This window comes from Gymnogyps californianus, chromosome 1 (assembly GCF_018139145.2).
Source record: "Gymnogyps californianus isolate 813 chromosome 1, ASM1813914v2, whole genome shotgun sequence".
NCBI lineage: Eukaryota > Metazoa > Chordata > Aves > Accipitriformes > Cathartidae > Gymnogyps > Gymnogyps californianus.
In genome coordinates, this window is record NC_059471.1 from 141,361,076 (window position 1) to 141,505,254 (window position 144,179).

The 144,179-nt window shown below is 40.4% G+C and overlaps 1 protein-coding gene and 1 long non-coding RNA gene across 3 annotated transcripts; one reads left to right on the forward strand and one right to left on the reverse strand.

Annotated features, from left to right (window-relative positions):
• Positions 1 to 20,045: 20,045 nt before the first annotated feature.
• Positions 20,046 to 79,389, forward strand: SHISAL1 (shisa like 1). 2 transcript variants are annotated; one of them, XM_050906316.1, is made up of 5 exons: positions 20,046 to 20,092; positions 34,559 to 34,657; positions 43,678 to 43,891; positions 51,676 to 51,999; positions 78,638 to 79,389. In XM_050906316.1, coding segments are annotated over exons 2-5 (606 nt in total). In that variant the 5' UTR covers positions 20,046 to 20,092; positions 34,559 to 34,590; the 3' UTR covers positions 78,639 to 79,389. The 2 variants fall into 2 exon arrangements, with proteins under 2 accessions (XP_050762273.1, XP_050762263.1); XM_050906306.1 differs by lacking the exon at positions 78,638 to 79,389 and having other exon boundaries at positions 51,676 to 52,321.
• A 55,201-nt stretch (positions 79,390 to 134,590) lies between these two features.
• Positions 134,591 to 136,401, reverse strand: LOC127028845 (uncharacterized). The gene is made up of 3 exons (XR_007768083.1): positions 136,260 to 136,401; positions 135,480 to 135,606; positions 134,591 to 135,060 (listed from the first exon to the last, which is right to left on the reverse strand). It is a non-coding gene; the product is annotated as an uncharacterized LOC127028845 (long non-coding RNA).
• Between the last annotated feature and the right edge of the window lie 7,778 nt (positions 136,402 to 144,179).

The window sequence follows — 144,179 nt, forward strand, 5'->3', positions numbered from 1 at the left end:
AATATGATGTACTTGGTTCAGCTATGTTTTTTTGTTTGGTCTTACTTTTCACTACGCTAATCGATGCTGATGCTTTCTGCTAAACTAGGCTTTCAGATTGAGGCAGGGTTATTTCCTATGAAAGGTTTACAGATGAAAAACTGACTTTTAAAGTGATCTCTCTTCTGTTGCATATGGTAGATTTACTTCTGTCTTTCATCAGAATTTAGCTGGCAAAATTAAAATAAAATAAAGAATGTATTTTCGCATACCAGTAGAAGGTGAAGTAAAACTCTTCTGGTTTGATCATTTTATTCTTCTTAAAGATGAGACTTCTTAAATATGAAGATGTAGAAAAGGTCCTTTCCGACCTTTCATTTACTTGCCATATTTTTAATGAACTGTGTACAATAATTTCAAAATGACTTAGACTTTTAAGGCCCAAATTTGAAACAACCCAAAGAAATCTGATTTTTAAAAAATGTATTCTGGAGGGAAACCTCTCTCGGGTCTCTAAATTGCCTAATGTTGCACACTTGCAAGTTTACATGCACAAACTCTCTAGTTGCTTTGGAAGTTTTGGACCTGGGTGTGTTTTCTACTTCGAAAATAGATGAAAAGAGACATCAGCTCGAATTACTTCCAAATTCAAGTTACTTCCAAATCTTTTTATTGCTCAAACCAATAATGGAGGTCAGTAGTTGTAGAACTCTGCCAATGATCAATTTGTACATCACTGCAATATAGACTACAGGAAGTCTGAAGAGCAAAGTAAATCTTCCATCTCACAGAGTCCTGCTGAACGTGGTGAGGCCTCCTGCATGAAGGAATAGAATGCATGAAAGTTTTTATAAGGATTTAAAAATTCAGGAAGAAATATGGCACGTGGTGAAGACAGGCATTACAGAAGAGGTATCCAGATACTGGTGAATTGGGTAGTAATAGTTAGTGGTGTTAATAGTTGCCAGAAGCCCAGTAAGAGCAGAAGCCAAATCACAGGTGTTGGAGTAGATCAAGTCTGAGAGCGAGTAGACCAGGCTGCCTTACTGCTTCAGAAACACCAAACAAAAGGATTAGTTTCAAACGCTGTGAAAACAAAGACAGAGCTGTTTGCTGGCCTCTCTAGATTCTGCAGTATGAAGTCTTCGCTATCTCTGTGCCTTTGCCTCGATTGTAAAGAGTTCATCTGCTGGTGATGGGAAATATCAGTGGTGTAATTCTGATTCAAAGAAGCTGACTAGTGTCTAGAGATAGAGGCAAAAAACACGTGGCAAATGGTTTGTCTTTGCCATATTGTATCTTTGCTCTGGCATCTGGATAATATCCAGTAGACTTCAGAAGCCTCTGCTCTCGGGAGAATCCTTGAAAATCTAAGAACAGCATAGTGCAGCCTTTGGAACAGTTCAGATTTAAAGCACTGGAGGAAAAGATGATTTTTTTCCTTTTCTTTCTGATAACTGGAAAAATGTAGGCAAATTTATCTGCTAGCCGTTCGTAGGACAGAGGATAGATTTCTGCTTTGATTGGTACCCCAGATGCACATATACTGCTTGCCAAAATGTGAAGAAAGAACATCCCACTCCCAAGAAATCAATACACAGCAGGAAAAACAGATAGCATGTTCCCCACTTACAGCTCACTACCCTCTGTCAATATGCAGTGCCTACAGAGAGGAGCCAGTGAGTACTTACGTGAGTTCAGGTGGCATCTGCTGCTTCTGAACTGCCTTTTATCTTCAGCTGCATAATCTAGCATTGCTTTTATGGTAGGACTGGTTTGCCTAGGCTGTTTCACTTGCAGTAGATATCCTCTGAGCACAGTAGTTGACAGGTCTGCCTGGCTGGCTGTGCAGGGTGGAAGCCAAGGTGCAGATTTGTGATGTTCTCTGGGGATAAGGCAGGGAGAGACCTCACCTCTGCATGTGCAGCAGCCCCAGCCTGCATGCTTCTCCTTTAGAGTCTCTTGATTTGTAGGCTGACCTTTTCACACTAGTGAAGCTTAGCAGGCCCGCCCAATTTTGTCACTTTATGCCAGGATGTCTGATGTTGCAGACAAGGAGTCTGTTCCCGCTCTATTTGGAGTCAAGGGCAGAATTCTCACTGATTTCCATAGGAACAAGATGTGTTCCTAAACATACTTCAGTAGCTAGAAAGAAACTTCCTAATAAAGAACGAGACTATAACATTACACAAAACATCAAGCATTGTTCTAGGCTTCAAAGCTCTTAACAGTAACGTGCTTGCAGACCAAGCACTGCAAACAACAAATCTCAGGGCATTCCTGGCGGGGACTGTGGAGGATTACCAGCTCTCATTCTGCCCTGAGAAACAATTGAGGCTTGATCATGTTACTGATAAAATCCTACTTATTCTAATGGACACTATTCAGGCCCGTTAGATTGTATCAGGAATGGAATTCTGGAAGCAGTGAAGTGTGACATAATAGCTGTTACAGAAAGGATTTACTATGTCAAGCAGAAAAGGCAGTCGGATTTCAGTTTACCTGAAGAAGCAAAAGGCCTTTTCCCACACTCATGTGGAGACTGTTGGAAGTTACCAAGGAAAACTTTGAACTGCAATTCTGCTGCTTTGAGTTGTTATACTTTGGTCAGACCAGTTCCTAAGTAAAACTTTTTTTTTTCCCCCTTCCTTTCGGTATCAATTTTTTCTCCGCCCCTCATCAACCCTTACTGACATTTCTATGTTTCACTTAACAGAGGAACCTTTTCAGTTACAAGCTTTTTCTTTAAGAGGGGTTGAAATGAAGTACCTAGAGCCTGTTGGAGGTAGGGGGTTCCAAAATGAAGCTCACAGCTATCTCCAGTTCCTAGCTTGCTTTCCACAATCCCTGTATTCCATTAATTTTGCCACTAGAAAGCCACTGTTCTGTCTAAATAAAGCTGTCAAGGTGCAAGGAAGTGCTGGGAAGGTAGTCACTTGAGTCGTATAGATCATGCATTTTCCATTTGTGTTGCATTCCTAAACATGAGAGCTCCAGGGCTGCTTTTTCACACAATTTTCAGCTTGTGGTAGTCAGAATACCTTTTTCTCTGATTACCAGGTGAAGCATGGTTATCTCCCATCTTGGACTGGTTTGTTTTTGTGGTGAACATTTGGGAGATTTTATTTTTTTCCCTGTAGCGTCCTAACAGCATCAACATTTATTAAATTCTTCACTGACTCCCCTGCCCAGCAATTCTTACACTTGTTTAAAAAAAAAAAAAAAGGGGCCAAAAAAAAAAAAAGCTTTGTCTTGTAAAGCATGTGGCTGACAAACTTTCCCATTATGTCACTTCCCAGGTAATTCATATCTTAACATTCAAAAACATAGGCAAAATTCTACAGACGTAAACTTTTCCAAGGAAATTGTGTCCGCCTCAGAGACTTTATCTTGAATGGCAAATATGAATGTCAATATGCATTAAAATCCAGAGTACTGGCATTGTCTTACACAGTTAAGGTTGGCTTCTTTGTTCCTGTCTTGTTTTTTCAGTATAACCATGGCATGTCATTTGGACAGAAAGCTGCCAAGGTAATAGACCAAACTTTTTGTTTTGCCAAGATAATAGACCAAACTTTCTATTCTAAAGACACAAAATATTTCTATTTCTAAAGGTACAAAATGTCCCAAAATGCAGAACTTGAATACAAAGCTGTTTGATTTCCTTGAGAGCTGTGAAAGACAACATAAGACTATAGGCAGAAATGGTGTCAGCCCAAACTTTTATAGTCGTGAAGAACTTAACACTATCCAAAACGAGGGAAATGTCAAGCATGTGTGAATGGAAACTGAACAACATCTTCACAGGATGGTCTGCGTTGCTATTTTGTGGGGCAAAAAAAAAATTTAAGACTTTCATTCTTCTAGATATCATATTGTCAGTTACACCAGCAGTTAAATTCCCCTTATAGATATGTGGTGCAGGAGCCCTGACCTGAATAAAACACTGGTAGCATATCTGGCTTCTTGGGACAGTTACTTACTGTCAGATTGGGCTAGAATTGAAAAGTCATGAGAGAAATCAGTCAGTGGCTGTTCTCAATATTGAAACAATTTTTATGAAGCAAGTTCAATATAATCATGCTTGTTATCTTTTTTGATTGTGTGGAGTTTTAAGAGTAATTCATTGTGATCCTGTTGTAAAGCATTGTGACATGGCAGCATTTCCTTGATTAAGATATTGCTGAATTTTCATTTTTAGAAATACTATTGGCAGGGATTTAGAAACCTGGGCTCTAGCCAGAAATAAACAATCACTGAAGCCAACTATGCAAGGAGATTCTATACACACAAGTTGGAGACTGTTAATTATTACTTTGTGTTGCAGCCTCTCTCGTCTGTGTTTGGGCAAATCCGTGAATTCTGACGTGGAGTAACTCAGTAGCCATGTAAGTGGCTGCAGAGGGATCGTTCTAGTGCAGGGGCATTAGCCAGCGCAGTGGTTACTGAGCCGCATCCTGGTGGCATATGGGAAGGGTCCTGTGGGCTTGGTGCTCTTCTGCTTCTAACCTGTGATTTGTGACAGTCTTCAAGTTGTTCTAGTGTTAGAAGAGCAGCAGGGTGTACAAATCACTATGCGGTCAGCATCTTTGCTGCAAAGATCAGGCTCAGTAGCTCTTAACTTCTTCCCATTTCTGTTCCCTTCCTTTTCACTCAGGGTGAGCTTCACTGTTCATCTCTTGACTAGTGTCAGTCAAAAGCAGCTCCCTTGAAACTCTAGAGGTTTACATAAGAAACATAATTTTACATAAGAAACAAATTTTAGGTAAGAAACCAGCTCACATCATACATTGCTGATAATTAGTTTTTAGGAGCCTCACACATAGAACTATATTTATAAATTACAAGCCCATCTTGCAATAGAGAAACAATTCACCTTTATTTCAGAGTAGAAGAGCACAGGTGAAGAGTTACTGAACAGGGCTCAAATATTTCTTTAATATGAAATAACTGTTTTCAAGACATGTATCCTGCTTTTCTGAGTCCATGGGCAAATTCCTATTTATTTGAATGGAAGCAGGGTCAAGCCCCGTGTGTCTGAGGGATGCTATTGTGAAAGCAAACCCTTGCTGAGTCCCCTCTGCAGGAATTGGGACACACTCCTGGCCAGTAATCTAAATATAACAATGTGAAATTTATGGGGAAGGGAATTGGCAGTAATAATACTTCTTTTGCCTTTCTACTCGTTATCATTAGCTTCCCGCACTTTTGGGTCATTCTCAGCAGAGAGCTGTTCAGTCCATTAATTGTCTTTGTTAGACAGTCTCTATCTTCTTTCTCATAGTAACATATTCATAGCAGGGAAAGTTCTATCTGTCGTTAGTCATTTAAGCCCTAAGGCCATAGTCCAAAGTTTGCTTCCATTTTTTTTTCTAGAATCTATTATACATAAGAGAAATGAATGTGTATCCACATGCACACATATAGGCATACATGCATAGCTCTCATTAAAATTAATTTGCATTATGTGTGTTCATTTTATGCTTTTGTAATTGGTCTAATCTCTCAGTGATAATATGAGGGGTGCAACAAGGTTAATGCTTATGGCAAATTTTGGTCCAGAGTTTGTAACCCTTTTAACTATTTTCTAAGTCCCCCTAGCTTCTCCCTAAATCTGAGTTTGGGCTGCAGTGGAAGATTTGCAGTAGCATGAACATGAGTTCAAATGATTGAGAACTAATAAGAACAAAATTTATTACTTTACCTATTGGACATAAGTAACATCACTTTAAACTTACTGCAGTGATGGAAATGAAATATGGAATAAACATGTTCACAAGGCTTCACAGTTTTAAACATTTAAGAGATTATTTTTCTCTTTTATTCTTCTCTGAAGTATGAAATTTAATCCAATAGTCTTAAATCAATGGTAATTGTAGTCCAACCTTAAAGCATCAAGCAAGAGCTCCAACAACACAGGCATGGTTTTCAGAAGCGCCCTGTACTGCCGTCTGTCTCACAGTAGGCCCTAGTCAAGACTCTTGGTGCTAGGTGCTTTTTAAGGAAAGAGGAGCAATATTCTCAAGGAAGTCAGCACCTTTCTTAAGCAGGATGTGTTTATATTATTTTCTGGCTTGATAATTAGGCTTTAAAAGCAAGCATTGTTTTTGCAACCTTCTGCATAATAGTTATATTACAACAGACAATTAAAAGCCCTGTATAAAATAAATAATGTAAATGAAACTCTAGTGCTGTAACTCGTCACGATCAAAGCCGAGATTTCTCTTCCTTTAGTTTCTGAACTTGCTCTTCCTTTTCTGTTCTGTCTGCCTTGTCAGTCATGTATCCCTCTTTAGGCAGGCTTAGGCAGGCACATAGTGGAGAGTGATGGAACTCTTGTAATCTATTTTAATTACCAAAGTCAGGACTGACTGTGTTTTGCAGTATACTGGTGACGTGGGTTGGGCTAATAAAGCTTGGTTGTCCAGCAGCTGCCTACAAACTTCCAAAATTTCCCAGACTTCTGTCTCAAAAAATATTTATTGTGTCTTCTTCCTTTTCATATATTGCATAGGAAATGCTACTAGGAGCAGTGGCAGTGGTTTTGTTTCATGCAGTAGTGATCAGAACCAGGGAAACCCGTTTCCTGTTTCATGGGCCTAATCCCTGTTTCCTTTGCTTTTTCCTTTCCTTTTCCTTTCTGTCTGGTATGAAGTAAATGTTCTGGTGGTTTAGTTTCAAGCATCAAAACCAAACAAATGTTTATCCCATTTAAACATGAACGTCTTTTCTAATTTTTTCCAATTCAGCTGCCAAAACAACAAAAAATACCAGTCAGTTGCATAGCCTTATTGGAGAATTTATATCTGGCCCAGAGCGGCCCCCCAAAAGAACATGGGGTTTCCTGTGAATTGAGACACTGACCACATGATACAATCAGTTTGTTTCCAGAGTTGTCGTCATTGCAAGTCCTCTTTCCTGGAAGAGGAGTCCTGTCTTGTTGCACAAGAACATTTTCCATGATTGAAAAGCCAGAGACTCGCAGAGTTTGAAGAGTTTAGGAAACCACTAAAAAAACCCCAAAGCTTGTTTTAAGGGAGTAAATTACCTATGTCCTTTTCTTGAAAACAAAGCTAAGACATGGTCCTCAAGGAAATTGGCATCTTCAGTTCTTAAGCCCATACTGGCTGTGCTTATCATAGAATTGCAAACTTTTTTTATCCGGTTTCAAAAGGCGCTGTTAATATGAAATGTAAAAATATTTTTTGATAGATACCTGTTGGGTCATATGGTGGAATTATCTCACACGTTGTTTCTATATCCATGCTGAATGCAATCCATCAGTATGATGATTTTGTTTATTTTGGGGGTGGGGGAAGGAAGGATGTTACCTAAATTAAATTGCCTAGCTATTAGTAGCAAAGCAGACCCAATAAAGCAAGCCATGTGTTATACGGCTTGCTACTGCTAACAAACGTAATGATATAACAGAACTGAAACATAATGATATAACAAAAACAAACATAATGATATAACAAATACAGAGCCTGAATTTTGAAGCACCAGGTGATGATGGATGCAACTGAAATTCATTGGGATGGCAGATTCTCTGGCCTTCCTTCCCCTGTGAAAGGGATCCAGACTTCCCAGCAAGACTAAGCAGAAATGTCAATGATTTGAAATACATAAACAAGCACCTAAGCAATACTCAAGTTTGTTCTATCACAAGAGTGAAGGATCTCTGAAAATGTAATGATATGAGTAGTTAGCAGCAGATCTCCCACATTAGAAGGATGAAATAATGTCTGAAGAACATGCTGCTTTAAGACAGAAGTAGTAAAGTACCACTTAAAATTTAAAAAATAAAAAATTCCGCCTGTATGGTCTGTTTTCTTAGTGGTGTGCTGTGTCAGTTTTTGGTCAAAACCAAAGTTCACCAGGACACAAACCCTTCATCTTTTTTCACCATACAAAGCACAATACAATAGAAAGTAAAACCCTCAAAACACAGGTGATCAGCAGGACACAAGTAAGGCATAAATGTCTATACAATATTAGCTTCCTATGCAAAAAAACCCTGGGAAGATTCTCGTTCCTGTCTCATTATGACAACAAAAGGGATCAGCTGCTTTCCTAGAAACAACTTAAGGACTGCATGAGTCTGTTTTTTCTGAAGACTTTATTCTACAGAGGCCAAAAACTAGGCAGTGTGCAGGCTGACCACTTCATAAGAGTCTGCTGAAGCTTTTGCCTGCTGTATATCCTGTGCAGGGTCCAGAGCAATTTTAAGTTGACTATCTAGACAGCAGTTGTCTATACACAGTAATAACTGCACATCAGTACGATGACTTTGTCCTTTAACAGGAATCTGCTTTCAAGATGTAAAAGTCTGTTTGAAGAGTTCTTTTGTGTGCTCTGACCCTGAGTTGTGACTTCGTTATATTCTGTGGTTTTAGAGGATCCAAAGCTGGGTCAGCTCTTCAGTAAGACACAGTGAAGGGTGGGTTATAAGTATCAAATTGTGAAGTTTTTGTTCCTGTAGCTAAACATTAGAACTTGAGGCTATGGTAGTTTGTATTTGCCCAGAAGCAGACTTTCAGACAGCCTGGAGAATGTCTTCTAGTACCAAGAGGTTTCAGAAGACTGATCTTTGTGGCCATCAAAAGGTGACTTTGAAGTCATGATCTGTTCTTGTAGAGTAATGCTTTATTTGGTTTTGTATAGGCATTCTGCAGGGATGGGGGACAGGGCAAGGAGACTGGGCTTTGGTGTGGCTCTTTTGGATTGGGCAGATGACACAGAAAAAGGATGTAAGAGTGGATGTTTTGGGTAAGGTTAAGCATCCATCTAGCTTACTGCTGTGTCTCTGATACTGGCTGAGCTAGATATCCTATGATGTAAGTATAGGGCAAATGTATTTCCCCAGATATACCCTCTCAGCTTCTGGCCATCTGCATAGCAGGTACTTTCTGCATTACAGGTCATAGTTTTGTGTTTAATAGCTGTTGGTGAATGTTTTTATCCATAAAATTTATTTAATTGGTCTTAATATATAAGTAAGCTTTAGTCATAAAATCCAGTTGAACTGCATGCTGTGTGGAAAAAAAAACACCTCCTTTTGTTTGTTTTAGAACTGCTATCTGATAATACTGTAATTCTTGTATTATGAGAAGTGATACATGATTGTTGCCTATTCAGTTTGTCAATGCCACTTGTAGATTTTTATAGACTTTCATGAGATTCATTCCCAGCTGAGTCTTCCTAGTCTGTTTAAATGCTTGCATACAGAAAACATTCTACGTCTCTTACTATCCTTCTCATTCCCTCCTGTTCCCTTTCCAGCTCTAGAGATGTAGATAAACCATAAACTAGTAGCATGATATAACGAGCTTTTCTTTTGTTCCCTTTTCTCAGCAGCTTCTGAAATTCTATCTGCTTTCTGACTGCTATTGAGTACTAAATCACCATCTGCGTAGAATTGACGTGCATAGATTTTTTTATTATAGCTTTCATATCTCCCTAAGATGCAGTAACCCACCCAGTGTTGGAGCCCACCACTGTGCAAAGCTAGTGAGGGGAGGGGGTTTCCTCCCTACATTACTTTGCATTTACCAACATGAATTTCATTTGCTGTTTTATCCTCCAGTTACTCAGTATTGTGAGTGATGGATTCTACTGGAATGATTTCTGAGTGAAGGCAAGGAAGTATTCTGCCAAGCTGTGAATGCTTTGAAGAGGGAGTCAGCTCAGTATAAGGGAATGTGTGTCTCAGGGTTTGTCATAGTTCTGTAGAATTGGAACTTGAAAATAAATTTGGTCAAGAAATTCTCCTATTAAGCCTGTGCATTTCTTTGCCTTCTGCCAGAGAGTCTTTGAAGGACTTAACGGGCAAAACCTGACAGCCAAAGGAGGTTATGGAGCGGTAGTGACAGCAGGAATGTGGAAGGTCTGCCTTACTAGTTTTCAGGTTCAAGGGCAGCAGCGGGAGGAGCAGAACACACGGTTCCAGAAGATAAGTTGACAAGAAGGAGAGGAAAAGAGACCTGGAATCACAAAAAAGAGATAAAGGTTGGTCTCCACCAGAAATCTATAAACTTAGAAACACAGCATCTTGATAGCAGGATGACGCTGTGGTCAGGTACTTGATCGGTTGACAGCAGAAACATTCATGGAATATGTGCACTGTGGTCATCATGGTTCTGTAGATTTTTGGTTTTTTTCAACTGGCAACAGTGAAACCATTCTCTACTATGACTTTATGCTATGTTTCTTGTACAGATTTAAAGTTTCTGAGACAGAAATGGTACTTGGTTTTTGCTCACTATGCAGTGTTTTAGTCAGCAGTAGGAATTAGACTCCTTGGTGCTGAGAGAAGGGACCTTCAAAGTGATCTGAATTCCCCATGCTTATTCAGACTGCTTTAAAACTAGAGTATGTGTCCTCTGGGATGCACTACTTGGGCTTCTTGTGTAAGGCAATCTTAAGATATGTCTCCTCACAAAATACAAAACAAGAAGAAAAATCTTTAAGTTTGTCAAATCTTCCTTCCCCTATAAATCGTAAGTTTTTCCGCATGTGGAAACTAGCAATGTCTTCAGTGAGTCACCAGATGTTTAAGATTTTTCCCTCCCTGTGTCTTTACCCTGGTTAGGGTATGGGTAATAATTACCTCTTTGGGAAAGCAAATTGCAGGTATTGGTGTTGCAAAAGAATTTGGTTAATTGCAGAGTCACAGAGTGTGACTAGACAAAATACTTAAGGGGACTACTATCTAGCTAGTCTTCACATGAGTTTATCTCAAGGAGACAGAACAATTGTTGAACATCATCAACAGCAGACAATAGCAGCTCAGATCAGATATTGAAGAAAATTGAGTTATTTTTGCAATAGCCCTTTGTCGTGACATCGTTGTGGTCACCTGAACAGTTCGAGGTGCCTCCATTTCCAAATACAGTTTTAATGTTATTTTTATTTTTGGGGGATTTACTTTCTTGCTTTGATTTACTCTGTGAATTCTAGTTCTTTCCAGAGCTGTTTAGACCTTCTAGTCATGCTATTTTGCTATTTCTTTTAGATTAAGGCATCAGCATTGTCAGCATTAACCTTTTATATCATCAAAATATCTATGATCTTCCTTTAATTACCTTCTTTGCTGGGAAAGTAATCTACAGAATACATTCCCTTAAAGGGTACTGTAAAGGTATTCTGTTTTTCTAACAGCTTTAGGCATTACCTTGGGCTGCCTAAGGTATAGGAAACATTTGGAATTATTTGTCTCTCCAGATTTTTCCCCTCATTCTCTTTTTATGTATTTGATTGGTTCCTCTCAGCCAATGTCTAAGTTCTGTCTTCTTTTATACTGCACATGCATTCACTCTTTGCTTTTACATGTTATTCCAATAGCCATATGACAAAAGACTCCTCTTGTAACCTGTGTCTTAAGGCACAGACTGCGGAGTGCTTGAACTTTTTGAGCTCTGTTCTTTCCCTTCCTGTATCACGTTAACTGTCCTTGGACCCTGCATTAGCAGTTTTATATACGCAGGAATGGCCTGTCTAGTGAGCAACATGGTTAAACTCAGTAATGGGTAATTCTTCCTCCATATTGCTATGTGTTGTACCTTTCTCAGTTCATTTACTTAAGCATTTTATTCTATATTCTCCCACTGTTGAAACAAAATACTCTTGAACCTCAATTTAACTTCTTTCCATGAAGTGTTTTTTTTAAAGTTTTGATATGATTTGGCTAACCGTGCCAACTTTTGTATGCCAAATACAAAAGTAATAAGCAGCCTGTTTGATTTCAGGCTGATAGTCTGGCTTATCTTCTTCTAAAACCCTATACATAACTCTTATATAGAAGAGAATTAATTATGTTATTGACATGGTTCTTTACTCATGTTATGCAAGCTCTGGTTCTTATATGCTCTTGCTTAAGTGACATAATGCCCTTACAGTCACTGCATCTGTTCTTCATATGGCAAGAAGTTATCTTGCTATCAGTTCACCATAGGTCCATGGGCAACTTTCTGTATCAGATTTCTTTTGCTTGTAATAGTTTGGGTTCTTTGCAGTTTGCATAGTGGTTGTCCACTGTATACTTGGATTTGTTTCACCTGGCATCCTCATTTCCTCAAGAAAGTTCAAGTCTACATCTTTCAGTGGTCTTTCTCTTTCTGTTGTATATTGTAGTTACAGCCTGGTCTCTTGTCAGTGCAGTATTCCTCATTTACCTCTAAGGATGTTCCATAGTTGGCCCTCTCTGCTGGATTTGACTAAAAGACAATCAACTGCTGTCAGAAATAAGGTTTCTTAAAACTGTCTTACACTTAGCTGGTGCTTAGTGCTAGTAGAAAGGATGTGATTCATTAAACTGGATGTATTCATGCACAATGAAGTTCTCTCCACCTGTCGTTGTTCAGTGGAGTCAACAGCACATTCCTTATCTTCCAAATGGAAATGTTCATACTGATTTGCATGCAGAAAGTGCTTCCTTCTCCATTGAACTGAGTATAGATATAGATCTGTATGCTGCAGAAAGTTTTTAAAGATAGGTGAGATGTATCCCAGGAATGTCTAACTATCTGCCAGAAGAATTTCTGCTTAGAGACCCTTAACTTACCCCTCTTCTACTAGAGGCATTGAATAGACAACAGATTTCTTGTCCTAGTGTAATTTTGGTGTGGTTTGTTTTGTTTAGTTTTTCTTCCAGTAATACCATGCTGTACTTGATTTTCGAAATGAAGCATGGGGCACAGCAGTCTCTTCCACAAGAGCTGGCCCCTTTACAAGGTTGTGTCTAGAGATGGGAAGCGAGAGCAATGATCACAGCTAGTCAATCCATCATCATGGGCCAGTAGGCAGTCCCTACTTTAGATAATGTAAGCTTACCCAGAAGACTTGTTCCCAATATCCCTCTCTTCTTAATATCTGTTATTGGATAAGTACTCAGTCCATCCTTTTGACAAAGTTATCTTGGACAAGCAAAGCAAGCTGACACAACTGAGCTCTAGTGCACAGAAAACTCAAGCCTTTTGTATTCGCTGCTGCCTGACAATAGCAAGGCTGACATTTCAAGTAAGGCCCTTCACAGGTATGTGCAGCATTGTTTAGCTAGCTAATCTAATAAGTAAATTAATATTTTCGTTATTGATTTTAAGTGTCTTAAATTCTGTAGCTTGTTCTCATTGGTTGATCATGGTTGTTAACGTTTAAATTCTTTGGAGATGGGAGATTGGGTGAAGGGGATATGAGTCAGTGAAAATCACACAGAGGTGCCTGTTGCATGTTACCAATTAAATAGATGTGGGCTAGAATGAAGCAGACATTAGCAGAGTCATTTGGATCTGAGATGCTGGGTAACAAAATTGACAGTGTTTCACGTGCTGAAGGAATTGTTCTTTTCAGGTAGTTTGTAAAGTGACTTAACTTAAAGCATTGCTCAATGATGAAGTATTATATGATGATTACTATGGAAATAAAAAATACTGCTCTTCCTGTTGTTTTCACTTAAGTCCTTCCTTAGCTGCATTGATTCTTAAAAGAATTGGAACAGGCTTTGAATTTTCATTCTGCACAACTGGTTTAGTTTCAAAGTGTATTTAGGGTAGAAAACTCTCTTAACCATTACAGTGTTCAAAAATACCTTCCCCGTACCTGGTATTCCAGTTATCAGTGGTAAGTAAGTGCTAATGTTTTTAAATAAGTACATTTTCCTAAGCATCTGAAAGAAATGTGCTTTTATTACCCAAAGATAGATACGTGTTCAGTTGGACTCTAGCCTGTGTTTTGCATAAACTTGCTTCATATGTGCAGCATCCTTTTCATTCCTGTACCTTGTTGCTAAGAGGCTTTCTCAGTCATTGGTCCATCTTCTTCTCACTCTTCATTTTTATTCATAACCTATCTCATATTATTTTCTTGTTTCCATTTATGTAGTGCAGTATGCTTCAGCATAGTTAATAGGTGATTTTCACTGAAAGACAGTAAAAAGGCTTTTAGAATAGGTTTTAAAACATATTTTAGTGGGTTTGAAAACGTGGTTTGTCACATTTAGCAGCTTGAGACAATGTACTATGATTTCTAGCTTAATTCAGGGAGATTCCAAAAGATCAAGCTGTTAAGTGGAAACACCTTCATGAACTCACCAATATTTGATGTTTTTATTACACTGAACACACAGCGTGCATTGTGGTGATGGAAATCGTTGCTTTGCTGGTGTCGTGGTTTAACCCCAGCCAGCAACTAAGCACCACGCAGATGCTCCCTTACTCCTCCCCCATCCCAGTGGGATGGGGAGGAGAATCAGGAAGGAAGGTAAAACTTCTGGGTTGAGATAAGAATGGTTTAATAACCAAAGTAAAATAAAATGTAATCCTAACAATAATAATAATAAAAATATAATAATAATAGTAATAATAATTGTAATGAAAAGGAATATAACAAAAAAAAAAGAAAAAAGAAATTAAACCCAGGAAAAGACAAGTGATGCACAATGCAATTGCTCACCACCCGCTGACCAATGCCTGAGCAGCGATCTGCCCCTCCCGGCCAACTCCCCCCAGTTTACATACTGGGCATCACGTTCCATGGTATGGAATATCCCTTTGGCTAGTTCAGGTCAGCTGTCCTGGCCATGCTCCCTCCCAGCTTCTTGCGCACTTGCTTCCTGGCAGAGCATGGGAAACTGAAAAGTCCTTAACTTAGGATAAGTGCTACTTAGCAACAACTAAAACATCAGAGTGTTATCAACATTATTCTCACACTAAATCCAAAACACAGCACTACCAGCTACTAGGAAGAAAATAAACTCTATCCCAGCTGCAACCAGGACAGCTGGTCATTCACGGTTCAGGACTGCGTAAGGTTCTGAATTGCTTCTGTTTTTCTAAACCTGTTCTGTGCCCTTCTTCGAATACACAAAAAGTCCAGATAACAGGAGAGGTTACTGTGGTGGAACGTCACTAATCTCATGAAGCTCTATCAAAAAAAAAAGGTCCTGTTATATCTTATCTCATATATCTCCTCATATATCACATATCATATGTATCATATATGTGTATTATATCGTATGTATCATGTATTGCATCATCTGTATCGTATGTATCATGTATGCCATGTATATCATGTATCATGTGTATCATATTGTGTATATTGTATGTCTTGTATATATCATATCGTATATATCATAACGTATATATTGTGTATCTCATATCTTATATCTCGCATTGTATATCTCACCACGTCTGCCACATCATTTTAGCACAAACAACTGAGGACAAATGCTAAAGCAGGAAAGCCTGAAATGCCATTTCCGTTGCACTGTGAAGTACATGTTACAGTAAACTTTTAGAGGCAAGTTTTCTGTAATTAAATTAAAACCAAGAATGTTTCAAAATCTTTGGCATCCATTTCTGCTCCCACGTGTTGCTTACATGAAGTATTCTGACTTTCGCCAATATAGAATCCTCCTTGGTGACCAGAAGGACTAGCATAGTGATGACTTCGCAAAATCCAAAGGTGAAAGTCAAGCTGCTACACACAAATGGGGAGTCTTTTTGTTAAGGCAGTATGAATATACCTGTCAGATTTTAAAACCCTTCAGAAGAAAAAGAATATTAATATCCAAGAATATTCCTTGTCACTTAAGATGAATGCCTGAAAATACATTGTCCAAAAATGCTACAGAAATCTTTCAAATAACAAGGAGGCAGTAACTTTCACATCACTTGTTCTCCAGAAGTATAACTTCCTAGTGTTTGAACAGAAGTCATGCTGCTTGTAATTAATGACAGAATCATTTTTATCTTTAAAAAGCTTATTCTTAAAAGAGTGAGACATCAAAAAGGTCCAAGACCATTAAGAGAAGTAGGATCTTTGATTTTTTTCAATCTGGCTCTCGCTCTGCAAACCCTGAACAAAGCAGATTGCATTGATACTCCTGTATTGCTATACTATGACAGAACTATACTTGCATAGGGGAGAGTGGGTGTGCTTACAATGACATGTCAACACTGTAGTGGTTATTATATATTTCTGTTATACTTGATTATCACACTTGAGACCTAAGTTGTCAGTTGGTCATGGAGTGCTGAAGCAACTGGATAGATTTTTAGCCTGTGCATAGCTGAAAAATAGAGTACTGCTCGAGGCTGTTAGGTGCTGTCTGCAGACTGCGCTTAAATATATGGAAATTATCTGTATGCACACTTTCAAATTGTATCAGGTTTGTAACAGTGGAGAAAATATTAATGTTTGCACGAGTAGTTATTTGGTATTGTAAAACTGCTGATTTTCCTGATGAAAAACAGCTTTCTTTCATTATCTGATTACCTTTTTCCAGTAAAAAAGTTCTGAAGGATTGAAGTGTTCATTTTTTGAGTTATGTTATGGGTACCTTTAGAGTGCATTAATTTTCTCATAGCACTGAGCCAATGGGAGAATAAATGTGTTTATCTTCATACGAATGAACAATCTGAATGATATGTTTGCATGACAGAACGATATGAATTATCCAGAATATGCAAAGAGTTTTTATTTTCAATAGTTTTATTAAAAGCAAAGAAGCTTTAGTCTGGCTTTTAGTAGTAAAAATAGGTGACATAAATATATGTGGTATAATATAAATACTTAAGGCTCATGATTTTTTTTTCTTAGGGTACAACAAGCCTTTCCAGAATGTTTTTCATGTTCCAACTACAAAGGCAAATTGAAATATGATGCAAGGTGGATACGAAAGTAGCAGGCTAATTAGGTGCTGCGGTATAGTGTTGACAGGCTGATAGATCCATTATAGTGGAAATGCTTTTGCTGTAGTGCCCACTGTGTAACTGCTTGTAATAAAACCAAATTACTTTTAGACTTCTCGCATTGCATTCTCTCTCTTAAATACACAGATGCGCACACACATTTTCCTTTGTCTACCTCTGCTTGTGCTTTGCCAGCAACTTCCTTGCACGCTGGAAGACCTACCTTTGTAGCCAGGAGACATGCTGTAGGAGGCCCCAGTGTTCAAGGGCTTTGTGTTTTCATGTACCATGCATGTCTCAGCTGGCTCCCTGTTCTGTTTTTCTGTCATCTTCTTGGAAATACTGCTTTCCTGCTAGCTAGTAGCTTATTAGTACAATGGGAGGCCTGACTGGAGAAAAGATGGATAATTGGGATGCTTCTCCCTTGTTATGAGACCAAGATGGAAGTTTTCACTAATGTTCCTGGTGGTACTGATGTTTGCTCTATGTGCATAGTTTCAGAGACCCACTGGCATGCTCATATGTTGAGTAAGGCTGAATTCAGTCGGCTCTTGTTCTCTTCCACCTATAAGACAAACAACAGAACCCAAATACTTGCTTCAGGTTAACTGGCAGCACTTTCAAGCACTGATTTGCTCTGAAACCTTGTCTGTGTACTTCTGTCAGAGATCTGCCTTTTTAATAGTAGTATTAGCTTTCAAAAAACATGCTGATCGCTCTGTTCATGCAGAAAGTTTGAAAATGTCTGTGGGTAGTCACACCGATGTGACCACCTGGATTTTTAAATGAATGATTTTAATTGCAAATGCTTTGTTAGTCTTTCACATGGATATTCTTCTGAACTGGCTGTATTATACAGTTGCAATTGAGACAGTGCTTTATTAACAGCTTGTTTCAAGTTCATTAAGCTGATATCCCCACAGGTCTCTTCTTAAGTGCATCTATTTGTCTTGTATTGCAGGCATTTAGCAGTCAGTCAGAGATCTTTAGCTCAGAAGTCTGTGTATTGCTATCACATACATTGCTGCTTTGGCTTTTCTCATTGCCTGTTGGGTTGTAAACATTAATTGTCATATTTGTCTTCATTCCTAGCCAGTTTTCCTTTCTGCTTACTTTAACAAGCAATGCCTTCTGGATTTCTTTATGGCTTGCTTTATCTACTTGAAGATCCCAGGTATTTTTCTACTAGATAAACAAATAGGCTTACTCTTTCATGTGCATCAGCGATTCTTAGATGTGTGGGTTTTGCAACTTTTACCTTTATTAATTATCAAATGACTGTGCCCTGCAAGGAAGCAAACTGTGATGTTTAAGTTCTGGTTGCTACCTCTCGACTTCCCTGAAGAAGATTATCACTTCTTCAGATGAACTTTGATCTCATCTCCGAGCATATTTTGCGATAGTCTTCATTTGAAGAGCGCCTTTGTGACAAGGTTTATGACATTGGAAGGCAGTTACAGTGCAGATGCCTAGCCTGGTTATGAACCTTTCTGTGAAGGATTAAGTGGAACTTCGTGCCCACAGTGTTGCAGTTTCAGGCTGCAAGCCTGATTAACTGAGAAGTGTTTTTGTAAGTGTGATTTTTCTTAAATTCTTTCTTAATCAGTGCTGTACTTCAAGGTGGGTTTTCTTTTTAGACTGCGAGAGTAAATAGCTCTTAGTTAGAAGTATATCAGGTTAAGAACAAATCCTCCTTTAAACTGACTTTTTGTTATTCACTGGATGGTGTTTCTAATTGGTAGGGTTTCTGAACTACTGTGATGTACCTTCTTAAAGAAAACACAGTTTTTAAGCTATATAAACATCAGTCTAATCTAAAACGTTTTGAAACCATTTCCTTACTTCTTCAAATTAATTGGTGTTTCAATACTCTTTCATTTTCTAAGTGCATCTTTGAAATAAGCATTATGATCCAAGCCTTATTAAAAGATAATTCTAGCTTCCTCATCAAGGACTCTTGAGTTTCTCCCATATTTCTCACATGACAAGTGATACAAGCCTTGCTCCAGAGAGAATACTGAAAAGATTGAAACTGTTTATTGGAAGGTGGGATGCAAAAGGACATACAAAATTAGAAGTGATACAGCAAGGGAAGATCAGCCCTTTTGTAATGCAAGAATAAGAGAATGTTAAACTGGTCCAATAGCATTTACTATTTATTTACAACTAATCAATAGAAGTCATTGAGCTAAAAGATATCCATGCTGATAACAGCTCCAGAGAAGAGCAGACATTTATAGAAAGAATGAAATAACTGTGTAATAATTCACTGTTATGATAATTACATAAAGAGTTTTCAGGAGTAAATTTTTTCTTCAAAATACTGTAAGCCTCTAATGAAAGGGCTATAGAAGAAATTTACCTCTTCTGCTTATGTTCACTTTCAAATATCTAACAGTCTGTTCTGCAGAAGGAAAACTGGATTTGACATATGACTTTTATGACAGCCAAATTTTCTGTAGGAATTTCACTGTAGCCTCTTCTAACCTACTGAAATACCTCTAAGAATCTACTGTTTAGAATCAAAACTTCCATTTTGTGTTCTTATATTGAAACTTTTGTCATTGACTTCAGTGTAATGAAGTTGGCATTAGAATTAGATTTCTGAGTCAGTGGCCATATGGAAAAATTAAAGCATATTATATGAGGAATGGAGTGACATTAAATAGGGTTAAACAGAAGTGGTTTTGCCTTTTCAAGGAGGAAAAAAACCCCACAACTGTTAAGTCAACCCGGAATGTTTCGTTTGACCCAGGACAGTGTGTATTTCTCTCGCTCTATAAATTAGAGAGAAATAAAAGAAGTGTTTGGATGTTTCTAGAATAAAATTTTGGGGTTTTTTCTGTTGTTCTCATGTGTCTACATCTAGAATATGAAACATTTCTCATTTAAAAAATAGTCATTTTTAGCTGACTTTATAAATTATTATTCTTGTTATAAAACTTATTTTTTGGTGCATGCACTATAATCAAAATGTCCTATTTTGATTTACACCATGAACAAGCAGGAAAACAGCTCTTTTCCTCAAAGACGACTTCTTAAGAACAAGAACTCATGTAAATTCTTATGAGTTAAACTACATGTGAAAGAAATTTAGACCACTGGCTTGAAAGAACAGAGCTGAACTTAGCTATCTAGAGTATAGCCATCTGATAGTGCTACCAGCCTGGCCAGTGAGCAGAAAACTAGGATGATTAAAGTTCTAGCCGTTGTAGCAAGGTGTAACGCTACCTGGAAGGGAAAACAAAACAAAACAAACAAAAACCAAACCCTGTTGCAGTTCCAGTGATTAGTCTAATGTTTTACTTCTGCTATGTTTAAATCTGTCATGTATACACATTTTAGGATGAGGCAGCAAGGTGAACAGTGTCTCAATGCAAAGAAGAGGCAGAAGAAACCCTCAAAATTCATGCACATGGAATAAGGTATTATTCTGGCTTTTGAAAACTATGTAAACCCTTGTTTGGGCAGATGATTTCCTGTAATCAGTAAGATTTCAATGCTTAGATATTTTTCAGTATTGTGGCCAGGACAATTAAAATTTTTCCATTGTATTAGTGTAGGATGGATAAGATGGTAAATAAGAATAAATTATATCTTTGCGTGAAAGACCTTGGATTGGCTAAGCCCTCTTAGGAGGACTGTGTTTATTTGCTGCATTTTGCTATAACTACAAATCTAGATTATTTGCTTAAAGCAAAACTTCTTGACAACATATTTAAAAGTTTGTTTGACTTATGCTTACATTTAAGACCTACAGTAGCTACAAAAGCTGATGCACTGACTATTCAAAGGCCCTTGGAAAAGGCTGAAAAGCCTCCTTTACCATTGTTGTGGTGCCTGAATAGGACCATAATCCTAGATGGTAATTACGTGACACAAATTACACCAAAACATGCTGCAGTCTATGCTTACCCTTTTAACTGATGTTGAAGTCTAGGTATTAAAACATGAGGATTCAGGGGTAAGGGGGTTAACCAAGATAAGGATTTTTTTGGAGAGAGAAAATACGACAACAAGGAGAATACAGAGTAATATATGGCCTTTGTTCAAATACCACAAACCAAAGCAGTATGTTTAATAGCGTAGAAGACAGTGATTGCCAAGGAAGCTGAGGGACGGACTGCTGACTTTGATTTTTGGCTAGAAAAGATCATGTGTCAATGAACTTAGAGATGATGGGGAGGTAGAGGAGGATTTTAGAGGCAACTAGAACGAATAAAATTAAAGAACAGGAAGGGTTCTTCAGAAGTCATCTGGTCATTTCTATTCCCACCATTTTGGCTGGAGGGACTAAATCATGATTTAGGCAGCTGAAGGAGGTAGAAGATGGGAAGGAATAGAATAAGGTTATACAGGAGGGGAGAAATCACTTCTGCATCTGGCTCCTGTTTCCTTACTTGGATGATCCCATTTTCCATTACACTGTCACTTAGTTTCTATCTCATCTCCTCCTTTGCCTCTTCATACATTAGCCATCTTTCCTCCAGAGTTTTCCAGAGATGTCTCTGAGTTGTCATTCCAGGTAAAAGAAGGAAGGCAGATTTTAATCCTTCTTTCTCCATATCAGACCTCTTTATTTGGGGGAAGGCTGGAATTCAGGTTTGGAACCTGTAGCTGAAGTGGGTTAATTCTAAATATAAAAAGCCCCTCTGCTCTTGACAGACTCCATTAGATTCAGTTCAGCAACATTTGAGTTCTAAGGATTTCATATTTCGGTATATTTTGGATGTAACTTGCTGTCCCAAGGCACAATTGATTGTCTGGGGTATATGACTTCATCCATACTGATAAATACATTACACAGTGGACATCAAAGGCCTTATGGTTAGTGAAAAGAAGATCACTGCAGAATGAGCATCTGTGGCGGCTGCCAAAAAGATTATATTTTTATTAGACAAGAGGGTGAAAAAAATTTTGTTACAATAGATACGATGTTTGGGAACAGACCTTGAAAATGCATTGAGATACTAGGATTAAAATAATACTCTGCTCATAAAATTTGCATGCATATTGTGCCCCCCCCGCCTTAGATGCTGTAGCACCAGCTTTTTTTTGTTGTATGTTTTGTGATCAGGTTTTATGATAAGTTTTCTGTGTTCCCCTTTCAAGCAAAATAGCTAAAACTATCTGTATTACAGGATAATAAAATTGTCACTTAACAAATGTAACTAATTTCGTATTGCTAAAATACCCAAAAGAATGGGTCATTGGGACCAGACTGTGAGAAACTGTTCCCTGTGCCAATAAGGGACTCTTTACATAGACTGTGATGAGGTAATGCATATGATGTGGTATTACTGCAGAGAGGAAATGCAGTTATTCAGCCAGAATTTCCAGAAACAAAGCATCTCATTTTTAAAATCATTCTTGTGATTTAAAACTCTACATTCTTGTTTCGCTGCTTTAACATGTCCAAGTTGTGTCCTGTTCCTCACTGTCTCTGAATGTGGAGGTTAAGTATGACCTTTCAAAGATTCTAAGCTTGTTTTCTGCAAGGATGGTTTAAAGTGATATTGGTATCCCTGTACCCTTTCATCACAATCTTTCAGTAAATTGAGGTGTGTATTTAATTATACACAGGATAAATAATTCTCTTTTAAGTTCTCTGGGTCAGAGACTTTGTAGGAGTATCTCAAAGATACAGTGGCTGGCGTTTAGTTCCCATCAGAAAATTGTAAGTTAGACTTCTGACTGCCACTTTCCAACTTTACTAGTATGGAAGGCATCACTATGGCTTATAATGACTTCAGAGTTGACCATTACTAAGTAGGGTACAGCAGAATTACCTAGCCATGCTCTCTTTTGTATGTAAACTTTACAAAAATCATTTAAACATCAAGTGAGTTTATATTCTCATAGGTAATGGGTCTGGGGTTCCCCCTCCCCCCCCCCCCCCCCCCGTCAGTTCTCATAGGAGCATGGCATTTTTAATCAGTGTTTCCTGTTTAAGGCATTAGACCTAGAAACTTGATAGACAGTTCTCAAATCTGATGTATTCTTCCTTTATGACCGTAACTGCTCTGTGCATCAGCTTCTTTTCTGTAAAACAGAAATAGTACCACCTCTCCACTTGTCTTTTTTCATTTGTTTAGACTCTAAAATATCTGGGAGAAGAAATGGACTCCATGACTGCAATATTGCTTGCTAGTAATATCTTTGCTGTGTGACATATATGATGAATGCCATACTTTCTTCCTTACATATGAATTATTTGGACTTGATATGTTCTGTTGATGATGTTTTATATACTGGTCTGTAAGGTAAATAGGAAATGAATGTCACTGTCAGAGGAACCATTTCAGAAGGTTCTGTCAAATGGAACTATTGGGTACTGCAACCGGAAGACAAGTAGCGGTTTGTTACTACGGATGTCAGCATCTCATGTAAAAAGCTGATCCTGTTGACTTCAAGGCAAAATTCCCACTGACCTCAGTAAAGCTGGTATTTTACCCTGGAACTTAATTATAAGTTAGCTAAGGAGCTAATCAAAACACTACGGTAAAGTTACTTTGCACAAGATGCAGAAATAAATGCCCTTTTCGATGCAGAGGAAACTTACATAGCATAAACCAATTGATCTGAATAGAAATACATGTCTGGGTCATGCTTACTTTATGCATGACTCAGTGTACTTTCCATCTGCAAGTTATAAGGTGCTTACTGTTAGTGCATGCTGAGGTAAGTTGGATTTAGAAGGATGCTGAAACTGGAAGCATAATACTGGCTTACAGAGAGATGGGTAAATGTTTTTTTTAGGAATGCTTTGTTTCCCACCATAGAGCACAATTGTCAGCTCAGGGGCTGACGCACCCACAAGGGTGGTAATTCCTCAGTCAGTTGCTTTGTAGTCATGAGCCTGTGTTAAGGTTCGTTTACCGTTGATTGGGATGTGGGGTGATTGTTCTACAGTCTCCAGTATATAGTGTGAGCCCATTGACTTCCTACCAGACTTGCACATGTACCAAGCAAAGGTGAAATTGTGTTTCAAGTGTAGTTGACAACAAAACCTTATTTCAGTAGTGACGTAATTTTGCACCCGGCTAAATCCAGTGGGACTTAGCCCCATGATTGAAACCAAGTATATTCATCAGTCTTCATAATGGCACTTAGTGCAGTTATATTCTTGAGGCATTTAATTGTTGCCTTTAAGCTTCACTGTTTAAAAACGTAAAACTAATCCCTATCAATATTGGAATTTTTCAACAAAGTAAACTATTCTAGTAACTATACAGAGAGAAGCATACATATCGGTCACATGTAATCAGTGCCAGCTTTGTGCTGGAATGACGCAGAATACCATGCCAGAACCTGTTTCTGGTGTGAGCTGAGCTTCACTCCCTCCCCTGCCTATACATGGGGCTTTCAGAGTCTCTTTCCAGCATCTCTTCCATACAGATTGTTCTCTGTGTACTACTGTAATTATAGATGTATAAATGGCAAGTGTTTCCAGTGGAAGCCATTTCTTAGGTACATGGCTGTATGGAGCAAAGTACGGTGTTGATGTCAGTGGCTCATGACTAGGTTTCACAGGTACTATTGTAGTACTTAGAACACTAAGGAGTACGCTCTGTGTGTATGCTGTATGCCTGCCCGCTGAGCATATACAAATAAATATTAAACAAAGGAAGCCACTTCTAAATGAATTGTGGTTTCAATCTGCAGTTAATGCTTCTGGTACGTTCCTGTGTTTTTGCTCAACTCCACTGGGTTCAATGGGGAGGGGGTGTTCAATGCTTGATCCACGTGAGGTCAAGAAACAGGGCTTCTGTGGAATTCTATACAAGTATTTTCATATAGCTTCTCTTGCACCTACCTCCATGCACAGCAAAAAAATCTGCAGAAACCCCAAGCTAGACATAAAATAAGCACTTTTTACATCCTGTAAAACAAAGGACGTGAAACAAAGATTGGGGCCTGTGATGTCACCACCAGCAGCACAGCTTTGTTTTACATGGTTTTTCAGTTCCAAAAATGCATGCTCAAAAAAAAAAAAAAAAAAAAATTGTTGAAAGCCACTTTTCTGTTGCTCTGCATGCCTTTTTTCCTTCTGCTTGGCAACCTCCACACCTGCTGTTCTGACTACTAAAAATTGTCCTTTCTTTTGTCCTGCAAGTATTTCTGCCTAAGAGGAGAGGACAAAGGATTCACTAGCATTTTTCTTGGTTCTGCTGCCTTGTAACTTTCAAAATGAAATTCTTGTTAACAGTTCAGTGTTCCTGGGGCTCCAAAATTTAAGTTTTTAAATTAGAATGGCTATGAGCTAGGATGGTTGCAGTGGCACAGGCACGTACTGCTCTTAAAACCAGCTTTTTAATGTATTCTTTAATTGTATAGCAGTGAAAAACAGCATTTTCTGCTGCAGTGTGAGGCTGGTGTGTTTAACAGGAATGAGACAAAAGAACAGGTGAAAGGAAGTTACTCCCGTCTTCTACCATACAATTTTTCTCTCCAACATTTGTTGGTTCAACGCTCCCACACAGTTTCCTTTTTCCATAGCTGGTACAGTGACAGCTCCTTATCCTGTTCTAGTCTGCTTTAAGAACAGCCTTCATTTGTGATGTTACTGAGAAACATTTCAGTATATGAAACATTTGAATATACCATCGCAGATGTTTTAAGAAGGAAGGCCAGTTCTTTCTCAGTTTACTCTGATGGGTGTTTTTCATCATTATCTTTAATGAGAGGGTGAGCAAGATTTGACCAAAATATTTCCTGGAATCCAAAGAGTTATTTGCCTCTTAAGGGAACACTGATGGCTAATTTCAGATTTCAAAAGTGAAAAAGTCTTGCCCTTCGAACAAATTCGTACAAGAGCCAACCCATCCCAGAAACACCACCACCACCACACACATGGACACGGTAGATTAAGTGCAGAATTTTGCCAGTTCACCCCAGGTGACTACCTGGGCCATTTAATTTCTCGTAAGCCTTGTTGCTGCCAGCACTAAGGGTATATCAACACTACTCTGTAGTAAAAAGACAGCTGAGCTGGTTCTAGATGAACCAGCTTAAATACTGGAAGCAACCTATATTTCTTCACAGGGTAGATGAGCCTACACATAGGTCTGCACTAGGACAGCTAGTGTGTTTCAGTTCACATTTGGAACTGCCTTGCAGTGCACGTTGAGATGTTTTCCTTAGGAAAGTTGGAATACTACTGCCAAAATACTTGTAGTGCAGATCCATCTATGTCAGATAAGCTACACATTGTGTTGGCATAGTAAAATGATCCTCATGAGGGGAAGAAAAAAAAAAAAGTGTTTTTGCTAGTTTAACCACAACTGGCAGCTTCTTCCAGCGCTGCTACATTAATCAGGGGTTGCACCCTTTCCTGACTTAGCTAACTGTGCCAGCAAAATTAGCTGGTTTTCCCATTGCAATGTGTCCTGGTTTTAAAATGTGTTAAATAGCATAGTGACATTTTTGAGCAGGAACACAAGTTATCATTTCAATACTTGCAGGCCAGAAAACCATTTTAGAGCCTTTTAGAAAGCACTAGCTCTAGTGCTGTAAGACAGGGCATGCTTAAGGTAGTAACTTTGCAAGGATTGATGCCTAGTGGTTAGCCAGAGTTAAAGTACAACTCGGTACCCATACAGGGGCTTGGAATGTTTACTTAGATTGTAAAGGAATGGAGTAATAATTCATATCTGTGAAAGGAAACATCCTTTCTAAAGTTGATGGAAAGAGGAAAAAAGTATTCATGAGAATTCTGAATTCCTTTGAATTTGACATGTTTAAATTAATTCTTTTTTCTGAGTCCACTTTAACTTTAGCTTAACTTACTCATATTTTTTCACTTTTGAGCAAAATAATTTTTGAAACTGTTCTACAAACCCAGAGTGACAGAAGGTTAGAAACCAATCTGTTTAGATACAGATAATGATTAACGATGTTCAAGAACGTGCGAATGAAATAAAATTTAGTTGTCAACAGACTTTTCACAGGAAGGTTTATTTTTCAGAAGAGGCCATTTTGAAAGGAAAATGTATGAAAAGTGTTCCCATAGAGACTATAGGTAGTTCTTTATTTCTGTATATATACAGCTGACAACATATTGGTGAAACCAAAAATTTATTCACGCTTATTTTTCACTAGATAAATTGTTGATATATAACTTTTTTCTCAAACAGATAATAAAAATACACTAGCCAGGTTTATTGCCATATTTGTAGATACACATATTCTCAGGTTTTAGAGCTATGCTGTAATATAGAGATGAGTGATATTTGTCTATTAGATTTGGGAGATTTTTAAAATATGCCTGTTATAAAACCTCTGATCTTACCTTCATAACTTTATTTCTCAATAACATCTTTAAAATTACATAGACAAACTGTTTCCAATAAACTAGTAGAATTTACATTATTAATTTAAGACTTGGAAATTGTAATATTTTAAATTAAAGTACATTTGCTCTGGTCGTGTACTGAAAGTAGCTCAAAAACACAAGCTTAAGTTTCCCTAGAGAAGAGCTTTGCATTTCTTAAAAGCTGAAATGATAACTTGATTAACAGTAGAGATTTGTAATCACTTTAAAATGAATCCTGTCCTGCTCTCAAGCCCTCTTAGAAAATTATTACAAAACTAGGTGTGTTTCCTTATTATTCCTGCCTCATGGGAGACCAAGAGCGTTCATAATTTCAGAGTCAAAATTCAGTTGTTTCACATTACTTTGTTCCATGAATAGACCAGACTTGATAGTGTTATCTTACTAGATTTATTTATTAATTCATTAATGAAGCACTCGTTTCAGCTCACACAGGTGGCTAATCTTAGAAGTTGGTTGCACAAAATCACTCAGCTGCCTTGTTTGATTCAATAATCCAGGTATACATCTGAACTGAGTTAGTTAATTAAAAATAAGGATTTTGGATGACTATAAGAAGTCTTTGTCAGCTGCTTACACTCATGCTGATACAGTACATGCAAACGAGAATATATGAATATTTCAGTCTTCTTAACAAAACTAAGTGGTGTTCAGAGCATTAGGAAAGGTTACAGCTCTTGGCTGCAGAAGGAATTTTGCTTATGAGAAGTGAGAGTTGCCACTAACTTGTAGCTGAAGTTAGTTACCAGTGTCAGTGAATCATCGCAACTGCAGCTGTTATTTTTACGTAGCTGACTGTCTCCCCAAAGTAATTTAGGTATTTTTCCCCAAGATGAGATCTAATGTGTACAGTGAAGGGCCAGTTGTAGGACAGACAACCATCTAAAATTTTCTGACCTTCATCAGCAATAAATCCAGGAAATCAAATATTTATCCTACCAAATGCAAATACATAATGAATTGCACCAAGAAATTGATTAGTTAAAGTTTAGTTGCACTATAGCTACATTATAGTAATATCTTTAATACCTTTAGTTTTGCTATGGAGACAGTGAGGAATTTGGCTGTCAGTAAAGATTTTGTGCTATCTTAGGGAAGTTTCTCATCAGTTAAATTTTGTGATTAAAAGGTCTGAATTTAACACTGATTCTCTAAAATTAATTCTCTTGTAATAAAGGAATCCTTTAACTTCCGTATGAGATTTTACTGCACAATGTACTGCGTAGTCAGGGTAGGAACTGCTAAAGTCCATTGCCAACTTGTATGCGTATGATGTGTCTCTCAGGATGTAGGTGTAGGACAGGACGCAATGGCTGACTAAATGTGTTGGTGTTGTGAAAAGGGAAAGGGGTAAAAGAGGCAAGAGGTGAATGAGCGGCTTTGACAGTTGACAGTTGTAGCCTGTATGGGTTTCTTGGCCTTGTCCTATTTATAACAGCTATAGACTGCTTGAAGTTCACAAGATGCTCTTCAGACTGTACTTAATAGCTTTATTTTTTAGGACTCATGCATGTTGTCTCCTTATAACTGTTTGGAGAATAGCTGGGGGAAATAATAAACATGGGGGGGTGAAATAAAACAAAGTAGCTCATATTTTCAATTTTAAAATTTATAAAATAAGGGGGAAGAATGTAATGACCAAGTTAGTGTAATATAAATTTGCTTCTCTTTAGCAATACTAAAACCCTAACTGCAATGCTTTATCTGCAGTTGTGTAGAGACTCACACATGCTTAACTTCAAGCATACGTGTAGTAAGATGTTTTTAGGGAAGAGTGACTGAGTAATGTTAATGCTGCACTATAATCCAAAAGGTGTTCTACCAGCAGTTCCTTTTCATAGGTTGTTTCAATCGTTTCAAGACAACTATCAACTGAAAACTAGTATCTGTTTTTCATAAACATTTTCTTGAGGTTATTGCAGTGTGAAACCACATGTTTTCCTAATAATCAGGTTTTCTTTCATGCCAGTTACATTGCTGCCTTTGTAATAAGACTGTAATTTTATTGTAACAGCATTCATGAACTTATACTAGATGCATTTTTAAGCCTCTCTTAACGTGAGAAGTGAACAGAGCTGGACTAGAAGTTAAGTTTGGATCACAGCCTTTTCTTTTCCATCTAATTTTAAACAGCTTTCTCAACCACTGTGATTGTCTCAGCCATATTATTCATCCCCTTACTGCTGCCACGATGCAACCAGTGTTGTCTGTTGTCTTCAGATGAGCAAACAGGTTGAGAGGAGGCCATTTCCCTGCTGGTGATCCTCCTTGTCCCAACAACGTAGGAAGTGCAGCAAAGCTGCACAAAGTGTCTGAGGTTAGTGAGGGTGTTTTCCAGGAGGAGACTAGGGAATAAGAGATTATGGAAATCAGAGCTTTTCTAGGTATCATTTAATCATAACTGTGAAAGATGACCATGTCCCAAGAGAATGGAGGAAGAAATGGAGGGAAGCCCATCACTGCGACTGCTGCTGTGGCATGATTTCCCAGGGCCAGATCACTGGTACTCACTAAGATTGGAAGGCCTGCTGGACATTAGTGTGAAAAGAGGGAGTCATCCTCAATTACGTCACACATGGTGGTATGTTTTTACCTATATAGTTATGTCTGTATGTAGATGTACCTATCTTGGTATAACAGTGATATACCTATGTACCTTTTGATTAACTATGAGAATTAGCAGAAGCTCTATGGCTCTCTGTACTTTTGTAATGCTGTGATTTTATTTACCTTGGAAGAGTTGGCAGCTATTGGGGTATTTATTAGGACCTTCTGGGCACTAAGAAATATAAACAACTGAAACCGAAACGATACTGAAGTTACACGCACCACCTTGCTGTAAAGTGTAGAGCCAGATGTAAGAGGAGGTATAGGAGGTAGAGAAAATATGTCTTTTAAGGAAAGATTGTAAGAAGAGGAAGTTGTTAGCCTAAGAAAAGGCTGAGTGAAGATATGATAGCACTTTTTGTATGCATTAATTAAAGACTGATGCAAAGAGAGGTGTAACCAATGTATCTGTAGGTAAATCATTCTCCAGCTCCACTGGGGATAGGAGAGGCTTGAATCAAAGCAAATGAGCTGCAAGTTAGACATAGGAAAACCTTTCTAGCCGTGAGGTTAGAGAAACACTGGAAGGGAATTGCCTGAAAAGGCTGGAAAACCCCTCTGGTAGTGGAGATTCTGTGAACTTCTGCTAAGAATGGGTTGGATGTACTTAATCCTGTGACAGAAAGATGGATTAAATGATCTCTTGAATTGCGTATTGTGTTATTCTGTACAGAGAGCTAACTTGTGAGGCAGTGCTGATGTATTTAATAAATTCTCTTGCTAGCTCCTTTTGTTCTTTCTAGTAACGAAAAAATGCAAAATGTGCAATGTTTCTCAAACATCTCTTCTAAACGTAGCTTTTCTTTTCCTTCGAAGTGAGGGGAAGATTATTTCTACATAAAAATCTTGCCACATGAAATGGTTCTTTCTCTTGGCAGCTTTTCTTTCCAATGATGCACTGATTCCCTTCAAGAAAAGACAGCTAGATAAAACTGTAAGGATAACCAAAGCAATGTAAGTAGCAGCAGAGTAAGAGCTAAAATGTCACGGTGTGTAAGTAAAAAGTAAAATCTGGCATAATGATCTGATACATATATCTGGTCCCTGCACCTAAAGTCCATGGTGAGGAGGGAGATTAAAGGCAAGCGAGTTCAGTTTCTGTAGTGGTGGTGAGATTAGAAGTTACAGTGCAATTGCAGGCTTTTCGGCAGCAGAAACAAAAAGCCACCCACCTGCTGAGTCTCATATTAATGTTTGTTCTCCTTGATCATAACATTACAGCACCTTTCCTTTGAATGTTGCTCTCTTTGAATCATTCATTGTTGCATCTTCTGCAAGGGAAAGCAGTGTTCCTAATATAACCCTTATTCCATGAAAAGATAGCAAAGCACTTAAAAAACATGAGTAAGGACCATTTCTTCTATTTCATAGTAGACATGTTGAAACACAGAGTGAAAAAAAGCCTCTAAAACTGTGATTGCTCAACCGTTTCTTTAGTCTACTTTATGATGTAGCTGCAGAGATACTTGTGATTGCTAGCAGAAGGGAGGAGGTGGTGCGAGGCTAGGAATCTCAAAGGATATGGAAAAGGATGGTCATTCTTCCCTCCACAGTGACCAAGAATAAGCTTAAAATGGTGTATTAAAAAAACCTGGTGCATTAGACCACCCTTCCAATCACTAATTTACAGAACAAGAAAGAAAACCTAATCTCTTAGCCTCCAGGCCCTCAAATTTTATTAAAAAAAAAAAAAAAAAAAGAAACTACAACCAAATCTACCTTTCCTCTTTCCTTCAAATGTAATTCTCTAATTTTAAAGTGCCCTGTCAGTCTTGACTAATAATAATCATAAAAAGTTATTCAGCTAGATCACTGCTAATTAGCATGTTTCTGTCGTCTCTATTCTGTGGCCTAGCATTAGGAAATACTTTGTACGATCTAGGTGCTTTCTTTTAGCATGCCACCTGTTCTGCCCATCTCTTCCACCTGGCTGATTGAGCTCTAATAGCTCAGAGACATCCTCATGATACTGCACTAAATATCACTGCTTTAGTCAGACAACAGCATGTAAAAAAACCTTTCAAAATGGTCAGGTAGTGAATGGTTAGTTGTATCTCTGTCCTCCTGAAAGTGGTCATATTCAATTTAATGATCACTGAAGCAGTAGTTATAAAATTGGAGCATTTCCCTATCATCACAAATATGTATATATTTATACATCTACACAGATTCTGTCACTCTCCTGGCCTTTGATGTGTGGCTCTAGTGTTCTAGTCTCTCACTCTGATCTTCCCAGCTGGCACTTAATAAAATACAAGCATCACAAGATTTGGATTAAAATGCCAATTTCATTGTTGCCAGTTCTATTGGACATAATTGAATAAATCATCCCCTCCCTGAAAAGCTTCTAGAGTTCTACATACAGTACTGATTAAAAAATTACCAGTAAGGCTGTATGTACTCAATTACTAGCAAGACTGTACTTTTCAAAAAACATGCATCTTATTTCCAGTCTGAGTTAGTCTTCCATCTGATAAGGTTTGGGTTTTCTTGTTGGTTTTTTTGTTGGGTTTTTTTGCATCATTTTCACTGCCTGGTCAAATTGCATGCTACTAAGTGAGATATTTTACGGAAATCTACTATATTATTACTGTCTTTAAGCTACCTTCATCAATAACAACACTGAGAGAAAATTTACCATAAGCCCACAGTGATATGCATTAAATATATTACTCTCCTTAATTATTTATTAATTTGATTCTGTATTAACCATTCCATTAACTTTCTCTAGATCCACATCACGCTCATAAGCTTGTAATTACCTGGATTATCTCATTTACTTCTAAAAATGTCCATAGGTTTCTTCAGGTCCTCTGAAAGCTGTCATAGTTTCCCAACAAACTGAAAAAAGGATATATATGTCCCCCAGCCAGCTCTTCTAAAATAACTGGATACAAATTACACAGGATTGCAAATATCACATTATGAGCCTTAGTATCAACTCATTAATGTCATCCTGAATTATTCTTGATATGGAAATATTTAATAGTCTCAGCTATACCAAACATCTGTCTCTTCCCAGATACACAACAGAAGTGCTTATTGATCTCTTTTTAATTAACTGTTACTAAAGCCACAATTTCCCTCTAGTAATGAATCACTATCAGAATTCCTGCAGCTTTGGTTTACTCAGGAAAAAATCCTATTCCTTTTTTCCTAACAATATTGGCAATAGCTTGTTCTTTGTATCTGTTTTTCTTGATTAAACTCCTACATTCTTAACTTCTGGCTTATACTCAGTATTATTATTTTTTATGCAATTCTAACTTTAAGTCTGCTTGGTGTTTTAATTAATATGATATTCCTTCTGAAAAAAGGTGGTGGCTTTTTCAAACAGGATTCATGCTTAGAAAAATGTTCTTAATTAGCATTTATAGTTTTCTGCACTTCTTGTTTTTTCCTCATGGTGTTATGGTTTCTAATTGTTTTCACCTTTCAAGAACTGACTTATTTTAAAGCTACAAATACAGTGTTTTGGGTGTTAACCATGCTTGCAGATAACAGTATAAACTATCATGATTTCTTGTACAAAAGTTACACTGATTTTTAGGTTTGTGATCTGTTGTTTTCCATATGCTAAGATGACTTCTTAGAGAATCTGCTCGTGCCAGACAGCATTTTTTGTTAGTGAGAAATCTTTTGTCTCTAAACACTTTGTAGGTAGCGCTGTGTCTCCCCTCCTGTGCCCACGTATGTTACTCAGAATTTAGTTATTCATGATAAAGTGGATTTTCACCCCCTCCCTTTTTGTTACATGCAGGTGCAATTGTCTTGGGATTTTAATTTGATTCAGTAGATTGTAGTAGACACCTATTAGTAGTCTACCTAGTATTTATATGATACAGCACTGATTTCATAAGCATTTGGCATCATGTTGCTCTTGAGCTGTCAGAAACAAATAGTGTGATTTTTGACATAAATTGCCATTTTCCTTTCTTTTTTCCAAGTTGCTCCTTTATAAACACCTTAGAACAATTTTTTTAACAACCCAAGAATTAGACTCACCCCACCAGCTTTCAGTAGCACCACCTAGGCTTTCTGGTTTATAGCCCAAGCTCCCAGTGTTGTTGTACAAACCAATAAATTACCTCTTTATTATTCTCTAATGTCAGCGTGAGTTCAGGATGCTGAAGACGTTATATGCCCAGCGTTAGTCTGCATTAGCAGTGACAACAGGATAGGGTACCAGATGTTCCTACTGATGTTGATGACAACACTTGCATTGGGACAGAGTCTCTGCTAGAGCTGTAGAATGTGCAGCTGGTGACGTTGAATCAATGTGGATATGAGATGCATTTGGACTCACCCAGTTGTGGGGCTGTTGTGCAAAAATCTGGGATAGCCTTTTTATGATGACTGCCAGCCAAACTGCATCACATCTCACCCTCATTTCTAGGAAAACAAGAAATAATCCCATGAAATGCTCTGATTCTAATGAAAAGACATTTTTTGAAATGTTTCCAACCGTCTCAGTTGCTCGACCCACTTTCTGAACGACTGCACCCTCTAATGGGGTAAAACAGACTGACTTTCAAAGCAGCCAATTTATTTTTATATTGTTTATATCCTTCTAGTCCTTATAGGCATAATACAACAGCCCATTCTTGTGACAGTAAAACAAGCACAGTTCTGCAGAATGTAGATTACAGGGGAGGTGTGAATATCCAATAAAGACTTTATATGATTCATCTCTACTTTGGGTTAATAAAAAGTATGTAAATAGCTGTATACAGTCATGGTGAAATGAGAAAGGAATTTTAACGAAATCATAGAAAGGAGAATTTATTTCACTTCGAAGTCCAGAAAAAAGTTTGATTTTTTTTTTTTTCTTCTTATTGTGTGAAGCCGTCTTTTTTGGCTTTTACCAAAGCTTTGTGGGGAAGTAAAAGTTTGAACAATGAAAGTGAGATGAAACAGACACTTAACCATAATGTTGCATCTTTTCAAACAGGTAATTCTCTAATGGACCAATGAAAGCCAACGATGACAAATTGTGGTCAACAGTCCTTGAATGTCCTGATGGTTCTACTTTCATTACTCTTGTCAGCAGGTAACTTTTATACTTTCAATTTATCTTTCACTGATATGTGCCACAGGGAAAAATTAGTTGCAATTTAATACTGGATTCCTACAAAACAAACAAGATCAAATGGATTGTTAATTGAGTAATAAATAAATAAAGCCTCTTTGTATTTAAGAACTGGAAGCTGGAATTTGAAATGCAATTGAAAATTCAGTTTAAGAAGGAAAAGGTGGTGGGATACTGACATGGTAAAGCAGGCTGAAAATTTAAAAGAAACAAAGCTACTGTTTTGATATGCTAGTTTTTCAGCTCATCTAAAAGAAAAAAGCAAGCTCCACACCACCGTACAATCCAACTATTTTGCTAAATAACCGTCTATTGGAAGCAGAGCAAGTCGGATTCCAATTGTGTGTTTTTATATGTGCACACAAGAGTATGTAAGCATGTGAAGGATTGAACTTGGAACTTCAGCTATTCTTGAGATGAATATGTGTTAGATGCAGTGCAACTTGTCTTATATATAGTTAAAAGAAAAATGCATGACATCGTGGTATGCAAATACTATGTTATTTTCCTAAATCTAAAGAATTCACTGGACCAGGGAGTGGTTCCAGAGATTTTTCTCCTGATGCTTGGTAGATCTGCCCTGTATGTTTGCTACTAGCTCACAGAAAGGATTCGTGCAGAAATCTGTCAGTTGTTAGGTTGAGAATTAGTCAAATGCTATGATTATTAGTTGCATTTATTCTTCAGGAGTTATTTATGATATTAAGGTTTTCTGTAATTATGAAGTAATATTTTAAAAAAATAATTAAAAACGTTCTTAGTCCAAATAGATTTGATCCTATGAGTTTTTAACTCTCAGTAGAACCTCTTTTATCCTCCATTCTTGAAGCACTTGTTAATCCAAAAAGATTTTTTTTTTCCATCACTGCTCCTTATTCCCTTGTACTACATCACATCCCTAACCACCATACTTGAAACTTTACCAGGCATTATGTATCTTAAAGTATCCTTGTGCTTCAGTAAGAGTTGTTACTACTCTGTCTGCGTAATGCCTATAATATTCAGTGTTAGATCCTCATCAGTTAGTTCAAGTGTGCGTTTTGTGGCCCACAGTCTCATTGCTTGTTTATAAGTATTCAAGTTGATTCTTGCTAATGATAGTTTATTATTTAGCTATAACTGACACAGTCCTTTTGCTAATGATGTTATAGTATTATCAACTATAACTGCCTTATCTTAAAAACACTATTTTCCTGTAGGGTCCTTCCACTGATATCCCTATGTATGGCGCTGCATCCCTAGTTATGTAACTACCCTCCTCCTATGCACTAGAATCAGGCACAGGGGTTGTAGCGGCTTCTTAGTTGTTTTCCAGGTCAAAGTCATTTCAGAAAGCTGTTTCCCTGGTACATGAATGAAGCCAATTATTCAAGAAGACTTCAGTGAATGTATCCCAGGGATCAAACATCACAAAACTTTTCCAGCTTCTCCAGTCTCTTCTGTTGATTTTTGTTAAGTTTTCATACCTTTACCACTCTTTATAGGGGACTTCTGCTAGAGACCTCCTGAGATCCCACTTCTCGAACCATTTTCCTCAAGATCATATAAATACCTATGTTCCAGTTGAATGGGACACTATGATTACACCATGTATGCAAATAGAAGTAGTCAGCCACTGGTATATATACACGCTTATTCCCTCAAACCCAGACATAAAGCCAGTGTTCTGATATTTTTTTCTCTTAGAAGAAAAGTACTGCGTCTGAAGTACAATGTTTTTATTTGAAACTAATTGCATATAGTTTTTACTTCTTCCATGATTTATCTATTAACATCACAAACTATTGTCCTTTGTAAAGGTGTACCGTATCTTCTTGTTGCCCCTTGGCTATTAGTATTTTATTATCTGGCATCCATTATTAGCATGTAGACTACAAGCTTAATTTGAAACCGTCACAAGGCTTTCATGCCAGCCTAACTGTGCTCCTTGGGGAATTTTACTACTGACATCTGTAGGAGTGGGTTTAGGTCATTGCTAACTCACACACATTTTACAGGATGAAATTTACTATTTTATTTTGCAGCCAGTGTGAATGTAAATTTTTTTTGTCCAAGACAGGTCAGCTTCCACAAAGGAAAACTACTGGCTTTATGCAGTGAGAATGACGGGGAAAAAAAGGATGCTAATCTCACTGGAATGATATGAACATCATTTTTAAAGTGAGCTGAAATGAAAATCTAATGTCAAGACTCCTTTTGAGTTCCCTAGATTTACAGACTTCTGTCTGTAAGATCATGCTTTACTTCTGAGTCTTTGATATACTAAGATTCACAATCTTAGTACTAAATTTCTAAAATCTGTATGCATGGTTGAAAACTGCATTTAACAATTGGAAGCGTAACTTTTACTGGCTCCACAGGCGGAATGAAAGTAAGGGCACAAGTAACAGAAAAGTTCCCAGAGCAGCTGTTCTCAGAGCTCGGTCTTCGTTGTGTCGGAAAAGGAGAGAAGTAGCGACAGTGGCAGTGGAGCAGAGGTGTGGTCAGATACCAAGGTCATGGCTCAGAATGAGGGTGAAGTTTGGCAGCTTTAGCTGTGTGGTTAGGAAGGAGATGCAGTTGCCTAACGTGGGCAAAATGCTCTCATGGCAGGGACAAATAAAGCTGAAAAGAAAGGCTTCGGTTCAGAATAGGTAGGTTATGGCTCCATTTAGAAAAAGGATGAAATTGGATTGAGAATACTGAAACTTCAGACAGATTTTATTTCAATGCTATCAAGATTACAATGGCTTGCAATTTTAGGATTTGTGAACACTTACTAGTTGTACTAGCCGCACAAAGAATGCATAATAAAGGGAGGAGCAGCATGCAGTCATGCCAGAAGAATACCCTTTCTGACCACTAACTTAGATTTACTTTGCAGTAATGTTGATACTTACATTCATTTAATGGATTGAAACACATTTATATAATTAGGGATGACAGCAAGGCTTATATTAATAGGCAAAAACTGACAGATTGTTTGCACACTACAGTATTTTTTCCTTGAAGTAGGAAATGACTGTCCGTATATCAAAATTATCAGAGGATCTCAAATGATTGGCATTGTGCGAAATAAAATGCATACATGTGAATATTTCTGTGGATCCATATGGAAAGCTTATAAAGACCAGCCATTCTGAAAGCCTTGGGGCTTTAAAAATTTAGTAGCTAAATTAAAAATTTAATCAGCATTACACAGATCTCTAACTGTGAACAGATAGGGAATTAACAGTTTGATGTACAATGGCTGTTTACTTTTTAAGGTAGAGTAGATAAATCTTAAGATGAGCTTAAATCAGTCATTTGAAGCATGACAGACTGTTCTCTCGAAATCAGTAGGAACAGAGATAGGAACATCTGTATCACTTACTATTTTGAAAAGTATTATTGAACAGGTATGAGAACTTCCACATGCAACTCCACTTCAGAAACAGCTGCCATCTTTGCAACAGGCAACTTAAGAGCCTTTCAGGTATAATATTTTTATCTGAAGTATTTCTGTAGAAATAAGGCTCTTTAATCCTCAGGATTTAAGCAAAGTTATTTTCAGGAAAAATACTTAAAAAAAAAGAATTACACTTTGTTTGTTGGATCGCTGATTCTCAGGGAAGCAAAGACAGCAAGTAAAATTACACAGATTACAATAAATTGATAAAGTTTTTTCACTGTGTACTAGGTCTGGCTGGGGTGGGGTTAATTTTCTTCACAGCAGCCCGTATGGTGCCATCTTTTAGATTGGTGATGAAAACAGTGTTGGTAACACACCAGTATTTTAGCTGTTGCTGAACAGCTCTTACACAGGGTCAAGACCGCTTCTGTTTCTCATTGTGCACCCCAGCGAGGAGGCCGGGGCAGGCAAGAGCCTGGCAGGGGACACAGCTGACCCGAACTCGCAAAGTGATATTCCATACCGTATAATGGCATGCTCAGCAACAAAACTGGGGTGGGAGTTTATCCAAAAATTGTTCAGGGACTGGCTGGACATCGGTCTGCTGGTAGTGAGTGATTGCTTCAGCATCACTTGTGGGTTGGGGGTTTGTTGTTGTTGGGGTTTTCTTCCTTATTCATTTATTAAATGGTCTTTATCTTGACCCGTGAATTCTCTCGCTTTGCCCTTCTGATTCTCTCACCCATCCCACTGGGAGGAGGAGGGAGCAAGCAGCTGTGTGGTGCTTAGCTGCCTACCAGGGTTAACCTACGACACTGACTACCAAATTCAGACTGTAATTTAATCGTCATGTTATGCTTTTATTTGTGCATCTATTTTAATCACTAACACACATTTTACTATTTAAGGATTTGCTTAGGACTAAATTTTATTACAGACATCACCCCTCCTCTGACCTGATGTTATCTTCATTCTCCCTTCATTCTGTAGTCATCCTTCCCCCAGTTTTCATCCCCAAAGAAGTCTGGGGGTTGTTTTCCTTTTAAAATGGGCAAAGGACCCGTCTAGGGATCAGAGGACACTTTCACATGTACTGTTATGTAAACCACTTTACAGTGATGAGCAAACTAAACTTCTTAGGGTCCTATAGCCCTCTAGTGCATTCTCACAATGCAATGTCTCTCTCAGAGCACTGAATAATTTCAGAAGCATGGAAGTATTTGATTGCTTATGAAACATAAAGCACTAGTTTTAATTCTTAAAACATGCACTAGATGCATATACAAGTCAGGTATAACCTTGCAGGGCTGCTGTTAACTTGTGGTAGCTTAACATGGGTGTAATTCATCTAAGCTAAGTTGTAGTAATAACATAAGAAAAATGACATTTTTTCTATCCTGTTATTTGCAAAGCTAGTTCTAGCAATAAATATCTTCCATTAAAATGTCCCAAACTTGAAAACACCATCTATACTGGAAGCTTCAAAAATTACTAACATGTAAGTAGTTGTAATAATGTAACTTTTAAAAGGAAAAATAAGTTAATATATCTTTAGCCGTAAAAGGCATTATACCTGCATTTTGAAAAAAATGATGATTCTCTTGATAATGCATGATAAACAAAATTTGTGTTGCACTCCGAGGCTTTGCAGATATCAAAGAAGAAAATTTTGTTCCCTAGGAGCAGCTGATATAATCCAAGTGTAGATATTCCAACTAAGAAGGAATAAGTCAAAATGGCTAAAAAGTGAGAACTGTCAAACTGATCAGTTCAGATCAGTTATATTTTCTCTACGACTGCAACTGAAGTAGCACAAACATTAAGCCATCTAATTCTGATAAGATATCTGTAGGTTCAGTGAAAGTTACCCTTCAGCTGGATAGGGAGAACACTGGACAAAGTGGGGAGAAAAAACCCAAACGCAAATGTTCAGGACATAAGCAACCCCTAAAGGAGAACAGTGGAAAGACATTTTTCTTACTAGAGAGCTTATTGCACAGCTTTTTCAATGTAGCACATATGTATCTTCCTTTGAAGCATCTGAAGCTGGCCATTTATCAGAGAGGGATTAGATGAGTGCTCTTCTGCTGGATACTGTAAATAAAAATATTGTGGATAAACATCACTATTGGAAGTGCAGTGCTACACTATGAAGGCTACCCCTTCACTTGCATTTATTAGGTCCAATAATAAGACTTACTTTCTCTTTGTTGACATCAGGCATGGACTCACCTTTTTTCCTAGTAATGATGACTAGGGGAACTTACATGCATTTTAATGCACGTAGTGCACCCTTGCAAGCTGATATTTACAAAACACGTAGGGACCTTTATAGGTGCTTAGCTGCTGGCTGGTGTTAAACCATGACAAGGTGCCTAACAATGTCCATCTAATGCCATTTGACTTGCCCCAGATCATCCATGTGTGCACCGGACCTACAAGAGACCAGCATCGACTCCACTGAAAGCTGGAGACCAGACAGAACAGCCTAGGGAAATCTTAGCTGGCACTGGAGACCTGTATTTAAGTAACTGAATCAAGCTCCTGTTCTTGTGAGAAATCAAATACTTAGTTAAAAGTTCTATTTAGTTTGTGAATTTCTCCCATGCCACGTGTCTCTTCCATTATTTTCTAGATTTAACTTTCCCAAAAACAAATGATATGTAGTTAAAACTAAAATGATGACGGGACAGAGTGCAAACTCAGCAAGTTTCCTGTTGATACGGAAGTGGGAGGAGTGGCTGATACACCATAGGGTTGTGCTGCCATCCAGAGGGACCTGAACAGGCTGGAGAAACAGGCTGACAGGAACCTCATGAAGTTCAACAAGGGGAAGTGCCAAGTCCTGCACCTTCCTGGGGAGGAGCAACCTCAGGCACCAGTATATGCTGGGGGCCAGCTTGCTGGAAAGCTCTCTGTCTTTGTGGCTCCATTAGTAGGAGTGCTGCCAGCAGGTCGAGGGAGGTGATCCTTCCCCTCTACTCAGCACTGGTGAGGCCGCACCTGGAGTGCTGTGTCCATTTCTGGGCTTCCCAGTACAAGAGAGAGATGGAGATACTGGAGAGAGTTCAGCAAAGGGCCACTGAATGATGAATGTGACTGGAGCATATCTCATACGAGGAAAGGCTGAGAGAGCTGGGACTGTTCAATCTAAGGAAGAGAAGGCTCAGGGGGATCTTATCAATATATATAAATACCTGAAGGGGGGATGTAAAGAAGACGGAGCCAGGCTCTTTTGGGTGGTGTTCAGTGACGGGACCAGAGGCAATGGGCACAAACTGAAACAGAGAAGGTTCCCTCTGAATGTTAAGAAACACTTTTTCATTGTGAGGGTGACTGAGCACTGCCACAGGTTGCCCGGGGAGGTTGTAGAGTCTTCATCCTTGGAGATACTCAAAAGCCATCTGGACATGGTTTGGGGCAACAGGCTCTAGGTGGCCCTGCTTGAGCAGAGGGGTTGGACCGGATGACCTCCAGAGGTCCCTTTCAACCACAACCATTGAGTTTTTTCAAAACTTAATCAATCCTGGAACACTTCCATTATTGCTATGTTAATTAAGGGGGAGTGCAGGGAAGTAAGTACTTGTTCAAACAAATATATGTTCATGCAATTACATGCTTGGTGGATTTCATGACAGAATTTGAACATGCCGATTTGTTGCAAGAGTTACAGAGGTTTTTGAAAACCTAAGTCTAAAGAAAGACAATTTCTTTACTGATTATAGCATCCTCAGATTTGGAACAAACATTTTTTCCCAGGCAGGGCAAGAACAGATATGTAATTAGTTTTCTCAATATCTGTGTTCCTTTAGAAATAGCATTCTTCTAGCACTTTCAGTTCCTGACTGAATTAATCTACAAAAGAATTTTCTCTTTTGTTAAAGTAATGACAGGTATGTGTATGTGCGCATGCCAGTGAGTGTGTGCATATATATAAATGTAAAATGTTTAGAGTGGTTTTCCTTCACTCAGAGGGCAGTACAAGTTACCTTGTTTTCTCTTCAGTTTAGTACTGTTTTTTGTTCTAGGCTCCTTCTATACACACAAATAAAGAAGTAATCTCCACTGTCACAATCCTTAAAATGTGACTAGACTTGCAGAAAGAGAGTGAGAGATTCTTGAAATTAATATATTTTATAAAATGGAGAAACAAAAGTGTTAGGAATAGGCTTTTTTAAGCAACATAGACATGAGGATTAGATGGATAAGGTACACATGCAATTACAGATCAACAGGGACTATGTGCAGAGAGATAGAATACAGTTAAGCTAAATGCATGCAAGTCATTATCTGTAACCTCTTGTACTGGTAAACTGATACAAAATCATACACCAAGTTACAAGGGCTAATTCTGTCAGTCTGAAGTGAATATCCTTTATTAATTGGTGTAACCTTATGAGGTGCAGCTACCCACAGCATCGCTGTGCCTCTGTTCTCTAGTCAGAGTAAAAACATTTCACTGCTAAGAGTATTCCGACTCTTGACTTCTACATTTGCTTTCCTTAGAGTGTAAGGCCTTTGGGGGGTCTGTATGGTCCATGTAATCTTAAATGATGCCATAAGGCCTACCATAACACAAACTATAAATCAGTTAAAACGTTGGCAGTATGTGGAACCAAATATTGTCTCACAAGGCTTTTCAGATCAACCAGGAAGTCGCATGTGGTTGCTTATGACTATACTGGAAGGGATCTATATCCTGCCCCTCTGCACGGTTGATTAGCTCAGGGAAACTAAGATGATTGCACAGCTCCAGTTCAGAGCTGTTTGCAACCAGTAGGCTTAGAGCATGGTCAGAGAACTTGCATCTGCCCACAGTCTTACCATGTAGATGTAACCACAGCGCAACACGACAATCAGCCTCAAGTCTGCATTCAAAGGATATATATGGAGAGCATTTCTTTTTCTTTTTTTTTTTCCAGGAAAAGTGATGGTGAAATCAGTGTGACATATTCCTCTAAAAAATGTTCTCAGAGATGTAATAAACACTTTACACGAGAATTTAATAAAAGAGAAATGTAAGAACTCCCAGGAATAGCTGTGTTTCTATTAGTTCTATCTATTTGCAAATTCAAAGTTGTTCAGATCTGTTACATTGTTTTGTAATTACTGTTTCTGGCAGAATAATCCTTATCAAAGAATGACCTTTACAGTAGAGAAGATATTTTCTGTCAAGAACAGTGACTGTAAATCAAGTGCCATTAAACTTTTATTGCAGTTTTTACATAGACTTTTTGTTTTTATGAAGTCATCCCAGGAGAATCGAACATGAACATTGCTAGGTGTTTATGGATATCCATGTATTTAGAACAGCAGTATGAAAACATTTCCCTAAATATTTTTGGACTGCTTTGCATGGAGAGCATTTCTTCTTTTCCCTTAAAAGAAATAATAGTAGTCTGAAACATAGTTACAATAAAAGTCAGAATACAACAAGAGGCTAAGTATTGTAATCTTTTAGTACTAGATGTTATGATGTTGAAAGTTCTGAAATATTAACATTTTTCAGAAATCAAACAATTATTTAAGCTTAAGCAATAAAAAATTATATTTCATAACATACAGATAACACAAGTGACTCACAAAGCCAATATTGTTCTTTCTTTTACAGTGTTGTCCGCACATTTTCGGGTCTGCGAGCCATATACGGACTACAAAGGTCGCTATCACTTTGGTTTTCACTGCCCCCGTCTTTCTGACAATAAATCTTACATCTTTTGCTGTCACCATAACAACACAGTATTTAAATACTGCTGCAATGAGACAGAATTTCAGACTGTTATGCAGATGAACTTAACAGGGAACGCAGATGGATATATGCATAAGTAAGTAAATGAGTTTTAAAGTACTTTTCACCAAACTGTTCCTGGTCTAATAACATAGTCTGAGGTGTACTTAATGATGGAAGCAATTAGAATAATTGCACATACAGAAAAACATTACTAAAAGGTTTTTGCTGTTACAGAACTCCTAAAAGAAAGGATATTTTAGCTTTTCTTTCTTTGCTTTGACGTGGGCTATAAACATTGCTAGGAGAGCATGTCTGTAAAAGTTGCATATAAATGTAACAAATATAAAGTTACATATAAAAGTTACAAAAGTGTCTCCCCTGACCCCAGTCTGATCCAAACTATGTTTAAATGTGTATCAGTAAAAATAAACCCCAAAGCTGTCCATAGGGGAGAGAGGGAATGAGTTGACATTTTCCGTATCAACCCAAATGCGCTATTTTGAATCTCTGACGTTTTGAATATAAATCTCTTGTAATCACTGACCTTGGGGAACAGAACATATTTGCTTATATACCAACATTGTGTGGTCTCCTTGCCTGTTACCTGGGATACTTCCATGTACTGCCGGGGCCTATCCTCTAAGATAAATGTCAGTAACTTTTTTTCTAAAGAACCAATAAGTAGCAAGTAGATCTTTGCTACTGATTGCCTATTTACGATGACAAAATCTTCACTCGTGATCCGTCCCCGATTTAGTATTTGACATTCTGCCCACACTAATCTGCTGTGATTTCTCTTGGTGCAGAGGGCAACTTTCAGCTGATGTAAACCCCCAAAGTCAAACTGTGATCTATCTGCTTTCCCCTGCCATTTTATTCTGGTATCCAGCCCCTCCAGGGCAAGGAAGGGGCAGATTAAAGACAACTGGAATTCCAGTCTATTGATTTTTGTTTACAACAGGGATTTTAGTGTTTTCTTCTGCGGTGCAAAAGTCAGTCGGTGTGTTGTCATTCATTCCTATGGAAGCAGATGCAAGGCTGCTAGGGGACTATGGAGCTGGAATACTGATGTCGGCTCTTTTAACTCACTCTGTGCAGCTGCGGGCAGCAGCAGCCAGCTCATGGAGTCAGCAAACTGTCGTCTTCCTTAACAACCACTCCTCATACAGCTCTGCCTAGAGAAGTTTGAATCTTGCATAGATGTAGAAGTTGCATACTATAACTTTACAGGTGTTATAGTGACAGTCACCTACTATAAAGAATTCTGCGTAGTGTAAAAGAAAGACAAAAATAGGCTCTACCCATATAAGGTACCTTTAAATTGATGTGGATCTATACTGTCTTGTTACTGTATGTGCAGCTGTGTCCTTGAGGTGAAATTTCCTTGCCTTGGCCTTGTAGTGCATCTGGGAAGTCATGAGAACATACCACACAGGACAGTGGGGAGACACTTCAAGTCTAACAGGCCCATTAAAGGCCATCCATTTTCTCCACCCTTTGTGCAGTCCAGACAATCTAGAAACTGGTAGCACCCTCACCTCGGGCTACCCAACTCTGCCAACATATATGCCTCCAGGCAACCTGGTGGAGTTTATACCACAGTATACCCCAGTGCCCCCATGCAATGCATACTCTACATACGCTCCGTGGTAAAAGTAGGATGTGCTCCCCCTTTGTTTACTGGGGTGACCGTGCTACCATGGCAGCAATCGGATGCCTGCCTGAAGAGAGGTCCTCACAGGACTCTCAGTACAGAAGGGCTGTGCGCGTAGTCACAGACAGAGCCAGAAACTCCTTCACACTCAGAGTGATAGAGTCTCAAGAACGGACTAGTGTGGCTATTGCCCCCTTACTTTCTCAGTTCTTTGTCTTGCATGCAGCAAATTTGCTGTATATCTTCCCTTAGTGTTCTGTAAACCCTGCACCAACACTGCTGAGTAACCAAGTCTGCCTAACAGGCAGCTTCATCACAGAGTTTGGGATGTTACTGGCCAATTGTAGTTCAGCCGAGTAGAAAGCCTTCAGGCTTTTTCCAGTATCTCAGCAGCTACTCCATGTAGTCATGGCCAGAGCTTACTAAGGTAAGGCCCTTCTGTTCTTCATTTCACCAACAACCTGAAACGGACAGGGCAATCAGCCACTTTCCAAAGCAGACATGCACAGAGGAACAGGTACAGTCTGATTGCAATATATGCCCTGGGACATAGAACGTTTCTGCCTCCTGCATTCTCTGTTTGCATGCCTGCTCACATCTATACGTGTACACACACACGCACACACACACCAGAAATAAATATGGGGCTGTTCATATTATGGGGCTGTTCATATTATAGGGCTGTTGTGTGTGAGAAGTTCCTCAATGGGAAAAAGGTAATTTGGTATTCTATGAACTACAGTATTTATTTTAATGAAAATATTTAAAGCATAGTGTATAATGTTTGTTTTCATTTAGCAATATTTTTTTTTTTTAAAAAGTCACCTCATTCAGTTGTGATGGAGAAAGAGCTACCTCTGTAGTCTTTGTTGGTAAGATTCATGGTTGAGAACCACCTGCAGGCTATTTACCATATATGTCTTCAGTCTAGAATTTCCTGTGGACATTAGCTATGTGCTGATCTTTTTCAAAGGTATGTGAAATCATGCTAAATACAATAAAAAGCTTCTGGAGATGTAGCTTAGAGAAGTGCTAGAGTGGAACCAGTATTGCCGTTTTGTAACTTCCTGAAACATCACTTCTGATAAATTAGTCAGGGCCAGGAAAATGAAGAGACACTAACTTTCTACGTAAAACTCCACCAATGTAGTGAGACAGAGGGAGAGAGATCTCCTCACCCTAAACTCACTGAGATTGGTAGAAAACTTCCTGATAATTTTAGTATGCTGTGGAGGGGCAGAAAGAAGTGAAGCCTAGATGCCTACATTAAAAACATTGTAAAAAGCATCTTTCTTAATACACTCTGACTTTATTTAACATATATGATAATTGAACTTTATTTGGATTCTAATACATCCAGGGTTCACTTTACAGTAACAAAGTCAGCTCTTTGTTTAGATCTCATTTCACACACCACTGAAAAAATTTCTGATGAGACGTATTGTACTGTGGCTGGGGAGAATGATTTAGGATATGGGAATAGCAATGAACTGGAAAAAAGGATTATAGTTTTCAGAGAAGAGTGATTCAATATTATTATTTGGTTTATTTCACTATTATTATTTGGTTTATTTTTCCCCTTAGCCATTCCTGTGATCATCAAAACAAATTCCTTGTTTTATAGTACAGTTGAGGGAAAAAATTAATGAAGTGACTTGTAACTTCTTTGTCATGGCACAGCTGAAAAAACACATTTGTCTTCTACAGTCACACAATATAACTATAGCCAGGTTTATTTACATTTTTTCCATTACTATAACAAAAGATTTCTATGTTTTTACAAGTGCAGAATACTGGATTATTATATCTTTGCGATCATGCATTTTAATCAGTCTATAACATTTTTGAATGTGAACAATTCATTTGGTATTAAATATAGAAATACTAATGATGTCTAACAGACAAGAAAAGTTCTGCCATCCAAAGTATTTTTCCATAAAACTTTGTCTAATAAGTTGTTTAACTATTCTTAAAAATAGTATTCACTTGAATCTAATATTCACACTCTCTCGGATTTTCGAACAGTGTTATGGCAGTCTGTAATGCATCCATGTTTTTCCTTATCTCTTATTCCAGTTTTTCAGGGTTGAATGGCTTTTGCACACCACGCTACAACATTGCACTGAAAGCAATGTGAGGATAGAATAGCACTATCTTTCTCCATGTACAGCATGTCCCCTGCAGAGCTGGCATTTGCTTGAATATCTCCCAGAAAGTCATCTTTACAGGAAAGCAAAAAAAGAAATAATTATGAATTCCACTACCAACTGTTGCAAAAAGATGTAATTTAGCTGGGAAGACCTCTTAGGTACTACAGTAACAGATTCTACAGGAAAACACAAGATCGGGCAAAGGCCTTGAGACAGTAGTAAAAACAAAATAGGGAAAAAAAATCATATTTAAAGTGTACATGCAAAAACTGCACAGATTGCCTCAGTGTTAGAAGTACCAAGGCATTTGCTAGGATGTAAGCTTGCATTTACTTGGGGCAACACTTAAAAAGTGGTACTACTGCAAGTAACAGCCCCGTTTAAGGAGAATAGGGAATGAAACAGTTTCCGTGGCCATCTGCCCACATTTAAACTCTGCAGCTGTAGAACTCTGCTCACAATTGTTTTGATTTGTTGTTTTTTTAAGCCTGAATTCCCAAATGAATTATTTTCTGTTCATGTGCTGCACATAAAAACCAACAAACTCTTCTAAAAAAAATATAGCCTGGTCCTAACCTGCTTGTCATCTGTCTCAAAAAGTTAATGAATTAGATGGAAGGAATCACATGGGTAAGAATAACAAAAAAAACCCTGTCTTTTCATTTGTGTGTAGGGATGTTAGAGAAATGTAAGCAGGATTCTGTAGATGGAATGGGAGGAGATGGATGGTAAAAGTATTTATTGTTCTCAGAGAGCCCAATTCAAGGCTCCATGAAGTCAGAGCAAATCTTTCCATTTACACAAGTGGGCTCTGTATCAAGGCTATACTGTATATACATCATATTTCTATAAAAGACGAAGTATCTTAAAATAATGAGCTCCTAAGCTTTTCTGATAGGTTCATGAAATACCCTGTTTCACAGAGAAGCTAAAAGGAAATCGTCTTGTAACTTTTACTGCAGATTTGGCTTTTGTATTTGTGTGCCAGCAGCAGCAGAGGACTGGGCAACATAGCTTTAGAAGACGTTTTCAGTGTTATATTGCTAAACCTTGTATTGAACCTAAACAGAAACCTCCAAAATGACTGATTGGGAGGGGCAGGAGCACTAGCAGGGCAGGGCAAGCTTTCCAGCTGGGGAAGGGAAGAGGAGATACAACCACACCAAAACAACTTATTATACTTGATTGTCCCTGTGAAGGAACAAACCCCTATAATTTGAATCTTGGTAAATTTGGAATCTGTTCACACTTTATTTTTAATTGATATGAAACTTCTGCACAAAAGTAAAGGAAAATCAGATTGCAAGATGAAACTTTTCCAATTAAATGATTCAGTTCAAGGAAATGAGAGCAAGTCCTAGGAGTTTTTTGATTCCCGGTTCTCTTCTGTGTCTCTGGCCTTACTGTGATTCAGTGTAAGTAAGATTGTTTATTTTCTAATTAAGACATCTTCTTAATTTGTAGGGAAGTTTTAATTTTTACTATAATTAGTAGCCATCAGCAAAATTAATATTTTCTACCATCTTAATAGTTTGAGAAGCAGAAAACATCAAAGTATGGAATTTCCCTCGGTGTACAAAACATACTACTTATTAATTTTGCTTGTGATTTTTCACAAGGCCCTTTTGATAGTACTGTTGTCCCACTGTCTGTTAATTAAAGCAGTCTTTCATTTTTGTACTTGTGAGAAACAGATGTTACTTAGAAGGAGCAGATGGATAACTCACATACGGCATGATTAATAAATTGTTGCTTTAAATTGGAACACTCAAAATAGCTCTAATTTTCGCTAACCAAAATTTTGATGGGTAAAACTAAATATCTGAAATACAAATTCTTTTGAGTTAACTATAAGAAGTGTTCCTGCCTCTCACATTGTTGCCAGAACAAAAATAACATGTTTTCTAATATTTCTGTTCTTACTATGGATCAAATACAGCTAACCTATTTGTAAAATGGATCCTATTGGCATTGGTGATGAAGAACAGGATTTGTTACAGTGGATTTCTTCCTGACTTCTCCAGCCTTCACTTCCGTTTTATTTATATTAGCAGAAAATAGAAGAGTCTACCCCAAAAGGAATAAATCCACTGAAAGTCAAGAGTAGCACTGCTGAGAAACCTGGATTAACCAGATCCTGTTATACTTTCAAGTGCCTGGACTGCAAAGATTTTAATGCATTACAAAGGTCTACCCACTGTTGTGTGAAGTTAGGCATGCATGTGTAAGTCTTTAGCAGAGGCAAAGACTCTTGAGTTAGGGGTTTTCAGAAGCATTTTATTTTGTCTACTTCCAATCCTGGAAATTTACTGAAAATTTTTTAAAATCCTAGGCTTGCATAATCCTAAAGTTACACAGGAAGGGACCCATTAACGGCTCTGACCTTCCTCTTGTTACTTACAGTTATTTGCTGTGGAACCTCATTTAATCTAAGCTTGTTACATCTGTGTAGTGGAAAAATTGTTCCCTGGAGAGGAGAATCAGTCTTCTTAAGTGCTGACAGGCACCAACACAGAAATTAAAATTCTGATTTCTTATCTGATTTCTTGTTTCAAATCCTGATTTTTTTAAAGTATAAAAGGAAAGAGTCATACAAAAGTTTAAATGGAAGTGAAAATTCAAAGCAGAGACTTGAAATGTTTTAGATCCGAAAGGGCTTGGGACATGTTTTTAAAATGTCAAAATCTCTTTCTGTCTTGCATCTATAATATGTCTTCGAAGCCTTTTTTCTTCTCACAGCACTTCCGTTTTGATCAATGTTCTGATAAAATACAGTTCCCTCAAAGTTTCTCTGAATGTCTGTGAAAGAGAGCATGGTTGAGTGTGTGTTCAATTTTATTCATGTAAGTTCAGGTTCACGTAGATGTGTGTTGCCCACCTATTCCGTCAATATAATTTTTCTCCAAGACTGTCTTCCTAGTGACATTTTTTACTAGTATCCCTTCTGCTTGCTCTTGTTTTTACAGTCTCTGGTACACATACTTCCACATTAGCTCATAGATCTAGATTAGCCTTCTTCACTGTATACCTCACAATCTCATTCTTACCCATTTCTTTCCTTCTCTCTTCTGACCTCATCCTCCCCACTCACACAGTTTCCTATCCAAACTGCATTTACACCTGACAGTCATTTTGCTTTTAATAATATTGCATCTCCAGCAGAGCTTTAGCACTTCTTCCCCTTTTTGATCTCCAAATTCTTGACCTCTTATACCTTTTCCTCCTTTTTTTCCCCCCTTTCTTTTAATATCTTTAGTCACCTGTCATAGCTTTACAGCTCCATGCACCATGTCAACAGCTGATAATTATCATGGCCTTTACCTACATATACACATTATAACTACAGCAACATATACATATAAATGTAGTACATATTTTCCTTCCTGTGGAATGCATTATATAATATGATCTTGTCAATGTTCTTCCTTCCTAAATTTATTACCAGCAAACTAAGGGATCTTTAGCAGTTGCTCTTGAAAGCCTATACTTCTACTAGTATCTTCTGTATCCAGCAATAATTAATTATTAAATTCAGAGCACATCCAAGCACATTACACCTTTTAAGACAAGTGGTTTGTAATGCGTGTCAGCAGTGAATGTTTTCGATAGTATAGACACTCCTTGGTCTCAGTTATTACAGCATATTTTCATATGGCTAACCCTCACTCTCATAAATGCCCTGTCATTTTCAGTAGGGTGACTCTCTGGGAGTGAGAATTTGCTGAATAAGACATACGACCCATCAACCATGTACATATCAGTGGTCTCATTTAAAGCATTGAAGCTAATTGTACACCAAATTTATGTGCTGATATAAGTACACAGATGAGAGGGAGAAATAAAAATGTTTGTAAGACAGGGGGCCTTAGTTTTTAAAAACCTCCCGTGTCACGCATATAGCAGTATTTAGATTGAAATAATAAATAATTTTTAAGGACATATGGTTTAGAACAAAATTTTTGTTTCATCCATCTATGTATTATATAATTAATGAAACAACCTTGATAAACTAGCACGATGACCATTACTGATAGGTGGGATCACTTTTTTGTTTTCCCTTTTTTTCTTTCACAGCAACTACAGTGCACTGTTAGGAGTGTGGATCTATGGCTTTTTTGTGGTGATCTTGCTGGTACTGGACCTTTTATATTACTCTTCAATGAACTATGATATTTGCAAATTTTACTTGGCACGGTGGGGAATCCAGGGAAAGTGGATGACACAAGGACAGAGCCGATGGATTAACCCTGCTCAGGATCCAAGCCAAGTACAGACACAGCCTCAGCCAGAGACACAGCCTCAAACTCAGCCACAGCCTCAAACATCACAGACAGTACATACTTTAAAAGGAGATGCTTTAAGCCCACCCCTGATGTCTTTTCAGAGTACATCTGCCTGGTAAGTAAGTTAAGCCATATTGTGACTTTTTTTTTGACTCTCTTTGTTTTGTAGTGTGAGCAATCACCTGTATTTGGAAGTGCCTGCAAATTCTAAGCTAAGAGGCACCATTTCTAGCACATAATTCTTTATGTCATGAACTGTCTTACAGAATTACTGCTTAGGAGTGATTTTTTTACTCTGGAATATATGAAGTAATCTTTTAATACTGTTCTCAGAGAAATAGATGCTGCCATTTTTCAGTGCTAAATAGTTTTACTACTCTGTGGTACAAATAAACTACAAATCTTTGTTCTACATCGACCATTATAAAATTAACATTAATCTGGTGTCAAAGACTAATTGCTATGTGTATCTATGTATCTATTGGTCTGGTTTTAAAAGATTGTATAAATAGCAACACTGAAATAGCTTCAATGCAAGATGTCACAAGTCCACACTATTTGTGGCATGAGACACAGAAACAACATAAAAACCAGGTTGGTTTTTTTATATGCATAGCCAAAAAAGCATAGCTTGATCTCATTTGACAGAGTGACACAAGTAGGCTACTGTAAAGTTAAATGCTACAAAAACAAAAGAAAACCCCCAAAAAACCCAGACCAAATGGGAGACAGATACTCCAGGAGCAGGCAGAACATGCAATATAAATAGAAGAAACTAAATACTGATAGCCATGGGACAAAATGACATTGAATGATTTTCAACTGTTTTTACCAAAGAAAACAGAAGCAAAGGAAGAGAGCTGAATAAAACGATGCTCTGAATAAGGTGTCAAGAAAGGTGGGGACTTTTTTCTTGGCAAGAGAGCATAAAGATTTGGAAGGGGGCAGAGAGGGTACATAGTCACCAGTATATTTTAGAAGTGTTCCAGAAGGCTGAGTGCTGAGCTTTGGCAAAATAAAGCGATCTAAGAATGAGTAGGGTGAAAAAGATGACAGCAGTTCCTGAAGCTGTAGAGCATGTAAAGCCACAACGTTGATCTTGGTCTGAAACCTTTGGGTAGTACTGTGTTGCAGATGGGATGATGATAGCAGTAGTCCTTTTATTTCATAACTTGCCCTTTAATTTTAAGTGTAAATATAGAGCAAATAGGGTTGAAGATTTTTTCATAATAGAAAAGGTAGTGATAGTTTGACCCAAGGACAAGTTCAGTGAAGGAGGAGGTTGTTTGGCATAGTAGCCCGTACTGGATGTACCCGGTGCAGATCAGACTTAAGGACCATTCTAGCAGGACTTGTCCAAACAGAAGAGTCTAACAGTGCTACTTAAGATAGAGACTTGCTTGTGCTTAGTTGTAAGCACTCTTCTTTTCACTTCTTCCTCTTCTCTCCTTTTTTCTTCTTCTAATTCCTTCAGCTTTTTTGCACATTGATTTCCCAGTCTGTAGTCAGAATTGCCATACAGGTTAAGACCAACATTTGTAGTACAATAATTGTATTCTAGCTTAATACATGTGGGTGTCCATGTGTGTGTATATATAAAAATGTAATGACTGCATTAAAATATATATATATAAAAAAAAATTAGCCTGGTTATACCACTTGGTAATTCCGCCATACCATTACAAATTAAAGGAAACTATTCAAGAATTCTTGAAGGATTCTTGGTCACTTTCCATTACTGACTTTTGTTGTTCTGTTTCTTTGCTTTTTTTGAAGCATTAAGCGGGGAATGTATGTTAGGATCAGGTGAGCATATCCCATATGCTCCTTTCCCTGTGTCTGCAGGAGATGAGCAGTGATAAGTCACTCCAGTAACCCTCACCCCTTCCGCAGTGAACCGTCTGTCTGTGCTCCCCTCAGTTCCCGTAAAATTGTTTCTTTTTTTTCCTAATCCTTTCATTGCTCAGTGGAAGAAATAAGTAGATGTTTCCTTAACAAAACCATATGTATCCCTTGTATTTCAGCATGTGAAACACTACAAGAGGTGCCGTATTTTCAAACTTATAACCTGCAACTTTTGAAACTCACAACCCCTTAACTAGGTGCATAGTTGACTCAGGCTGAGTTGGATACATTAAAAAATAGCAAGAAAAAGGTAGTAGGCACTGGTGATGACAGGCAAGGTGTTTAGCATGTGAAAGAGGTTTTTGAGTAAACATCTCCCTCAGAAAATGACAGACTTGTGTACTACAGCAATTGCTAAGACAATGGGGAAGTAAGAGGAGGTTGCCTGACTATTTATTTCTCCGTTAGATAAACTGTAGGTTATATACATGAAAATATGGTAATTTTGCCATATAGAAATTACGCTTAGTTTCAGAGTCTGGTTCTGCTGCAATCTATATTTGATGAATGACCTCAGTCCTGTCTTCTCAAAATGTAATCATACTATCAGTCAAGAAGTGCAATGGAGTTACTGGGTTTATAATTTCCATCACTGGTTTTAAAATTGCCTAATCTACTAATATCTTTTTGTATTTTATACTTGAATTTCCGTTATTCTAGATGATGACACCAACCTCTTAGATGCTTTGGTAACAGCAGGTTTCCAGTCTATAAAATCAACTTTTCAGTTCGTGTTGGCATTTTTAATGTGTCCTAAACTTATCCTGGCATTTCCCTCCATAGAGAAAATAAATGTTTTTCTTTAGCACCTCACAAACACACTTATGTATATATGTATTGATGGTATCATACCATAAGAACAGTTCCTCTTCACAGATGAGTTTTTTGAAAATACAAAATAGATTTTTTAATCCTGTGAGATATGCATATGTCCTGGTTTTGGCTGGGATAGAGTTAATTTTCTTCTTAGTAGCTGGTACAGTGTATTTTGGATTTAGTGTGAGAATAACGTTGATAACATGCTGGTGTTTTAGTTGTTGCTAAGTAGCGCTTATCTCAAGTTAAGGATTTTTCAGTTTCCCATGCTCTGCCAGCAAGCAGGTGTGCAAGAAGCTGGGAGGGAGCACGGCCAGGACAGCTGCCCTGAACTAGCCAAAGGGATATTCCATACCATAGAATGTCATTCTCAGTATATAAACAGGGGGGAGTTGGCCGGGAGGGGCAGATCGCTGCTTGGGCATCGGTCAGCGGGTGGTGAGCAATTGCCTTGTGCATCACTTGCCTTTTCTTGGGTTTTATTTCTCTCTTTTTTTGTTATATTCCTTTTTTTATTACTATTATTATTATTATATATTTATTATTGTTAGTATTATATTTTATTTTACTTTAGTTATTAAACTGCTTTTATCACAAGCCACAAGGTTTGGGTTTTTTTTTCCCTGATCCTCCTCCCCATCCCACTGGGAGGAGGGAGGGGTGAGCGGCTGCATGGTGCTTAGTTGCTGGCTGGGCTTAAACCACGACAGCATATATCCCGGGCATAAAAACTTAAATACTGTTAAAAACATTTTCCAAAACAGTTTGCACGTTTTCATGATGACAGATGTTGTTGAAGTTGTTAGCTTCCTTACTAAATTTATCCTAATACAGTTAAAAAACATACCTATTCTAGAAGACACTACATGATGATTATAGGAAAGTGATTCTCGTGCATCAAGAATCTTAGCAACACCGAAGACTTTAGGTATCCTTATTGCAGAGAACTGACAGTGTAAGACACTATCCCAAGAAAGATGGCAGGATTAATCTGTAGTTTGTAAAGCAGTTCGGAATCTTCCTGGATTAAAAAAATTATGTAAGAGCTTTTTTATTCTATCATTTCTGTTCTTCTTCTAGTTTAAATGCTATGAATTGGCAATGAAACCAATGACTGAAACGGATATGTCAGAGAGAACAATCAAGCATATAGTGGGTAGAACCATCCCCAAGACGTTTAAACATTTTGTCATAGCAGATCACTTTATTATTTACTTGAGACAAAGAGGACCATGTATAGCCATAATATTATTATAACTAAAGAAGTCTGGAATCCATTATACATGCTGCTGGCTGCTCTGCAGAGGGCTTGCAGTGTTGTGCAAGGACAGGAAGGAAAATCACCAATCTCAGAAACATTGAGCCCGATTTAGAATAATGTTGCTTCATTATGTAGTGTATGGATTTTGCAGCCCAACTATTGCTGATTTCTTCTTTAGCATGGAAACCATCTGAGGGCTGTCCAAAGGCCTGTGTGGTCTGAAGGTCCTGGTGGATGTACATTCTGCTACTCAAACACCATCACAGGCTGCAAGTGAATGAGCTTAAACAGTTGTGGCTTGCCTCACGGTCGTTCCTCCAGGTCATGGCTGAGGTGCAGGAGCTGGGCCCTTCCATGCTCACTGGTCCATGTAAGAATCTGCAGTCTAGTTAGCCTGAGCAAGCTTTTAACAGCTGGAGATCAAACAGCAACAAGCAACAGGCAAATCGTTACTACTGCTCAACAAAGTACAAGCCAGGGAGGCAATAAAATGAAATATTGTGAGTTGAGGAATTAAAATCCTGACTACTGAAAAAACTTGTTCTCACAACCACGGGAAAATTGCTAATTAATAACGACTAAAAAAGGTCAGACTAGCAAGGATGATCATATAAGAGGAAGTGTGGGCCAGGACAGCCTGGCAGAGTTTTGCCAGATTGTCCATGGCTGTGCTGTGTTCCAGATGTGAGAGGGCAACAGATGAACGTGATCTCTCTGCCTTGCTCTGGTGATGTTAAACTCCTCCCCACCTCCATCAAGGATGCAAATCACAGGAAATACTGTCTTGAAGTCTAACTTTTGCCTCTCTGTTCCCTGCCTTTCTGCACAACAGCACACAGAGGCAATGTCTGCTCTGTATGTGATCATATATGTTATGCTACATGACTCACTGTTTCAGAAACCTGCTGGTTGTCCAGAGTCAGGAAAAGTATCAGCCCAGCAGGGTAAGCCCATGCTTATTTCCTTTATGCAGTTGGAATGGGTTAGACAAAGGCAAGTCTATTTTACTTCCCCTTATTAGATGTTGCAATCTGCTTTTGTGAATTCCTCTGAGTCACATTGTCTTTCAGATAACAAATAGAATAGTTTTTAGCCTGCTGCTGTTCACCTGCTACATGACACCTCTTCAAATGACTACCAAAGCACTTATAAACAAATAGAGAAAAAAAGCCTATAAAAATATTGGCAGAGTTTGGAAGCCAGCAGGTAACTGAGCATGTCCACAGCAACTGTGCAAAAAACACAGGGAATAAATACTCTGCTGGTGGCTAAAAAGGCTACGTGAAAGAATTCCCTTCGATACCAAATTTTGAAACAGGATACAGGCTATCACTGGAGCGAAATATCCACATTCAGTAGGTCCTCTGCTGCAATAATTTCTAAGAGCTGCACATGCAGACATGCAGTGTCACCTTGCTTGGGACATTGGCACTGAAGTGGGTCAGTCATGCAGTGTAAACATGGCCATAGTCCGCCAAAAACATTAGGTGCTGGGGTGACAGAAGGGTTTTGTGCAGAAGCTGCTCTTGATACAAGATATTTACAGTAACAAAGTGAACAAAATCTGCCTCCTTCCATTTTAAGTGAAGTGTTTTGAAAATAAGAAAGATCTCAAATTTACATTTGCAAAATTGCTGCATTAAACAGGAATACAATGATACTATTTTAAAGATGCATAATTTTGCATCATAGGGCGAAACATAGTTTTTATTTGCAGCCCCTACCTAGATTTTTATATTATACTCAGACTAAATATGGCAAACCAGAGCAGCAATAGTTTTTTTAAAAAGATGGAAAGAAATAAAATTGAATACTCATATAGTGCTTTTATGAAATAACTGTCTGGGAATTAACATCATCTGGAGAATCTGTCTGGTAACAGACATTAGGTGTGTTGGGCAACATCTACCATTATATGTGTGCCTCTATTCCCTTCAAAATACATTGGGTTAGAATAACAGATATTGTTGAATATATTTTCTTGTAAATATTCTTGTCTGTTTGCTAGGAACTGCATAACTGTAAAAATAGAAATTGCTTAAAAACAAAAGCATAGCTAAGGAAATCACTTTCTGCTCCTAGAAGAGCCAGATGCTGAAACTCCTTTTGCATTGCATATCCCTTCTCCTGCCTGGCCTCCTGTTTGATGTCAGGGCCAGAGACCAACAGCACAAACAGACAGTGGGCCTGGAACCAAACACCTCAAAATCTGCAATGCTCCGAGTCTTGTTTACTTGCCTCAGTACTATAATCATGCAAATAAATGGGAAGATTTAGTTTTGATTTTTATCATTTGCATTTAAATAATTCAAGATACATAAGTTACTGAGTGCTTTCTTTCTTCCTTGTATTTAGAAATTCACTATTAGCATGTGAAGTTAAGCCAATATGCAAGGTTTCTGTCCACCTCAATCTGAATGTAGGCAATCTTTGTGTATATTGATAGACACTGCATCTTTTGTTGATATATATGTAATACATATTGCTCATTTCATGCCTTATTCTCCTTTTCCTTTTGCTCTGTAAATTATAGACCCCATATTGCAACATTTATTTCTCTACTTTCATGTTAACTGCAGATTCATTGAATATGGGCTGATTGATATTCCCTATGTTAGCTGTTCCTCAGCTTTTCCATCAAATTGGGACTGTCATATTCATCAGCTTCAGGAAAGTCTTTCTTTTAAATGGACTGTACAGTTGAGGTGATTTAACTTAACTTAAATGTGGTAATGAATTGTCAGAAAATAGCAATTAGAACAAAAGTGAGTAGTTAAAAGGTCATCTGAAGACTATTGCTAAATGAATTCTGCACACTGAGAAATGAAAGCTAGTAAAAATACTGGAAACCTGTTCTGAACATCTTCTGTATTTAAATTTTCTCATATATTTTGAGTAGAATTTCCTGCAGTGACATCATTACCTCAGCTACATTATAACAAATCCGGAGTAACACTACTGAAGTAGCAGATAGCAGCATCAAATTCATGTGAAATCAGAAGACTCCAATTAAGCCCACAATTGCACTGCATAATGTCACAACACTATAGCATCGCACACAGGAGTGAGTGTGACATCCCAAGTTTTATCAACCAATTCCATTTTCTCTGTCACAATAGAAATCACTTAATTTTAAAAGACTTTGTAGCTATTTTAGTAATTACAAAACTCCTACTCCTTACATCCTCTTAGGTGCCAAATGCTCAATAGTAACTGTAATAGCACGTGCACGTTTTACACATTTTAGATATGCACTGAAAAATAAAATAGCAAGGTTATTCTAAAGCTCCTCACTTAGATTCTGAAGTATCACAGAGAAACTTCAAAAACAGCCCCAGCCACTTTGCAAGTGCAACTGAGCGCAACAGCTGAGCTTCATACCCACCTATATTCGTGCAGTCTGACCGTTTCTCTCAATAGCACGTCAAAGGTGTCCAGGCTGGCTGATTTCACTTTCGCGTTTGCATTTAAAAAGCTAAGTCAGGCGCTCACGATCACTGCTGATTTAGATCTGTAAATACAAATGTAACTGAAAATCAGCCTAGTTATCTCTGACATGCTTTTAAGAGTAGCTGGATCTAAAGTAGCAAAGGCAAAGGAGGTATGAAGCAGTGAGTAGCTCCCATATTGTATTGAATTATGCAGTCTCAGCTGTATTAAGCTTTAACTGGCAGGGACCAAAACTTTTACTACATTGATAAAATTCAACTATTTGCTTTTAGTTTTCTAGAGACTAAGTAAGGCAGATGGACAAGCAAACGACAGGGAGAACAAACAGCATCGGCCGAAGATATTGCAAGTGGTAGAAGAAATGAAAGGGGAGGTGTTAAGGAGCTGGAGTTAATGATCTGAACAGGCAAGACTTCCTGTGTTTATGCAAAGTTGCAACAGGATTTCTAAGTAGGAGATTTAGCATAACTCAGAGTTCTGAACTGAAAGAAAGCACTTTTCAAAAAAAAAGAAAAAAAAAGAAGAAATAAGATGATGGACAGGACACTGTCCATCTTAAGTAGGCTATGCCCCAGAGGACTACTAAAAACACCTGCAAAACAACTATCTGTACACTTGGTGCTTTTAACAGAAGTGAGAATGAAGAAGAAGAAAAAAAATAAGAGCCTTTGAAGTAAAATCCCATTGCTTTCAGTGTCTTGGAAAATCAACTCCCAACATATATTTTGGATGTCAAGAAACAGGTAACTCCCTAACTCAAGGAGGAACAAGCAGGTAGTAGAGCTGAAGATGTGTACAGGCCAATTTATTGTTCTCAGAGTTATTATTAAACAAAAAGCCGTATGTAATAAATAATCCTTTTATGGGGTTGCAGAAGATCTTTTAGACTATGCTAAAATTTCTACATGAGATAATGGCATACTATGGAATACCAGACGGTAATGAAATCATCAAAAGCTTGTGTGATAATGCTGACTGCATGACCATAAATGGTAACAATGTCAGACAATTATTTGCAGTGAGAGCTGAGGTCAAGGATCTACCACATCATTACTTGTATTGTCACTGTTCCCTGATTAGATCATGATGAAGACAACCGCAGCAAGCAATTAGGCATTTCATCAGAAAAGTGATAAAACATGTTTGTATGACCTTGGTTTTATAATGATGTTTCACTGCACAGTTCAAGAAAAGGACAGCAATTAGACACAGTCAGTTTGTTCATCATTAGGAAGATATCAGATATATGGCTGTTTAAGTCTAAAAAGCAAAATAGATCAAAAAGCGTTGGAATTTGAGAAACATTAGGGTCATTTTACTGTTCATTAAGTCATGAGAGAATGCTGATGTCAATCAGCAAACAATTTTCAAGAACCTAAAAGGTTTTGGAGAAGTTACATGATCAACACTGTCATAAATACATACACACAGGTATCTACAACCGTAATTGTGAAGAAAATCTATTCACTGCAGAAAAAACATGCCTCTGAAAAGACTTTGAAATCCACTATAAAAAGTTTCATGGAAATCGGAAATGCTAAGGAGATAAACCAGTTTAAGACATTAAATGGCAGGAATATGACAAATGTCACTGGAACACACTTAGAAATGCTGCTAAAATTAGTCCCATGTCAGGTGATAACATGATCCCGAAACAGAGCAAGTGAGACACATTACTTAAACATCAGAGAAATTAGTTTGATCAGCACAACACTATGTAGCCTCCACAGAGCAGCATCAAAGGAATAAATGGTGGAAAATGGGCACACGTCATAAAATACAGGAGGGTAAAAATAACTGTAAAAAGTGGTTATGTGTGAAATAAATAAGCTGCCTCACTTTACTTCCCAATAGGGTAATCTGTTTCCTGGTGTTTATATGTATTGGTAACCTTTACTTAGGCTCCAGAGAATCTCAAAGGTGGAACGATTGTGGAGACATAACCATTTACAGTAAGTGTTAAAAGCAGCAATGGAAAGGTGTTTGCACAGCGGTTCCTGCGATCACCTGGCAGAACAATGACTGTTGGGCTCAAATCTAAAAGGGGACAAGGTCTAGCTACAGTTTTTCTTTCTGAAGGACTGGTGCTCTAGTACATAGTTGAGTAGTTTATGCACAAAGGAGCCTTCGTAGTTACGGGAATTGTGTGTATTAACTAGCTAATCACACCTCTGAGCTGAATTCTGTATTAGAGCAATTCCTTGCAGTCATTAAAGTGATGCTGCTCTGAGAGCTGACACACGCTACACAGGCTGCTTTCTTTCTGTTGAAAATCATTACAATCATGTAGCAGCATGTGGAAAAGTAATTGCAGTGAGCTTCATCAAAAATTACAGTAAATTAATTAAACAGTCATTAACTATATTCTACATTGATTAGTGATACAGACTTTAATCAGTGACGCAGACGAGGGAGGCAAGTTATTTTCTATTGCATTCTCAACTTCTCATCTCTGAAAAGTGATGAGTCATAGGGAGCTGCTGAACCCAGCACCTTTTATCATTCTTATGCTAACAGCTCATCTCCAGCACGGTTTCACCTAAAAAGTTCCAAAGAAATTGTGATTGGAAAGCAGCCAGAGTTCACCATTTTCGATCACCAAAAGCCTCCCAAACTTCTTTTATGCTGCTGAAGTTAACAACTGAAATCAACTAGAAAAACGCCTGCTTAATTTGCATTTTGAGACATTTTAAAGAAAATTACATGAAGGGCTAGGAGTTGACTTTTTGGTTTTTTACTATTCACTAAAGCCCCTCAGAGCTTACAACAAAAAATGGCATCCCAATTAAAGACCCCCACTGTTTGCATGAACAACTAAAAGAAGACAAAAATGTGGATGCATTTTTGTGAATGTGTTGAAAATATAACCTAATTGTGATGCTATTAAAAAAAAAAACAACCTCAGTTCAGCATTTGCCAACTCTTGCTCAGGTTGACTCTTCCTGTCTTTTCCCTGGGAATACATAAAATGAAAGTAAAAATACCTGAAGCAGTCCAACAACCATACTTAAGAAAGTCCACAAAATGATGCTGGCTGTAAGGGGCAGGTTTTGGAGGAGTTAGAGACAAGTGAGATAACACAAAAAAGAGCTTGTTAAGCATTAGGATAGTGACAAGAGTAATCCACGTCTTCCCACTTTAAGTCCTAATCTTCCAGTGTTTGTTGCACTAATAAACGTCACCTGTGAGGGCAATCCCTGCCTCATTTTCTTTTTGCCTTTATTCTATTTACATTAAGTGCAAACATGGTCTAGAATGTTTAAAAACCAAGATTAGTAAAAATTAGCTAGGGGATTGGCTGGCATTTCCCTGGCTTTCTTAAAGGCAGTTCTCATGACCACTGGCTATAGCTGGAGTTAGCGCTGCTCCTATCTACTGTAGAAGTAAATGAGTACTTAATAGGCTGTGGTGTCTTTATCCACACAGTGCTTATGTGAGCTAGTCAAGTTTGGTTACTTCCATTTGACAGATGAGACAGAAAAGCTTATCTGGTTACTGAGGGCCAGACTGAAAGTATTTGACAATATTTCCGTTACTGTAATTTGTGTAAAATTTTGTGAATTTTGTAATGCTGTAAGAGCAAGAAATTGCCCCCCACTCTCAGTCTCATATTGCAGTTTCCAGAGGTTTGTACCTCCATATCTAGGAGGCAGTGATCCTGGGACTGTGGAGGCCTGTAGAAGTCTGTGGGTTTGGGCTCCAACAGTTCCAGGTTCAACCTGCTCTACACACAAACGTATGTGAACGTGGATTCTTCTAGTTGGGTTTTGCACCCTACGTCACATACTATGAGGAGACATGGAAGCACATGAGTAGATTCACTGACACAGTGCAGCACGTAATCTAGTGCTTTGGCAAGGTTCTAGTAGACTGTCTAAGAGAAGATGAAGGGGTCATTAAAGGATTCACAAACTTTTGGCACTGCATCCAGTTTCTACATATGTCTCTCCCATAGTTCTATAAAAATTTGCAAATGCATGACAAAGATCAAATATACAACAGGCTGTAATCTAGCTCTTAAAGACTGATTATACCGCGCTCTGCTTTGGTATCTGAAAGTTAGCACACCTACCTGGGCAACAAAGTCTCTGCCTCACAACACTAAGATTGCACATTTTACATTATGTAGTAGAAACATCGATATAAGATTCGGGTAACAGCACAACTCACTCTCTACTGTTCTGTTGTAGGCATTGCTGATATAGAGTGTCCTGGAACCATTTGAAATATCCGGTAATACAGTAGGTAACTACCCCACCATCAGTTTCCTATACAGTATGATGGCTAAGCAAGCTAACAAAATTCTTGAGTATATAAAGAGGAGACGCCAGTTAGAAGTAGGGAGCTGTTATCTGACTAGCAGTGGTGAGACTGCTAGAGGGAAACGTCACCTTCACTAGGGCCTGTAGCAGAAAAAATTGTAATGGCAGATGGGAAAGCATTCAGAAAGCACTGCAGAGCTTATCTGGCTTTTGGAAAGTCTGTCAAACTGCGAGAAGTTTAAGAAGCTCAAGGCTAAAAGAACATTAAAAGGCAATTTGATCCTACTCTGTAAATTCTTCATGGCAAGGAGATTTCAAATAATAGAAGACTGTAGCAAACAAAGACAGAAAAAGATCCAATACCTGGAAGATCAATTTATACAAATCTTGACTGGTGATAAAGAGCAGGATTAACCTCAGCCAATTTAGCCATCTAAAAGTTGAGCATCTGCTAGTTATTTAGTCGTCCTCACTAACACATTGAAAGAGGCATTTCCAGAGGGCTATTCATCCCACCTCTCTTAGGACGGATTGAATCACTTGGAAGCTTCTCTACATTTTTTTTTTGACGTTATCCTTGAAGATGAGCTTATACAAGTCACTAACATCTAACCAGCTGAAGTTTGACAGTGGATTCATCTCACCTAAGTGTACATTTCTTTTCAAAGTTGGCAATTCACCAAGGAAATGTCTTGAGATGCAGCAGAATACCCATTACTTGTGATTTTAAAACTGGCAAGGAGGCTCGTGGAATATAAGTAAGAGTCACTGGATGGGAAGCTAGGTCTGCACAGGAGGACAAACTGAGGACCCTAAGGAGAATGGCTCTTTAAAATCTGATTTATCTGGGGAATGTGTGAGGCTGCATTCCCAGAAGACTCACACCAACATCAGTTTTCATAGAATCATAGAATCATTTGGGTTGGAAAAGGCCCTTAAGATCATCGAGTCCAACTGTTAACCTAGCACTGCCAAGTCCACCACTAAACCATGTCCCTAAGTGCCACATCTACACGTCTTTTGAATACCTCCAGGGATGGTGACTCAACCACTTCGCTGGGCAGCCTGTTCCAATGTTTGACAACCCTTTCGGTGAAGAAATTTTTCCTACTATCCCATCTAAACCTCCCCTGGCGCAACTTGAGGCCATTTCCTTCTGTCCTATCACTTACTACTTGGGAGAAGAAATCGACACCCACCTCACTACAACCTCCTTTCCGGGAGTTGTAGAGAGTGATAGGGTCTCCCCTGAGCCTCCTTTTCTCCAGGCTAAACAACGCCAGTTCCCTCAGCCGCTCCTCATAAGACTTGTCCTCTAGACCCTTCACCAGCTTCGTTGCCCTTCTTTGGACATGCTCCAGCACCTCAATGTCTGTCTTGTAGTGAGGGGCCCAAAACTGAACACAGTATTTGAGGTGCGGCCTCACCAGTGCTGAGTACAGGGGGACGATCACTTCCCTAGTCCTGCTGGCCACTCTACTTCTGATACAAGCCAGGATGCTATTGGCCTTCTTGGCCACCTGGGCACACTGCCAGCTCGTATTCAGGCAGCTATCAGCCAGCACCCTCAGGTCCTTTTCTGCTGGGCAGCTTTCTAGCCACTCTTCCCTAAGGCTGTAGTGTTGCGTGGGGTTGTTATGACCCAAACATCACATTTTCCTAGCATCGCATTCTCATCAGACTTACAGAGCAGTCAGAAAACATGGGCCAACAGCTGCACATCAAAAATGACACAATGCTTTTTCCAATTGTTTCATCCTCTACCATTAGGGAACATGGGACAAACATGTGGCCTTCTTCCTCCCCACCTCTTCCAATAAATGCCTGATTATGCAGCTGCTGCATAATAGCTGCTGATGCCAGTGGGACTGCGCGGTGATTGCATAATCACACCAAAGAATGGAAGTGTCTGGGCAAAGTCTCATCTCGGCACCACCTGCCAAATCCTCGTCTCTCACGTTCTGCGGGCACAGAAAGCCAGTGGTGGTAGCAGAGCTGAAGAGGTGAGGATTATTTTTGTGTGGAAGTAACTGGCTTCCAATTTTTTATTTGGAAGTGCTGTAAGATTATAGTGGACACAAGAACATTGACACAGCACAGCAGGATTCTCTGTTACAGTGCATGCATGTGATAGCTGTTGTTGAATTATTCATTCTGAATTATTATGGTCTTTCTGCCTCTCATCTAATATTAAGGTGCACGCCTGAAAACCGCAGTCATCACTCGGCAACTGCAAGAAGCCTAAATGTCTGTTGTGAAAAAATGAGTGTACAATAGATCCGCAATACAAAACGTGCACACACGTGCAAACAAATGAGTAAATAATGAAGAATAACGTAGAACAAACAGAGAATAACTCACCAGCTGGCAGTTGTAATTGTTCAAAATAAAAATTTCCATGCTTCGTAAATTATCATTCAAACCAAGCCATACCAAGTGGAATACCTCAGCCCGATGACGCCAAGCAAGCGCTGTTTTTCTTTCTTTGTGACTCAAGAAATGCTACTCAGCAAGGGTTATACACTGTCATTGATCCATGCACAAAGATCCTATTGCAGCCAAAGGACGTTTTACACCCCAGCAGACCAATATCTAGATGCAGCTGTGAGACAATTTAAAAATAATAAACCAGTCACAGTTCCACCACTGGCGTCAAAGCATGTTTCTTTGTAAAGCTGACAATACAGCTCAGATATAACCACGAAAGAGAAATTGTTTTCTTGCCTCTTGCACTCTGCTAAAATTGTCCAGGGTCCTTGGCCTCTTCTCTTTCCACATCTCAACACACCTCAACTTCTCCTATGGCGTTTTACATGGGAAAGACAGGGAGGAAAGAGGGAAGAGACATTTCTGCATAAAATTGTCCTTCTAACATCTCTTCCAGCACGTAGTGCTGTTTCCAGTGATGGTGTTGCGGGTGTTTTAGTTTTAGTTTTAGATTTCATACTGCTAGAAAAGCCACACAAATTCAGTTGCGGAAAAAAAAATTGTACACAGAAAGAACAGTTACAGGGAACACAATGACTGTTTCAGCCTATATTGAAATCTAGCTCTCAACACAGTAATTACTGAGCTCTGACTCAGAAAAGTAGCCCTCAGTACTGAAAAGTGAAAGTAGCAAATAAGGATCTTGGTAAAAGAAATAACTATTTCAAGAAATACAATTTTTTCCATATGCCATTAATATGCATTTTATTTCCAGAAATGAAAGAATTTCCTGTATTGTGCAGAGGTAAATAAAAAAGCTGATTCAACTGGGAGTAAATATACAACTCTGGGCTAAACCACAGGTCTGAGGATCAAAATTCAAGTGCTGAAACAGATTCCTCCCTCCCAAATAGACCGTTCTGCAGTTGGAGCAAGTTCAGCCTCTGGCGAGGCTAAGGGAAGCAGCACACGCATCTTGTTGCAGCTGTCCTAGAGGAAGCAGCAGTTATTATAGAAGGTTTTTAATGCGCAGGAGAGAAAAATGGAAACGGGAGAAAGAAAGGGGAGTAACTTAGTAAGTCAAATGAAATACAGAGGCTAAGTGGGGACTGAGGAGCAGTTCCAGCGTCCAGAGGGACTCACCGCCTACCTTGCTGCTGGGCGGCTGTTGGATACGGGCACAGGGACTGGCCACCTTCCTCTTCAGGGCCGCTGTTCTGCCCCCTCTGCCCCTGCAGCACCCACCTTGCTACCAGGGGAGTGAAGAGCCTGGAGTTCATAATGTTACTAGGAATTGTGGGTGATCCAGCTGGGATCCGGTTCAAACAATGTATTAATCTGACCTGCTTTGGAAACCAACTTTGCCGCCTTCTTTCAAATGGACTCTAGAAAAAATTCTTCTCCTGCTTCTAACATAAATGCCCTGAAATCTCAGTGGTTTTCGGTTTTATTGACTTCTATGGGCCTTGAAAGAAGTCAGCACCTTGAAGCTCTGCAAATGGTACCCAAACACTGAAATGTAATGTTTGGCTAACCCCTTCCCCCCCTTTCAGCATGTTTCAACAGTTCAATTTCCATGAATGTGTTTGGTTTTATCCTCTGTTGGACTTCAGGACATGCTAGGCAGCAATTTTAATAGATTGAATTTTGCTGATGCCAAGGTGGCAAACAGCACTAGGGCAAAAAGAAATAATAAAAGGAGCAGGATATTGACCTGATGTAGGTTGGCCTACTTTTGTTTAGCTCAGTAGTCCATTCTTGAATTTTACAAAGAAACTAAGGTACAGTCACATGTAAGATGTGGGAGATTATATACAGAAACTATGGGCCAGATGATAAATAAATAAGATATACATATATGCACATATACACATAAACACGTGCATGCACACTCATATCACTATACATATACCCACATAGTTCCTTACATATGGCCACATTTCTCCTCCACTTACTAACTTTTCCGTACAGCTCAATTAATGTCAAGGCACAAACCACATACATCATCCTGATTTAACCTCAGCTGTAAGTTGCAAAGACCTGTTACGACACTTAAAATTGACCATCCACATGAGTAAAGATACTCTACACTGAGTATAGCTTTAAATTATGTCCTTCATTTATAAATAAATTATTGGTCACTGTATGGCAAAGGAATTACAAAAAAATTAAAAGTTACTAGACTCAATAAAAGAATACATTCTATAACTGCTCTTCTTTCTGAATCAGGCACTGCTGTTATACCAAAGTTTTGGTGGTTTTGTTTTTAAAATATTCCTAGTAAAGTTTTTGGGTGCATTAGGAGATTGCATAAGCAGGGAATGGCAGTGTCCTAGCAAGCTGCATCATAAATCACATGGCAAGTTTTGCTGCTTGCTTTTTAAACCTAGCTTTCAATTTGTAGTGGATCTGTTAAATTAAAATTGTCAGCCAGCATGAAAGGAGGCCTTTTTCTCTTATCATGTACCTGAATTTTACATAGAAGGGCATGCTCTTGTAAAGCCTCTTGTACTTTTCATTGTGCTCTCTTGGAGCTTAGATGTATGGGTTGACACTGCTGTATAAGAGCTCAGCAAACATGAAGAATACTTGAGTATCTTAGGTATGTCAAAGCCCCTTTGTGGGAACAGATTTTGAAAGCCAGTAACATCAGCTTTTGGGAAATTGAGACGAGCTGAAATCAGAGACATTCAGATAATTCAGTCCTTACCACTGATGTAGAAATATTCAAAGGTTCACAGATTTTTTTAAAAGCTTTTACAATAGTACCAAGATATTTCACTGTGAAAAAAAAAAAATTGAGTATCAAACTGTGCTCCAAAGAGTGCCCATCTATTACCCCATCCACAGGAGCTTGCAGCATCTCTTGGGGTGCTACAGTCACGAGCCTCAGGGATGCACCTTGCCTCCCACTCAACCAATGGAAGTTTGTGAGAGAGGGGGGAAAAAAAATATCTTTGGGACTGCACATGCACATGTAGGGTAAGAAGCTGCTTTTCTTTCCAGAGATAGCTGTATGTGAGGAAATACCTACAGGCCTTGGTTTTACCATCAAAATCTTTTAGTATGTTATACTAAACTTAAACACATGAATTAAATCTGCTCATGAATAAACATGAGGAAAGAAGGTTTCTAACCAGAACATGAGGACTACAGAACAATTTCCACTTAGTGGTACTGGATTGTAAATAGCACAGAGTTGGATATATTTACATAGAAGATTACATATTTGCATGTGGCAGTATGTGACTGAACATGATGGTAACAGAAATTCATCCTAGCGTTACACATTTTTATAATTCAGTTTTTGGGGGCAGTGAGACTACTCATTTGCTAAGTTAGGCATAGGACTTTTAGGCACCTGCACCTGAACTGATTACCCATCGGTTTCTTTTGGAGCCTGTAAGGACAAAGGGAAGTCCCCGCAGCATCACTCACCCAACTTGACACCTATCCCAGGAGGAGGAGAGTAGCTCTGCAGAGGTGCCTGTTGCCTTCTGTTGACAATAAAGGAGCCTGAGGTGACTCTCTGGAAATGAAGACATCTAACCATTTTGATGTCTAAAGTTAGGTGAGATGAAACCCACTTACAGTATCTATGCTGTTAAATTACACATAGCAATAATCTCCATTCCAAAGCAACATGCCTGCCCCAGACCTTAAAGAAGCAGGCAAAAAAATACTATCTTGCCTCTAGCAGTAGTTCCTCTTGGCCTCTCTATGTCTAAATATCTCAAGTCATCTTCCTCTATGACAGGAATGCAATTAAAGCTATTTGGTCACTCCAGTTAGCTGAAAATATGTGCGAATGAGCACAGTCTCAAGTGGAACAAGAAGTCTGAGTTCATTACATGATATTCCTATTCAGTTTGGCATCGTGATTCATGAGGTCTTGAAAAAAATCGAAGGCAGTTCAAATTGAATACATAATCAAACCGGGGGGGGGGGGGGGGGGGGGCGGGGTGAACAGTGCAAATTAATTTGCCTTCAGGTGTATCAGTTATTTAATGGTTGCCACACATTAGCCTATAAGAAAATTTGGCAACAATCAGGCAGATGAATTTCGGCCTCAAGTGACGCATCTGATTCGGGCACCCTGGTATTGAATCAAGGGTTTCATAGGTGTCTGGCAAATTAGTAAGTCCAGCTCGCTTTCAGTTTTACTTGTAATTGGCCATCCACACTTTTAAGATGCTTTGGAAGGCCCAGGGTGTTTTGAGTATTTTTTTGAAATAACCTTAAGAGGAGGAAGAAAACATTTCAGGTCGTTAAAAATCAGACTGCAACGCTTCAGTGAGGGAAAACACATGCAGCTTTTTAGTGATCATCTTTCAATTTATGTCCTCAAACCTTCATCTGTTCCTCTATTCAACACTCATAAATCAGAACTTTGAATGCTTCATATTTCCTTTAAAAAAAACCTCAGAAATTCTCCTGGATGTTTTTACTTTCCAGAACTGTGTTCAGGAGTATCAACCATTTCAGGAACTATCAAATGAAAAACATTGCTACTAATTGAAAAATACTTGACTTTCAGAAGCATAGGATTACTTCAGAAACCATTATTCACAGTAAGTAATATTTATTTATGTTAGCAACCCTATTGGTTTCACATCACTGCTCTTTGCAAGTGAGAATTGTAAAATAGGGCCTTTAGTAAAAAATAGAGAAAATTGTATCCTGTGTGGTTTCATTCCTCTCCCACCCAGCCCAGCTGATGGGACAAAAGATGTATTTAATTTGTACAATTACAGATATTCCAGAAACTCTACAGGAAACTCGTTTTCTCTCTTAGTTTTGGTCTGTTAGCCAGGCAGCCATATTAATAACAAAAGTTAAGCCAGCTGCTGTTCTAACACCCGCAGTTCTGGTGGAGGAGGTGGGGAAGGCAAGTCCTCGCCTCCAGCAGCTCTCCAGGCTCACTCCAAGTGCCAAGTCTCCTCCCGCATCCGTCTGTGAGACAGACCTGGGATCCGAGCGGATCCCAAGCTTCACTTACCAAAAAAGCAGCCAGATCATCAGTAACGAGACCATACGCTGTGCCAAAAACAGCGCTGGTGCAGGGCCCTCCCCTTCATTGCAGGGAAGAGCTGGGAGGCAATTTCTAACTGGTTGCAATTTGTTTCCCAGCTCTCTGGCTACCAGCTCAGAGCACTGCCCTAGACACAAGTCCGAACCAGTGGACTCACCAGTATGAAGCCCAAACACATGCTATAGACAAAGTGTTCCTCTGAGAACTGTCTTTGAACTCTATATTAGCAACAAGAAGTCATGGAATCAAATTAAAAAGTAATTTAAAGAGGCAAACAAAGACCCTCCACTGGTGTGAGTAACCTTATCTCATGTGTGACTACACACCAATGGGGAGCTTGGCTGTCGTTAATTAGCAGGTCTTAGTATTGGGTTCAGATTTAGCTAGGAAATAAGCAGCAGTAGAGTGTAAATCCTTCAAGTTGCCATATGTCCCTCTGGTATGGAGAGTAACCGTGCACCTCCCCTGACCCACCAACCTTTCCTCTGCAGGACAGCAGCACAACCAAGGACCTGGCCAGCAGGTACCTGCCATCCACCAGCAGCTCCTTCTCCCGTACAAGTGCCCAAGCCAGCCTACCCCCTGGGAACACAAGATCTTCCCAAAGTTTCTAAAGCTCCTCTAAAGCCAGTTAGCAGCTCTCAGCAGCGATGTGAAGTGCAGTTTGGTTTATATCCCCCAGTCCTTATGGGAGTTATGCAAGCTTAATCCAGGCTAAAAGAGGTGAGATTCTTAAGAAACGGAGCAAGCAATTTAAAAGTCAGATTTACCAACACTCATAACAAATTACTAAAATGGAAATTTCTTTAAAATTGCACTGCTTCATAATTTGTGCACTTGACTTTTTCTAGTAACCCTTTCTCAACCGTTGTAAACCGTCGTTGCTACTCTTGAATATATTGCTACAATGCTCCAATGTCTAAGACAGCTGACAGCATTCACTTTTGTAACATATTAAGCTGTTATGTGATAATTAGCTTTCATAACACGGACAGGCAATTCTGCTCTGAAAGCACAATGGAAGTAAGCGCATGCCTATTTCCCACCTATATTTCCCAGATGGAAGGGAGGAGAACAGTCTGACAGGTAACATGCAGCCCCATTTCCAGTGACTGGTAGGTAGGACCTATTCCACCTTCAATTTTGAGTTGGTCCCATTCACGCCTTATGCCTGACTTGTTCCTCATTCAGTACACCATTGTACTGATGCTAATGCATTGCAGCATGAGCAAATGCATTGCTGTAAGCACAATCCAAAGGGAACTCATATGATCCAAATGGTTTCTTCCCACCTGCAAAGCAACAATATGAGCAGACAGCATCTCTTGTGTGATTGTGGCTTTCCCAGTGTCAATTACAGAAAGCAGGCTTTTTGGTGTTTCAGTAGGACTACTATGAACTTAGTATAATCTTTAACCCACCCCAACAAAAGCTTTCTCTCCTGATAGCCTTGTGTGTGTTGAAGTACATAGCTCATCCCAGCACTGCTCAGGGCACGTCGCAGAAGACTTGTAAGTAGGCCTCGTCTTTCCCGAAGACACCAGCTAAATGCATGTTCTTCCACTCGTTGCAACTGACCTATCTTTTGCCTGATACTCTTAAATAGGGATAGCGATTCACAAGCTATGATAGCAAAAGGGTAGGTTATGTCCTCCCAAAGAGCAGCAGGGCAGAGAAATCCTGCTGAGAGAGTCTTCTCTTGAACCGGCAGGGAACTGCTTAATCTCCTGAGCATGCCGGTGCTACACCCCCGATCCATGACTCACAGGAGTTGTGGTTCACAGTTCTCCATCTATACTTAATCCAGAGCATGTAATAACCTTTCTAGTTGCCATTCACACCTGCACGAGGTAAGTTACGGGCCGCCAGCTTCATACAGTTGGTACCTGCGCTCAAATAGGAACCCCTCCAAAATGTCCCCACAGTATATGATCAAGATTTAACAAGCCCATCGGTCCCGTGCCTCCCTGGGGCTTACAGGCCTGTTATGAAGTCCCACAGTGTTTCTTAAAAACTGATGGATAGCAGTGTCCCAGACATTTCTGACTACTTAGCAAAGGATTCTCTCAGCTGGCCCCGTTTCTGTATCCCCCAACCACCAAGAGCACACCTAGCAGGGCAGAAGCTTCTGGTTTCGTTCTTAACACATCCCAGGTATTTCCAACATCTTTTCTTAGGTCTGCAAGTAAGGGATTGCTTAACTCTGATGAATCTGGCACGTATTGCACATTTATTCTGTTTAAGCCCTAACACCTTCCTGAGGTATTTGCTTTCAAACATATTTTGACATTTCTCTCCACCTTTGCAGAATTGTCAGCTATGGTAGAAGTAACACTTGAGTTGAAAATTCAGAGTCTGTTTTTCAAGTTGAAAATTTCCAGTGCCTGGGTTTTGTTTAAACTCTTAAGCACCAGATGTCTATCTTCCCTGAGCCAGCTAGTATTTTAGAAACATTAGCGATGGCTACCAGTGATGGTGGTCATTTTACATAATGGCTGTGACAAAATTGGTTTGCCACCATTTAAGGCAGTCCTCTCATCTGACCTCATGCAGGTGCCATGATGCATTTCACAGCTAGACCAGAGGAGAATTGGTGCTGCATCAAAGGCAAAGTAACCCAGTAAAAGATCACTTAGCCTGGGGATGAAAATAGGGGCCAAACCACCCCTCCTTTATGGCAAGATGGCAACATCCAAGGCCCCTGCTTAAAGTTGAAGTGTTCCTAGTCAATTAAAAAAACCGAAACATTCGACCTCTTCATGACTGAGCCAACCTGAAGCAAATTTTAGTTGCTGTTGAAGTTTCCCCTACATCAGAAAAACCTGAATCATTCAGCTATTTTGATGTTCTCCCAAAGGCAAAAAGATGATGAGCCCCACCTAAAAAGTCTGAGACTTTCTGCTTTCTTTCACGCAAACAGGAGGGCCAAACTGTGATTTCACCAGCAGTGTTCATTCTGGCATTTCATAACTTTTAGGAATTAGACTTGATAACCCGAGGGGCCTTTCAGCATACATTTTGGATATAATGTTATATGCTACGTATAGTATAGCCATAGGAGTGTACAGATGCCAAGCTATGAAAATGATTTCCCTGCTCTTTGGCAGACTCCACAGGCAGAGGGATTAGATTATGTTCTATTTCTTTCTGGTTTGTAATGTATTTAGACAACTGAATGGCTTTTCATTTGGTGCTCGTCCTGCAATTCATTTCTCATATCCTTCCTTTCAATCTTGTGAGGCTTTTTTCAAAATCTAGTGCATTGTGCTTTGTCCTCCCTTGTCCTTCCATTTCTGGGGAAGGAGGACATTCCTATTGCCTATAATAATCAGTGTATCCGCCAAGGGCTTCTTACTGCAGAACGCTGTTTGTTAGCCTGGTATCGAGGCTACTCCTATGAACAGAGAGAGCGAAAGCTTTTCTTCCACTCCCAGCATGACCAGATTTGAAGGCATTGCAGCAGAACCTCAACAGGCAGAGATCAGTGCAGGTCTGCTTAGATCAATGTAATACAATTTTATGCCAGAGCGAGATCTGGACATTTGCGGAGACCGTTTGCTTTGTTATTTGAGGTCTGAAGGTGCTGTGGTGATTGATGGCCCTTTTATGTGAACACTAACTTAGCAAGAGGCCCTGGAACGGTGAATGTGGCAATTGTTTACTTCATTTGTCAGAAGATGACAAAAGTCCCTGAAAAAAACTTGTCTCCAGAGGCTCTGAATCACTCCATTATTAATGGATGTCATTTTTTCCAGCAGAACTAAGCTGCCATGCAAAGTCATTGCTGTGGAAGAGGAGGCAATCTTTTAGTTAGCTACTTCCTTGCTGGGCAACAAAAATTGATGCAGCTTGACTGGGTGCTGTTCACTGAGCAGTCAGGTAGAGCAGTGATGGCAATCTGGGGTGCTGCACAATGACAGTAACCTTTGCTGGTGAATAGGAGCAACCTGAGCCACCTCCAGAGCACACGCTTCAGCTCTAAATACATTAAAATCCTGTAGAAGTGACCAGAAGTGACAAATACAGGGTTTCTGTTGCCAAGCACGCTGTGTTCGGAGGCTGGGATATAATACTCTCGCTAACTGCACGTGGAAGTTAGCATTCATCTTTCTTAGGAAAATGCAAGTATTTTAGTGATCCCACTATTGCAAAACGATCTGAAGCAGTACCTCTCAACTTTAGTGGTCCAGCCATCAGTCAGTCAATCACACACCCCACTTCGCTTCTCACTAGAAGAAGAGGACCTTTTAGCCTGGCATCTGTCCTGTCAGGGCTCGGTTTCAGGCAGAAGCTATTGATTCGGCACCAGGCTCAGCCAGGAGCTCGGAAAACGCAGGGTGAATACTTCGTACTTGATGTAAGAGGCTTTCAGAGCTGAGTGTGGTCTATGTGTTGCTGGCTCTGCTGTTCACGTCCTCCCACTCATTCTACCGTAGCTTTACATGCACATTAGGGGAACCGACAGAGAATTGAAGCTACTCGCACGAGTGCTATTTTATCTTCTGTGCTGCATACAAATATTCATAAACTTTCCTATGGTCTTTGGATCCAGGAGCTCTCATTTCACACCACCTTGGTGACACTCTTGATTTTACATTAACCTTGGAAGAAGGATCTGGCCAGGAACAACTTTGGGACTCTCAGGTACAGGAAAAGAGTAACTATCTGATGGGTCTGACACATTTAAAATTGCATTCGGTCCTGGAGCACACAAATGCCTGCTCTACCTGCTCCATCTCTAAACATTTCTTTAAAAATAAATAAATAACTAAAAGAAACTGCATCCTGTCAATCAATCTAGTGATTTAAATTATGCAGATTGTAGATTAGTAAAGCATTTCATCTGAGCTAAAGCACACATAGCACTCTACAGAAGAGTGAAAAGAAACAACTGAAGGTACTGTGAAGGACGTAGGTGGCTCCAAGCCATGATATAAGCTCATACTCTTAAGTTTCTCTCTCCCCAGGTTTTTTTTAAATTAGTTATAACACAGTCTTAGGAGACTCTCTTCTAGATAGATACAAACAATTTGTTTTAAACTTCGTCTGCCTGCAGACCTCACAAGAGGCAAGTTTGCATGTTTTGTTAGTATCCATTTCTACCAACATCAAAAAAGGACAGTGACAGAACAAAACAATGCAAAGTAATTTTTTTGTATTTCTAACATGAATAAGGCTGTCAAGGCTATTCAATTATTAGAAAGCAATTAACTGTCAAACCTTGACATAGGTTTCATTTGATTGAGTTTTGGGTGAAGGCTTAAATCCTCAGAGTTAGCTACAAGAGAATTGCATATTTCTGCTCAGAGGTCCTCCCTGGCTAACAGTACGGTGAGAAATGCCTAAATCTGAATTAAGATAATACAGTTGAGCTACAGCTCAGGTGGCTGCCTACCCGACCTTGCACTTCCAAGCAGATTCACCACTGTAATTTCAATGGAGTTACTCTGACGCGAAAGTTGAGACTCAAGCCTCGTATACTGAATAGATTTGATGGGTAGAACACTAGAGAACCTCAAACATGCTGATTCCCACTGATATTCTGCTGTCTGAACCAGATGTTTCTTTATATTTTATACATTAATGGAATGCAATATGTACAATGTAGCGCGTAGATTTGGGAATACCCAATATGCAAAGAACTCTGGTGGGAGAAGTTAATTAAGTATTGTTGCTACTGGGATACCAAATTGTGCCTCCAACAGCATGTATTCGTACCATTATGCTTGCCTGCTTGAGCAAACAGATGCATTGCTTTAATTTATTATTATGATTAGTAAACTTGGTCTACCTCAAAACTTTCTGTAGTTGGGCTTTCAGCCAATTTACCTACGCGCTGCCATAGTTCATATATGGACGGATCACATCATAGCCAGTTACACGCACACACTCTGCGCAAGGTGAAGGTGGGCAGATTTAAAGCATTTGTTATGTCTAGGACACACTGCAAGCAAAAAATGATGAATACTCACAACACTTCTGTGAAGAAAGCACATGAATATAATATTTACTCATTTATATATGTGGAAATAGAAGTGCATTTTCTCATCATATGAAAGGAATAGGGGTTAGAGTAAGCACCCTATGCTTGGTCTGATGGATACCTTGGTCATGAGTGCAGTAGGAAGACGCCATGCCATTTGATAAAGGCATTTACCGTAGGGTCGCAGGCACACTTTACTCATGTAAACAGCTCCAGTGAGATTGTCCACGGAAATAAGATTTACTTCAAAGTAAATTTTTGGTTGCAGAAGGAAGCCTTCTGCACTTTGTACTTTCAGAGTAGTCTACAAGCAGTAGAAATGAAGAGTTTAGCAGTTCTTTGCATTTCCTCTTTCACCTTTTGTTGTGGTTTAGCCCCAGCTGGCAACTAAGCACCACGCAGCCACTCGCTCACTCCCCCCACTCAGTGGGATGGGGGAGGGAATCGAAAAAAACCCAAAACTTGTGGGTTGAAATAAAGACAGTTTGATAGGACAGAAAGGAAGAAAAATAATGGTAATAATAATAATAAAAGGATGGTAATAGTACTAAAAGAATTAGAATATACAAAACAAGTGATGCACAATGCCATTGCTCACCACTCGCGGACTGATGCCCAGTTAGTTCCCGAGCAGCGATCCGCCCCTCCCGGCCAACTCCCCCCAGTTTATATACTGGGCATGACGTCATATGGTATGCAATGTTCCTTTGGCCAGTTTGGGTCAGCTGTCCTGGCTGTGCCCCCTCCCAACTTCTTGTGCCCCTCCAGCCTGCTTGCTGGCTGGGCATGAGAAGCTGAAAAATCCTTGACTTAGTATAAACCTAGTTAGCAACAACTGAAAACATCAGTGCTTTATCAACATTATTCTCATACTAAATCCAAAACATAACACTATACCAGCTACTAGGAAGAAAATTAACTCTATCCCAGCTGAAAGCAGGACACTTTTTCAGGCAAGTATTTGATCTTTTCATCTCACAGGTAGTGGACAACACAGCAATGTGGAATGGGTACACTGGCATACATACAGAAAGAGGGATTTGGGGTGAAATCTGATTTTTATCATGTAGCATACAGCCTTGCTGTCTCCAGCAGCCAAGGGTCCATGACCTGCAGGAAAGCATCCCATCTCCCTCCCTGCTAAGTTCCCAGGGTTCCCTCTTGATGACGCTCACCCAGGGGCTGGCCTGGCACATCATCAGCACCTCAGGAATGCACCCAGACGTAGGAGCTAGGCAGCACTCCATGTTCCCCCAGGTTATAGGTAAGAATAAGCAACTTGCACACCTACTGCGTGATTAATATTTTGCAGAACCAGGACCAGTTTAATACAAACAGGGAGAAACAAGGTTAGCCTCCCACTCTGACTACATAGAAAAAAAGAGAAGGAGAATGCAACCATCCATATCACACAAGCTCACACTGGGCCAAATAGAGCTAATGAGGGAAGGTAGAGGCCTCCTAACACCTTTCTTTCTCACACTTTTCCTTCCTCTTTCTTGCCTCCCCAAATTAAATCCACAACTGAGAAAACTACGAGTTTTTCTTTACAGGAAATACTTTGATGTTGTGTGCTCATGAAACTTTACGGGAACATTTGTGGTTTATGTCTTCCAGAAAATTATATTGATGTGCCTCAAGATGGGAGAGGTAAGATCAGACTTCAAGGAGCAGCTTTCAAGAAAATCAACTAAATGACAAGAGCTGAAAAAATGATGGATAAGCAGGAGAGAGAAAGACTACAAGAGAGAGATTGAGCAAGTCACCTGAAGAGAAACGCCATTCAGACAACTTCTATAGGCAAACAAAATATAGAAAGAGTCTCCAGAAGAAAGTAGCCTGTAAGCAATATTTTAATGCTAGACCAACAATATTATCTCTGAAAGGAAGCATCATATTTGAGGAAATGCTCAATAGGAAGAAAATTAAGTTGCTCTGGCAAATCCACACAAAGGTGGAAAAAGATCACAAGACAAACCTTTGGTAGATAACTTTTCTTTGCCTCCCCATCCATCTATTGCCATTTGAGCCTAATCTAAGTGTCAGAATACTGAATGTGAGTTTTTCCAAAGTTCTCTGGTGAATATTTTGTCACAATAGGGTAGATGCTGGCAATCCCCATCACTGTTAACCATATTGTCATATGCATTACAAGGTAAGTGAAGCCCTTTCATCGAGTCAAACTGCAGGGTAGCAATCGTTTCAACCTTAATACATATTTTAAGATCATTGGCAATGATTCGGCTAAGACATCAAACATCTGAGCACATCATCTTGACTTCAGCTTCACACACCCTCCTGAAGAGGGAAGCTTTCTTAAGAAGCAACACAGACACCCCATTCCACCCCCATACTGCTTGAAGCTGAAAGAGAAACAAAAATCAACAAACTATATATTTCAAAAGCAATAATACCATTGTCCCTCTGCTTTACAAGGCAATAATCCAATTCCCTCAGCCACTGACTAGCTTCAGAGTTTACCCCTCGCAAACCTAAGAATTCATTTGTAAGCCAGAAGGGCAATGATGCTACTACAGAAGTATGTGGAATACTTGGTCACTAGGTTGCAATAGCTTGACTTAACTTTCCACAGGACAGGTTTATTTTAAAGTCATATAGTATCAATTACATGAGCAAATCCTGTGAAATTCAATTATTTAAGATATATACATGGAGAACCTGGCAATGACAAGCAAACAGAGGAGTTCATCTAGAAATCATAACACAAAGCCATGATAATGCCAAATTAATCCTTCATGCCTAATATTTTGTCCTGCAAATCTGAGTAACTTTAAAATAACCATATATTTTACTGTATAACCAACACGAGGAACACCTTGTCAATGAACAATCAAGTTTTCCTTTTGTACCACTTTGATTTGAGTGAATTTTAGTCTTCTGTTGAACTCAAAAAGGATAGACCACTGAGTGATTTGAGCTAATTGACGGCTACTGGAGTGCATGATGGTACGTGACTAAAGCCACGCAGCAATAAATAGTGCTGGGGGACCCAACAAGGCTGGAGACCACAGGAGTGCCCAGTCTTCAAAGAAGGCCCAATCTGAGAGGGATACCAATATGTGCATGCCCCTTTTCTTTGCAAACCAACTAGTAAAAAATGCTGAGTGTCACTGAGTAAGGGCAGGCAACAGCTAATAAGAAAGAATTCGAATGCCACAGGTGGGAGTGCCACCCTGCAGGCATCGGACTCCATCCTGTCCTAGGTAAGCTTAAGGCCTGGCCCATTCTCGCTCTTCACAGAAGCTCCTGCGTACGCACCTCTGCATGCAGCTCAGCTTGTAGAGCCGTAACAGAGCTGCCACAGTGCAACCGGGGTGTCTTACATTGCGAGAAACGTAGCACTTCAAATAAAACTGAGTCAGTATTTTTTAAACCTTGCTTCACACTAAACCTAAGAGAATCTAGTTTTCTAAAAAGAGTATTTCATCAGAGCATTGCAGAACCATTCAAAGCACTTCAGCTGGGAACAAAAAGGACCTCCAGCAAAGACGTGCTGTAAGTAGCTTGCAGATACTGGCAGGCAGTCCGAACTGCTCTTTCCTAGCTGATGAGCGCTTCGGCAGGGAAAGGGTCAGTGCTCCTGGCAGTGGGAGAGCTGATCCTATGAGATGTAAGGCAGTGCTATTAGTGCCAACTTGCAAGAAAAGCAAAGGAAACCAAGTAGCTGGAAGGAATGCCATCCATACCTCTGCCAACATCACATCTTCTCCACACTTCCACATCGGCTCCAAGATCCATAACCCCTGCAGACACCCAGCAAAGTATGTATCTACAGTAATCAGTCTTACCTTGGCACTTTGCAGTAACTGTTTGCTCCTTTTACCTTCTACCAGCACCTACTTTCATTGTGAGGTGATGACCACCACAGAGAGCTTTGTAAAAATCTTATGTTCATGAAGGAATTTGTATTAGATACCGGTTTGTGTGACTTACTGTATTTTGTAAGGGTTTTTTTCCCTTTGGGAATTGTGCGTTATTAATGAGCAGTTTTATGCTTTACTTCTAGTACATGTATACCTTGTAATTGATGTGCTTTTTGTTTGTTGGTTTGTTTTGTTTTATTCTCTATACAGAGCCAGTTAATATAAGGTAGATATACACTCTCTGGCTGAAATTCTGATTTTGCCTACCAATTAATTTATGGATAAATCCATGTCGTAGCTGATGAACAATTGTTCATCAATTGTGTTGTTATAATCATCTGATAGCCTCTCTAGTTTAGGAGAATATAAGATCCTGAATAAGACTAATGCTCGTTGGGCCTTAAACTAAAGGGAAATAGTGCACCACACATGTTTCCCTACCACCGTCGCTATCGGCCCTTCTCCCTTAGCGTTTGGGACATTGTAGAAGAGCACTGGCTCGACAAACAGTCACCTGAACATCTCAGCCATCTATGTAGCTGTGCTCTGATATCCCTCTGCATTTACCTGATCGAAATTATGGTGAACCAGATAGATAAACTGCAATGAATTCTTCAGTTATTTCTGCAGAAAGAGACTGGTTCAAACACAATTTTTCTCTAAAAGAAAAGACCTGGACTAAAATAGATATATTTTCCTCTATGTCCATCCAACCTATGATATGGTTGGAAAAATAAGGGATCTAAAATTAGGATTTACAGAAGTGTATAATTCCATTATACAACCTATTTAATAATGGCAGCTGTCTGTCTCAGTGGCTATTAATGACCTTCGTGCTCCAGAAGGCTCCTTCCTTGTCCAATTCATTTTCTCTCTTCAGTTTTACTAAGAACTGAATGTCCAACTTCTTTATAATTGCTGTGTATAACATAGGACATAAAAAGATAAGTTATAAAGCTTGTGCAGGACTTGGTGTTGTAATTAACCATCTTTCGTGCCTGGTTATCGATCTTACAAAAACAGAGTGAAAACAATCTGGCCTCTTAATGTATACTTCAGCATATTGTAGCAGCTATTTTAGATAACTGGTTTTAATAGTTTTATTATGGCTGTAATTTCTATATGAGGACTGTCCACTTGAAGAAGCGATGAAGTAACATGTCAAAGTGATTTTTAAAGTCAGTTCTGTTTCGCCACCAGTGATGGTGTATGAAAAGTAAAGCAACAAAAACAAAACCTCACCCACTCACCAGGAAGAAACATCTTTTCTCAGCCTCAAAACTTCTCTTGTATAAGACAGGCATTTCTTCTAGTCCTCCTTTTACATAAGTAGTAAATCACTAAGAAGATAATATATACAGTACAATAGTCTATTTTAATAGTCCGCAGTCAAATTTTAGGCTAATTAAACTAACTAGAAATTCTAGGGTTGCAGTGATTTCTCACTCTTTATTAATGCATTGACAATAATACTGTTTACATAACACTCGATGTTTGAAATCAATACGTGCCAGTGTCCAGTGATTTGCTAATCTAGTTTTTGATCTAATCCTGTCCTATTTTTTGCAGCATTCTCTAACTTCATATTATGAATCATGTTGTCTTTCTAAAGTGATTGCCAAGTAAACCAAAAATGTGTTTTACACTGCTATTGCACTGCTCTTGTCTTTATATACAGTAGTTTTTATAAAGATGTCCTTAGGTTTTAATAAATGAGTGTAACGTAAACTAACCTCTGTAATAAAACTTGCTTTAGTGTTTCAAAGACTGTCTGGAATCCCTGTAGAGACTTGAGTTTCCACTTCTTTCAGTAGCTTCAAACTTCATGGCTTCCTTTCCATCTGCAGGGAAATCCCCAGATACCAATACTCCATAGTTTATACAAGTGGTTTATACAAGGGGAAATGAAGAGAGTGTATTTAATGCAAAGAATGATGCTTGGATTTGGAGGGGGGACAAAAAAGGCCCCCAAAAAACCAAACCACACCACAAAAGAAAAGGCTAAGGCCATTGCATAAATAAATACATGGTCCAGTTAGTCTGCATCATGTTTCCAGCAGTTGCTAATACCAGATACTTAAGAGGGAAGTGTGGGATACTGAACAGAGACTGCTAAGAAATAAACATCATCTTTCCACTACTCAAGGCTAGCTGAGAAGGCTAAACGTGCAACTGAGCAGAAAGAAAGCAACATTTCAATTTCCACACACAAAGTATTCTGTCCCACACGGATGTTATGGCAGGTCCACCTACCCAGCTGAGGCAGGGGCAAATACAGTTTAACTTGCTCTGTACAAAAAGGCAGGATCAACAAATCACGAAGGCAAGAGATTCTTTTCTTCCCCCCCCCCCCCCCCGCCAGGCTGAAGGATTTGGACAGTTTTTCCAGAAAGGTTTAGACTTTCTAAACGCACTGTGCTCTCTCAGGTCCCTTTGTCACCTATTGTTTAGGAAGCATCGTTGCCAATGTTCCAAAAATATTAAGTAAGCTGAGCTGAAATTTCAGCTTTCGGATGAGTAAAAGGGAACATTTTTGACACCTGGGTTAAACACACGTACACACACAAAAACCCCAAACAAAACCAACAATGGCTGTTTTCTGTTGGCAGCTTTGCTTATACTTAAAGCTTCTCCTCCATCCACCCACTCCTCAAGAAAATTTCAGTAATATACGTGGGGAGTCTAGGTCCTAACACAGCGCACGGGCAGGAGGGAGACTCCCGGGGGGCTTCTCGCCTCTCAGTACAGGTTGCTTCCCTAGACAGAAACAGTTTTTGCTCTTCTCTGTCCTGTGGCTCCCAAGCATAAGTTTTCCTCAGCCGTTGTCCTGTCCAGCACTTGTTGTCCTCCTTGGCTCATCCCGAATCTTTGATGTCCGAGTGAAACACTGGCATTTACAAACACAGGATGTACCTTTTCACATTAGAAATTATGCTTTCAGTATCAGATCACTAACCCCAGACTAGAGACTGTGCTACAGGAATACACCTAAAGAGTCACTAATACAGTTGTTTCAGTTATTTCATGTAACATAGTTCATTCCTGCAGCTTCTGTAACTACGCGCATCAGCTCAAAAATGGAAAGGATCATTTTCATTAAAGCGACACTTCAATAATTCTTAGATTTTTTGCAACTGTAAGACTACAGTAACATCCCACCGTGCTAAGACTTACGGAGACATATTGCAGAAAGAAAGAGAGGACAAAAGACAGTTTAAAAAAGACATAAATACATAAAAGTACAAATAATCACAACCCACTCCCCTTCTCAAACTGCACTTGCCAGCTAAATTTACAAGACAGATGAGAAGAGAAACAGTAAATTGACGTATTGGGTGTGTTACAGCTCCCTTACCAAGTTTCAACAATTTTTACAGCACGCTTCTAGTAATTGAGTAAGAATTATATTCAACACATTATGCTCAGCAGGAACAGCTTTTATATACCAAGTGAGCAAATTAAATATCTCTGGAATTTCCATAGAAGATGTTAAAATGCTGATAGTGACTTACAGACTTCCATTACCAAGCCATTATCACCAAATCATAAACAAACAGGAGCATCACAGCCAGTTCCTTTAAATTAAGTGTTTGTTCCTACTGGAAAGCAGAGACCGTGCTGATCTGCTTGTTGTTCACACTTCTGTCCTTTGTACAGAAGGACAAGGAGAGAAAAGGTATCTCGGTTTTGATATTTACTTCCAAGAAAACAAAACCCTGTCCCTCTCACCCAAGTTATTCTCAACAGTTAATTTAATTTGTGCAGAAAATGGAGACTGGGGGGGAAAAACATACTAATATATTAGGTATGTGTGGGCATTCATGTGTAAGCGTATAATGGCTTGAATTTCCCAATCAGAATTTTAGCTCTCTTCTTCGAACAGCTGAACTGTACAGAGCCTCAAGCTCTTCTCAAATTTGAATTCATTATTTCATCCGTAAGTGCAATTCCATCACTGGTGTTTATTTGTAAGGATAATGAGGAATCAGTAGGATTTTATAAAGAACGGAAAAGTCATCTAAAGAGAGGGAAACTCTTCTGCCTCTCTTCACTACACTGTCATCAGCCAGCCTTTGCACCTTGCTTTTTTACACTTCAACAAAATACAAAGTGGAAACAAAGCATCCTGTTAGAGACGCCTGTACTTCCCTGCTGCACCCCCACTGTACAGGACGGCACTCTCGAGGCTAAATCCTTCCTGAAGCTCGTGCTCGCCCAGCTTTCCTGTGGGACCACAGTCCACGCTTCCCCAGTGGCTTGTGCTCATCACGAAAACTAAAGCAACACAGTCTCTCTAATATGAGGTGTGTGCCTGCATACCTACCTCTGCTATTGTGCAAGCCTGCTTTATTTTTCTAATTTTTTTTTTTTCCAAAGCTAGGTAATATTAATGTAACATTTCTCAGTCGTCTCTCTGCCTCCTTATCACTCGCAATGCTGTCCCACTGGAATGAGCTCTTCATCTCACTGTTGAGTCTTTCACAATCCAAAAAACCCAGCACATAAGGCAGGGCAGACTTAAAATGAAGAGGCTGCATGCGTCACAAAAGTTTTTGATAAGACCTGCTGGGAGTCTCAGGCCGCGTTCTGGGCCATGAGGGGTGACAGCACTTGAACACAAACAGCTGCTTTGTTGCTGTGAGAACTACCAGTGACAATTGGGTTTAAATCCTTAGCTTTGACAACAAACAAACAAAAAAAGCTTGATCTAGGTAATATTTGAGAATACTCTCCTGTTGGTCAGCTAAGCTCCAGTTTTAATTTAAGGCATTCTCCCAAATTACTTTTTTTAAATTAATTTTGGTTTTAACTGCCTTATAGTTACTACTGAAAAATGCCTTTTTTTTCATGTAGGACTATTGAAAACAATGCAAATCTTAGAAGCATCTAAAAAGCTATGTTGCATTTGACCTCGAGTTTTTTGCTCCCCAGCATAGGGTCTACCAGCTCCTTTCTCCAGTATTTGCTGGCCCGGGAATCAAGTATATTATATCATTGATAACTGGTATTGTGCAATATCAAACTGTTCACTGGAAAGCCACCTTTCTCTAGCATGCCTGGATTTTGTTAGAAGATTTTATGTTGCAAAATGCTGCTGGGGTAGGTGGTAGCGCAGTAGGAAGTACCACCTCCGGTGAGTAAATGATAGCTGGGATTTGCTGTATAAACTCCATTATCCTTTTAACCACACAGTACACCTTCTCTTTCCCTGAATGAACACACTCTAAGCAGCCACCAGAAAAAGCCAGTTGGGAATTATCTAGCAAGGAGACACAGCATCCCTGTGCTATATCTGCTATTATTATGCAGATATAGGAACTCAAAGACGTTTCACAACCTTTCCCTTTTCTCTTCGCTAACCGCATGGATGTTTGTTAAAGCAACTTATCTCTAGGAAATAAAAAAAGTAAAAAGCCCCAAACCCTAGGAAAAGAAATCACACTATGCTGTGAGTCTCACAGATTTTACTTTTTGTTATACTACCCATACAAACGCCACATGAATAAAAAGCAGCACTTAAGCTCACATTCAAATTCCTATTGAGTTCCTGGGCTGTAGGCGAGCGGCACAGGAGGTGACTTACGTTGTTTGTGCTGTGTAGTCATCATTCCTCCATTTCATATCTTTTTCCAGCACTGCCCAACTACAACGAGCTACCGCTCTAACCGCAGCAGGCAGTGCTTTTTGACACACCTGCAGGTGCTCTCCACCCTCCCCAAGACCCAGCCGTGCCTCCTGGCACTGAGCAAGCAAACGCCTAGCTGCAAGGACCGACAAACGCCTAGCTGCAAGGACCCACCGCTTCACCTTCTAAAACATTGTCCCTCCTAGTCTGCACATGAATGCTTTTCTTTTCAGCCAAGACGTCATCGGCTGGCGGCTTTGGTTGGCGGCCTGCTCCTTTTTCTCAGGTACTTCAGCCTCACAGTGGCAGAAAGGGCACCACAGACATTCAGAAGAAGTGCCCAAAACTGGAACTGATTCAGAACTGAAATGAAATAGGAACATTTGGACTACTTGAACACTGCATCTTCCTCTTTTAACTCCTCCTCCCATTTCCCAGTGCTCAGACAACAGGAAATCAGGCCATGCTATTACAGGGGAGAATCGCCAATATTAACAAATCTCCTTACTTATCACCTCTCTGCACTAAAGCTTCCAGCATCCTCTTGCAGAGACACACATTCCTTGTTGGCAGGAATGGACAAATTGGGCAAATCCAGTTTTCCATTTCACTTCTCCTCCCCGACAGTTAAATGAAGGATATTTTGGCTGGACCACAGTCTTTACTCACCATCTCTCTCCAGTTGGTGCAAAATGCCTGTTCTCCCCTGCAATCCTTGCGGCCCCACATTTGTAGTCACTAGAGGTTCAGACCTCCTAGATGAGATCCCATCACAGGACCCATCTGGAAGTCCAGCATGCTCTGGACCAAGCCTTGTTCCCAAAAGAGACTCTGTCAGAGCTGTAATAAACTCCTGCAGCCTGGTGCTACAGGCAGATTTCTACACTGCTTGTGGCCACTTCCTGAGGTTTGATCCACGGTCCCTCGTGCTGTCCTCTCCTCCAGGGCCCAACTCCTGAAACACTGCCATTGCCTTTGCCAGGTCTCCCCTTGTCGCAGGTGTCTTCTTCCAGCCCCACCATGGCTCCCACGCCTCGCTCCATCACCAGGCGCAAGATGTTTCCCTCCTTTATCCCATGAGCCAGAAACATCTGCATGTACTAAGGAAGGAAACGGTTGTTAAAACTAAAAACACTTTTAAGTGCGTGCTTTGCATTTGCGATTTAAAACCATGCTCTGCTGTCCAGATGCTATCCAGTTTGTACCACAGGGTTGGGCTTTGGCTTTGCTGCGGCCCAGGCTCCGCTGAGATGAATTGAGGAGACAAACGTCGGTGAGCTGGCAACCGGCAAATAAACTTTGGAGCAGAGCAGGGTAAAAATAGCAGAGTCTGAAGGAAGGCCAAGCTGCGTGCCTGCTAACTGTGAGCCAAGACCCCGCTAAGGCAGAGGGAACCCAAACTACTCTTGTTGTCAGCATGGCTGTTTGCATGTATCCAAGTAGCAGCTGCATACCTCAGCCAGGCTCCTTTCTCACCGCGAAGTCAAACATCCAGAGACTGCCTCAGATCAAAAGAAGTAGCCACTCACCCAGTACGTGCGAGCATGTACCAAGGATGTGTCTGAAAGCACTAAGAGTGATCTGACCCAAACCCAGAAACTTTCAGCCTGCTCGGCTGAGGTCTGCTGGACTTTGGCTTGCCTTCGCTGTGCCATCTCCCAGCTCAAGCCATCGGCTCGGCCGTCCCGTTCAAGCCTGTGTAAGTTGTATCTCTAATTCCTCCAGAACTGCTATAGGAAAATGAGCATTACAAATGGCTACTCACCGAAATACACAGAAAATGTCAGAACTCACGAGAAAATATAAAATTGGATGGCATGGGTGGGGCTTCTGCAAAAACATGAAGCTTTTGCCAAAGCAACTGCAGGATTTGCCATTTCAGGCAAGTAGCCAGGTTTCTCAGCCAAAAAATTTACCCTGGCATATGCGAAGCCATTGGCTTTAGCAGAACTACCCATGGGTTTCCATGTGCTGTCCGGCTCCAAGGCACAAAAGCAGAGTGTGACAAACATGCACAGAGCTTGGGTGGACTACATTTGGCAGCAACCAGATCTTAACAGGTCAGCATGGGCACTGAAGTTTATAGGACATTCACAGAAGAGAGTATAAAGCAAAAGGTTGAGCTACTTGTGGCCACAGGCTGTATTAGAGGGAGGAAACAGAGAAAATGCCCACCCTGCAGAACATTGCACCGTCTTCTTTGCAGGCCCTCCTAGGAGGGCGTTCTTGGATGTAAGTGTGAGGGATTTCTTCTAATGCCTTGATGCAGAAAATCTCTAGGTCAAGACACATGCATAAAAACCCAGCAAACTCAAGGCCTCCATCAGAGCTTTATGAAAACTGCTGTGGCTAATGTATTCCCAGTGTCTGCTGCTTTAATTCTCCTTTGTTGAAAAAGAAAGGAACTCAGTAAAAGGGTGGTAATTAATTCTGCAACAATACTCAATAAGGGAAAGTTTGGTTTTAACAGACAAAACGGAACTACTGATTTAATGCAAACATATTCAGTTAGAAGAGCAGGACATCTCAAAAACATTTCTATTAGAAGCAAGAACAAAGCAATAATAGCCACACTCTACAGGAAGTATTACTTGCTTTCTGGTGATTAATAAACCCCAGGAAAGAATAAAATAGATGGTCTAAGTTTTTTCTTCCCCCTTTCCCCCAAACTGAAACGCACAAAGGAGGAAACCGAAGCCAAAATTTCGTTATGGGCTTACCCTATTACAGACACATATTGAGATTCCCCTCCCCAAGGAGCTCAAGTTATTTCTTATAATGGTGATAAAATAGGGAAGGCTTCTTTCTTCACTGGAAATTCAGTAAGGAGTTTGCACCCCCTGCACTTTTGGGTCCAGGCAGCAAGTTAAAGGTCCCAGCGCTCTCTGGCCGGTGCAGCAGGAGGGTGGGTCAGGGACCTGCCCCTCTGAAGCAGCACCTGGACACCCGTGATGGCATGGCCAGGTGCCAGGGAGCGGGTGTGCCATAGCCCGTGTGCTCCACACAGGAGGGAGAGAAAAACATGAGAGGAAAGGTCTCCGGCTTCCTCAGAGGTGACCAAAAGGAGCTGTAGGTTAGGCAGCTGTCATAGCAGTCTTTCTTAACATTTTTCAGCTCTAAAATAGTGAAGAGCTCTCCGATTTTTATAAACTGTCAAGCGGAGCAACTTTCCTCCCCTGCTGGCTCCAGCAGCCGCAGCTCCAGCAGAAAGCAGTGGGAGCTCAAGCAAACGCATCCTCAGTCAGCTGCAATGGTTAATCCCTACCAAAACAATGCTAAAGAATCAAATAAAACCTAATTGCAATATTTCTCATCAAAACACTTAGCTCAAGAGGAAATATGATGTCATATGGGCAGTAAAAGTTCTAATCTTTTTTTTTATTATCCTTTGTTTTTCCAGTAAACTGTAGGAAAGCAAACTACAGATCCAGTCACCCTTGGATGTTTGCCTCAGAATACTTAGTATATCACTTTTATCTAAAATACCCTCTCTCCAAATCTGCCCAGCAATATTTTCTGAGAACTCAATCTATCATCACGAATGTGGCAGACAGATTTTATGGCCCCCAATGCCAGACCATGACTAGAGGTCGGGTGGGTTTTTGGCTGTCAGAAGCTCTCTCTAAGCCCTTGGGCTGCACAATTCATCTCTCACCGTCTCAGGTCCCTAACAAAATGCGTGTGTCTGAGTCCGGCATTGCAAGGGAACAACATGGAAATCTTTATGAAGTTTTCGGATGCTGTGATGAAGATGACAGAGAAAGGCAGACAGTCCGTACAGATTTTGCAGGCAGACATTGGTTTTTAAAAAAAAAATAATTCGCAGTAATTTAAGTTAAAGTGCATTTGTCCAGACCTCACTCCCACACTCTAGGGATACCGAATCCATCCTTTGCATCACATCATGAAGTTGCGAAAAGAGCCATTACATTGTCTTTGTAAATGACGTGCCCTTTTTGAGTGTCAGCTTCCTTTCCACATGCAAAGTCCCCCAAGGCCAGCTGCAACATTCACATTTCAGTGCTGCATCCATCAGTAATTGCAGACATACCCCACGGGTCACGCATCATCACAGCAGTACTGGGTGCTCTTTGCTTGCATCGCAGCAGCTAGAGTCTGGCATCATCAGCTGACATGTGAAAACTGCCTTTTCTAGACAATTGGAATTGCTGTAACAGCCTCCTCTGCAATGAGCTTTTTTGGAAGCCAGCTGAAACGCAGAAGTCACAGACATGTGAAGAGGAGGTAGAAACATTCAGGATCAAAGCAATGCGGGTTTTTGTTTGCTTTCTAGTTTAGGGTTGGGGGTTTCCTTGGGTTTTTGCTTTGTTTTGCTTTGGTTTTTAGCAGCACAGTGACAGCGGGATCCGTCTGGCATTGCTGATCAAAAGCAAAAGAGTGGGCAAAGTACTGAAAGGTCCCGAGTGCCAGGGGGGATTTGGAGCGTGCGGCAGTCTCAGTGGAGTTGCATGTTCACACGTGCCCATCGATTTTACGCAAGCAAGTCTTCACCTTTCCCACCTAGAGCTCAATTTGTTAGCACTGGGCATGGTGCAAGCTTCAATACCAGAGAGTCAGTGGTGTGAAATGCCCAAAGGAAGCATCGCTGCCTCCAGCTTACAGCCTGAGCACAGGAGGAGAGATCATCTGCCCGCAAGCACGGCACAGGCTTTAGCACAAGCTGCACAGCCAGCACTTCAGTGAAGGAAGCCAGCCATCAGGCGGAGGCTTGCACGTGCCTTTCTCCCTCTTTCCTCCAAACATGTATTTGCCAAAACCAACCAAACAAAAAGGTAGCTTGGGGCTGACTGAATCTGGGTTTGGTTTCTGGTCAAATTTGCTAGAACAAAGCCAACAAGAAAGCAAGGTAGTCTTCTCCCACCTCATGGAGGCAGGGCAATGGGCAAACACCACGTGGCGGATGAATCAAAACCTGCTCCTTTTCATTGCCTGTGTGCATTGGCACACCTGCGCGTGCCTATTGCAACACCTGGAGAGCAAAAGTCTTCGCTCCGAGTCCAAGATGAAAGTTTTGTTTCAATTCCCTACTCTATTCTTCCTGTTTTCAGTTTCTGCCTACAAAATGAAACTCTGACACTTCATTTCTGACACTTTGTTTTTTGTGCTGGTGGTGGATGCTCAGTAGTTAAACCCCACACCCCAGTGAGGGCTTTGGCTGCCCTCCAGGACCAAACAGTAAAAGATGCACTTTTTAGGAAACTACAGTACACAACAGGCACATTACTACAATAGTGTAGCACAAGCGTTGAGCTACACATATGCCCCACGATCCTTGATTTTGGTCTTACCACTAATGAATTCCCAGCAAATTTACCATAAATAGATAAATTCCCTAAGAAATCAGAGCTACCACCAATAGCCCAGAAGAGGGGCGGGAAGGATTCAGGCAACGTATTTCAGCAGCTCAACAGAAATAAACTTATATAGTAAGTCACTCTTGGGACATTTGTAAAGGGAAGTCTGAAGGAAGGCAGAAAGAGATAATTTTGTAATACTCGGTGTGAATCCCCAAATTAAAAAGCTTTATGGATATTCCTTTGAAATAGAAAACAATCACTCATTCCAGCTGTGTTCACATCCTTTTTGCCTTCCAGGGTTAATTTGCTGAAAAGCTTTTAGCTAAGATTAATGTATATCTATCTGTCTCTGGACTTTTCTTTTTTATCCAAAAATTAACACACTCCAAACAAACAAACAACTGTTGGCAATAACATATTAGCAAAAAAAGGAACATTTAAATTCATACACAACATTGCCTTTAATTCTGGAAGAATAAAGTGAATTTAATTTCTTTTCCAAAAAGAATGGAAAAAAAAAGGGGGGGGGGTGTGAAAAAAGGTACTCTGCTAATTTATAGCATTGCTTAGAAGACAAGGAGATTAAAGGGATTAACAGCTGGAAGTTTAAAGTTGCCAATCACCTCCGTGGTATGGGTAGCGATAACATCAGCGTGGTAGTGATGCTACCAATGACATCAGTGGTTTCACCTCATACCAGCAAACCCCTTAAAACCTTCTGCAGAAAAATACGCCCTTCACTTGGGTCTGTTGAATCACTGGGCTTGCGGTTGTGCTCAGCGAGTCCCGAGGCAGGGCTAAAATTCTTCCACCTCGACGGTTCTTTTAAGCTCCCACACGACTGAGAAACACCGCGCCACATGCTCGCCTTCGCCCCTGCCACCCCATGCACCTCATCCCTCTGAGGACACGCTCGCCCCTGGCTTCCTCCCGAGGGGCTGTGATAGCGGGTCGTGGTATGGTGTGGTGTGGCGTGGTGTGGCAGAGCAAACTCGCTCAATTCAGCCTGTGCCCTCCTTGCCCCAGCCAATCCATGCACCCCCGGGCAGGAGGTTTATTGAGCAAGCGCTTCTCCCCCACGTAGAGCAGGAATCCCTCCCTAGCGCCTGGCTTGGCAGCTCGCCCTGCCCTGGTGTCTCTGTACCGCCTCACAAGAGGTGGCAGAGAGGACGCTTCAGCATATCTGAATTAACTCATCAGTTTGCGGAAACAAGCCAAGCCTGTGGTTAGATGTATCTTTACCCTTCAGGCGACTGGGGCGGGGAGGTCAAGCTGTCAAAGAGGCGTTGCTCACAGCCCCAGAGATGTGGGTTGGGACCTTGGGCTGAGCTTCCCCATCCCAAACTGGTCAGCATGCATTCTGCATGTCGGTAACAGGGCATCTCCCCAGTGTCATCGTGCCAGGCCTTCTACTCTCAAACAGAAAACGGAAACAGGCAAAGCATGGCTCCACCACAGCTGGCTCTGGCGTCAAAGTTTCACTTGCAAGACCTGCCAGGCGGCTGGAGGAAACACGGCGGATCTGGGGATCCCGACATGCTGCCCACCGACAAAACAAGGCACGCACCTCCGGTGCAAAGAGGAGACGTGCCATCACAGTGGTCCTGGCCAGGGGGCCCAACACATAAGGACAAGCAGCGTCAAGCAGCCACCCCTCTGCTGACAGACCCCCACGGAGCTGGGGACCCCGGCAGCCCCAATGCGGCAGCAGGGCTCGTGGCTGCCCACAGCCGGTTGCGGTGGGCTTGCTCACAGCTGCTGAGCTGCTGCCTCTGCCCTGGGTGGTTTGGTGTTGAATCAGGGGACTAGACAGTCAAAACAACTTGCCAAAATCCCACATCAACTTAAAGAAAAAAAAAATTAACTTGATCCCCATGGCATGCTTCAGCAAGCCATCTGCTAAGCGTATAAAGCAGTAACAGTAGACATGGTTTATATCCCAGTAACAGACCAAGACGAAAAGTGAGATTCCGATGGCAGTCTCTTCTCTCTGTGGGTGTCATAGACAAGGAGCCCTGCCGTGAGCTCCAAGGAACAAGACACAGCTGTTTTCTATCCCTTGAGCTGCGCTGGAGGAAGGGGCCCTTGTAGAAGGTTAAATAAAGACAAAAATCTAGGAAAAAAAAGCCTAACTAGTTTGGCAAAAAAAATTCTTCACCAAAACACCACAAAACAAAAAACAAACAAACATGCAAATGCATGTATCAAAGCTGAAAAGTTAAGGACAAACATCCTTAACCAGAACAGAGAGAAAAAAAACAACCAAGATGGCACCAACAAGCATACTTTGATCTGGTCTTGACATGCCAGTTTTTAAGGCATCTTTCTAGGCCTTACTGGATTCCTTGATCTACTGCCAAATATAATCTGGGTGTATTTAACTTACTATTTTTCACTTCTAACCTTTCATTTAGGTACTCACCGTATGAAATTTTTTTCAGGGCAAACAAAGTTCCTGTCATTTCATAGTACACAGCTAGACACTGGTAACTGTAAGTATCACTCTTCCTTACCAGAAAGAAATAATATACTTCTTAAAGCAGAGTTACTGTTCCTCCACATTTAATTAACCACCAACAACTTTTTGATTTACAATAGTCACAACCTCTGCATAGGCCCTGTGATAAAAGGTATTTTTCTTTTTGAGATGATAAGGAACCTGTTTCCAACTCTACGGAAAAAATGTAAACAGAGGCAAGGATAACTTTCCAGAAGAGCACCACAGAATAGCAGGGAAAGTCTGCGGTATGGTGGGAGGTTAGATGAAGGCTGCGCAGAAACGCTGGCCTGCCCAAGTAGTATGGATAAGGTTAAGTCCATGGACCAAAGAGAAGTCCATTGACCAAAGAGCACCGCTACCACATCATAAGGTCCATGTGTAGGTGGGTGCACAGAGGAGATGGCCAGAAACCAGACATTTTTTCACTGACAGTTTTTCAGTGGAAAATGCCACTTCAATTCTACCAAAATTGGAATAAAATAGAGTGAAACAATCTCATGAAAATGGAATTGGACCTTATTCTATCAATCACAAATGTTTCAGAGAGATGTATTCCAAAATGGATTTGTTAAAAAAACAATCTTTCAAGCCGTATGTACTATATTACATTTTCTTCTAAAGTTTAAAACAGAAATAAAATGAATTCTTGCACAGAGTCTCTGCAAATGCTTAACTTGGAGTGAGGAGGGGGAGCTCCCCCAAAAGCTCAAATTTTTGCAGAGTAAAACAATCTGTTCTCTGATCAGAATGACTAGCAGATATATACTTTTAGATACAGCTCAGGTCCTTCCCTAGATCCATAGAAAATGCACATCTGTTACAGCTAAAGGGAAGCTTAATTGGAGCTGAAGAAGTTCATGCTTTCAGGTTGGGAGTTCCCCCTGTCAGTAACTAGCACATGAACCAGGATGGACTGACATTTTCCATCGCCTTGCTTTTGTGGGGTCATAAAAAGATCAACCTTAAATGTTATAACATACAACACTTTTGGTTTGGTTTTTTTTTTTAAATAATGAGGGAAAGATTTTCCAACATCAACTTACTAGGAAAATTCTTCAGGATGATCAAAAACTTCTGAAGAAGTTGAAGTGCTGACAAGGAATGGGAAATTCAAACATCACAGAAGTTGTGGAATTAACTCCACTAACATGTGTAAAAACAATTATCAGAGAAACCTTAAAACATGAATTTGTTTACTTGGTTTTTTGGGCCTGATGGAGTTTCCCTGGAGGGTAACTGTGAGAGCACAAGCCTAACTGCATCCAAACCAGCCTCCCCTAAGGAACTATTCAAAAACGCTACACAAAGAGGGAAATACATTTCCGAATGTGCCAGGGCGCTGCAATATCCAAGCACCTCATTGGCAAATGGACTGCTAACTGTACTGTAGCTAAGTTATAACAGACATGTTTTAGGCTGTACCAAAAAATCCAATTAAAAAAAAAAAAAAAGCAATCACAGAGTGCAAGACCTTAAAATGGGAACTTCTTGGACAAAATAACATGTCAACAAAGCTAAAACTAGCAATGACTTGATATGAGGTGGTTGAAAGAGGCTCAGATATTAGTGTTATTCCTGGATCACTGCTGCAATACCACCTCTACCTCCTCTTTTTCTGCTTGTTAGTAGTCACTGCTGCTTTTGCCTGAGAATGCAGTAATTCAGCCACATATCAGAGACACGCATCCATAAAACTGTAAGGTTTAGTATGGACTAAATCATCAACTGTCTTCTCAATAATGCCGAAGTCTGGGTTGTATCAGCAGACCACTGAGAAAAGGAGGATTCCCGATCTTCTAGCCTTCCTCAAGACACTACTCCCAAATCTGTTGTGTCACTTCTGCTGCCTCCTCTGAAGTGCAGTAAAATTTATACTCAGGAAGCATCACAAGCTGATGCTGTCTTCATCTTTTCCTACTTCCAGAGAGCTGAGGCTACCCCAAAGCAGTGGGGTTTCCATTTCAGCATCCCCCCTGCAACTGGCCTACTCCTCACAACACCTTCTACCAATTTTATCTTGGCAGGCTTTCTGCAAGAAAGCAGACTGCAAGAAGCAGTTTTGTTCTCTTAAAATAATTTTTAAAAAAATTTAAAAAGATAGTCGAGGTCCTCTGAGTTCAAACTATATACTCCCCAATTATTTTTCTTTGCATGTGAAACTCAATAGCCAGCTTCTCTGAAAAGCTAGAGCGCACAACGTGCCGATGTCGAGGTATCGCTCAAAAATTCAGCCACTGCAGGTTCACAGCGCTGGGTGCGGACCCCTTCCAAGCACGTCCAGCCTCACAGCAGCACACACACCTGGCTGAGGCTTCAGCAACTTTACAGGTCAAAATAACCAAAATAAACCCCCAAAAATTCAATGGATGCTGCATGAAACACTTTCCTTTTCTTCAAGGGAAACTCTATTTAACAGACATCTGCTTTATTTTTTATGACAGCATCTGTTTATTTTATCAGGCTTTTTTCCAGCAACATACAGAGCCTTCTGCAGCGCTCGCTTTTGAGTCTGATTTGGTGCTCATTTGCACAGCAAAACCAATAAATCATGAAAATAAGATGCTGGCGAACAAGCAAACGGTTGAGACTGAGTGTGTATGCAAAGCTGGCAGTGTGCAGTGCAGCCGCCTCCCCCTCGTCCGTGCATCGCTCGGGCTGCGGTATCGGCCATGCCACGCCGCACCAGTGCGGGGATCGAGTCTCAGTGCTGGCGGGGACCCAGCTGGCCCCGTGCAGGCTGTGTGCAGGCTCGGCAGCACCACAGACCACAGGGGAAGAGCAGAACCCATGCAGTGCCCCTTGCCTTCAGCGATAAACAAGTTTGGCCAGGCCCAATGCTGGGATCTCAGCTGCAGCAGCAGCAGCCTTCCTCTGCCTCCCGTCATCCATGTCCTCTGAGGGTTTACTAGTGGCACAGAAGTGCAGTGAAATCACTTGAGTGGGAAGCAGCACTCCAGACCATTGGGATTTTCAAAAACTGCAAGGGATGCAGAGATGTCAACAGGTGCCCTGCACCCTGCTCCTGCCCAGCATCCTCCACATGGCCTCAGGGCTTCCATTTGCTGTGGAGTCATAACCATTGCCTGTGACTTTCCATACCAGATTGCTGACAGTATCAGGAAATGGTCACCTCTTTCTCTTTCCTATTCACTTTATTTTTCCTTTACTTTTTTTTTTATTTACAGTCTTTTTTTTCTTTTCCGTTTTATTGCCGCCTTTTCTCAATTGCATAACTGCATCAATATTCAAAGCTTTTTAAGGATTACATTACATGTATAAAGAAAAGTAAGGCATTAGGCTAAAGATATATCAATTACTCTTGCCCTGGAATAACAGTAAGTGACACAATACAGATCAGCTGCAGCTTCTAAAACACTTACTCAAAAAGAATGGATTTGTCCTCTACCAGCATTAACTTGTGCCAGTTCAACTAAATCAATCGAACAGCTGGCAAATGTAATCCCAGGTTGTTTTTTTCCAGAAGTATAAATTCACATTAGAGAGGAGCCTCAATTCAAATGCCACACTATTTTCAGAAACCAAATTTGTCTTTGCAGATGGCCGGTGGTGTTCGTGCTAACCTGCTCGGCCCCGGCGCCTGCTCTTCCCGTCAGCTCTCCGTTCCCTATGTCCTTATTGCTCTGCGCAGACCTGGGGCGCTGCTATCAATCCTCATTACGGGGCAAGAGACGCCTTTTGCAAATTGTTATCGCAGGGAAAAGAGACGGCCGCGAAGCTGAAATACCTATGAGGAAGGGCAGGTTATGCATCACCTTTCTCAAAAGCACAAAAATATGGAGTAAGTCACCTAGAAGCTAAGCCTAACATGGACTTTGAAGACAAAAAAAGTCACCAAGGACCAAGTGCCGGTGAGAAAAGTTTCTCTGAGGCTTCCCACAAGGGCCTTGGACCACCATGGGCAGCAAACACCTTGGAAGAGATCCACAGAGCTGGGATAGTCACACACTGCTGCTTCCTCGGTGTTGCCTGCAGTTGCGAAGACCGTCAATATTTTCCTAACATTTTGTTGCAACTAACTTTACATGAGATTTCCACCACGGCCACGGGGGTATCACACAGCCATAGAGACGAAGGGTCACGTCCAGGATGGAGAAGCTCACATCAGGTACTTCAGAGGATGATTTCTGCATTTAAATGAGCTGGGCAAAACAAAGTCCCTTCGGTACAATGCAAATTAACTGTTATCGCTAGCAGATCCAAAGGGAGAGGACCATGACACTCTGCCAACCAGGAAAAAAAAAACCTCAGTCTATTTACAGATGTTAAGCCGCTGCCTGTTAAAAAAACTCCCACTCCTTAAAACGTGGCACAAAAAGGCGCAGGCATCCCTCCGTTCAACCTTCTCCCTAGCCCCTGCCATCCCTTTCAGTTACTCATTTTGGCAGGCTGACTCACAGCCCCACGCCGAGACGCTCAGTCGGCGTCAGCTGCCTGCAAGGCCGCCAGCGAGCACAAAGTGCTTGCTGCCCGCTCTGCCCATCTCTCCTGTCTGCCTCCCTAACTGAGCAGCACGGCAAGGGCTCTCCACAAACCCCTCCGGCCAAGGGCGAATGCATCGGGCAGGAAGGAAAGAAATCCTCTCCGGCCAGGATTTTTGGTGGTTTTGAGGTTAGAAGAAAGGGAAAAAAAAAAAAGGTCTGTCTAAAGTTGTAAAAATCAACCTGTTCAGTATACTCACATATTCAGCTGGGAAGGATTTGTAGCTCTGTGTCCTCGAATTAGACTTTATTGAAAAAAATTTAAGGAGAAGGAGCTCTTTACAGCTAAAAGAGGGGATGGGAATCAGCGATGCAAGACCTAATCTTTACCTAGTCACAGACATAAAAAATAGGAAAAAAATATAGTGTCTGTGTATCCCCAACTCTCATCACACTGGTTTGCAAGCTGGGAAGAAATCAGGAGGACGCTTCAGTCGCCATGGACTGGAGGCCAGATCTGAACCAGGGATTTAAGGATAACACAGCTTGTTATGGACTCCCCAAGCATTGCAAATGTACCTTATGCACTACATATGTATCTATCTGGACCCTCCTGGCTACACTGGGTAAATCTATCACATAAAGGGGAAAAATGCAGTAACTACAACATACTAGTAATACAATGTGGAGCACAACTTATTACCTTGCATAAACAAGGGCAAGGTGAATTAAAAATTAGGTTAGCATAGGATTGATCAGGCTGAAATCACACCATTAAAAATTGCTTTTATTAGCAAAAGTTTTTTAGTGAAGGCAAGTACTGACAGCCTGTGGCACTCTAAAACCAAAAAAAGCTAAATCCAGCTGGTCAGAAGATTCAGCTTAAAAATAATTATTTGTAACCTGGCAATGTTCGGTTCTTCTTAATCTCCTTATCTTCCTGGGTGCTTTAATTAACACTTGGGTTTTGTTTTGGTGGTGGGTTTTTTTAAATGTCCACCTATGATTATGAGAGCTGAAAACTTCTTTTTAATAAATGAAAGCTGAATTTCTCAAGTAGTCACTTGCTTCTAGAGGATGGGACTTCAAAAGAAGGGGTGGGGGAGAAAAACCTACTACTGAATCAACTGAGTAAATTTCATGATCAAAATTTCAGGAGTTCATGATAGATTTGTGCTTTCGTGTCTTTCAAGAGATTTGCAAAAATATATCATTTCTTCCTACAATATATTACAAAGAGAATTTTGGAAATGCCTCTGAATAAAGCACTGCGGTGACTCTGAATTGCAGAGAAGTGCTGAAAGGGAAGAAAAGGAGCACAAATAAAGATGAGAAATTTAAAAAAAAAAAAAAAAGGAAAAACTGAAACAACAACAACAAAAACCAAACCATCAAGCCCAGGCAGGAACAGTCCTTTAACCTCTTCAAAGTCAGAGTGGCCACATGTCAAATGCCGTGGTGTGCTCAGGGTTTCTGTGTTTCAGATCGTTGCTCAGCCACACGTGTGTGGGACTGCGGTGTCCGCGTGCCACTCTCTGCCAAAGTACTAGAGGACAGGACAGTCATTACCAGTGTGAGCACTGGTCTGGAGAAATGGGCTGGGCTCACCCAGAAAGGGAGCTCCTCCAGAAACCCAGCACCTGGTGAAGGGAAAGGCTTGGAAAGGCTTCTGAGAGATGGCCATCAAGAAAGCACTGAGCCAAGTAGGGCTGATGGGCCTCCCAACTCTTTTTGTTCTCTCCACATGGCTGCAAGCTCTTCCCCCTCCTAGAGAGGCAAAATCGGTCTATCTGCAGAATCAGTGTGGAGGAACTGGAGTCTCCATGGCTTTACTCTTTTTGACCTCTGGGTTTCATGAGGAACACATTTAAGCTTTTTGCCCTAACCTCTAAGTTAAAAGAAACTAAATGCTGCAGCCTGCAGACTTCCAGAGATTCCGAGGGGAAAAAAAAGGTCACCAAATTCCCCAGTCTTCCCTGGGATTTGCTCCCAAGAGCTTAGAGTTTGCATATTTGTGTGACTGCTTTGCACCAGAGCACACCAGACCATAACGAGCCAAGTGCAAGAGGAACGCTCTGCAGATGGTGCCAGATGGATGCCAGACAAACAGTACAACCGCTAAGCTTTTGCATCTCAGTCAAACTTCCAAGGCATCCGACACGAGTAATTTACTAGCTAGAGAGATGTGTCTTTCCAGTGCCAATTCAGGTCTCAAGTTTACTTATTCTCCTCACGTAGCACAACTGGCAGAAGTAACAGAGCAAGATCAAAAGGAAAAGAAAATAGATGAGAAAAGATGAAGTATGAAATAATACTGGTAACAGACAAGCTGCAATTCATGATCAAAGGAATGAATCTGGCCCCAACTATATAAATAAAGAAGTACCTTCCCCCATTTCTGAAAGGAAGAATTTGCTGTTTGCCATGATGTCACGCAATCCTTTCAAGTGCAGTTATACTTGGGTAGCTGAAAAAAAAAAAGTGACAGAGCACCTCAAATTTTATTTATTTGCTTTAATCATCACAAAAGAGGGCTCTCCTGGGATCCCACTGCTTTCCCATCCATGTTGTGTATAATCCACAAAACCAAAATAATCAAACCCCAGAGCATCTTCCATTCCAGCTAAACCAGGAGAGTGTCAAAACAAGGTCTCGTGACCATTACCAGCTCAAAGCAAAGGGTCCCCAGCAGCCAGAGCAGCACTGGCTGTCCCCAGCTTACATTGCATGCCCCACACATCTGCCTCCCTCCATAGGCATGCAGTGCCCAGCAGTGGCAGCACCTCTGAGTTGACTCTGCCCCAAAACTTCATCTCCCTAAATGAAACATGGCACTGCCTGGCCACTTCTGACCTCCCTCCTGTATCAGCTCTGCTATGGGCATGCTGACCTGCGAGGCAGCAAAATTCCCATCTCCATCTCCCAAGCCAGGGAAGGCAGCAGATTGATGCTACCTACCCCATGGGGCTGCTTGGTCATCTGCATTAAGCTGTAGGCAAGAGGCTCAGAGAGGGCTTGATGACCAGGTGGTGGAAGTGCATGAAAAGAAAAGGTTCTCCACCCATACAAACTGACCTCAAAGCCTGAAGAAGTACCCCAAGCCTCTCACCCACCAACACTAGCGACCCCACAACGAGATGGCTGCTGCCAGGTCTGCCACTGATGCTCAGGTAAGCAAAGGAGATCTCGCCACTGGGGTTACTGCTGGTCCCACAGCACCCATCATGCAGGTCCATCCTGGGGAATGGACTTTGGGGCCCCAGGAAAAAAAAAAGTCTTTGCTGCCTGAGCAAAAAAAAAGGCTGATATTTTACAGTTCTGACAAAGGCAAATCAAAACAAATATCTAGAAATTTCAATCTAGAAATCCTCACTTTGGCTTTAAAAGTCTCAAACACCATTCACCTCCCATCTTATTTATTAAGGGTGATACAGTGCACCCCTTTGGCCACAGGATACTGGGGAAACTGATGGCATTGGGGTGAAATCTAGGCTGTGACAAGCTCAAAGGGAGCCCCGACATGCTAAAGACCAGGAAGCAGCAGAGTTTCTGTGCCACATCCCAGATCTGGATGAGTTGTTGTTTTTCCCTGCTCCCACTATCCCATGCCAGAAATGGGTCCAGACCCATCTCCTCACTTCAGAAGAGGTTAGTGCCAGCAGCAGCACTGGCACTGCCTTCCTCAGCGTGCAGATTTCTTGTGCTCTGACCTTTTACATCAGAGTCAGAAAAACATTACAGGGTTTCCTACCGAAATGGATGATTTCACAGCACGCCTGTGCATGGAGATTTTGCACTGAGAAGTGCATCAGCCTGACATCAGCAATAACTAATGGGCACGCCACAAAGCTGAGTATTAAAAGGATTTGTGTTCCCGTGGGAAGGACTGAGTTTCGCAAGACCTGGGCTCATACTTCTATGTTTTACCAACAACCAGACATGCAGAAAACTTCGTTCAGCCAAAAGAAAAGGCTGCAGGTTTTGGATTCTATTTTGTTTTTCAGTGTCAGCTTTGAAATACACAAAATGTCCTTGTAGAACAGAAATTTCCGAGTAATTTGATGTTTGCATACCAAGATTTTTCAGTGCGATCGTTCCTGAACAGAAGGTGAACGTTAGTAAACACATTAAAAGGAAACATGCCAACATCATTGGAATTAATTCCTCCATTCCTGCTGACAACGGCTGACACATCCCTACGGAAATCTGAACTTCACAAAGCTGCATCTTCTGAGAGAAAACAGCTACTTTGACAATCTCTGCTGTGCTACCAGGTCATTTCACCTCTTCGCCTTCCTTCGTCTCTTATCTATTTAAATCAACCACTCTGAGGCATCTTTCTTGTCCTATTATTTTTGGGGGTTGCACTTGACTTCAGGGGAGCTCTTGCCTCCGTACAAACCCCTTGCCAACTATTGTAACACCAATCATTCCAGCATAAATTTTGACTGGATGTCTTTTCATAAATTCTTCCTTTATGTACATTAGTCACCTAATAAATAATTGGCAAACAATAAGTGACTCCTGGCTCTGTGAACGGGCATGATGCTGCTAGGACTAATGAAAGCATTATCCATCAACACAGTGTTTTATGGAAGAACAATAGAAGCGTAGATTTGCGGCAGTGCAATACAGAAAGTGATGACAGCCGAAAGCAGGGAAGCTGGACGGCAGCTGCAGAAATCAGGAGTTTTGTTTGGCTTTGGATGCAAACCACGGCTTCTCTCGGCCTTACGTTTTCAGCTGACTTGGCTGCAGAGTATTTCAAGGGTATCTGATTAAAGCAGTGATTTGGGGCTGCCTCCCCAGGATGGTTCGCTGGCTGTGTGACCGAGCAGTGTTGTCATCCCATCATTTTAAATTCTGGACTTAATTCACTTCCCAAGACACAGAGGTACACCAGCTCTGCCATGGGGAGAGGAGGAGAACCTTTTCTGGGCAAAGACAAACCATATCACGTGCTCCCACATCTCCATGCCACTAGCTTGCCTTGAATTTTGTCGTGTCCTTCAGGCACACAGCCTGAGTTGGTAACTCTCGTTTGGCTTTGTCCTTCTTCCTCCCACTTTACCCTCACCACTCTTCCCAGCACGTCTGTACCTAGGGCAGTGGTTCTGCTCAGGGTTGGGTTTTTTTTCCTAGGGCAGACAGTCCCACTATAGTTACAGCTGTGGGGTAATATTTAGGAAAAATCAATTGATACTTGATAGGATTGAGGGGAAAATAGGGTTCAAACTCAGGCAGGGAGAGGACATTTGTGAGATGGGGCTGGGTTTATGTTGGAGAAAGAGGGACTATGGAGGGAGAGGGAGGGAAATTGTATAAAGGAAAAAAAAATTAAAAATAGAAACCCCAAATGTTTTTCCCATGTCTGCATGCCAAAATATGAGGAGCCTGGCTAAGAAGAGGAAGACTCCAGCTTTGGAGATGGAGATGTCCTCAGACCTGCTGAAGGATGCAATCATGGAAGCCTGCTAGGGCCATGCCTGATAGAGATAGGACAGCAGAAGACCCTAGACCACAAGGAATACAACTTCTGTCTATCTGAATGGCTTCATGAAAAGATCATTCAACAACTCCTGCCTCCTGAAGCTGCAGGCTGCGCTGAAAGGAAGCTCAGGTCCAGGGGCTGCCCGCCGCCATGAGGCAGGTTCAAAGAGACCATGTAGCCCTTGGCTACATCTTGTCCAGAGGCACACACAAGTCCGTATGACTCCCTGTCTCTCCAAAAATATCACGCCTTCCCTAGACAGCCGTATTGCGCATTAGCAGACCCAGAAAGATACAGAAAGTTAACATGAAAAGCCCAACAAATTATTCCTAAGCAAGTGCTTTCTCACACTTCACTTCCAGGAGAGAGAGGCCTGTCCCAGGGCGAGAGCTGGGGCTGCTCGTCAGGCGGTGCCTTCCCAACACCAAGAGCCCAGATCCAACCCAACCACGCTGCTTTCCGGAGAGTCTCTTCCCTGCAGGCTAACGCTGCGTCGCAGCTGAACGAGGGCAGCGGTCACCCTCACGCTGCTCAGAAAAGGGATCGTCACACTCTGGGAAGTTTTCCTGAAGGCTGTTTCAAGCCCCCAAAGTACCTTCTTCCACTTTCGGGTCGTCAGCGGGGCTTTGCGACTAGATGTCCTTGGGGAAATAGCACAATATCCCAGCAAGCTGGAGTGGGGTCCTCACTCCATCCCGAGGCAGAACAAAATAAGGAAAGCACAGACCCAAACCTCTTCCTATTGACGGAAGGATTGTGCCTGATGACCTGGCTCAGGGTTACAAAACAGGATATTTAGGGGTAGAAACTCCTCTTTCTTCCTTTAATAATTAAGGTTGATACTTCACATAACATGTCCTTCTACTAATGAAAATTTTTAAACTAAACATCCTGATTTATTCAAAAGGTTTTTGTTCTTATGTAGGCTTTTTGTTATCAATTAGTTTTTCTTTAAATCAGAGAAGTACCACCAAAAATAAATCTCTAGGGGGAAAAGTCCTTCAGTGCTTGATTACTGCAGCCCTTCAGTTACAACAGCATTTGCACACTTCAGTAATTCATTCCCAACTAAATATGTAAAACATCAATACTACACATTATTTTAAAAAATTATCCCAGAGACAGCTTTATTTGTCATTTTATTCAACACAAGTTTAATGTGCTTTCTCTAAGAAGCAGCAAAAAAGAATCATTTGTATTCATGCACTTGTCTCTTTACCCACTCCCATTAAAAGCTCATGAGTGTCAATATTAGAGTGCCCACTGGTTTTAAGAAAAAAAGAAAAGAAAAAAAACCCAACAGAAAACCCTTATGGCCAACCCTGACAAAAACTAAGGGGCTTTCTGTTGCTGACTACAACCCGAGCAGAGCTGCAGCCTGTCCAGCAGCACCTTTGACCTGTGCACCAAGCTCTTAGGGACTCGAGATACGTGTCCTTCTGAACTGCCACCTTTTCCCTTAGCTCAGAGTTTGGCAGCATTATAACATTTATAATTCATCAGTTTTATATCTACTTGCCTGCACTAAGAGCTCCGAGATACAAGGTTAAAATCCTTGTTGCAAAACTGAACTCATCAGAACTTCCTGCACCAAAAAAGCCCAACCTCGATTAATAATTCATCCACCCGAGGAAGGAACAATATTTGCTTTACAGTGCAAGTTTGGGGGCTGATTTTTATGGCCTGGAATGTCCAAAGGAGTATTCATAAAATAATGAAATGTAAGGCATAGTCTAGCAGGCTATTTTTGGAAAACTAAATTATCAAGCTTGAACATTAAAGCTAAAGCCAGAGCACTGCAGGACTAAGCAGAAAGAAACATAATAATGTCACCATTTTTTAATTTATTAAATATTTGCTCTTTTAAGTAAAATTGTAGTTTTATAATCTGTCCATTTAGAGAAGAGTTTGGGGAAATATTCATACACACAGTCTGGCAGCTGAATCACCTCCATTTGCTGTGCATCCCATTTGCTTTTTCTGTATTATTCACTACCACAGAGACATGGTGATTTGACATTAATTTAATTTACATATATTAAATGTGCTCAGAGTATTTGCACAGCTTGACTAGAACTATGGGACCAACTTTCTAGATTCAGCTAACTTCATGGCAAAGCCCACAGGATGCAGTTATTTTGCTAAGCTGGCTGCGGAACACACAGTCACCTCTTAACTCCTCAAATTTCACTATTCATGAAGAGTTAATTACTTCTGTTCTGGGTATCAGCAACAGCTTGACAAGCCTTATGCACTGGCATCTTTATCTTTTCTCAGACCCTTGCTCTGCATCTGTGTCTGCCTCAAAGCCTTTCAGAAAGCCTCTGTGTTGATCAACACAGTTTTCCTTCTGGAAATCATAAAATTTGCTGAGTATAAAAAAGACCATTATCGTTTTGAGAGCAGAGGGAATCTGGACCTTCACAGTTACCTTTTTGCTCCTTGCATCAGTCTAAGCCTTGGTCTGCAGTGCTAACTATTCCAGATCATGGGTTAAGGCATCCTCTTTTGGCCATTATTTAGAAGGATCTTTATTAGAAACCCGTTCACAGCTGGATGCATTCCACAACCGTTACCAAAAAAAAAGCAGTCACTGTGCTAGCTGATGGAAATATCGGGAATATAATTTGTTGCTTTTAAATCTGGGAGATGAATTAAGGAGAGCCTAAGCCTTAACCCACAGATCTCAATCTGAATTTTCAAAAGGTCTATGGACCAAGGGTTTGACATACTCATGACAGAGAAGGGGCATCTGCTTCGCTGCAGTCACAGCTGCACTGACATCCCAAGTTTGGGGCTCAGCCCCTTCCCAGCAGGAATTTGTTTCAGTTGTAAGGAGAAACTTGTACCTGAGATCAGCTGATGAACTCACTAGGAGCCCAGCAGACGTACTGCAATGAACATGGTGGGTTGTTTGACTCCGTTGCAGAACATCAGAACTTGGAAACTGAAAAAATAGGTTAATGAAACTCATCCACATTTTGAAGTTTTAATCAGCTTATGTTTGGAGCATATCATTTTCTTTCCTCAGGTGAAGAGAAAGTGACTTGAAGTGCAATAAGAAACAAAACATGACAATGGCTCCACAGTCAACAGCTCACACAGTAGGACAGTACAGTAATGTTAATAGTATTCCTCTGCTGCCGTGAAAATCCTCCTATCCAAAGACTCTCTGTTCTTCTGCACACACAACCCAATGTAGGTAATTCATAAAGGTTTTGCAAAGGGAAATACAGAGGCAGGTGTCTGTGGAAAGAATGGTAAAGAGCGCTGTAACCTCAACTATGGGAGTACGGAGAACAGAGGAAAACACAGCGTGAGGACATCCAAACGTGAGGCTGGGAAGAACCATTTGGGGCCATTTGCGGTAAACGTCTACTCCAAAAGCCACAAAACAATCACCTGTGCCTGGCAATAAATTTACGTCTTGTAGTAAAGAACTAAAAACACCTATCTGTAAGGAACAGTTGTGAAGGAGATTAGGGGATCTCAAGAACATTACCAATGTCCTAAGTCTCTGTAATAGTAGGAACACGTAATATTTAACTCCCAGAACAACCTAGGCTAACCACACTCCATTTTCAAATGGAAAGCCAGAAAGGAATTTGTGTAGTCTTTGCCAGTCTCACCTGAGGAAACTCTTTTTGGTCTCCAAATGTGGTGATGTATTTCACTCTGAGTCACTGAGCAACACGTACAAGCACCACTATCTCCTGGGTTTAGTTATAGCCCAAGGAGAAATAAATTCCTTTTCAGTCTCAGCAAGCAGCCAGGTGAAGCCCTAAAGCATGGGATTAGTACAATATCAATATGATGCAAACAGCAAACCAGTCTCCTTCTAAAGTCCCTTAGAAATACCTATACATGAATCACAAGCTGCATTTTCTATTTGCATGAGTTCCTCTGTTGTGTTATAAAATCCCTTCATAAATTTATGAAGCTCTAGCTTAGATATCAGGTCCTTGTTCTCAGAGGTTTGCAGGGTGGTTTTTTTCCCCGAGAACTTCATCACTTAGATGGCTGGAAACCCTCTTCTACACTGAAAATTGGTCGTCTATGAATTTATGCAGTTCATTTTGTGCCAGTAGTACTCCTTCAATTGTTTCAAGCTACTCTTTTAATTCATAGCTCCTCCACATGCAGCATATAGTAATCTTAAAATTATGGAAGGGTGGTGGTTAGCATCTTTCACCTCTTACCATAGGTATGGACAGTAAAGAAAGCTGGAACAAGCAGCAGAATCCCAAGTAGGCTACCACCATTCCCTAAACCAAAGCACATCTGAAACAGCTCAGTCAGGGGGATCAAAATAAAGCGATACGGGTAAAACAAGAAGCAAACACAACTACCAACTTGTATATGACTTGTTGACTGACCACTGCAAATAGCAGAAATTTAACTAATAACCCACTAATAGTCAAAAGCGTTAATAGTCAGCTGCAAATGTTAAAAAAACTGATGAAATTCATATAACATGCTGGAGAAATACTTGACTTGTAAAAAGTGCTGAACCTATCTGCTGTGTCTGACCTAACCTTTGTGCACACTAGACAAATTTAAACAGAAGAAGCACAAGTCAGAGCCTCTAAGGGCAACATCACCATCCCAAGACCAAAGGGTATTTCTGTTAGACCATTCGTGTCCCCTTTCCTAGAGAGACTGCTCAATCTGCTGGAGATCAGGCTGCAGTCTTAAGTAAATGATTAAATCGCCTCATTGTTTATGAACTCTGACCTAACATGTACTCAATAAAACCATTAATTGCTTTACTTGAAAATTTACATTAGCTCTATACGTTTGCTGCTCATCTGTGACAACTTAAACAGCTCTTCATCACTTTTGATGCTCACGGTGTATTTGGATGTCTCAGTAGTATACATTACAACCTTTTGCAGTATGTCTTTGGCCAAGCCAAATAGACGATGGCTTTTGATAGCCTAAGACAGAAACCTTGTTCCCTGTTCACCATTGTAATTTTTCTTTGCACTTGTCCCAGTTCAAGTGCACCTTTCTGGAACATGAGCACCCGGGACTAAACACATGATGCCAAATGAGGCTTCAAGGCCGTTGTTGTGGGTTAACCCTGGTAGGCAGCTCAGCACCACACAGTTGCTCGCTCGCTCCCCCTGCAGCGGGATGGGGAAGAGAATTGGAAGGGTAAAAGTGAGAAAAGTCAAGGGCTGAGATAAAGACAGTTTAATAAGTTTAAATTAATAAATAAATAAACAACAAAGAACAAAACCAAGAAAAAACAAGCGATACAAAAATCCCCCAATTGCTCACTACCAGCCAATCAATGCCCAGCCAGTCCCCGAGCAACGGTAGCCCTGGCAACACCCCCCCTAGTTTTTATTGCTGAGCATGACGTCATATGGCATGGGATGTCCCTCTGGGCAGTTGGGGTCAGCTGTCCCAGCTGTGTCCCCTCTACATTTCTTGTGCACCCCCTGCCTACTCACTGGTGGGGCGGTGTGAGAAGCAAAAGAGGCCTTGACGCTGTGCAAGCGCTGCTCAGCAATATCTAAGACATCCTTGTGTTATCAACACTGTTTTCATCACAAATCCAAAACACAGCACCATACAAGCTACTATGAAGAAAATTAACTCCATCCCAGCCAAAACCAGTACAGCCCTGAAGGAGAATACTGATATTTCCCTGTTCCCTGGGTCTTTTATTAGTAGAATCAGCTACATCAACCTCTGGTTAACTGATACATTATGATCCACCTCTTGTCTCCCACTGATGTGTTGTCCCCTGCTTTAGAACACAAGATCTTGTTATCAGTTCCTAAGTGTTATTCATCCCACCTCTCCCACTTCATTAAAAATCACCCAGTTCTTCAGGACTACCATCAGACTTCATCTCGTCTGAAAATTTATGGGTCACCCATATTTGCTAAGAAATATGCACTCACCATCCTAATAGTCATCTTTTAAAATTAAACAAGAGCTTCATAAAGCAAATGAGAAACCAACCTCTTCTATGCTGAATAAGTATCAGAGAGGCTTAATATTTTATAAGCATCCCCTTTTGGCTAGCTTAGGAAGCAAGCTTTTTTATGTTGTGACCTTCCCTCCTACAGAAAATGCTATACATGCAGTGATACATAGCGAGTTATTGCTAGTTGTGCACTGCTCCTACCCCTGCGGAGCAGCTTTGCAAGGGGAGACAAGGAGATGAGTTCAGCTCTTCTAGCTCATTTTAGGATGGGGGTATGTGCACAAAAGATGAAGAATGGCATCTATTGAAAGAAAATTATGGGAGTGAGTAAGAAAGCAACAAGAGTCAGCAGACAAACCACCAACAGGATTTGCTAATTAGCCATCAGCTGCTGTGAAGGTAAGTGGCAAAGAAGCGTGCTGCCCCTAAGCTGTCACCATCGTCTCAGCAGGGCTCCCTTCTCCCAAACATCTTTTCTTCCTTTCTTCTCCATTGAAAGACAGACTCCTTGGGGACAAACAGATCAGGAGCGGCAAACCACGAAGCTCAGCAGCCAGGTGAGCCTGGCACTGGAGCGTTGACAGCTTGGAGACGATGTCTCTGTGCAAGGTTTTGCATTCCAGCGTGGAAATGAGCTAGATTTTGTGTTAGCTCCACGGGTACCGTCCTTCAGTCAAGACAGACTGAAAGCTGGCAGAGCTTCACATTCGCTGAGGTTTTGCCATATAGCCTTTGTCTTCTCTTGTCTGAACTTGAGCTGGATACACAGAAGAAACCACAAATGAGAAATCTTCTGTTTATTAAACTGTGTATAAAATTACTGCGTCACATGGGTGTCATCTGTGTTAGCAGCAGTACGTATTAAAAGCAAACGGTGGAAGAATGAAATTCATTTTGTTCTATAATGGCAGTTTGTGCTAAATAGTACTCCATGGTAAAGGTGTTACTTGAAAAGTGAATTGAAAATCTGGTGCTAAGGCAGTTGGCAAAATTTTATTTAAGTACCAATTAAAAATTAGGAAATGAAATTCTGATTTAAGAAATACTTCTAACATTTTTTCATCCGTATTTTCCACTTAGCCCATACCCAGGATGAAAAGCACTCTTGTAAATTGAAATTACTATCTAAAAGCAATGCTCTCAGGGAGTTCTTCTTCTTTTCTTTTTATTTTTTTTAAGCAAAATAGATCTAATTTCCCATTCACAGAGCCCAATCTCTGCTTGATTTGCAGTCCAGATTTTGCAGTATTGTGCTAATTCATGAGAAGCAGACAGATAAACCAGCTAGAAACAAAAGGAAAACAGACGGTTTTGTTTCACTGTGTAAGGAGAAGGAAATATAAGGAATTAATGAACAGAAGAAATAGGAAAGGCAGGGCAGAGAGAGAGAAAAAGAGAGATTCCCCACCACCACCACTTTTAAATGGTTGTGAACAGCCCCTCCCTTCTATGCAAAAACACTGGTTCACTGCAAGGAGACCCCTGACTCCCACAGGACATTAACTGTGTAAAGATGGGACATTAACACGTCTTTATCTCTGGCTGCACGGATCCAAATAGTCTCCATGCCCATCGCCATTCCCAGGCTGCAGGGCTGGAGCTCATCATCGTAGACCCCCAGACCAGAGCTCTGGGCTTCCTGGCAACTCTCTTCTTCACCCCCTCTCCCCTTCACATGTGGGCCGGAGGATTCGCACCAGAGCCCTATGGATTGCCACTCAATACCTTTCAGAAAGAGAGTCTTTAAAATACAATTTGATAACTACCACCACTTTTACTCCCACAAGCAGGAGAGCACTGCAGGTCTTTTTTTTTTTTTTTTTTTTTTTTTAAACAAATTACAGGCTCTGTTTCCCACAGAGCGATCTTACTCTTCTGCCTCCCTCGAGTGCATGCACAGAACAAAAAACCCTCCCTGCTTTCCCTCTTTACAACATTCTTCTAGTGACAACACGACAATCTGCTACCTCTTTGGTCAGGAAAGCACTTGATTTTAAAAATCAGCTCTTTTCTGTCCGTGCTTTGCAGCCGGGAGGCTTCCAGACCCCATCCCCATCCCGCCACCTGAAAGTCAGCCAAAGAAAATCAACAGCCCCCTAGCAGAAAACACTCATCTTCTGCAGATGGCTCTTCCTGGCCAAAACACACCATGCAAAGGAGTACGGCACCGATTGCCTGAGCTGCCTTTTGTAACTGGTAACACGTCAGGCAGAAGCAGTACTTTGGGGTCAGAGCTAGAGGAATCGGTGCTTCTCTCTTGCATCCCTTCAGCTTTACAAGAAGTGGTGCTACTGCCTTCCCGGCCACTACATTGGGAACATCCACCCCACCTTGGGCTGTGCAGGTGCAAACGTTTCTTGCACCCTGACTGGCATCAAATCCCTGCTACAGAAAGATGTTTTAAATCAACAACAAGGCTGAAATACCAAAGAACAGTCATCAGACAGCATGAATAATCCTGAAAGGCAGAGGGGCTCAGCCATCAAAATGGAATTCAGCTTGGCACAGGCAGATCCCAAATCTGTCACAGGAGTAACTGAAGAATGCAGAAGTGAGGAAAACTAGTTTTGGCGTTTGTTTTTCTTAACTTGGGCATGTTTTAAATTTAAAATGGGAAGGGCATGTTATTGTAACGAGAATGGGTAATGTATGTTGTTTTCTATAAAAACAGGCAGAAGTTACATCACCATTAACAATTTCCATGAAAGCATTGAAATGCATTAAAACTTAGGTAAAGCAACCTGGTCAGACCATTTTTTTGCAGAATTTACCCCATGGACTTTTTACCTTGAGTCAAATAATCAGTTTTTACAAACTACAAACACTTTCACTGCTTTTTTGAGGTAAACATTTTTCAAGTTAAGTCTTGGGTGTGTGACAGCAGGAAAGGACAGTCCATCTATTTTTTTAATTAAAGTTAGCATTTCTCTTGGTGTTTCAGTCTCTCAGTGACAGAACTGGAGCACAAGTGTCTGTGGGGAGCCCCAGATACAGCTGAAATTCAACCCAAATTGTTAATCTTTAGGAAGTGACTGATAACAACCCTAGCACTTTCTTGCCCCTTCTTCTTTGCAGATGCCCAGCCTTCAGTAAAACACAACTGCCTGCTGTGCCAAACAAATTAGGGCTGTACTGTGTGCAAGAAGGTTGAATAGAAAATAAACAACCCTCAGATCACCAACCTAGGATATTACCTGACCTCTACTCAGCTGTATCTTTCTGAGATGTTACTCTTGCACGCCTATTCCAGAAAAGTGAGCAAGCAGAGATCTCCTCTTTTACAAAATATGCTGGCTTAGAAGCTGAAAAAATTCCTGCTTGGCAGAGCTTGGGCTAGAAACTTGGTCTTTAAAAAGGCAGCCTTAGGTATTCGCTTGTATAATCTGCCCGACTGTATGTGCCAAATCTCTGGCATTTATTGAAAAAATCCCAGAGATTATTGTTACTATCAAACAATTGTTACTATCAAATAGCAGCAGACATCATCACGGGTGCCTCGTGCCACTCACATCCAACTTCTTGTTTCATTTTCTCCCAGAGGAACTCAAAATGTTGTGCCAGGGGTTGGAAAGCACAGACTTAGAGGAGCAGGGTTCCAAGAACTTAATGGAAAACATTTGCAACTGAGATAAAATAAGTGTACTCTTTAATATTAGATATTCAGAGGGAGATTGCTTAAGTCAGAGAAGCAGAGCAGAAGGAAGGGAAGGGGTAGGACCATATCTTTAAAGAAGATACACCTTTGATTTTAGTGTGGAAGAAGGTATGGAAGAAAACTGACACCTTATTGGTAAGACACAAGTAGTCTAAATTATAGAAAGGTTCCTCTTGCCTTATTAAAAAGGGATCCATTCTCTCCTGCAAAAGATACTGGGAGAGAAGAATCTGAAAAGTCTGCACTGCTGTGGCAGAAAGAAAAAAGCTAGATTACAGGCTACAACTGAAGGCGCTGAGAAGAAGCCTACAGGCTGGTGTAATGAAGCTTCTGCAGAGGAAAAAGTTGAATTTTACTTTAATCACTGTTACACCATCTTCTCCCAAGGAAAAAAAAAATTGCAAACATTTGCATCCCCTGCCTGATAGTGATCCATTCAGCCCACACACCCTCTCTGAAGGCCAGCAGGCTGTGAAAACCCATTTTCAGTTTAACAGACACATGTCATATTTCAGCTAGTCTAATCATGCAAGCGTTCAAACACACCCAGGCGGAGAATTCGAGAGCGGTTGTTCCTGCCAGTGCTGTTGCAGCATTTAGGGATTCACATGCAGGGCAGGGAGGGCATCGGAAACATACTCCGCGTTCACATCTCTGGAGATGGGGCTTGGAGCATCTCTCTGGGAAAAAGGAGTCGCGTGAATGGCGATAAGGAGAGGACTATCGCACTTTAATAGCGAGGTCCCAGGCAGGCACTGCCAGGGAGGGGCTTCAGGCTGCAAATCTTTGTGAGGCTCAGCTGACCAAAGCCCCGGGAATTTAATTCTGGGAGGGCAACAGGATTTAAAAGATATCCCTGTGCTCAGCACTGTTTCACCAGCTAAGTGCAATGGATTTGGCGAATTTTGAGACAACTCACATGTCCTCCTGCACTGCTAGGTGCCTGCCCAGGGGTTTGAATACCCTATGGAAGCTAAGTGCCCAAGAGCTACACCAAGGTACCAGTACTCTGAGCATTGCTAATTCCCCCTTTTTGCCCATAAAGAGTGGCATTCAGTTACTGAAACATCCTGCATCATTTTAGGTACAATGGGATGCCCCACCTCATATCCAGTTGCCATCCTTCCAGAAAGAGATGTCTCTCTTAAATCCCATCATCTTTGTCATATTTGCCATCAGGGTCCAAATGTCTCAGATTAATAAAACATCACGAGTGGCACCAGGACCCTAGGTCTAGGCAATCAAATCACATCTTAAGTGTCCTACCCAAATAATCACTTGGGTAGTTTGTGGCAGAACTAATCCTTTGACCACAACATTTTTCCTCCACTTCTACCTACTTGCCTTGCTACCATTGAGGGTTTGCTAGGCGCATGGATGCACTTCAGGATGTTTTTTCTGGAACAGGCAGCAAGAGCCATTTTCAAGCTCAGGAAGAATAAAGGCCAGTAAGACATTGCTCTTCTCCAGATAAGTTTATATAAATATTCAGCAAATAAATTCTGAAATCTAGAGGGTATTCTCTCACAAATAGAGAGTAATTGCCATGAATGCAAATAGATGAAACAATACAAGCGGTTTTAACTGGAGATGGTTGGGAAAACTCACGATAAGCTTCTCAGGCCAAAGCTTTCAAAGCTGACAACACATATTAGAGCTCAGTTATTGTTATTTAGCATGCTTTGCTTGTCTTCTGGTCTTGCAATGATCATAGCCGGATTGAATTTCCCCAGGCACATTTATGACAACAATGTATGCAGTAATGTCTGGATGTCTTATTCTTGCCAGGTTTTCAGCATCATCTTCTTCCACAGGCTAAAAGAAATTTGAGGTTTCGTTACCTTGATGGATTGATCTCAAGAAGTTTCTTTTAAGTCTTCCAGGTCTCAGATAAAATGGCAAAGCGATTCTGGTTGCTCAGAATCAGTCACATCACATCATAGAAAAAAGGTGGCACAAAGAGTGCACCAACACTTCAAATCTCACCTGGGAAAACAGCAATTCAGGGTTTTCCACAGCATGAGAAAGAGAAATATGAGATCCTTTCAAGGTGGTTTACAGTCTCAGAAGTCAGAAAGGGTGCTCTCTATCCTATCCTGGGATCCATTCCTTAAAAGGCTCTTGCAGAGTTTGTCTGCTTTCAAACACCTCTGCAATGACAGAACTTAAAATACAAAAGATTACATATGATCCAAAGACCTTTACCAATCACCCTCCCCCTCCCACCTCAACCCCCAAAAACCTCTTAGGTTGTTTCACCTAATTAATTTAGTTAACTTTCCAAAACTATTAGAGAGCTAAATGTGGTTTATCTCATAGTTATTCAGAAGGGTTAGATAAAGTTGAGGATTAATTTTAGCAAAGTAATATCAGATGGCTAAGTGCTAGTAGATGTGCAGAGATCCAGGAAAGAGTGATGTAGGAGCACTGTGTTGTCATGGAAGGGACAGAATTATTTCAATAGTTTCTCTCCATTTATAATTCCTATAATTATATTACCTTATGAGGAAAATAACCTCCAGGATGTCTGAGTCAATGACAGTTCTGTTCAACCACAGCTTTCTTAGACCAGTTTTATCACGTAACATATTTTCCAGACATATTTTGTCCTATTCTTCTCCATCCTCAGACAGAAAAGGTCACCAACATACAAGCTCAATGCAGCTCTAGCGACAGCAGTTAGATCGGGGACTTTATTCACAAACAAGCAGTACGTTGTTTAGCACAAAATTAATCTGCTGGAGGTTTGAGCACTGACACTCAGGAAATTATTACGCAGCTAAGCACCACTTCATAAGCTCTTCTGTTCTCCATAACCCCGTTCAACATCATCAGCCCGGCATGGGAGGCTGAGGCCAAGTATCTAAACAGCACTAAAACTATGTATCCCTGCAGAGCCCTTAGCAGAGGGACTGTCAGGAGCGAAGCATGGCAACATGCTTCCCAGAACAGGCAAGAACCGGGGATGGTACCTTTACAGCTTCAAAATGAGAACAACCTGCAGGTATTGTCTGGTGGGCAAGCAATACCAAATGGTTGATGGGGGTCCAAGAATTATCTTCCTCAGCTTTGTTTCTTAAGCCTTCAGGGGCAACCATGCCTTGTGAATGGCAACAAAAGATTTTTGTCGTGCTTTCAAAACTAAAGCTTCCCTGTGGTAGGGTCTGGATTTTATCACAGCGCTCCACATTGCCTCCTTGGCTCCTACAGAAGTGGTCAGCTCTTCAGATCTCCCACCTGGACCGAGCACTTCATGCCTGTCTGCCCAGGGTGGCCCTCTCAGCGCTCATCTGTACTGAGCAGCAGCATTTTTTTTAGCATTCATCTGGTGAAGCTGGAGAAAATCTTTTTCTTTCTAGATTACACAGCAATTCTGTGAAGTGAGGCAGCACTAGGGCTGTCACCCAACCCCAAACCAAACAAATGGAAGCGTCTCTCCTGAGGGCCACAGACCACAGGTAAGCTTAATCTATTTTCTCACTCCCTCAACCCTTCCCAAACACTGTGGGTTTGCAATAGCCTTTTATCTTTTTCTTTAGGTTTCTCAATAGAAAATTGCTTTTCTTTCTTCATAGGGCTGGCTCTTCTTGGCAAATTCAGCCTTTGTGTTAGTGCTCCTTACTGTAGGCTCAGCTACTCAATTCCCTTTCCTTTCTCCTGTCTTGGCTCTCCAGGTGGTTGCAGTTCCTGCAGCTTATTATGGCCGCTAGACAAATGGGTAAACTTTTCATGCAGTGAAAAGCTTTCACTCTTTTCTAGTGAAAGCAAGTACTCTTTTACCTGAGTGTGCTGGATGTACTTCATTTCTTTTTAAAGATACACGCTTTAGTGTAGCCTTTGTAGAAGAGAGGGAAAGAGATCAATAAATAAAATAAATAAACCATAAAGGCATCTTTTCCAGAGTCAAAGGGATGAAGGGGAAATGGTACTGAGGAGGCCACGAGGTTATTTGTGCACTCAGTGTTCATCGGTCTACCAGGTTTCCTAAAACATGCACCAAAATTAGGGAACATTGTATCGCAGGATGCAGAGGTCGGGCACATTGCTCAAAGCCTCAGCTCCTGGAATCATAGGAGTACATTGAAATTGTAATATCTTAGAAGAAAGAAAGAAGAAGAAGAAGAAGAAGAAGAAAAAAAAAAGTGCACTTTCCAGCCCTGGTTGCTGGGAAAACAACACACATCATTAAAATATGCTCTGAGAAGACATGAAACATAAGTGTAGAGCTCAGGAGGAAAAACCCCAGCAGTTCTGCTTCCCAAATAAGGCTTTTTAGCCAACTAGAGTACATCAGCATCATACAACTAATTTTTCTTGTGAGAATAGCAGTGTAATGAAATTAGCATTAATTTGGAGAGGAGTAAGGAAATGGCTCACCATGACCATGCATAAAGGACAAATTACTCATACAGGCAGAGTCTCTGGCTATAAGTAGTCCAGTCACAAGTGTGAGATGCAGGGTAGCATGACTAACACTGAAAAGCAAATTTAAGTCAGCTTTGAAGTTAGCCATCTTAAAGTCAGTGTCAATCTGAAGTGGCAAAGGCATTTAGGAGTGGGCAATCAAGTCAACTGAATGTGACAGAAGATCACTTGGATGAAATTACTTTGTACACAGGGGCTGAAATTAGAAAGCAGGGGGTAAGGCCATGCAGGTAGAGGTGCTGTCAAGCACTGGGATTCAGTCAGGCACAGGCAGAAAATAGCAGCTGTCGCAGTGAAGAGGCACTGGCTATGATCAGGAAGACAAATGGTGCCACCATTTACCTAAGAAAGAGCACCAATATTAGGGAAAATATGACCCCCGTAGTTTTCTGTCTTAATGTTGTTGTTTATATATTACCATTTTTCCAGAATTCCTTTGAATCTGATGGACAAGTCTTAAGAGCAGGGACCAGACTTTCCCAACACCAACCAGAGGAAGAGAAGTGTACTTTGAAGTTGTGTTATAGATGCTTTCCCCTGATAACTTATGCAAAGCTTACTGCAAATGCACCAGCTGAAAATTTGGCCCATGATATTGGATTATGAACAGTTTTCTCTTTTGAATATGTTTTCATGTACATATAAGTGACCTTGAAAATCTGTTTATGCTCCCCCAAGTCTTTTTCCTTATATGTTCTATATTTGAACAAATGACTCCTCTCAATTCCTAAATTATCTCACACTGTTTTTTCCAACAATACAAGCCATCAAATGCTTTGACCTTGTGAAATCATGGAAGCTACGTAGGGGTGGAACGGAATCACTTGGATGGCATACCTGCAGCACATCCCAAGATACTACAAAAATAGAGATGGTTACAAATAAGTAAGTAGCATCCTTCCCCCAAGCAGGACATAAACCAAAGTTACCAGGAAAATGGGACTGTAATCTTGATTGGTCCAGATTCTGGGACTCGCTGTATTTGGTCCAGCCCAAAGTCAAAATTAACATCTTTAGCTTAAAAACAAGGCCCCTTTAAAGGCCTAATATCTGAGGAAACCTCAGATATATTAAAAAATAAAGTTAAATTGAATCACCATTTAAAAAAAAACACCAACAACCAAACAGCCAATTATATTCTAGCTCTGGCATCCTAAAAAATATTAGGCCTTAAAAATGTAATTCTCATTATATTAGGCCTTTCTAATCACTCGGCTATGAAACTTTTAGGATTTAGGATTTCCCAAGTCTAGAAGATCAAGGCTTTTTTCCTTACAAAAATACAGAGTGGCAGCCCTCAGAAAAACAAGCAGGATTAATCTCTAACTCCAGCAGCCCATGAGAAAGCAGATGCTGAAATCAGGTGGATGTAAGTATGAATGATCAAAAACAGCTTATATTCAACAGACCCATATGCAGGCTTTCAGAAACACTCAACAGTTCTAAATCCTGGACTTAGACCAGCAATCACTAAACAAAAAACCAAAAATCCCTCTGGTGCAGGCACTGGTGATAGGGGTATTGTTTTTTGGATGAGACAGAAAAATCAAGATCCTGTACTCTTCTTGTAGTTAAGATCCCTTAGCAATCTTTCTAAAACAGGACCATCCAGCTTTCTGCTTTGCCTCTAATTTGACTATTATTTCCTCCCTCCGCTGCCCATTGGGAATCACTTCATACGATTTCAGTTTGGAAAGGTACCTTTGCTTCCTGTCCTTAATTTCACATAGCATTGCAGTGAATTGGCATATATCACATCTGTTCGATGCAAGATATTCAAGTGCAACACATACATACAGGCTTTAGGAGCTTCGGATCCTGTGGAAGACATGTACTGAAAAATGTCATTATATAAGCAAGTTAAACAGCAGATACAGGCTCATTTTGGCTACAACAAAAAAGGATCAGTTTGTTGCATTGCTTTGATATTGAAGAACGCATTTTTCAAAGGGCATCTAAATTTATGCCTCGTAATTATAAGCACAATTATTTGTTACAAACAAGACAGTTCAACAGCTAGCTAAATGGTCTGCACACAGAGTTGCTTATAGATGCAGAGTTCACGCAGAGGAAATGTATTCACAGTACTGATACCTCTTTGAAAATGTCAAGGTACTGCCCTAAAGCTCTAGAGACAAAGCCTCAGCCAGTGTATGGTGTCAGCTCCAAAAATGAGGCTGTGAGGACTTTTTGTTTTCACAACTTAGTATCCACATCAATTACTTCCACCTTAAAACCACAAGTCACAAAATAAAGACAAGGTTTTACAATGCAATGCTTTCAGTTCAAAACATCCTAATAATACATGGGTAAGGAGGTCCCTCTTCCCAGCCATGCCCTTTTTCTTAAAAGTCAGTATAAAAAGCTTCAAAAGCTGAAGAACTGTAGTATTCTTGATCTGGTGTTACTCTATAGAGCGTAATTTTCCCTATTCTTATTCTTCATTCTACTCCTGAATGGTTAGGGATAGTTTCTTCTATCAGAATTGATAGAATTTCATTGTCTTCTCCAAAGATCTGGCAACTTATAACAGCAGAAAACTTAGCCATTCATAAAGGCAGAATTAGAAAAAGAATTCTCGACAATCCCTTTAAGTCCAAATCCTAGTGAATCCTATTTGTATAACAAAATACTAGAAGAAGATAATTCTCTTCCCTTGCCATCGCATAAATTTCCCTGTCATTCTGTAAAATATTTCTACAACAACAGAATTACTGTGGTGAGCAAGCCAACAACTATAATGATGGAAATTAGATGGAATTCAGTGTCATGGTTTAACCCCAGCCAGCAACTAAGCACCACACAGCCGCTCACTCACTCCTCCCCCCTTCCCAATGGGATGGGGAGGAGAATTGGGAAAAACAGTAAAACTCGTGGGTTGAGTTAAAAACAGTTTAATAACTGAAATTAAAAATAATAATAATAATAACAATAATAATACAAATATAACAATAATAATAATAGTAATGAAAAGGAATATAACAAAAGGAGAGAAATTAGACCCAAGAAAGGACAAGTGATGCACAAGGCAATTGCTCACCACCCGCTGACCGATGCCAGAGCCGCGATCCGCCCTTCCCGGCCAACTCCCCCCAGTTTATATACTGGGCATGACGTTCCATGGTATGGAATACCCCTTTGGCTAGTTCGGGTCAGCTGCCCCGGCATGCTCCCTCCCAGCTTCTTGCACACCTGCTTGCTGGCAGAGCATGGGAAACTGAAAAATCCTTAACTTGAGATAAGCGCTACTTAGCGCCAACTAAAACATCAGCGTGTTATCAACATTATTCTCACACTAAATCCACAACACAGCACTGTACCAGCTACTAAGAAGAAAATTACCTCTATCCCAGCTGAAACCAGGACAGTCAGCCACAAAACACTGGTATTATTTAGGTGTACGAAAATATGGCTTATCAGAACAGCATGATCAGATGCAGCTACCCCAGCTTTCCCTAGAAGGAGCTTGATGCTATGAGATGTTAAACATCTTGAGTGCCAGCAACAAGTCAGAAATCAAGAATGCTCTATACCTCCCTCATATGGCTAGGACCTATAATCTTAATTATTCAGCAGTTAAAGTAGGACCAGTCAGCTGTACACACTCCAGCCTACGCTGCAGCAGGGGCTGCCGTTCTAACCTGCCTCCAGCGTCTGAGGCAGCTCCAGTTTTCTCACACATGAGATTTGCCAGCAGTAATGTAGAAGGGTGTAGAGTAAGGGTTTAAGCATTTAAGTAAGTATGAGAGCCGTGAAGTGTTAGTTACACAAAACCAACATATCTAAAGATTTTAAATTTTTTTAATAGTTGTGCAGAGGGAGTTTGCCAATTAAAAAGCATGTCTGCTGAAAGATTTACTGGGGGCAAATATCACTGTTAAGTGATTAGTAGGAGAAAAAGTAATAAAATGGATGCTAGAAATGTAAATGCTATTTAATTAAAACAAAGTTTGGAGAGAGTTCTGTGCACCATTTAGAATTAGCTGCACAGGTTCCTTCAGACCAAATATCTAGCTTAACAGGAGTGAGCTTGTGCATATATTCAGTCTCTGAAAAACAATTTCATGTAATTTTATAACAGAAGCCTTTTTGTATTTCTTTCTTTTTGAAGAATAAGCAAGATAATAAGAGTATTGAAAACCATTTCACAGTTGAATAACATGAAACTCTTAAGTGCCCCCTCTAATGATCCGCTGCCCCTCCGTGAGAGGCATCATTGCTCAGAAATCTCGTGCTGATCCACATTTCGGATGCTCCTGTCTCTCCCAAGCTCACTAAAAGGTCATTCTTGGACCCTAAGGATGCAATTTAAAACTTAACTGAACTCTGAAAATAACCTTTCATCTTTAACAATGTGTTATAATCTCCCTGCAAAATACTAATAATTCATAAGCCTTGTTGAGGTAATTGTGTTTACCCAAACCCATAAGTCTAAAGTATTGAAGTGTTAGGGTTTAGATATTGGTCACCAAGTCCCTATGCAAGCACATTCATTTTCATTTAACTTATCGATTTTTTTTCTCTCCGCACATCTTCCCCTGTCATTTAGAGCCAAGGAAAGAAGGAAAATAAAAGCTTCTTCTGCCAGCCTTCCTCCCTCTTCTAGCTTTATTTCTCTCTTTCTTCTGTCAGAAAAGGTCTCCTGTGAAGGATCACATCAACTCAGCATGGGAGAAAACAGCAGCTGCAGGCAAATTCAAATAGCATAAAGACTATAACGTCAATGCATTAAAAGGGTCATATCGTTACTGAGAATTTGCCATACCGATTACACATAGCCTTGCATACTGATAACTAAGACACTCAGGATACCCATGAAAATGGATGTAACTCTTGACTGCTATGATGGTGGTCAGCACCTCAGAAGAAACAAAATGCAAGAGAGCTATGAGAAAAGGGGCTGGGTCCCAGAAATCTGTCGGGAGATGGAGTAAACCTGCACCCTCGTGTAGCGCTCTCAGTAACATCTGATGCCTTTTCTAAATGCCGTGTCTTAGACTTGCATTATTTCAAGGGAATCTTGACATTCACTTGAAAACAAAAATTTCCCCAAAAGAAAAATTAGGATAATGCAAATGATCAAAAGCTCAGAGGAAGAATCAAGAGTCCTTAATATTTATTTTTAATCTCCCAATTTTTAAACTTCCAGCATTTTCTACGTGCTCAAGGCTGAAAATTGCATTTATTTTGCCCTCTTCTGCTTCATGTTCAGATAAGCAGCAGTTATCTAGAAACACACTGAACAGACCAATTACGGGGTTTTTTACGTAAACCAATAGATTACAGAAGGTTACATAGAGCATGGAAATGGTGTATGGGGGTCACATCACCAAGAACCAAAATAACATGGCATGTACAAGTGGAAATGAGTTACAGGGACTTTTGCTACTATTTCTACAGTGTTGTGCCATCATAGATGAGATTTAAAAATGTAGTGATGGTGGGTATGGGGAGGGGAAATAGCTTCGAGGTAATCTTTCCTGTAAAATGACATCCAGGTTAAAAAAGGAATTAAAGAATCTCCCTTTTCATTTCCAGGGAGATAAAGGCAGCCAGAGGACCCCCACACTGCGGGTAAGGAGGCAAGGTGGGATTCTTGTCTAACATTAACATCTGTATCTACACTCCTTTGACAGTTAGTGCAGAGAAGTCAGTGGTTACAGGCTGGAGTGTACTGGTGTCATTTTGGATGCCCACATCAGGCAGAGATGCATTTACTGCAGAAGCCTCCTTTCTATCCTTGGCTGTAATGGGAATCTGAGTAGTTCATGGATGTACATACTTGAGGTACCTAACCTAGCTGAGATCCCACCTGTGGAGGTTTCCAGGGTCTGGAGACTAGTTGTCCAGCACGTGGAAGACATTGCCACAAACTATGTGTTTTAGGAAAGGGAAGCCAAATCTATTTGAAAAACTAGAATCCCCAACACATGGGCTATTCCATCAAAACATCATCCCCCTCACAGAAAACAGAGTATGCAACCCAAACTGTTTCTGATAAGATTTTTTCCTCCAAGCATCCCAGAAGAGTTATTGATATACAGAAGGATCACTAATCACCATCAGGATTTCTTTTGTCCGTAATTTTTTTTTTAATTTTTTTTTTTTAAATAAGCTCTGGTAAGCTGCACTGTAAAAAAAAGTTCAGGTCTTTAGATTTTGGGGACATTATTACCAACCTTGACCTTAATTGACAGATTTCACTTCACTTCTGGAAAGAATATGACCACTCCACGTCTTCAAGCACATTTGCTCTTCAAATAAAGTCTGCAAAATTTCTCTGAAATTTTCCTACAGGATATATCAATTCAGAACTGGGGGTAAAAAAAACCCAACCAAGCATCACCACTCAATTGCAGCTCAAAATAAGGCAGATGTTCCTTGCAGGATTTTCCACCTCTCTTTCTTAAGTTACTACATAAAATCTAATCACACTGTGTAGTTGCTGCAATATGCACAACATTCATCACCGAAGTTTTCATTAGTTAAAATTCATTCTCATCAGTAAAAACACAGATGGCTCCCAAAAGCAGTTTCTTCTATACCAAACTGTCCTATCCATCTTCATCACATGCTTTGCAGGCACTTAACGGAATACTAATAAAATCTGGGCTCCTTTGTGGTGCAATGCTGAACATTTTAAACTATATGTTGTCATTCGATCCACTGCAGGACTACGGTGAGTTTGATTCAAGGGGTGGTGTCAATGGGTTTTTCTGAGATCTTTGACATTAGAGCAGCATATCTAAAAGCTATTAGTAATCCCTGTAAATCAATTCACCAACAACATTTACTCTATCTGTCAGTGCATAACGACGAGTCATTTGCTCACTTAGGCTTCCAAATAGGAAATGTTATTACATTTCATGAAATGCCTTTAAAAACTGTGGTTATGGTGCACTGAGTTCGTCACCTCGCAAAAATCTGCACAGTGCTACCACCGCTTTCTCCACAAGCTATGTTTGACAGGATGCTAGTGGGGGTTTTCCCCACCTGCCTAGGAGGACAGGCTGCTCCGTGGGGCTGGTGCAGAAGGCGCCAAGCCAGGCACAAACGCACAAGCTCCGCGATTCCCCCTTTCGTGGGCTCTGCTGCAAATGTGCACTCTGCTTTTCTGCAGATGTCTAGTAATGGGGTAAGCACTCACAATACCAGCAGCTGGGTGAGTGGTAGCGGAGTGACACAACTACTAATGAAACACTTGAAACAGCCATTATTCTTACAGAACTAATGAGAATTAGAGTGGTAAACTGAGACAAAGTCATTCACACGCTGATAGATTTATACAAATGAGATCTACCTGTCCGGTCTGCTTCTACCAGCTGCTTTTGTTAAAGGTGGATGGGGAACCAGACTGAAAGAAGATTGTCCTAGAGTGAGAAATGATGTGCAGAATAATTAATCCTTTTTTCCCTTACTTGCTTACAAAATATGTTCACATAAACAAGCACTCTCTCCCTTTTTCTCATGTTCATAAACACTTGCATTCTTCTTTCCCATCTAAAATATTAATTTCCTCAATAACTTCTACTTATAAAACATTAGACTAACATCCATCAAAAGTTATCAAAACAACTACTGATCAGCCAAAATTATCCCTGCTAGCATCTGAATTAGCATCACATCGATAAATACTTTTTAGTCTGAAACTGCTGGTCTTGCAAAGCATGAATGGCTAGAAGGCCTTAATTTGATATCATGCAGATTGCCGCTGCACCTTGTGGCATATCAGCAACAGTCAGGATGCCATCCACACCATAGGAGTCAAAGTTTAATTGAATTAAAAGAGCAAAGGACTGGACTTCAGAAGTGGATTTCCTTTTCCATCAAAAAACACATATTCTTCATCTTTTTGACTTATAAGAAAGTTATAATGAAAAAAGCAGTGTACATTCTAATATTTAGTTGGGGACAAAAGTATTTCAGCAAAATTTCCTGTCCTGGTTTCGGCTGGGACAGAGTTACCTCTCTTCTTAGTAGCTGGTACAGTGCTGTGTTTTGGATTTAGTGTGAGAATGATGTTGATAACACTCCGATGTTTTAGTTGTTGCTAAGTAGCGCTTATCTTAAGCCAAGGACTTTTCAGTTTCCCATGCTCTGCCAGCAAGCAGGTGTGCAAGAAGCTGGGAGGGAGCATGGCTGGGGCAGCTGACCCGAACTAGCCAAAGGGGTATTCCATACCATGGAACGTCATGCCCAGTATATAAACAGGGGGGAGTTGGCCGGGCGGCGCGGATCGTGGCTTGGGAACTAACTGGGCATCGGTCGGCGGGTGGTGAGCAATTGCATTGTGCATCACTGGTGGTTTTTTTGTTTGTTTGTTTTTTTCCCTTCCTCCCCCTCTTTTTTTGTTATATTCCTTTTCATTACTATTATTATTATTATATTTCATTATTACTATTGTTAGTATTATGTTTTACTTTAGTTATTAAACTGTTCTTATCTCAACCCACGAGTTTTACTTTTTTTTTCCCCTCTTTCCTCCTCCTCACCCCACTGGGAGGGGGAAGGGGGAAGCAGCTGCGTAGTGCTTAGTTGCTGACTGGGGTTAAACCACGACATATCCTCATCACAAAGACAGGGATAGAGGAGAATTTAATTACAAAACATATTGAAAACGTGTTAGTTTTACTATTCCTCCTTCTGTCATATTTCTCCATTAAGCATAATGGAAAAACTTGCAGACCAGGTACTCTAATGAAAATGGAAGCTTATGAATATAATATAAGCTCCTGAACATACTGCAAGCAGCAAACCTATTTAAAAAATCTCCCTTTGTCTCCATGACAAATTATTTCTACCCACAATTGCACTAACACGCTAAGTACTAGGCTGCTAAGCATGATACGTAGCACGTAGAGCATTGTGACTTATCTTTGGGTCTGGTTTAAGAGGATGTAACACATTGATCTCGAAGGAAATTTTTCAAGGTTGCCTTTCATCTTATATGCTTGCATCAAAATTAAATAGTAAATTGGTTCTAAAAAATAAGCGCCTTCAAAACCAAATCTCTGCTCAGTAAGCCAAAGGCACAGTTATCAACCTACTGAGATTATCAGAAGCACTAGGAAATCCCACAGAGGCACCTAAACCTTTCAAAGTGTGATCAAAATGCCACTAGGGCATCTGAGCAGGAATGACACTGGCAGCTCCCAAATTCTCAGTCTCACGAAGATGCCCATGAACATGTCCCATTCATTTCTGTAAAACTACTGGTGCGCTGCCAGTTAAGTGTGTGCAGGGCCACAACAGCATGCTGTTCAGCTGTCACTTGGGAATGCCAGTGCGTGAGTGAAATACTCAATGAAATAATTAATGAACAGGTTTAGTTGTTCCTCCAGTTCATGTGCTATCCTAGAAATGGCCATCAAACCTTTAGAAATATCTTTGTTATGCAAAGGAACCTGAGGTCAGGTATTTCCACATACAGACCACTCACGGAGTATTACCAAGCACTACGATGGTGTAGCATGTTTTCTGTCACCTACTTGCAATTCATGCTGTATGACTGATTACTTAAGTCACTGGGTATTGCTTCTCCTCCCAGAGAGCTTTCAAAATGGCTGATTAGCATTTGTAGAAGAAATATTTTGGGAACCACTCTGTTGCCTGGATATTTGAAGGCAAATATTTTTTTGCACAAACACAAGTCCTTTCTACAAAGTCTAGAAATTAAAAGAGTGAAAAAGATAAGAAAATAGTTTCAAATCTAGCAGGTCAGTACGTCATCTTCATTTGATTTCAAGTAATAATGATAATCTATTAATAACAACAGCATGAACAGCAAATGTAAGAATCATAGAAACTAATGTGGTAGTTGTGGGATGATGTGAACCAAAATTGGAGAGAGAGGGTGCACTGCAAAAAATTATTGTTCTAAGAAAAATTTGTTTAATATATTATTTTACACCTATAATTAAAAAAAAAAAACAACAAAACCCAAACATGCATCTTGATTCTTCCTTGCTTTTCTTTCCCGGTGTGAGTCTAAAAATTATCTTCTCAGTTTGAACATTAATTTCATCCAAAGGGATGCTGTGTTTTAACCAAAGATGATAAAAAGTATTAAGCCACATTGGGCTTTATGAAGTCAGAGAAGAAACTCATTAAAGATTAAATTCTGCTAGCAATCCATCATACTGCCTTCAAGGTAATTTTGAATTGAGGTATTAGACTTTGGGAATATGTCTTTCTACCCAATTCACACAGTGTCATTTTTCAGCTCCCATTAGAAGTTACCCAACACCTATTCCGCTTCTAGTGGGAGGGAGCCCACCATCTCAGGTACCAGGGTACAGCTGTTGAGAGCCATCTTACTTGCTTAGGCACAAACCAGTGCGTGTGACCTTCAACACGTTCCCCTAACTACAAAAGGAACCGGGCGCCTTGACGCTTTATGAAACACCTCTCAGTCGTATTGGGAATGAAATTGCTTTAAAAGCCATGACTTCAGGGGTATCAGTGCTTCAGCTCTTTTGCTGTAAAATGGGACTGACTGCATACTGTTCAAGACAGCATCTAAATAGATAAAAAAGAAAGCAGAAGGAAGACAATATCAGAAACCCAACCGAAAATGCTGCAAAAAAAAGCAGAATGTGTAATTTGCCTCAGTTCAGAAGGAATGAATAGCAGAGCTGGGAATTGAAAGCAGAAAGCAGATTTTCTGGCCTTAATTTTGAAAATATCTGTATCCAGCACTACCTTTCCCAAATGAGAATTGATAGAAAAGCAGCTGTTTGATTTCTTCTTCCTCCTAAGGAAAATCTCACTGTAAACAAGATTATAGAGCAAGGCAGGATCTAATCAGGACCGAGACAACGTCTGGCAGGGCTATCAGTCTTGATGCTTCAAGAACTCTTCAAGGACTCAAGGAAGGCATTTGCTCCCCAGTCCATGAGTCTGTCTCAAAGCCTAGCTTTGCCCAGCAGTTGTGGTAATTGGATGAAATAAATCCCTAAGGGAGCAGGGAAGGGATGTTCAAACATGGGTGGCAGGCAACGATTTAGCTTCAGTAATAACTGATGTAGCTGGTCTTCAAAAGCCATACTGATCTTCACAGAAAAGATTAAAAAAAAAAAACCACTGATGAAAAAACAAGTCTAGGTTAAAAAAAAAAACATGGAGAGGTTGTTCACAATCAGTTTAAGGCAATCTGATTTTTGATGAGATTAGAGCCATCCTACATCTTATAACAGCAAAGAGCCTAGCCTCATGACAACAAAAGTCCTTAACTCCTTTTACATTTCAGCAGAATTGCAAAATCAGTAATGTTATGATCTTACTACAACAAAACTACATCTGCCAATTTTTACACAACTAATCAAGAGTCTGGAATAAACCAAGGTGCAGTCTGACTCCATTTGCATTGAAATCGCTGTATAACGCAGTGACCTTCCCATATGTAACCACCTACTATATCTCCTGCAAACAGCCTGTACAGCCACACTGCTTCAGTGTCCAGACACATTTTCAAATGCTTCTGGTCCTTCCACCAGAACCTCTTTTTCCCAGAAGGACCTCACAGTCAGAACCTATTTTCATGACATCCTGTTCTTTTTTATTTTAATTACTTGGGATGTGTTGGGGTTTTTTTTTTCCCCTATATATTTAGAATCTTTTACATATGTGACTATAGTTATTTCTCTTTCCCATATTGCTATCTTTTATGATATTTGCCAGACTTACACACCTCCTTTTCAGCAAGCTAAGGAGCTTTACAGGCTACTGGTCATCCACAGATTTAGATTCAAAAGATCTGAATTCTCTTACTGTGCTTCAAATTAACCACAGTAGGACAGAAACACTTCACTATGGAAAGGCAGACAACAAAGAGTGCAGAGATTTCACTGGCAACAAGGTATTATGTCATAACAGATACATAGACTCAGGTATTTAGAGAATATAGATAGGGTGCCCAGCTTCAAGAAGCAGTCAGTTTCTTTGTCTTTAAAAATTTCAGACCTGCTACAAAATACAACCAGCTGACAACGGCACTAAACTGCTTCCCTGGTTACACGTGTTATCACAAATAAGAAAAAGAGGAGACACGTAAATAGTGCGAGATGTCCAGTGAGACAACCTTCTCTAGATAATGCCTGAGAAGGGGCAGTGCAAACCATCATAGGAGGGGAGCGTGGCTCTTTCCAGAAGCACCGTTACATATGAAAGTGAGGACAGTCCAAGTCACAGCAGGCCCACTCTAATTAGATTCAGAATGAGCAGCTCTTCAATACCAAGAGAGGCCTTTGTTCAGGAAGGATGGGGAATCTGAGCAAGGCACATTTTCAAGAATAAGGCAAGTTCTGGAAAATATCTGATAATAGATACTCAAAGAAAAAGCAAAAGCATTTTAAGAGGTACAGTACTGTGTTTGCCATTTACTTTTCCACTGCTAAATGGTGATGAATGGGAGTAGACCATGGCCAACTTGAAGGAATAAGGAAATGCAAAGAGTAACCAACAGCAAAGGAAAAAAAAAAAAGAAAAAAGAAAAAGAAAAAGAAAAAAAATGTGACGTTAAGATGAATAACATGCCAGATCCCACAGAGGAGGCAGATAGGAGTATCCCTAGAAAAGCAGAGAGGAAAGCGTTACATTTAAAACTGAAGTAAAGAACAGAATGAAGATTGCACTGCACCCATTGAGAGATAATAAGAGGTCATTCCCAGTATGTAAGATAAAAGAGGTCAACTGAAAAGAGTCAGTAGTAACTCAGAGAAAGTAGAGGCAAGTTGGTGATAGCAGAGGCAGTGATAATAGAATATGTAAATTAATTGCTTACTTTCCTGATCACATGGGGAGACGAGGAACTGATGTCAAGGAAACTGAATTTTATTTTTTAGGAAGAGACAGTAGGAACTAGGACTAACCAGGCTAGTAACAAAAAAAAAAAAAAAAAAATTAAGAAAACCACTGAATCTCTACAAACTTCACCACAGATTCTGGCAGAGGCCCAAGTGGAAATGCTTTTACAGCCAGGGAATAATCTGAGTGTGTGACAAAAATTCCTACTACATGACGCTAAGTGAAGGACCTAGAGACTGTTAAAAGGGTAAAATTTGATCTCTAGCTGTGGAGAGAACGTCAATTAGAGCAACAAGATGAACTCTAATATACAACTTAGTCTGGAAAAAGATACATATTCTAAATGGATTTATGAAAGAAGACATGTCAAAACTAAATCTGTTAACACTTAAGAGGCAAATGTTAATTAACAACACAGGAGAGCCTATGTGGGACTTGACTTGGTACCCTGGGCTAGAGGTCAGAAAACAGGTTCTGATCCCAGCTCGATCTCTGACCCTTGAGGGATCACACATGTCAAACCTCTGCTCTTTGTCTTGTTTCATTTATTCGCCAGCAAACTCTTTGGGGCCAGTGCTATTCTTCACACTCCACAGGCAGCACACCTCTATTACGAATCCAGAACTTAACTCACTCAGTTGTGTCGCACAAAGGCAATGAAATCCAAAGACAATAGGGCATAAAATAAAGCAGCAGATGACTTAGTGACTAGAGGAAAATCCTAGAAACACTTTTTATTGAAGAACAAGAACAAGAGTAAGCACTGCAGAAGAACCATGGGAGAAAGTAACAAAGGCTGTAGATGTTATCACAGCACATACTGTCTCAAGAGTGAGCTGTAGTAAATGACTGGGACAGTGTAGAAGACAGAAATCAAGTTCAGAAGAGCGTGGGAAGACTAACAACACCAGCAGATACAGGCTGTGTAATGTACAGCCTGATGTACACTAATATTCATATGTCCCTGTTGGGGGAAATGTCAGGCATGCTTTAGGCTATCCATTTGCTTTCAGAAGAAGCTCTCTGAATCCTTCTTGACATAGGTAAGCATTTCATGCAAACTTTCCACACTGTTGTACCAGTGGGTGCAAAGTTCTTATACAGTGTTTCTTTTTTCCAGCCAGGTAAGCATAGCCCTTAACCAGGTTTCCTCTGTCGACAGGTATTCCCAACCTCTTTTTTTTTTTTTTAATTATGCACTTTCAATTATTTTCCTTCTAGTAATCTTCTTAGAAAAGAGAATGAACGTGGCATGAACAAACAAAACAGAACAAATGCACTTTAAAACACGTGAGTATTAGTAAAATAATTTTCAGTTAGGTAGGGGAAAAAAAGGCAGGTAGATTACATGTATTTATCCTGTAAGCTGCAGCACTGTATAGAGCGATCCAAGCTCACTTTAAAGGAGTTACCTTAGGTCTTGCAAGCCCTCCGCCAGCCTGGTGCACGGCGTGAGGTAATTCCCCTGCCAGCAGCAGAAGTGGAACCAGTCTGCTTTGAGATCCCCATTACTTCATTCAGGCTGTGAGGAGATAAACTGCCTCAGCTGCCAGTGGTCTGAGTTGATACCAGGTTAAACTCAGTAGTCACAGGACTTCTTTTTTTGCTTTTAGTGTGAACAATGATAGGTGAGCAGTTGAGTGAGTGATGAGATAATCCACTGAGTCGGTGGAAGCAAGAGGTTGGTGATCTCCACCGGTGTTGAGGAGGAGTTTCCTTGCTGTTTACAAGCAGTGGGAAAAGTTTCTCCCAGCTCAGCATCAGCTGGAGCCTTCTGACCCTGCTCTCAATGAAAGTTTGTCATCTCTGGGTTACATCGCACAGGACAAGGCAGACACGCCCCAGATCTCCATTGTGGAAAACCCTACGTCCTTTCAAAACCAAGAGGTAGCTTGTAATATTTCTTGAGCATTAACGTTAATTAAAATAGAGTCTTTAACCTAAACCTGCATTTTTCCTTTCAGGTCCATACTAAGGCCCCATGGGAGTGGCAACCTCGTGCTCCCTCTGGTCTCCGGTGGGCTGGGGGCTCACCAGGGTTTGCCCTTTCACGGCCCCGGTGACACAGACCGAAGCAGGCACTGGGCCCACGGGGGAGGGAGCATGTGCAGGTCAGACTGCGCTTCCTCTATCACACCCACACAAAATCTCTGTTCCAAGCTGAACTACTGAAGTTTTCTTTTTTCGTACAGAAAATTTGGGAAATTGTTTTCCCAGTCGCTTTAAGAGCTCTGTGTTTCTTAGGGGGGCGTGAAGCGTATTCAGCCATCCCTGGCATACTTTAACCAGTTGTCATGGTTTAACCCCAGTCAGCAACTCAGCACCACGCAGCCGCTTCCCCCTCCCCCCTCCCAGTGGGGTGAGGAGGAGGAAAGGGAAAAAAAAGTAAAACTCGTGGGTTGAGATAAGAACAGTTTAATAACTAAAGTAAAGTATAATAATAACAATAATTGTAATGAAAAGGAATATAACAAAATGAGAGAGAAATAACACCCAAGAAAAGACAAGTGATGCACAATGCACCCGCTAACCGATCCCTGAGCAGCGACCTGCCCCTCCTGGCCAACTCCCCCCTGTTTATATACTGGGCATGATGTTCTATGGTATGGAATATCCCTTTGGCTAGTTCAGGTGAGCTGCCCCGGCTATGCTCCCTCCCAGCTTCTTGCACACCTGCTTGCTGGCAGAGCATGGGAAACTGAAAAGTCCTTGGCTTAAGATAAGCGCTACTTAGCAACAACTAAAACATCAGAGTGTTATCAACATCATTCCCACACTAAATCCACAACACAGCACTGTACCAGCTACTAAGAAGAGAGGTAACTCTGTCCCAACCGAAACCAGGACACCAGTATATCTACGTTAGAATAACGTCCTATTTAAAATAAAAAATGACCGTAACCTGCAGATACAGCTCAGAAAAAATAAGAATAGGGCTGAAACCATCATTACAGGACAGCATGTTGGCTAATGTTATAAAACGGTGTTGTCACATTTTTGAAGTGTTTGGTCATCCCTGGCTGTCCTATTAAGGATGAGAAATTAGGAAGTCGGAGAAAAATCTAGTGAAAGCTGCTGATTTACAAAGCTTAACTGTACAGAAAGTCCTAACAGCTCTAGCCCCATATCATCTCCTTGTGAGGGAGCAAAAAGTTGACCTTGTAGTGACACACAGTATTCTGAAAAGACCAAAAATGTCCTTACAGACAAGAATTTTTGTCACAAACTATAGACAAAATACAGAAAGGGTCAGGTTGTCAAGGAAGTTCAGTAAAGTATCCTTTTGTGGAGACCAGCTTATCTCCTCTGCTAGTAAATTTGGAAAGGTTGATAGGTAATTTTGGTGAGCAAGGATGAAGTGGGTGCACAACTGCCAAGCTGAAGACCAGAGGTCTTACCTAGCATTTGGATGTTTTCTACCTTTTCTAGTTATTATGATTTTAGATCTCATGTCTCTAGCTCAGAGAAGCCAAGGGTTGTCTTTTTTTTTCTTTTTTTTCCTTCCATTTTTTTTAATGTTTTATTTCTACCCAGCTGCAGCCAGTTTTAATACCATGATCAGATGTTAAGTCCTTCAGGTGGAGGTTCCTGTATTAAACAAGCTAGTCTAATGCTAAAATGAATGAGCCCAGAGAATCAGAGGTGTCCTCCCATATATAAGAGGCTTGATGGACTGCACTTTTGGTTATTAACTCTGCCTGATTGTTGAACAAGATGGTTTTGTTTAAAAAATTAGCACATGGCCTTCGGCGTCTTGCACATTTCAGTATCTTTTTTTTCCAAAACCAGTTTTCTTCCACAATGACCGTGTGGGAATTCCCCCTCATCACTCCCATAAATCTCTGAAATTATGACAATATTGTAGTACAATGGCATGTAGAAATTACAGCTTCAACCAGGGCCTCATTGTAGCAATTGCAGCGTATTCATCAAGTTAAAAATATTCCTTGTTATAGTCTAAATATAGGAAAGAAGGAAAAAGGAGAAATAAATCATCTCATTTTGTAGCCAAGGAACCAAGGCTCCAGGACATTCAGAAACAGCCCCCTGGAGCCGGTTAACATTTTTAACAGTCTTCAAACAAGACTCAGTCTTATGTGACAAAATATCCAAAAACTGCAGTTCCATTTTTAGACATTTCTGCCCCACCTAAACCAAAGCCACTCACAGAGTCCCTGAGCCGAGCACCACATTAAACACCTTTTCCCTCCCTCAACCCTATCCAGTATATTAACTTCAAAGTGGTTTCCCCAATATTTGGCATAGCTGATATCATTGGGATCATGCAAAGAAGAGTAGATCCCATATCCTACAATGGCCTCCAGTGTGCCATGAGAAACTACTAGAAGAAATAATAAAATTTAAAAAATCTCTACCTTAAATCTTTTTCCTTCTGCTTTTCCTTTCTCATTTTCAACAGGTCTGTTAACTTGCCCAGGTTCATCTATCAGTCCTTCAATCTTCAAATCAGCAAAACGTCCAAGTTTGTCTCTGTTTCTATCCCTACTCAACCAAGCAGAGAGATACACATTTCACATTAATGTTTTGCTAAAATCCTGTAGGTCTCAATACCTTCAGAATGTGTTAGACAAGCAATAGAGGCTTGACTTTTTTCCTTATCAATGACAGATAGTTGATAAAAGATGATGACTAGTAAATAAATACATGACAAAAATTCCTCCTCTTTTTATCAATAGTAGAGGTGATGATGCCTGACTCTCCTTATTAAAAGGCCTTCCCTGACACACAAGTTCATTGAACGTAAAGCACTGGAGAGTAAGCTTCTGGACTGCTTTTTGAATGAGACAAGAATAATGATGTTCTTTAACATAAGTCTAGGGGGGGAAAGAAATATTGCTTTGCCATTTAAAGTTTTGAAAAACTGTTTTACTGAGAAATCGCTGAGATTCCATGATATCACACATAGTTTGAAGGATGCTATTATGAATTTTCAGAGGTTATTCCAGTATTTGGCCATGCCTTTGCCACTCTGGCAAAACATTACATTAACTTGGCTAATAACACATCTCTGAATACAATAATGTAGACATGTTGTATAGAGAGAGAGTTTGGCAGCTACATTCCTTAAGTAAGTATATTATTTACTCTTGGCTTACTCTGTTATAGGCTTGCAAAGGAAAATCCAGCTTTCCTACCTGCATTTCGTCTCCAAAGCGCAAAAGTGTTGTGTAGTCACACAAGGAGCTGAGATGGTGTGACTAGGAACACAGGCACACAAGGATGCTGGAAGGGTCTCCAGCATCATCAAGGCTGTTGCTGCCAGGCAATGGTATAAATAATTTTGCAGCTGACCAACCTCTATCTCAAGAATAGTTTTTCCTCCACTACCCTTACAGGGAAGTTGGTTACTTCAAAATCTTATTTTTCTGGCAGCTGGATACCTTCTAATTTTCAGCCAGAGTACATGTATAGCTAACAAACACCTATTACTTTTTGCATTATTCCTCTATTAGTGTAAACAGCTCTTTTCCATCCTGCTGCCTGCTACTCCTCCATCCCCAGACAGATAAACGGTCCCAACTTTGTGCCAGCAGCAAATTCCATTAATGCATTCTTACTTTTTCTGCCTATATCACTAAATAAAATGTTAAATAAAAATAATTACAAAATAAAAGCAACAAATTAAGTCCAGCTAGCACATTTTCTTTCAAAATACCGTGTTACCTCCCCACTCCTGTTCTCTCCAGGACACCACCACAAGAACATACCCAGATTGCCTTCCCGCTTGCATCTGGTGCACCAATCTTTAAGGCCCATTTGCATCCTGGGGGTTCCTCCCCAACAGTGAAATTACACAACATTGCTCAGTGTTATACAAGTATTTTGAGCAACCACTGACTCCATTGCACAATTTTGCTGATAAACTGTAATGGCTTTGGAAAGGAATGTACCTTTGGCATTGCAAGACATCTTTTCTCAAGTCCAAATCATTCCTTAGAGATAAATAGTTGTGTGTGCCTGCATACATTCCTTCCACAAGCCAAGAAATCAGAGACTCTTCCAAGTGTCACTGATTACATACACATCCATCAGTCAGAGATTTATTCATCATATTATAGCTATAGTTTCAGGAATGTCATCAACTAGCTACCTAGCAACCATGAAAATCACAGGGTCAGATAATTTGTGCTGATCAGACACACAATCAGTTGATTAGCTCCAATTAATTTGGAGTTTGATTTCTTAATTTTTCAGCCACCTGTTCTCAGGGAGATTTCAACACTCCTCATGTTCCTCAACAAGAAATAGCTCAGCTAATATCACTGAATTTTGCATAAATATCTTCCTCTCAGGAATTAAGATCTGTATTGCTCGTTACATATACAGGAGGAAGAGAAAAATAAGAAAATCCATGTGCAAGAGCCCTTGGACACAGGAAACCCTCTTGGAGGAACTGCAATATAGTGAACGTTGCAGCAGCACATGACATTCCTGTGCACACCACGTAGAAAATGTTCAACAGTATACTTTTTTAATCAGTAATTTTTCATCCCCTGCACTTGACCAGTTAGAAAAAACAAAGGGCTGTATTTATGAATTTGCCCAAAGGCTGTTTTGCAATTCTTTGCATTCGGAAACAAACACTGGTTTAGTTTTGTTTGAACTTTCCTTATCGTTGCCTGTCTTTCCAGTGGAAACAATACATGATTTCTGCAGGCAATGTTTCAAAGCTACAGCAGAGAAGTAAAAATGTGCAAAGAAGCCAGAGAAGCATTAGGTTGACATTATTTGTCCTCTTCTTCAAACACTTGAAAATAAGTGTCATCAATTCAAACTCTGCATGGTCCAATAAACTGCCAACAATCAAATGGTCACAAACTCCCACAATTACGATTCCAAATTTTGCACGATTCCCTCTCTAATAAGTTAAGGTCCTACAGTAAAAGGAGATCATATAGGAGAGGTTCAGTTTTGGTTCATATCTATACAGGTTTCTTAAAATCATTACACTGAAAGAAATGAAGATGTTTTGGGCATACATACAGATGCCATATACCAATTCTAGGCAGCACTGCTCATTCCTGCGGGGGAAAAAAAAACCACAAAACCAAAATGTATATTCCTTTTAAAGATCCAGTGAGTTTTAAACACTAATTCGTAGAGAAAGCAGCAATGATTCATAGGTCATTAGAGAGAACTGCTCTCAAATGCAATCTGGTATGGGGAATATAAGGTAGAGCTAACCCTGGAAATGCACAGTTAGCTGGGATACAGTTACTTATCTACGAGGTCTGGATGGCGGTTCCTTAATGTGCGGTGGTGAAGAACCACTTGCACAGACTCCCATTGAGCTCGGTATTGCCTTTTGGCAACAAGTCACCTGAGTGAGGAAGGAGGGACGTTTTATTGCACTGAATTCACTCAAGACTCAGAGGATTCACCCGCCAAACCCTGATCAGCCTCTGCTGATAACATGCAAACTACAGCAGAGCCAGGACAAGCTCGGAGCACAGCCTTGGTACGGCACTTGTCTCAGCGTTAGATGTTAAACCATCACTTCACGCTGGGCAAGGCTGAATGTCTCGAGTAAACAGATGTGAGGGTTTTACCCTGGGCAAAAGCAAGACATTCTTCTCTTACCTCGTTCTTGAGAACAGCAAAACCCTTTTTGCTGAAGCTTTCCCACAGGGCTGAGAGAGGGGCTGACACCAGCCTTGGGAACCGTCCCCACCAGCAGCTGCAGCCTCGCAAGGCTGCGACCAGCCTAAAGCAGAGCCTGCACAGAGGCACGCTGACAGCTTTATGTACAGGGGGTACTACCCACTCTAGCTAATACATGTACCTAATAGTTAATTGAAACACTTTATAATAAAGGGAATACATTGGGAAGTAGGCAATACATTGGGAAGTAGGCTTTGCCAACAGAGCCCAGATGGTGAAAGTTTCTAAGATACATTAAGCATCTAGGTCATTTTTCTCAAGATTGTGCCTCACTCGGTTGTAAAGGTGACTGGCTTGCTGTCTTTGTAACAGCAACCCTGTGCTAAGACCTAAGCTTTCCACATCACACGATCCACTGCCTTCTGGTTTGTCACCCAGCATGGAAGCACCGAGACCCTTCAGCTTTCCACTTGCTGCCAGAGAAGTCAAAAGGTGGCTGCAGACCCCACAAGAAGAAACATAAAAAGAGGAGTAGGAAAAATTAGACATATTACTGTCAACTTTGCCCCTGTCCTGTGAGGAGACAGCACTCAAGGCTCCTGCTACTTGCAATCAACAAAAGTTGTTTTTAAAAGTTATATGGGGAAATGGATGGACATTTATTTCATTCTCAGAGTGGCAGAAGAGGGTACATGATGTCCTGTAAAAGGCATGGGTACTAAGGGAATCTAAAGGTATGAAGACCATACTCACATAGAATATGAATGTTTAGGTACCTATATAAAAATCATTCATTTATATGATTTTGCTTCAGGTCATGGTAAATTCGGAGTTTGGCAGAGGCTGGGATCTGGAAGCCACCGTCTCTCACAGGTGTGAGATGCCACCAATTTCCTGCCTGGCTGCATCTTGCTTCATGTCTCATACTACATTCCCAAAACCAGCCCTCAATCTTTTTCTTTTTTACCTGAAACAATTAGGAGTATTCTGATGTTCACAGCATACCTCCATGGAACATCCTATTTTCAGCTGCGTGTACATACAGATGCAGATAAAAATAATTCAGGAGGGCAGAGTGAGGAAATGTTTCCTTAAAGAGATTCCACTAAAATTTTTTTTTTATTAAAATGACTCAACTTACAAGTTCACCACACAACGTAAGCACCTTAGTCATAAATACATGCGTACGCCAAAACACCACCTACACATGAAGACGACCGGCTTCATGCTGTTAACAGACCCTTGATAATATATACATCTCAAAACAGAGGACTTGTTCCTGCTAGCTCAGGGACAAAAAAAAGCCTTTCATCATCAGTGACAGCCTTGCCTGTGCTTGCTGCCCAGGCAAATGCATGCCAGAGCACCTTTGTGGAGCTGACCCTGTGTTATTCCCATCATATTGACTCTTCCCTGCTTGCTACCAATGGGAGACATGACAATGGCCCTACCACATAACATATTCACTTGTGCCATGTGTAATAAGGATTATGGACTAACTGCTCTCTGCAACAAATATTGGCCTAATTAATGTGTAAACCCTATAATAATTTTAAATAATAGTCTAGTGTGATGGTCTTGATTTTTAAAATACATTAATGCATTATGCAATATACATTATCTCCAAGTACTGACTTCTCCCAATAAATAATGAACACACACAAAAAAAGTCCACATTTATGACACCTTTAGGACCAAAGTACACTGGACCTTGAAATAGCTGTGATATTTGCATGGAAAAGAAACAAAAGCATATACGGTTTTAAAAGGGTCTGTCATTTGACCCAGAAAGAAATTATGCACTCTGAGAAAAACACACAATAAGAGCTCCCAACTCTAAGGGCTTCTGTATGAAAAAATAATGAAACCCCAATTCTTTCTTCAAATGCCCCATCAAGCTGTACAGCAGCGTAGTGACAGGAGCTGCTTTCGTGCCATAGTCACAGGCAGTGTGTGTGCAGTGGCTTGTGCAAACAAAAGGCTGAGCCAGGATGTCAGAGAAACAACTCACACTTAAAACCCCTGTTCATGCTGCTAGCTGGAAGGAAAAAGCATCCATCCCCCCTTTTACACCACATATACCCTCCAGACAAAAACCGAAGTTTCTTGGGGGCAGAGTCCCTCTTGGGACCCCCCTCACCTTCAGCTCTCCAAAGTCCCGGAACAGAGCCGTGAAAGAAGCAGACAGTTCCTAAGGTTATGACAGCGTAAAATTGAACAATACTGTTCGTGAAGTGCTTTTAGGTGTCTGAGGGCATCATCCAGCCAATGTTGGATTATCTCTAAGAGGGAGGTACCACCACCACCCCAGGCAACCTCCTGCCTATTTGCACTTCCATTAGAAAGGAAGTTAGGAAAGGGATATAGAAATATAAATATTTTCTGACTTCCTGCCAGTTAAACGCATGAGGACGTTTCAAATAAATTTTTGGAAAAGAATTCCTGCAATATTGTGGGAGGACTTGAAGGAAGATGAGTGCTACCCTTGATTTCATTTCAGGAAAAACATATGCTAGATTGTAGGAATTAATTTTCCCAGCTAATATTTTGACATTTCTACAATATGGTCAAATTAAAATGATAATAACTGTGTTTGGCTTGTTTATCCTGCATGATGTCTGAATGTATACTGGCGGGGGGAGTGTGTGTATGTTAATTAGTGCTAATTTGCATGAGATGAAAGCATCAGTTGTGTAGAAGCCATGAGATACAACTTAGAATCTTCTTACCAGCCTGATTTTTAATTCATCCAGATTAACTAATAGTTGTGTGTGTCACTAAGACACTGACTGAAAGTATAATAACTCCATCTGCGTCCAGTTACATGAACTCACTTTGGTGTTGATGCACACAAACATGCATCTGATGAGGAAACACGGACCCACACCCTGACAGCATCTAGAGCTCAATAAAGGGAGCTAACCCTTAAAGGCAGGTTCTGCTCCAAAGATGTGGCCATTTCACCCACTTGTGCAGAATATCCACATCATTGCACCAAAGGAAGCGTATTTTCTTCTAATTTCTAGCCCTGCACATACAGACTTGGGTATGAAACCCAAACAGTACACCTTCCTTGTGGTAAATTACAGGCTTTTTTTAATGCATGCGTACAACCACCAGTCTAAATCTCCAGCTTTGACCCAAGCGGAATGGTGCAACGGCTCCAGGCCAGGGTTCAGGCTGGTGCTAACACTGGTCTTTCATAGAGGATTGTTTCAAATTATTGCTCTGGCTATTTTCCCCTCCTTGATTTATTGATTCAGCAGGTGTCATCTCTGCTAAGACTATACTCTGTCGTCCTTACTCATGCAAATAACACGTGATTCCAGTGGTGTAATTAAAAATAAGATCACAGATTAGAAGAGAAAATCGTAACAGGACAAAACAACTGCCAAAAATACCTCCGTAAGTTCTGATCCTGTTCCTTCTGAAGCCTACAGAAATGCTGACATATATACTCAAAGCTAATTCAAACATTACAGAAAAACAGTACCTCAGTCATATACCCTAATTTGAGAGAAGCTGCTCGGGTTCTTTAGAGGGCTGCTGAAGTGGCATGCTTTTGACTTTACACCCTACAAATCTGACTGGCACGAGGTGCTATCTGTTGTCTCCTGCACAGAAATCTGTACAACGTCTTGAAGAGATTATCACCTTTTCATAGGAAACTCTCAGGTCTGGCTGCCCAGGTTCACTTTGGATTTTTTTTTTATTGGACACATTTTAAAAGTTATTTTGAAAAGAAACGTACAGGACTGAGGCCCATCCCAACATCCTCCAAAATAGCAACCCTACCCCTGACCACCACAGTCTGTTTTCTACCTAGTCTTACCCAACAGCCAAGGTTTTGTGTATCAGCACTACTGGATAAAGGTTGTAATCTGATGCCCCCTCAGTTTGCTTTTAAAGATTGTACTAATAAAACTAGTTCTACCCTATATCCACTCATAATTAGGTTGACACTAAAACTCATAAATATATCATGTAACTCACTTCAACTGGTTTGGTCCCACAGAGCCCAAAGAAATAAGCAGCAGTAACAAAAATGTGTTTCGACTATTGACGCTTGAAGACACACCTCCGCCAACACAGTATGCGTTGACGAAGGGAATGTCATATTTTACCATGCAGCCTATAGACCTTTTAAATACTACGCAGATGCCAGACTAAACCAAAAGAAGCAGCAGAAATTAAATTCTGCAAGTACTGAATTATGTCTCCTGACTGCCAGCCAGCTGCCTCTTATTTTCAGATTAATAGGCAGTATCGCAATGCTCAGGCATCCAACCGCATGCAAAAACCAAAGGAAACAAAGTTTGTCCACAGGTGACTGAAGGAACTGTGCGTGTTGTGAGTTTTAATTAATTTTTTTTGCAAGCGACTTAAAGATATTATACTCTTCGCTCATGAATTCAGAAGATGCATACATTTTCAGCCATCATCCCACACCCTTTCATACCATACGAACAGCTGCACCATGTTACAACCACTCTTTAAGTTAAACATACACTGACAAACAAAGGATAGTTCAGATCATCACAGCACATTGCAAATGAGATTCTAAACTGGCAACTGGCAATTAACAATTCATAGAACACATTTTAATATAAAATCTGCCCAACCTAGATGATCCACAAGGACCTGGAAGCATGCTAATTGCAATGTTTTATCTCATGTGATTTTAAATATGCCTTATTTTTTCTAATTCAGGCCCAACTTTTTTTTTTTAAATTACCAAAATACCATCTGAGGGCATGAACATTGGTAGATGCATGTCAAGGTTTACTCTTTCTAAAACTTGTGGCAACAGTATTTCTTGTGAATGGCAAATATTTCCTTCTTTCTTTAGCAGATCATTTAGCAACATCCTAGCACAGAACTAATTATACCCAGCACGGTAAATTACAATTTTTTGCATTCCATAAAGTTAAAAGCAAGTATTAAATCCAGGTCATTCCTTTTAAAAGTATTCTTTAAGTTCACTATCACCTCTGATTCAGAGTCTCAGGTAGATCCTCCCTGATTGTACACAGTCTAAATCCATTTTCATTAAAAAATTGCTTTAAATATTTTCCATATTTCCTCAAGCTAACACTGTCATACCTTAATGATAGTCTTATGTCTAGTGCATAAAAGAAATATCAGGAAATATGCTGCTTCTCCTTCTTTGTCTCTGGGTAGTGTGACTTTTAAGTGACCCCGAGACATTTTAAAAGCTGCACTACCCACAGACAGCTAGGGTGAAGGAGGCTTCTAAACTTGGTCAGAGCCTTTGAAAAGTCATTATCTCAAATCATTGAAGAGCTGGCCAAGGCACGTTTTAGGTCAGCATCTTAATGCTTTGTCTCCTGCCAGAATTCATGAAAAACTTACTTTAACTCTGATATTTTAAATCCCATCAAACCAGTGCCCTGTCCCAGCCCCAGGGTGGGCTGATGGGCAGAGCGCCCGCT

What these genes read in the sequence shown, in the direction of transcription:
- SHISAL1 (XM_050906306.1), top strand. Translation starts at nt 34,591, where the DNA reads ATGACAAATTGTGGTCAACAGTCCTTGAATGTCCTGATGGTTCTACTT. An exon ending in TTCATTACTCTTGTCAGCAG is followed by an intron (nt 34,658 to 43,677) that starts GTAACTTTTATA and finishes TTTCTTTTACAG; the next exon opens with TGTTGTCCGCACATTTTCGG. An exon ending in GCAGATGGATATATGCATAA is followed by an intron (nt 43,892 to 51,675) that starts GTAAGTAAATGA and finishes TTTCTTTCACAG; the next exon opens with CAACTACAGTGCACTGTTAG.